Genomic DNA, 114,912 nt, shown 5'->3' with positions numbered 1-114,912 from the left:
TTGAAGATTTTCCTCCTTCTGCCTTCCCTCCTTAGCTAAAGCTGCTCTCCCCAATTCGCTCTTGTCCCTCTTGTTCCCCCTCCACTACTCAAGACCAAAACGTCTCCCCTTGATCCATTCACTCACACTCAGCTTGGGGAACAGACAACTTTTAATGATAACTCTAACAGGTAAAAGGAATAACGGGCAGGGAAGAATGGGAAAGGAAAGTGGGGAAAGGGGGTCTCTGTCTCTATCTAAACCCTTTCCCTCCCTCCTCAAGTTTGGGGGGAACTCAGGCCTTGGCAGCCTGAGCTTCCTGAGAGAAAGTCAGGTTGACTCACCCCTGGGTAATAGGAACTGAAGTAAAGTCTGCTCAGGTTTCTCTTCAGAAAGTCCCTTCAATTAGGCAGTGTGGTGGGGGAGGGGAAGATTTCTAGTCACCAGCAGGAAAAGTGGGTAACCCTCAGGAGAAAGTCTTTATCCACTTTCTCTTTTTGATATCTCAAGATGGAGAGACCCTCACTGTACTCCTGCCAGAGTCTTCTCTCCTCAGGATTCCACTCCTGGGGTCCCTCCCCCATCAAGGTGATCAATTTCATATACTCTTTAGTATGGCACTTTTTCTCTAGTGCCAGCCTCTATCACACTACTAAACTAGAATTGGAAGAGCAATTCCCCTACCCCTGCACATAAGTTCCTTTTGTGTGAAGTTGTGATCCTGTCACCTGACATGGGGATTATACATCTACAGGTCATCAGAGGTTTAGCCAGACTGCCATTGAAGGCTTTAAGAAGGCAACACCTACGTTTGAGGAGAATCCCCATGGAGTGGTTAAGCAGTTCAAGAAATATTTTAAACTGTTTGACCCTTTGTTTTTGGATGTGGAGATCCTTCTTGATGAGCTATTGACCAATAGTGAAAAGGCTAAGATTATTGAGGAGTGTAATAAAATAAGTAAACTGAGAGAAACTATGTACTTCTTGAACTGGAGAGGATAAACTGACTGGAAACCCATTACTTCACAATGTCTTTTTCTAGAGAGGCTGCTGTAGGGGCCTGAAACATCTGGAACCTGAGGCTGCTTATTTGTAATGGAGGACAGAAAAATGCTGGGGGGATGCTGCCACTCACACAGGGATACTGGTACACAGGGGACACTGCTCTGGGGGATTTTCCTATCCCTAATGATGGCTGATCTATTTCCTAACCTCCTTCCTTCCTCACTCCCTTCTCCCTGCTCCAATTGCCACCCTTCTCCTCCCAATTTTCCCTCCTCCCTGAGTGAATTATAAAATACTCTAAGTTTATTTCTCAGGTAAGGGATTTATTGGGATAACAGGATGGGAAACTGAGGTAAGGGGGATGAGGAAGTCCCTAGTCTAACTGAAGTAAAATTGAAAAAATAGTCCAGTCACAAACTGTGACTGTGAGACAGGGAGATGGAGGACAATGGCTTTTCAAGATCTTCTTTCTTCTTCTTCAGCTAGGAGGTTTCTCCTTCTTGTCAATTTCAACTGTCCAAAGTCAGAGAAACTTCAAGTAACCAAGTCAGCCCCACCAGAGTTGAAAAGCCAAGTCAGCTTCACAAAAGTCTCTCAGCCAACTTCAAACTCCAGAGAGCAAATATGTCAGAGACCCCCAATCAGAGACCCAGAGACCAAAAAGCCCTCTGTTCAATTCCAACTGTTCAAAGCCAGAGAGCCAGAGACAAAATCCAAAAGCCCCCATGGTCAGCTTCAACTCCTCAGAGCCAGAGAGACAGAGACTAAGTTCCAAAGCCCAGTTTCTCTTCTTAGTATGGCCAGCCAAAAGCCTCCAGGGAAAAGTATGATTTCCAGTCCCAGACACAGAGACACCAGAAAGCCCCCTCCTCAGCTCCAACTGTCACCAACTGGGTACATTCCATTGGAATCCTGGGCTTTTGCATTTTAGAGCTAGATCTCCAGTCCTGCAAAAACTTCTCTCTCTCATATCTCTATCACAGGAGACAAATTAGAACCCCCAACTTACTGATTGGCCAGACCAAGCTCCTGATGGGGATGTGAATTTTTTTTCAGGCCTTAGGGAATTGAGCAGCTAGAGAAGCCTTGTTGGAAACAATAAAGGCTAACTCTAAGCATCCTGGGTCATGGACAAAGTTTGAGAAGATCAAGTGGGAGGTGGGAGAGACCCCATCCACATTCTCAGACAGATTGGTTGAGATAGCTGACACTTGGCTGGGGTTAGATCCTTTACTCCAAGAGAATGTGGATCATGTGTGGAGGCAATTTGTGAAGAATTTCAGCTTGCCAATTTGTAATTACTTCTGGAATCACTGTCCCACATGGTTTGATATGTCTCTTGAACAATTGAAATGGGTTGCAGTCTGTTTATGATGAGGATAAGGAAAAAACGCTCAGCTGTGAAGGACATAATTATTGCAGATTTGACTAAGAGGCTTAAGGAACCAGAATTTAACACAACATCTAGTGTAGACAAAGGTAAGACTGTAGCTACACTGAGTTAATAGACAGCAAAGGGCAACTGAATACAGCCAAAATAGTTCTATCCCATGGTGTCATCTCTGTTGAAAAGTCAGGTCATTTGGTAAAAGATTGTAGGTTTAGGGGGCAATTTTGCAAATAGGTTCTTGAGGAATCAAGGGAATAGGTATAATAGGAATAATGGCTATAGGCAGAATAATTATGGTACAAATTCTAATAATAGATTTGCCTATAGCTGTCATTGTGCTGTAGCCTGTTGCATAAGCTCACAATAAGTTCATGACCAACTATGCAGAAATATGTGAAGTCTGGGACCTGTCCTAAGTATTCCCAAGTTGCTGATGAGAATGGAGGTAAACTGGATACCACTAAGGGAGCAGGTTCCTCATGAAGGTGTGCCCAGAAAAACAAAGTGGAAGTATTGGCTACTGAAAATGGAAAATAAATGGCGATTGAGGAAATTGGAACACAGGAGACTAGAGGTGGGGAACAAGAAATTGAATGTATTAATACTGGAACTTGTGATGAGAATCTTAAACTCTTAGGTGTATCTAGTAGTGAAAAGCAGTCTGATCAGTAATTGGAGGATGAGGAACAGGGACAAGAGCTGAGTTTCCCTGATCCTACTGTGTTAGCTCCAATTATACTGGTGCATTCTCCAGCAAATAGCATGGAACCCCATGTGACCCTAATGGTGGGGAGTCAATTGTATGACTGTATTCTGGACACTGGGGTCACTAAGTCAATCTTGTAAGAGGCACCAATGAGTACCAGGGAGTTTGTGGGAGTCACAGGAAAGCCACAATGGATTTAAAAGTTAGAACCACATATGGCATCCCTTGGACCTCTATCTAAAGAACACTCATTTCTCTGGTAGGAAACTCTGTAAACTGACAGCAACAATCCAGTGTATCCTTACTGGAGACATCTTCTTGCAATTTTCAGAGGAATCCTTAATTTTGTTTCTAGTTCTGTTTTTAGATACCACTGAGGTGAAAGGAGAAGGGAATATTTATCCGATCCCTGAGGACATCCTGAAAATGTAGACATTATATGTACTAGACATTATACAAATGTTGGGTTTCTGAAACCTGCAACACCAGTAAGAATAAGGGTGAAATGTGGTCCACCACCTTGTATTCCACAATACCCATTGAGCAAAGAAGCTATAGAGTGGATCACACTGGTAATTGACTCATTATTACAACAGAGCAATATTATTCCTTGTATGTCATAATACAACACCCCAATACCTGCTGTCAAGAAGCTAAAATTAGATGAGCAAGGAAGAGTTCTATATCAGTTTGTGCAAGATTTAAGAGCAGTAAATGATCATGTAATTAAGCCCCATCCTGTAGTACTGAGTCATGCAACAAATAATCACATCGATTTCCAAGCACAACTAGATATTTTATGGTGGTAGACTTATGTTCTGCTTTTTTCTCAATCCCAACACATAAGGACTCACAGAAAATTTTTGCAATCATTTGAGAAGGGTCCCAAAATTCCTGGGGTCATCTTCCCCATGGATATTGAAAAAGTCCATCCCTGTTCTAAAGTTTAGGAAGAGTAATTGATACATTTTGTGGATGATTTACTTCTTGCATCACCCTCAGCCATAATGTGCCAGCAGGATAGTAAACATTTGCTATGTGAATTGTATAAACAAGGACACAAAATATCTAAGGCAAAAGTCAAGTGGTGTCTTTGAAGAGTCCAGTATTTAGGGTTTGTGCTTTCTGAGGGATCAAGAAGCATTACCCCAAAGCAGATTGCATATATTCAGAATCAGTGCTCCTCAGACTAAGAGACAATTTGGGGCTATTTTAGGAGTAAAGGCTTGCTGCAGACAGTGGATCTGGGGGTATAGTGAACTTACCACAAGCCCCTTACAGCATTAACAAGGGATGCAGAATCTAAGCCTTTGAAGTTGAAAGAACATTTGTAGGCCATGGTGAAGTTAGATTCTTTCTCCAATTGCACTTGGAATTCTGGATTACACAAAGCCATTCCAATTGTCTGTGCATGAAAGAAAAGGAGTTGCATCAGGGATGCTTACATAAACATTAGGGTCAAATCATCACCCTATTGCATATTATAGTGCACAGTTAGATCCAATAGCTGCAGGGATTGCACTTTGTTTGAGGGGAGTGGAGGCAGCAACATTGCTTGTGTCAAAATCTGCTGATTTATTTTTTGGTTATTTACTCATGGTTTTACATTCTCATGAAGTGGAGGCACTTCTAAAATATATAACTCAAGCTTTCTCTGACAAGAGTTTAGATAAATATGAGATTGTGCTTCTAAATAATGAGAACATAAGGTTGTGGAGGTGTAATATGTAAAATCCAGCAACTCTTTTCCCTGATTTGCTGTTTGATGGTCAGCCATTACACAATTATGAAATGGTGGTACAACTAGCAGATCAACCAAAACAGGATCTGAAAGATGAACCACTTCAAAATCCAGATAGTGCTTTTAACATATTTAGAATATTTTCCATGGTTCCATTGTTCATGTTCTTTCCCTCCCCTCCTTCTAACCCTCTCCCATAGACAACGAGCAATTCCACTGGGGTTTATATATGTCATTGATCAAGACATATTTTCATATTTTTAATATTTGCATTAGCGTGATTGTTTAGAGTATACATCCCCAATCATATGCCCATTGAACTGCGTGATCAAGTAGTTGTTTTTCTTCTGTGTTTCTACTTCCACAATTATTTCTCTGGATGTGGATAGCATTCTTTCTTGCATTGATGCTAGTATAGAAGTCCATTACATTTGATTGTCCCTCAGTGTATCAGTCTCTGTGTATAATGTTCTCCTATTTCTGCTCCTTTCACTCTGCATCAATTCCTGGAGGTCATTCCAGATCACATAGGATTCCTCCAGTTCACTACTCCTTTGAGCACAATTTGTTCAGCCATTCCCCAATTGAAGGAGATCTCCAAATTTTCCAATTTTTTTTGCCACCACTAAGAGTGTGGCTATCAATGTTTTTGCACAAGTCTTTTTTGCTTATGATCTCTTTGGGGTATAAGCCCAGCAGTATTACAGCTGGGTCAAAGGGCAGGCAGTCATTTAGTGCCCTTTGGGGATAGTTCCAAATTGCCCTCCAGAATGGTTGGATCAATTCACAACTCCACCAGCAATAAATTAATGTCCCAACTTTGCCACATCTCCTCCAACACTCATTACTTTCCTTTGCTGTCATGTTAGCCAATCTGCTAGGTGTGAGGTGATACTTCAGAGTTGTTTTGATTTGCATCTCTCTGTTTCTAAGAGATTTAGAGCACTTTTTCATGTGCTTATTAATAGTATTGATTTCTTTGGCTGAAAACTGCCTGTTAATGTCCCTTGCCCATTTATCAATTGGAGAATGGCTTGATTTTTTTTTACAATTGGTTTAGCTCTATATAAATTTGAGTAATCAGACCTTTGCCAGAGGATTTTGTTAGGAAAATTGTTTCCCAATTAATTGCTTCCCTTATCAATTTGGTTGCATTGGTTTTGTTTGTATAAAACCTTTTTAATTTGATGTAATCAAAATTGTTTATTTTACATTTTGTGACTCTTTCTATGTCTTGCTTGGTTTTAAAGTCTTTCCCTTCCCACAGGTCTGACATGTATATTATTCTGTGTTCATCTAATTTACTTAAAGTTTCCTTATTTATGGTCATGTCATTCATCCATTCTGAGTTATCTTGGTGTAGGGTTGTGAGGTCTTGATCCAAACCTAATCACTCCCACACTGTCTTCCAGTTTTCTCAGCAGTTTTTGTCAAATACTGGGTTTTTGTCCCAGAAACTGGGTTCCTTGGCTTTGTCATATACTGTCTTACTGCTGTCACTTACCCCAAGTCTATTCCACTGATCCTCATTTCTGTTTCTTAGCCAGTACCAAATTGTTTTGATGACCACTGCTTTATGATAGAATTTGAGATCTGGGACTGCAAGGCCACCTTCCTTTGAATTTTTTTTCATTGTTTCCCTGGATATCCTTGATCCTTTGTTCTTCCAAATGAAATTTGTAATGGATATTTCTAAGTCAGTTAAAAAGTTTTTTGGAAGTTCAATTGGTATAGCACTAAATAGATAAATAATCTTGGGTAGGATGGTCATTTTTATTATATTGGATCGTTCTACCCATGAGCAGTTAATATTTTTCCAATTGCTCAAGTCTAGATTTAGTTACATGGAGAGTGTTTTGTAGTTGTGTTCATATAGTTCCTGTGCTTGTCTCAGCAGATAGATTCCAAAGTATTTTATATTGTCAAAGGAGATTTTGAATTGAATTTCTCTTTCTAATTCTTGCCGCTGAGCTGTGTTGGAAATATATAGAAATGCTGATGACTTATGCAGATTTATTTTGTAACATGCAACTTTGCTAAAGTTGTTGAATATTACGGCTAGCTTTTTGGATGATTCTCTAGGATTCTTTAAGTAGACCATCATATCATCCGCAAAGAGCGATAGCTTGGTCTTCTCCTTGCCTATTTTGATGCCTTCAATTTCTTTTTCTTCTCTAATTGCTACTGCTAGTGTTTCTAGTACTATGTTAAATAATACAGGTGATAATGGGCATCCTTGTTTCACTCCTGATCTTATTGGGAATGCATCTAGTTTATCCCCATTGCAGATGATGTTAGTTTGATGGGTTTAGATATATGGTGTTTATTATTTTTAGGAACGACCCTTCTATTCCTATGCTTTCCATTGAAATAATCATGTGAGTTTTGTCTGTTTGTTTGTTGATATAGTCAATTATGTGGATGGTTTTCCTAATATTGAACCTGCCCTGCATTCCTGATATAAATCCTAACTGGTCATCATGAATAACCCTTGTGATCACTTGCTGGAGTCTTTTTGCTACTATTCTATTTAAGATTTTTGCATCTATATTCATTAGGGAGATTGGTCTATAGTTTTCTTTCTCTGTTTTTGACCTGCCTGGCTTTGGAATCAGTAGCATGTTTGTGTCATAAAAGGAATTTGGTGGAACTCCCTCTTTGCTTATTATGTCAAATACTTTGTATAGTATTGAAATTAGCTGTTCTGTGAATGTTTGATAGATTTCACTTGTGAATCCATCAGGCCCTGGGGATTTTTTCTTAGGGAGTTCTTTGATGGCCTGTTGGATTTCTTTTTCTGATATGGGATTATTTAAGAATTCTATTTCTTCTTCTTTTAGTCTGGGCAATTTATATTTTTGTAAATATTCATCCATATCACCTAGGTTGGTATATTTATTGCCATATAGTTGGGCAAAGTAGTTTTTAATGATTGCCTTAATTTCCTCTTCTTTGGAGGTGAGTTCCCCCGTTTCATCTTTGATACTGTTAATTTTCCTTTCTTTTTTCCTTTTTTTTAGTTAGATTGACAAGTACTTGTCTATTTTGTCTGTTTTTTTTCAAAGTACCAGCTTCTAGTCTTCTTTATTAGTTTAATAGTTCTACCACTTTTGATTTTATTAATTCCTCCCTTAATTTTTAGGATCTCTAGTTTGGTTTTCTTCTGGAGGTTTTGAAATAGTTTGCTTTCAAGTTTTTTTATTTGCATTTCCAATTCATTGATCTCTGCCCTTCCTAATTTGTTAATATGGGCACTCAAGGGTATGAATTTTCCTCCGAGTACTGCTTTGGCTGCATCCCATAAGGTTTGAAATGATGTCTGACCATTGTCATTTTCCTCAATATAATTATTGATTGTTTCTATGATTTGTTCTCTAACTAACCAATTTTGAAGTATTATATTATTTAATTTCCAATTAATTTTTGATTTGGCTCTCCATGTACCCTTACCGATCAATATTTTTATGGCCTTATGATGTGAAAAGGCTGCATTTATTATTTCTGCTTTTCTGCATTTCCATGCCATGTTTCTGTGACCTAGTGTATGGTCTATCTTTGTGAATGTGCCATATGGTGCTGAGGTGGTGTGTTCCTTTTTGTCCCTATTTATTTTTCTCCATATGTCTATTAACTCTGATTTTTCTAAGATTTTATTCGCATCTTTTACCTCTTTCTTATTTATTTTTTGGTTTGATCCATGTAAATTTGAGAGTGGTTGGTTCAAGTCTCTCACTTATATGGTTTTACTGTCTATTTCCTCCTTCAATTCTCCTAGTTTTTCCAATAGAAATTTGGGTGCTATACCATTTGGGGCATACATGTTGATTAATAACAATTCCTCATTGTCTATACTCCCTTTTAACAGAATATATTTACATTCCCTATCACTTTTGATCAGGTCTATTTTTGCTTTGGCTTTATCAGATATCATGATTGCAACTCATGCTTTCTTTCTATCAGTTGAGGGCCCAGAAGGTCTTACTTTATCCTTTAATTCTAACCTTGTAGTATCAACCCGCCTCATATGTGTTTCTTGAAGACAACATATGGTAGGGTTTTGGATTCTAATCCATTCTGCTATTTATCTAAGTTTTATGGGTGAGTTCATCCCATTCACATTCAAAGTTACGATTGTCACTTGTGGATTCCCTGGCATTTTGATATCCTTCCCTAATTCTGACCTTTCTTCTTTAGCTATAACCTTTTAAACCAGTGATTTACTTTAGTTTAATCCCCTAGTCCCCTCCCTTAATATGCTTCCCTTTCTAGCCCCTCCATTTTTATTCCCTTCCCCTCCCCCTCTCCTTCCCTCCCTTTTTATACTCCCTCCCCCCACCCTTACTTAATTTCCCCTTTTCTCTTACCCTATTGGATATGATAAAATTCAAGATGCCAATGGATCTAGATGTTCTAAGCTCTCAGAGTTGATTTCACTGAGAGTAAGGTTTAAGTAAAACCAATTAAAACTTTCTTCCTCTCCTCCCTAAAGGAAATTCCTTCCCCTTCCCTTCCCATGTGTATCTTTGTGTGAGAAATATTATTCTATTTAGTTTTTTTCTATTTCTTGAAGTATATCTTAGTACTGTCAATGATTCACCCCTCCCTTTTTCTTTCTTTCACCCCCCCCTTTCTCCATATTGTCTTAATGCCCCAATCATTTCCTATGTGTGATTCTTCTAACTAATAATGCATACCATTTTTGAGAGTTACACATTACATTTCCCCCACATATTAATATATATATATATATATATATATATATATATATATAATTTGAAATAAATGTAGTCCTTATAGAAGAGAGTTTGAATAAAAGTGAGTTTTCCTTGCTCTTTGTGTTTGGATATCAAACTTTCCACAAAGCTCTGGTCTTTTCTTTACAAAAACTTGGAAATCTTCTATTGTGTTGAATGCCCATCCTTTCCTCTGGAAGTATATAGTCAGTTTTGATGGATAGCTGATTCGTGGTTGAAGATCCAGCTCTCTTGCCTTTCTGAAAATCATGTTCCATGCCTTACGGTCATTCAGAGTGGAAATGGCAAGGTCTTGTGTGACCCTGATTGGCATTCCTTTATATCTAAATTGTCTTTTTCTGTCTTCTTTTAAGATTTTTTTCTTTTGCTTGGAAGATTTGGAATTTGGCAATTACATTCCTGGGAGTTGTCTTTTGGAGATTTATTGTAGAGGGTGTTCTGTGACCTCTATCAATGCCTATATTGTCCCCTTGTTCTAGAATCTCTGGGCAGTTTTCTTTGATGGTATCTTGTATTATGATGTTGATATTACTATTTATTTCTGGCTTTTCTGGTAGGCCAGTTATTCTCAGATTGTCTCTCCTTCCTCTATTTTCTAGGTCTGCAACCTTCTCAGTGAGATATTTTATGTTCTCTTCTAATTTCTTAGTCTTTTGGCTTTCCTTTATTAATTCTTGCTTTTTCACAAGATCATTGTCTTCCAGTTGCCTGATTCTGACCTTTAAAGCCCTTTTTTCCTTTTCAGTTTGGTCTATTCTGCTATTTGCGGCCTCAAGCTGTTTCTGTAGTTGCGTTTTTCTGTACCTTAGATTGCTGAGTTCCTTTTGCATTATTTCCCATTTTTCCTGCCCAAAAGCTCCCATCTTTTTGATAACTTCCAATTTGAATACTTCAAGAGGTTGTGGACAATTTCCATTTCTTTGGAAGGTTTTGGTGCATTTGTTTACGCTTCCTCTTCTGCTATTTCCTGTTTTTTGTGTTTTCCCTCCATAAAATGTATCCAAAGTAACCTCTTCTGGCTTCTCTTGGTGTTGGGGTATTGGGTTTCTTGGGTACAGTTTGCCATCTCTGTGTTTTGTTTGTTTGTTTCTTCCTCCCTTTTCCCGTCAGAAATCTGAATGAGTAGTACTTGTCTCAGTATAAGGGTGCTAATGGTCAAGGCTTTAGTCTCAGGCTACTTCTAGGTTCTCTGCAGCTGCACTGTCTTCTCGGGAAAGCCTAGGGACTGCCCTCCCCTGTCTGCCAGTGTTTCAGGAGTTAGTGCTCTCAGGTGAATGTCTTTGATGGTCTTAGCTAACTCCCAAGACCTGTAGGTGCCCCTTGCTCATGTCAGGGGATCCCTTCACACACTTGGTGATTATAGCACACTAGTTCTGGGTGCCCGAGATCTGTGCTCCCCTAGCCCACCTGCCGGGGCTTCAGGTATTAGTACTCTCAGGAGAAGGACCTTATCTTATTCAGGTCCCCACACCTGGGGCTGCCCATTGTACAGACCTGTGGTGCCCCTCCCTCACTTGTTGATTCTTGCCAGTGCTGACTTTAACTCTGGCTCCGGCTGTTTGGTGGGGGAGGGCAGGGTGGGTCAGCTTTTTGTTCCCTTATATTGTGGAGATGCCGGAATCCCACCTACCTTCAGAGCTTTGCCTTGTTGTGGGGTCTTTCCGTTCTTATAAGGATGGTTGTTTTTTTTATTTTGGGAGGGTCTTTTGAGGTCATCTGTGTTGTTGCTTCTGAGTAGACGAAGCAAGCCGCATCTACTCTGCAGCCATGCTTACCCGGAAATCTCGGGATAATTTTCTTGAGAGAGTTTTTGTACTTCATATTCCATTTGGCCAATTCTACTTTCTAAATTTGTTTTACTTGGCAAAATTTTATACCTCTTTTTTCTCATAGTACTAATTTTGCCTTTTAACAAATTCTCCTTCAGTGCATTTTTATGTATCTTGTTCCATATGGCCAATTCTGCTTTTTGTAAAAGTTCATCTTTTGATTGAATTTTTATGTGTCTTTTACCACTTTATACATTCTGATTTGAAAGGTATTAATTTCTACAATATTTTTGTGCCTCTCTTACCAAAGTGTTGACTCTTTCTTCATGAATTTCCTGTATCATTCTCATTACTACTCCCAAATTTTCTTCTACCATTTTTATTTGATGTTTAGAGCTCTTTTTGAGCTTCTTCAATTAATTGTTTTTAAGTTTGAAAGCATTCTCAATTTTTATTGGAAATTTTGGATGCAGCAACATTGGTTTTGTGGTCTTATTCTGAGTTTGTGTTTTGGTTTTCTCTGTCAACAAAATAGTTTTCTATTTTGAATTTCTTTATCTACTATTTGCTTATTTCCAGCCCTTTCCTTTTCAATTCAAAAAAGAGAGTTAAAATTTGAATCTGTACCTGTGATGATTGGAGCATTGGCCCAAGTTTCAGGTTCTTTGTACAGCTGCCTTCAGAGCTAACTCTGGGGATCAATAGGATTTAAGTCTTTCAAATGTGGTATTATAGTGGGGAAATGTCCTGGAGGGGGATGTAAGATGTTATAAACCACCTAGGAACTCTTCAGAGGCAATTAAGCATGAGACCCTTTGGTTATGGAAACAAAGTTTATTTTAGCAAAAGGAATAAGGGGAACTGGTAGGTATTGTGACAAGGAAATCACTTTAAAAGACTGATATATATATTAATTTAAGGTCGCCAAGGAATGCAGCTATGTAATTCCTAAATGAAAACTCAAGTCAGCAGTCAACCTTTTATGGAATTTTTAATTACAAACAGGAGGAAGAAAGGTGAGAGAGAGAGAGAGAGAGAGAGAGAGAGAGAGAGAGAGAGAGAGAGAGAGAGAGAGAGAGAATGGGGAGAGAAGGGAATAGGGCTTAAATACCCCCTCTGTTTAGGCTGGGCCAAAAGGCCCAAGCCCTTAGATAGCTGAGGCAAAGAAAAGAGATCAGTCCCTATCACTCACGTGACCAAAATGGAGAAACAGTCTCAGGGGCCTCCACCTCCAGCCTCCTTCAGAGCAAGCCTTCTCAGAGTACAACCTCTCAGAGCAAAACCTCTCCAACCCCTCCAGTCCTCAGGCCCTGCTATCTTTAAGGACACCATCTCAGTTCCCTCCCCTCAGTTCTCACATCTACCAATCAATGTCCATGTCTTCCCTGTGCCAATGGTGGCTCTAGCTTAACCCAGGACTGCCCAGAGGTCTGCCCCCCTTTGAACATGTCTGTTGAAGGTCATATTCTCAAATAATTACATTTTGATCTATGCTGCAGCCCTTCCTAAATCCTGTTAGGCTGAATAGGGTGGAGATTGTAAGTTCCAAGACCTGGTTCTGCAATTCCAAGTATCTCTATTGTATCAATTCTAAAATCAATCATGACTCAAAGAACTTCCTGTTCTATGCTTAAGCATAGGTCAAAGCCCTTTCCATTGTTCAGCAAAATGCTTCTGTCCTAAAGCAGTCCCAAGTAGGGAGGAGAAGGAACCTCCCATGTCCAGGGGGTTCACATTCCAATAGAGTTCCCACTATCAGTAGGAAATTCCCTCCAAGCATGAAACCTTCCAATGGTGAAATTTCCAACATTCACAAGTCTAAGAAATTTTAAGGTTTACAGTATGAATCCCTCATGCTTTTCAAACTACCTCCACCTGACTCCTAAGCCTCCTTCTTAAGGAAAGCCTTCAGTTCTTCTTTAGTCCTTATCTACATCACTTTATGCTAATTAAAACCCTTTCACAGGCTATCTGACTGACCCTAATCTTTCCACCAGTAAATTAATAAAGAAAAGAAAGGGAAAAACCTCTGGGTTTGGATGCTATACTCAAAGTTATAGATGGAAAGCTTTGAATTACCTTAAACAATAGGAATTCTGGTAGATGTAGATCACTGCCAGATGAAGACTGGACTCAGGTAAATTGTTTTTTTCCAAGCAAATAATCTACCTGGATGTCACAGATTGTCTCCATTAACATACTGACTTTCCAGGGAGAATCTCTTAGGGCAAAACTCCTCCTTCAGCTTGAAATTGTCACTCTGCCCTTGGTTTTGTTATTATAAATTTAAATTATTAGAAAATGGAAATGAGATCCTTTTCAGAATAATTTGAAGAGAAAACAATTCCCCTCCAATTATCTAATTCCCTTCTAATTTTACTACATTGGTTTTGTTTTGGGAGAAAAACAATTTCATTTCACATACAACATTGTCTATTTTATCTTGATCTTCTATTTATTCCTCATTGGATCATGAAATGTCCCCCTGTCCATTCATATAAAAGTTAAAATTTTCCTCATAACTCATTTGTTTTATATCACCTTTTGTATCTAACTCATGTACCCTTTCAGAGTTTACTTTGTTATGGTATGCAAGACATTGGTCCATCCCTAGTTTTTGCCAGACAAATTTTCATTATTCCTAGCAATTGTTGTCAGGAAATGAGTTCTTACCTTTGAAAGTGAATAAGCCTCCTCATTTTACATGTGAGAGAACTAAGGTAAAAACATAGGATATGGCAGGGCCATGATTTGAACCCAGGTCTTCTGACTCCAAAATCACAAATTTTACACTGCCAGTAAAAAAAAAAAAGTGTATATGGCTAGAGTTATCCTCAGAGTTTCATTGCTGGGTTCTTTCTGCTGCATTTTCCTCTGAGGAAGAAGTAGAACAGGGCCACTTAGAATAATGGGGATGATCATGATCATGATCATCAAAATAACTAGCATTTAGATAGAACTTTAAGGTTTACAAAGCATTTTCTCTCATTTGAATAACATTTCCAAGGCTCAGACAATGGGTTATCTTTCCCACTGTACGGTATCACGACCCTCATACTACAAGATTTTCACTCTCGACTTCACCATCACCAACATGTTGTACAAACCAGAGATGGGCGAAAGTGGTTCCAGCACATTCGAGGCCACTGAGCATGTCCTGAAGAACCTGGTAAGACTCCATCCCCACTCTCCCCCATGGTATACCTCCTCTCTCCCATGCTGCCTTCCTTAGCCTCGAGTATCCAGACTTGGTCTAGCCAGGTACTCAGAAGTTCTCTTCTCTACTTTTGTTTCCAGCTTAAGGTATTGTTTGAAAGGAGCAGCCTTGGCTCTCAGTATTCTGGATGCAGTGTGATCTCATTGAGGTGAGAATCTGTCAAGACATCAGCTCAAATATGAGGGACCAGCACATTTCCATTTGACTCAGTTGCCCAGAATGGTTCTTCTTCTGCTTCCCAATAGCAAGTCCTTCTTACCCAAGCAGTAATGGATAAAATCCCCCAGCCAACAAGCCATTAGAAATATTCTAGGCTCCTACCCTTTCCCAGGTGGAGAAATATTCTATCCCCATAGCTCTTCCAAAGACAAGGTTGCAGCTGTTTTCACTATATAACTCCAAATGAAAGGAATAACCATAGGCACCAAATGAGTGCTTAGAAAATGATTGATTAGAATATATCATTAACTTTCTCTAGAATCTTGGGATTCTATATTGACAGCTGGAAGGGACAGTAGAAATCATCTGGACCACTCTCTTCATTTACAGATGAAGTGAAGGCCCAAGGAGATTCCAGTGACTTTTCCAAGGTCAAAGATAGTCAGATCCAGAAATTGAACACTTGCCTTTTGATTTTAAATTCAATGTTCTTTTCATTACTCTAAAGAAACTACTGAAAATAATCAGACCCTATAGACACTTGTAAACAGAAATGAGTATATTTACAGATCACTACCAATCCCATTGTAGTGGATAAAGTGCTAAGCCATGGAATCAAGAAGAACAGTTCAAATTTTCTCTCAAATACTTACCAGATGTGTGATGCTGTGCAAGTCACATAACCTGCGTTAGCCTCACTTTCTTTCCTCTATAAACTGAGAGGGCTGGATTTGATGGCTTCCAATGTCCTTTTCAAGTCTAAATCTAGAATCCTCTCTAAACCTTTGTTCAACCTTTGTTCAAAGTGGACCACTTCTCTCAAGACTGTCCACTGAATAATTCAATTTCAGAAACAAAACCAGTGGTGTCAAACTCAAAAAGAAACTGAGGCCACTAAATTATATACATATCAGGGTCCCTATGGACTGTATATTGACTCAGAAAACCATACACATTTATATATTACCTTTATAATTAATAAATGAACACATTAAAATCAGATTGGAACTACACTTTAATCAAGAACAACACTTTAATCTGGTTCATGTGACCCTCAGGAAGGGTTATGTTTGATATCTCTTATCTGAAACATCAATTTCCAGGTCTCGAAATAATGGGACAGCAACAGGAGTGGATGTGTATTGCATTCTTAAGGAAGTCTCTGCCAGCGCTGTCCTGGAAAAAGAGAAAGTTTACTGGGAGTTGACTGAACAGCTCTTTAGAAGAAAGCTAAGCCACTTGATTATAGACAAAGACAGCCTCAGTGTGGATGGTAAATAGCTTGACAAGTACCTTTCTTCCTTTGGGGGTTCCCATTCCAGAAAAAGACCCACCTGCCCCAAATTCTTCTTTCCTTTTGTGCCTTTTTTGTTTTCATGGTTTCTTTCTCACTCCTGGGAGCACTGTCCCTCAAAGTGGTGACAAACTGTCAAGACATGGAGGGCTCACTTCTAAAGATCAGAAGAAGCTTGATTGTTCTTAAGCTCCTTCAACCAAGAAGTATGCCATGAATCCCTTCTGAAATGGTGAATCACCATTTTTCCAACCCTATGGGCCCCAAGCCATCTCTCCTCTCCATTCCTCCTTTAATCTTTTGCCCACATAGAGATACCCTACTCAAAGATTGATGTGTACTCTCTCTCTCTGCCCACCTATCACCTTTCTTTCTCTCTCTTCTTTCTTCTCTCCTCTTTTCTCCTTCTTTTTTGTCTTCTTTTTTCTCTAACTTTCCCAAACTCTTGTCTTCATTTCTCTTGTGTGTCTTATTCTATTTTTTTTCTATCCTGTTTTCCTCTTCTCTTCCCTCCTTTCATTTACTGTTCCTTGATTTTTTCTTCCCGTCTCTCCAACACTTGTTCCCTCTGAATTTCCTTCTTTCTTCTCTTTCTTTTCTTTTTCCCTCACCAACTTCAGGGTATAATCGTAAGATGACACTCTTCAGATCCAGGAAGGGTGAGTTTCAAATTTTCTTTATTCTCTATGTACTGGGACACTACAATGAAAGATATTTTTACCCTTTTTTGGAAGGGAGCAGTGTAGGTCAGATAAATAGAAGTAGTGTTAGGGGGTTAAAATATGAGATATGCTATTAGATATGGCTAATACTTAGACTGTATTTATTCACTTGCCTATTTATTTTCTTTTTGTTACTCAAACTGTATCTAAATATTTCAAAAGAGAAAATTACCCCATGGGACTTGGAAATCAAGCTGCCCCTATATAGATCTTGTTAAAGATTGAGTCAGACCTCATTGTCTTTGTAATCTGGTACTTAGAGGGGATGTCCCAGCATTCCAGAGGGACTTGTGCCTCTCACCTATATTCTTCATTAGCCAACATTGGCCAATAGGTTTAATTAATAATGTTTTTATCCTCTGCTCCTTCAAGAATTACACTCTCTCCAATTCTGTCTCTTGCTCAGTCATCACGATCTTCTGGCATTACAGGAATAATGTTTAATTTCTCTTCTGGTTTTTCTACCCTGGAAAGGTTTGTTTAAACCTAATATCCACAAGGACATGAAGCAGGAAATGGAGAGGGCAGGAGAGACAAAGTCCCAAGTATCAGGTATGACAAAGAATTAAATGATCCCTTCTCACAAGGTCCCTGTATTCTAACAATGATGACAATTACAGAGATGAATATATATTGAATATAAACTAAGACTAAGTACAGTTAACAAGGTATTTGAGGAGGAAGTGTGTAGGAAATCATGAAAGGTTTCATGTAGAAGGTGGTGCTGGAGGTTAATAACAAAGGGAAGGAAGGGAGGGTTATTCCAGTTATAGTGCAATGTCATAGTTATGGGAGATGATGTTTCCCATATCCAGGAAATGGAGAAGGTCAGATTGGAAGAATTATTCAATGCAAGAGGAAGAATAACATCCATTGACATTGGAGAGGTAGATTGAGGCTGTGATAAAAAATGCAAATGCATTACACATTAATAAGATAGAATAAATCAGATAAAAATTGTGCATGCAACTATAAAACTAGAAAAAGATAAAATCAGAAATCTAATTAATGTTAGAATTAGAAATTCTAAAAGTCGAAGGAGAAATTGATAAAATTAAAAAATAAGAGATCTATTGAGCTAATAAACTGAGAGTTGGTTTTATGAAACAAACAAATAAAACACATGTCCCATATAGCATAGAGCATTGGTTAATTTGATTCAGAAAGGAAAGAAGAAAATCAAATTACCAGTATCAAAAGTATAAAAAGTGACTTCACCATCAATGAAGAAGAAATTAAAGCAATCAATAGTAGCTATTTTATACCCAATTATATGAAAATAAAACTATTCTTGTGGAAATGGATGAATATTTTACAGAAATATAAATTTCCTAGGTTTACAAAAGATGAAGGAAAATATTTGAATGATCCCATTTTGAAAAAAATAAATTGAATAAGCTCTCAAGAACTCCCCAAGGAAAACATCTCAGGGCCAGATGGATTCACAAGGGAATTCTCTAAGAATTTTAAAGAGCAATCAATCCCAATACTAGATAATTTTTTTAGCAATTTGTGATTCAAATATGGTGCTGATTCCTAAGCCAGGAAGAGTTTAACAGAAAATTACAGATCAATTTCCTTAACAAATATTGATGTAAAAATCTTAAATAGAATACTAGCAGAGAGACTCCAGTAAAATATCACAAAGATCACTTACCATGACTAGGTGAGATTAATACCCAGAATGCAAAACTGGTTTAATATGAGGAAAACTATCAGCATAATTGATCAGATCAATAACAAATTTAATATAAAACTCATGATTATCTCAATAGATGCTCAAAAAATTTGACAAGATTCAATGCCCATTCCTATTAAAAAGAGGAGAAAGCATAGGAACAAATGGATATTTCCTTAAAATGATAAATAGTATCTATCTAAAACTACATCAGCAACTCTCATCTGCAATGAGGATAAGTTAGAAGTCCTCCCAATAAGATTAGGGATGAAGAAAGGATACCCATTATAATGGCTATTGCTTAATATCATACTAGAAATACTAGCTTTAGCAATATGGAAATGAAAAGAAATGGAAGGAATTAAAGTAGGCAAAGGGCTTTGCAAACACCTATTTTGGGAGCAGCTGGGTGGCTCAATGGATAGAGAGCAGGGCCTAGAGATGGTAAATCCTGAGTCCAAATTTGAACTAAAACACTTCCTAGCTGTGTGACTCTGGGCACATCATTTGACCCCCATTGCCTAGCTCTTTCCACTCTTGTTCCTTAGAACAAATATACAGTATTGATTCTAAGATGAAAGGTAAGGGTTTAAAAACCCCCCACCTATTTTCAGTTTCAAATTTGCTACCTCCTCACCTACTGAGAGGGCAAGAGATATATAATACTCATTATCCTTATAAAGTCATGTAAAACATTTCAATGTGAACCATATTATGGGGAAAAGAGCAACAAAAATAAAGAAAATGAAAACATCTGCTTCAGTTTGCACTCAGAATTCATCAGTCCTCTCTCTCTGGAGTTGGATAGCATTTGTAGAGTGCTTTAAAAGCAAAAGAGACTTCATTCTTTTGCCTGTGTTTTATTGTTTCTTGATGTCTCAAGAAATCATAAGCTTACAGTTGACCAATTCTGATTTTGAAAGAATTATGTTCTTCAGTAAAATTTTGTGATTCTTTATCCATTTGTCCACTTCTGTTTTTTAAAGAATTATTTCCTTTCATGAATTTTTGTCCCTCTTTTTATGTTTAGTCATATTTTAGTCCTAATTAAAGTCTTCTTCAGGGAATTTTTAAGTTTCTCCTACATTTCACCAATTTTGTTTTTAAGTTATTATTTTCTTCAATAGTTTTGGGCTCCTTTTGCCAAGCTGTTAATTCTCTTTTCACAGTTTTCTCCTCCAGTTTTCCCTCTATAAATCTTATCTCTATCATTCACTTTTCTGCAAATTCCAAAATTGAGTTTGGGTCCACTAAGTAGCAATTTTCTTTAGGTTTTCTCTCACATTGTTATCTTCTTCTGAGATTATTCTTGGTTTTCCCTGCCAATATAATAGCTTATCATGATCAAGTTAATTTTTTTATTTTTGCTAATTTTTCCAGTTCATTTCTTAATTTTGAACTTCATATAAAAATGGAACTTTGCTCACAGGAGAGAGGAAAGTCATGGCCTCAAGCTGTGGTATTCTTCATGCTGTTCTTTTTAGAGCTAGTTTTAGAGGTCTGTGACTTTTTAGTGCTTCCAAGATAGTGTGATCCTGTGATATATATGGTTAATGCTTTCCTACTCTGCACTCTGGGCTTTACCCAGGAAAGACTCCTGGTTCACTTCAGCTCTCCTCTTTGCTTTGGAACTATGACCAGGGCACCATATAATTTGTGAAGGCCTACTAGTACTCTTTTCCACCAAGGAATTGTGACTGAGAATTGTGCATTGGCAACAGAGTTTCCAATCACTGCTATCCATACCCACTGCCATCAAGGGGTGGTCTCCAGTAATCTCCTTTTAACCAGTTTTCTGACCCTTTTACCAATACCTGCCACTGTCTGTGTATTAGGGATAGATCTGCCCTACTCCCACTGAGTCATATGTTTCTCCTGTTAACTTATTAAGTTTTCTTAGGACAGAAAAATGTCTCACTTTAACATTTTAAGTTGCCCCTGTCACTCTAAAATTTAGTAGTAGGTGTAATTTTGAATTTTTTGGATGGGAGTATGAGGAGTGTTCAGCTGGGTAGCCACTTGTAATCCACCATCTTGCCTCTAACTTATTCACATAATTCTTTTTTCTGATATATGGATTCACAAATATTTTATAATTCTATAGTTATTTTGAATAGATTTTCTTTTCCTCTATCTCCTGCTTGACAACAATTTGAGGATTTTTCTGTTTTTTTTTTAATATCCCATTACTTAGTTGAATATAGTGATTATTTAACTTAATTTTTAGTTGATTCTACATGGTTCTTTAAGCAGGCCATCATATCATTAGCAAATACTGATCATCCCCGCCCCCTTCTGGACTTATTTCTTTGATTTTTTTTTTATTACTGTAGCTTCCATTTCTTAAATTATTTCTTTTTTTAAAAATTATTTTATTTGGTCATTTCCGAACATTATTCATTGGAGACAAAGATCATTTTCTTTTCTTCCCCTCCCCCCTCCCACCACCTATCCAATAGCCGACATGCCATTCCACTGGGTATCACATGTGTTCTTGATTTGAACCCATTTCCATGTTGTGGGTATTTGCATTAGAGTGTTCATTTAGAGTCTCTCCTCAGACATGTCCCCTCAACCCCTGTACTCAAGCAATTGCTTTTCCTCGGTGTTTTTACTCCCACAGTTTTTCGTCTTCTTGTGGATAATGTTTTTTCTCCTAGATCCCTGCAGATTGTTTAGGGACATTGCATTGACACTAACGGAGAATTCCATTATGTTCGATTGTACCACAGTGTATCAGTCTCTATGTACAATGTTTTCCTGGTTCTTCTCATTTCTCTCTGCATCACTTCCTGGAGGTTGTTCCAGTCTCCATGGAATTCCTCCACTTTATTATTCCTTTTAGCACAATAGTATTCCATCACCAACATATGCTACAATTTTTTCAGCCATTCCCCAATTCAAGGGCATCCCGTCATATTCCAATTTTTGGCCACCACAAAGAGTGCAGCTAAGAATATTCTTATACAAGTCTTTTTCCTTATTATCTCTTTGGGGTACAAACCCAGCAGTGCTATGGCTGGATCAAAGGGCAGACAGTCTTTTATCACCCTTTGGGCATAGTTCCAAATTGCCCTCCAGAATGGTTGGATCAGTTCACAACCCCACCAGCAGTGAATTAATTCCCCTACTTTGCCACATCCCCTCCAGCATTCATTACTTTTCTTTGCTGTCATGTTGGCCGACCTGTTAGGTGTGAGGTGTGTAAACCTCAAAATTCCTTAGACTTATAAATGTTGGAAATTTCACCATTGGGATATTTCATACTTGGAAAATTTCTTACTGATAGTCTATTGGAATGGGAACCCCATTGGCATGGGAGGTTCCTTCTCTTCCCTTCTTAAGATTACTTTAGGACAGAAACCTTTTGCTGAACAATGGAAAGGACTTTGACCTATGCTTAAGCATAGAACAGGAATTTCTTTGAATCATGATTGATTTTAGAATTGATACAATGGAGATACTTGGAATAAATCTCCACCCTATTCAGTCCTAACAGGATTGAGTAAGGGCTGCAGCCTAGATCAAAGATTTAATCATTTGAAAATATGACCTTCAACAGACATGTGAAAAAAGCCAGAAACCTCTGGGCGGTCCTGGGTTAAGCTAGAGCCTCCATTGGCACAGGGAAATTGATGAACAGTGATTGGTAGATGGGAGAACTGAGAGGAGGAGCTTGGATGGTTTCCTTAAAGATAGGAGGGTCTGGAGACTTGAGGGGGGTTGAGGAGTTTGGTCGGGGTGATTGCGGTGGACTCTGAGAAGGCTTGCTCTGAAGGAAGCTGAAGGTGGGGGCCTCTGAGACTGTTTCTCCATTTTGGACACGTGAGTAATAAGGACTGATCTCTTTTCTTTGCCCCAGCTATCTAAGGGCTTGGGCCTTTTGGCCCAGCCTAAACAGAAGGGGTATTTAAGCCCTATTCCCTTCTCTCCCTTTTTCTCTCTCTCTATCTCTAATTCCTTTCTTACTCCTATTGTAATTAAACTCCAAAAAAGGCTGACGGCTGACTTGAGTTTTTCATTTAGGAATTACATAGCTGATTCCTTGGCGATCTTAAATTAATATATGTCAGTCTTTTAAAGTGATTCCCTTGTTACAGGTGATACCCCAGAGTTATTTTGATTTGCATCTCTCTGATTATAAGAGATTTAGAACACTTTTTCATGTGCTTATTAATAGTATTGATTTCTTTGGCTGAAAACTGCCTATTCATGTCCCTTGCCCATTTATCAATTGTAGAATGGCTTGATTTTTTGTACAATTGATTTAGTTCTTTGTAAATTTGAGTAATTAAACCTTTGTCAGAGGTTTTTATGAAGATAGTTTCCAAATTTGTTGCTTCCCTTCTGATTTTAGTTACATTGGTTTTGTTTGTACAATTTTTTTTAATTTGATGTAGTCAAAATTATTGATTCTACATTTTGTGACTCTTTCTAAGTCTTGCTTGGTTTTAAAATCTTTCCCTTCCCAAAGGTCTGACATGTATACTATTCTGTGTTCGCCTGATTTACTTGTAGTTTCCCTCTTTTTGTTCAAGTCATTCACCCATTTTGAATTTATCTTGGTGTAGGGTGTGAGATGTTTATGCAAACCTAATCTCTCCCACACTGTCTTCCAGTTTTCCCATTAGTTTTTATCAAATAGTGGATTTTTGTCCCAAAAGCTGGGATCTTTGTGTTTGTCATAGACTGTCTTGCTGAGGTCATTTACATCAAATCTATTCCACTGATCCTCCTTTCTGTCTCTCAGCCAGTAACAAATTATTTTGATGACCACTGCTTTATAGTATAATTTGACATCTGGGACGGCAAGTCCTCCTTCCTTTGCATTTTTTTTCATAATTTGCCTGGATATCCTTGCTCTTTTGTTCTTCCAAATGAACTTAGTTATGTTTTTTATTCCAATTCAATAAAGAAGTTTTTTGGTGGTTTAATGGGTATGGCACTAAATAAGTAAATTAATTTGAGTAGGATTGTCATTTTTATTATGTTAGCTCGTCCCACCCATGGGAAATCAATGTTTTTCCAATTGATTTTTGGAAGTTCAATGGGTATGGCACTCTCTTAAATTATTTCTAACATTAATGCTGATACTCATTCTCCTTATTTTACTCCCAGTTTCATTGCACACACCTTCAAAATTTCTCTAGTACATATATTGGTGACTCTTGGTCTTAGCTAAATATTATTTACCACATCACAAAAACATCTATCCATTCTTATGTTTCTAAATTCTCTTGTGTTTTTTAAAAAGAGACATACTATTTTCTGTCAAAGTGTTTATTGCATTTATTGATAAAATAATAAGATTATTTATTTTTGTTATTAACCTTGTTCCATTATATTTATAGTTTTCTTGATACTGAACCAGGCTCCCATTCCTGGAATACAGTCCAAACAAAAGTTTATAATCTTTTAAACATGTGACTGTAATTTTTTTCTAATGTTTTATTTAATATTTTTGTATCACTTTTCATTAAGAATAGAATGGATTTTCTTTTCTTTTCTTTCCTTTGTCTTGCCTTGTTGTAGGTATCAAGACTATGTAATAGCAATGATTTCAATAGAATTACTTATTTTTGATTTTCTTGTAATATTGGCATTGATTTTTCTTTGAATGTTTGATAGAATTCATGTGTAATTTTATCACTAGAACCAATAGAAAACTGTTGAGAAAATAGCATGATTAGCTTCACAGAAGAGAAGGCATTAAAACTGACATTTTAAATAAATTGGATGATTGTAATAATTTCATAGTGGAGGGCACAACTGAGTTGGTCCATATATAGAAAAAAGTGTGAGCAAAAACAAAGAAAGAGTAAAATTCTGGATAGGTATGAAGTGTGAAGAGGAATCCAGTTGTGAGAGGGTATATGGAAGAGAGTCATATCAGTTAATGTAGGTTAGACCCAGACTTTCTGTAGTTTAACAACAATTTTTGAACTGAATTGTATAGAACCTTGAATGCTATACCTAGTTTCTTTGTATTTATTTTACATAAAATTTGTACTTAACTCCATTGAAACTTGAAAAAATTAGGATTTTGAAGGATTCTTTTCTGCCCTATAAGAATTTAACAACTTTATAACAGTTTAACCTCTCCAATTTCCTGTTGCTAGAACAAAGGGAGGGGATAAAGGAATATGTTTGTGATTAAATAAGGAATAAGTAGGTGTAACATATTATTTCTCATCTGCACACAATTAAATGTGGAAATGTATTAAACTCAGAATAGAAATAGTGAGAGATAGACTAAAGAGATAGACTTAAAATGATATAAAGGAGGGTCTAAATGAGGAGGGGAAGTCAAAAGCAAAATAAAACTTCTTCCTTAGAAGGATATATCAATTAACATAAATTGAACTGATTCCTCCCTCATTCATGTAGTGTAGGAGGCAAGGATGAACCCTTTCATTGCTAAAGTAATGGAAAATGGACCACAGTCCAAAACATGCTGTCAATTATACATCCTTCTTGTCACAAGGCACCGTGCAAAAAGGAAGAGGGGATGATAATGACCATAGCTGGAAAGTCATGGACCATAATGATTATAACTTTTAGCCCTGTAGTAAGAACACACTGTTCTGGCAACAACAACAACCCCAATCACTGCCTCTGGCACTACTGACTTGGGATACTCTGCCTGCTTCCTCTGCCTTGCCAGAGACCATGGTAGCACCAACTGCCTGGTCTGGAGTGGAGATGAGCCCATATGAAACTATGCTCATTGCTGAAGTCTCTACCCCACCTGGGCCTGGGACAGGAGGAAGGAGCCCCATAGGTGTCCCTTCATACCCTGCTACCCATAATACCACAGCAACAACCACAGCCTTCCCCTGGATCAATGTGCCCCTAGCAGGATCTATAAGCTCCTCAACCACAATTCTTTCCAGTGTCAGTAGAGAAGATCCAAAGTCAATTACATTTTTGGACATATCGATTTCAGAGACCACAGCCATGGCTACTGCAAGGGAAGGGCTGGCCCTGATGTAGTCCACAGCCACGATGGACATCAGCAGAGGAGCTGAGACTGTGGTTCTGTCCACAAGTAAGTTGCCCACCAACTCAGCTTTCCCTCTCATTCCCATGGACAAACTATCCACCCAGACTACCACGGTCACTATTCCAGACACTGGTAAGAACAGTTCCTTCATTATATTCCCTGCTGGAACACAGAGTTTCATTTTAGTGAAATATAAGGAGGAAACAGTCATTACAATTATGGTCTCTGAGTCTGATGTGTCCATGGAGGAGGTCAATCTTGTCCTTTATCCCTTAATGACTCATACAGGTTGCATGATACAGTAGTAAGAATATACATTGCATGGAGTCAAAGGGTGTGGATTCAAATCCTAGATCTGCTATATTCTACCTCTGTGGGGAAGACTGATCAGGAAAGACAGATAATAAGGATGGAGCTTTTTTAGTGAAATATAAGGAGGAATCAGTCATGGAGAAGATAAACCTTTGAATTCTGATTACACATCCATTTGGCAGTTGTGGACAAAACACTTCCTGGTACTTTGTGGATAGGATTGAGAACATGTCCAGGACTAGAGTTATTATCAACCCATTCACATCTCCACTGGACAGATCAATAATAGCTAACACAGAGCATGCCTAGTATATAGCTAACGCATATAAGGCCTACAAGATTAGTAGGGTAGTACTAAGGGAGACCCATTTGGAAGTTCTACCAAGAAGACTCAGAAGGTGTTCAAGCCAGGATTCAAGTTGTAGGTGTTCTGACTCTTGTCTAAAGTTATTTCTACTGGACTACAGTGAACACTCTTTAAGCAGACATGGTGGGGGAAGTGAAAGCTCTATGCCAGTGGAATGGTTGACTCAATAATGGGCCCAGAGTTGCAAAGCAGTAGATGGCTAGATGACCCAAGCTTTTATGATAAGTCTGCCCTGTGCAAGGCCAAGGGGGTGAGGATAAATGAACAGCTCCCCCTCCAGAGGTCAGAATGGAGTTCATTCCTCCTCCAAGTGGCTGATCCATGTAGAGGATGTGACACCCACACAACCTCTAATTCACATAGACTGTACTCATTCCTGTAATATCCATGTGTGTGTGTGGTCTTTGATTTTCATTCATAGTTTGTTGTACTTTTTCCTTCGGTTCCCCCATTTTCTCTAGTGCCATCACTGACCCCATTACCTTCCTCTAGCACTACAGATAAGAACTCCTCCATGCTTCTCATTCCTTTCTATGTGCAGCTTTGAGAATAGGAGTTGCAGAATGAGTAGTGAGGTTCCCAATGCTATGAACTTTTATATTATCAATCATCGGCATAAAGTTGGAAGGAATCTTAGAAGTATCGAGAAGTATATATATGGCCTCTTGTTTTGTGTATGTGGAAACTGAGACCCAGAGATGTAAAATGATTGGCTAAAGTTGATTGGATAGAACTAGAATTTACCCTCAAAGGTCACCTAGCTTAATCGCTTCATTTCCATATGTGAAAACTGAGACCCAGAGAAGTTAAGATATGCCAGGTCACAGATATAGAAAGCATCAGAGGTGATATTTGAACCCAGGACCTCTGATTACAGAGTCATTGTTCTTTCTACTCTATTATGCTATTCTTCAAGGTCAAGAAGAGAGTTTAGCCCTAGAACTGCATATTGAATGGCTAAGGCTCTTTCCACTTTGGGGAAGGTCCCTTCTATGAACTCTCCAAGGGCAGAGAATGTTTTTATATTTTTATTTATATCCTCAGTATTTAGGACATTGCTGGACACATAATAAACACTTCATCAATGGCAACTAATTGAATGCTTTGATCTAATGAGTAGATTGGTGAGATCTAGTTTATTAGAAAAATTCATCTTCAAACCTATCTTTTACACCTACCAACTGCTTGCCTATGGAAAAGGGAAGGGGAAGGAAATAAGCATTTATATAGTGTACTAGAGGGGGAGCAGGAACCGAAGCTTGAAAGGTCTAAAAGAAGGAGGGAACAGATAAATAGGAGCACCACTTCCTCTCCCAGTCAGAGCTGCACAAGGGAAGGTGAGATTGGATCAATGTCCAGAGCTGAAAGGTAAAGAGGAAAATCCCCTTCAGTCTCTGGTTTCTGTCCCTGGATGGATATTATCTTAGTACATTAGAAGAATCAGATGTTCACTTCTTCTGAATTAATAAGATCTATTTATTGTTTTGAGATTTAGGAATAGTAGGTTTAGGGAAGAGGAAAAATGGAGAAGTTCCTAATTCTATTTCAACCTAAATCCCTTTAAGGAGTTGAGAGCTCAGGTCTGGGGACCTGAGTCCCTGAGGACATTGTAGAGTCAGGCTGGTATAATTTCTTAATATAGAGAGATACAGCTATTGAAGATATCAATGGAAAATCTTCTTGGGTGGATAGTCTCTTATCTTCCCCAAAGGGAAAAAGTCTCTATCCAAAACTATTGAGGAATCATGACTAATCTAATTTCTTTAGATAAATGAGAGATCACAGCAGGTTAAGCTCAGCAAGTTGCTCTTCTTCCTTTCAGTTCAGAAGAGAAAAAGAACCCCTGTCCAACTGTCCATCTGCTTTTCTTGGCTAGAGGTTATATAGCCCTATCCCCCATTGCCAGCAAAGTTCCATTTCCTTCCTGAATGAGATTTCCTTGCCAATCAAGTCCTTGCAATGCAGACTATAGCTCTCTCATCCACAATAGCACCTACTATGTGCCAGGCACTGTGACTAAGCATTTCTCAGAAATATTATCTCATTTGGTCCTCATAATAACCCAAGCAGTTTGGTGCTATTGCTATATTTAGCCCCACTTTGCAGGTGGGGAAACAGAGGCAAGCAAAGAATAAGTGACTTTCCCAGAATCAAAGTTAGATTTGAACTTAGGTCTTTCTGACTGCAGGCATAGCACTCTGTCCATTATGCCACCTAGTTAGTTCTATGGTGAGAGCCACCAAGGTCAGAAGACCAGGTGTCAGCATAGACAGTGGTCAGGAATGTAGACAGACCAAACGATGCTGATCTTAAACAAGGAACTTTGGGGCAAATGATGCAGATCTGGGCAAGTCACTTTATCTCTGTGAGACTCAACTTGTTCATCTGTAAAAGGGGTTAATAATAATTGTAGGACTTTCCATTTAAGATCAGTTTCCATGACCTGCTTCCTCACCTTGGCACAATAATTCACTTGGACCTTTGGTAATTACTTGCATTTGGCCCACCCTTTTAGTTCCAAAATCAGAGATTTACCTCAGAGTCTGGTCCTTTCTGAGGCATTGTTCTTCATTCAGGGGGGCCTATTGCCCTAGTTCATGCATTGGTTCCTACATAGTAGATCTGTGATTGTGTGACCTGGTCCTATAATGCTCTGGCCACTGATTGTTTCCAAGAATTCCCATAACCAAGAGAACCTGGAACTGGTCAGAGGTCAGAATTGAAAAACTGACCCTTTCTGATATCATTGTCTGTACGTGGCTCCTGGCATCCAATCAGCCTGGTGGAGAATGTCATCTTTGGAGCACTGGGTGTGGGGGAGATGAGAATAAGAGGACAAATTCCTCTAGATGATCTTAGGTGAGGAATGGAAGCAGCAAATCAAACCATTTTCTGGACAAAAAACTTCAGGGAAGGGAAGTGACTCATGTAACATAAAATCTCTAAAGGATCCCTTTTTTCAGCTCTGACTGAATTTCTTCACTTCATTTACTTCTTGCCCTTGATAGTAAGTCAATCTGAACAAGGAGAGGTCAGGTATCTATTTCCAATAGAAAATTAACTTTATTAGGGAAGCAATATGTCATCCAACACTGTTGAGAAATCAGGCCACATATGGTTAGATATCGTATTTTCCCAATTACTTATAATAACAATTTTCAATACGTGTTTTCTGAGATTATGAGGCCAAAATTGTCTTCCTCCTTCCCTTCTGTCCTCCCTCTTGGAGATGGTAAGCAATAGGAACTGGATTGTACAAGTATTATCATGGAAAACATACTTCCATATCATTCACTGTTGGAAGATGTGAGATTTAAAATGGTTGAGGTTTTAAACTGTAGTGAGTTAAAATGGTGGAAGATATAAATTGTGTTAGATATAAGAGAGGGTGAGTAAATTTTGACTGCAGAAATTGTTTCACTACAGTGTCTTGGGTTTTAAATCAAATATAAGGTGGTCGCCAGGGAAATATTCCCAATTATTCAAATACCCAAGTCAATTGGGTTTTACAGAGATTTTAATTAACAATATGAGTAATCAAAGAAAGAGAGAGAGAGTAAGAAAGGAATAAGTATGAAGGGCCTCAAGCCAATATGGCCTAGACCTGAGTCTTAAAAGAGAAATCAGTCAGTTTTTTAACACTCACCACAAGGTCTGACTAAACAAGGATTCTAGTAACACCAGGCCAGTTCCATCTCAGCTGACTTCACCAGAGGGCCTTCCAGCCAAACACTGTTCCAATAGGCCTCTCTCCAGAGCCTCCAGAGGCACAGAGTCCCCTTAGAGGAGCTCCAGGGAGACCTCCTTAGAGATTGTCCTCCAAGAGCTTCCCTTCTCCAGAGCCTCTCTCAAGAGATTCTTCCCAAGTGGTCCTCATCAGAGATTCTCCAAAAGGATTTCTCCAAAAGGATATATCTCCAAAGCATATCCCTCCTCAAGAGATCCTGCTTTTTCTTATATAGGGGTTTTTCTCCCATGTCACCTCCCCAAGGTCCCTACATCTACCAATCACTGTAGACGCTTTCCAAAGGTCTGCCAATCTAAATTCCTGCTAAGTCAACCCAGATCCTCAGTAAGTCTGAAGTAGAGAAAACACAGTTGAGTCAACTAATCTCATCAAGAGAAAACTTGCCCAACCCTTTTAGGTACCTAGCATCCCATTGTATCAATTCTAAAAACAGGCCTGGCTCAAAGAACTACTTGCCCCACCCATAAGCATGGATCCAAGTACTTTCTTTGTTTAGCAATGAGTTTTCTCCCCTAAAGCAGTCTTAAGTACGGTTGGAGTAGAGATCCTCCCATTTCTGATCCTGGCGAGTTCTCACATCAAAATGGGGAATGTTTCTCAGTAGGGAATTTGTTCCAATTAAGAATTCCCCAATGGGGAAATTTTTAACATTCACAAGTCTGAGAGATTTCAAGATTTACAAAGACAATACTCATAATAAACCCAAACTATAAAATAAAACTGTAGATGAACTAATATAAAAGTCAGTATGCTTTGATCTGCTTCTGACTCCCACAATTTTTTTCCCTCTGGACGTGGATAGCATTCTTTGTCAGAAGTCCCAGATTTTGCATTGCTGGCCCAGAATTGTCCCAGATTATTGCATTGCTGAGAGTAAAGACTTTCATAGTCGATCATCTTAGAATACTGTTGTTACTGTGTACAATATTCTTCAATTCCTGCTTATTTCACTCAGCATCAGTTCATGTAGTTCTTTCCAGCTTTTCTGAATTCGTCCTGCTTATCATTACTTATAGAACAATAATATTCCATCACCAACATATACAGTCATTCCCCAATTGATGAACATTCCCTCAGTTTCCAAATTTTGCCACCACATACATAGCAACTATAAAAACTTTTGTACAAGTAGGTCCTTTCCCTTCTTTATAATCTTGTTTGAATACAGAACCAGCAGTGGTATTATGGGATTAATGGCTATGCACAACTTTATAGTTCTTAGGGCCTAGTTCCAAATTGCTCTCCAGAATGGTTGGATCAGTTCACTGTAGTCTCTCTCAGAGGGGAGAGAAGCCACAAGGTAGGAAGATAGAGACAGGATAGAAGTTTATATACCACGAGGTGGATGACGGAGTCAAATTAGAGATATGAGGTGATCAGAATGAGTCTTTATTAATACCACACAGGTCAGAGAGATGAATAGAGAAAGATTAAAGATGGAGCTTGGCCTGAGGCCAAGCTCCTGTAAGGACAGCCATCAGCTAGCCTGAAAGGGAGAGAGGGGAGAGAGAGCGAGGCGGAGCTTACTGGGCCATAAATATCATTTGCTACGTAGTACATAGGGATGACCCTCATTGGTCAATGACAAGGCATAGGTGTGGTTTCTCTTAACCAAGTGAGAACAAAGAAACTTGTTTTCCCACCTAACCTGGGAGAAGCTGGGGTCAAGGGTCAGAGGCCTTCCCAGCCATGAGCAATACTGCGCATGCTCAAGACTGAGCATGTTCTCTTTTAAGGCAATCTGACTGCTACAATTCCCCCTTTTTGTTTTACACACAAAGGAATAGTGTAATATCAAAATGTAACAACATTACAGCCTTAACAAATACAAACACTCTGGTGCATAATCATATTCTGATACAGAGATGAAAAACCCACCCCGATTGTATAACTTAGATATACCAATCAAGAGTGAACATCAGCATAAACTGATTCAGGGATCAATCTTAAAAATCCCAAACTGATCTTTCTATCTATCTGACTGCATTTCAAGATCAATGCAACAGTCTTAGTAGATATAAAAATGTTAAGAAAATAATTTCCACGCTACTGATCCTGGTCTAATGAGGTAGAATTCTATGGTTCACATGACAGGTGCAATAATAAAGTTGGGGAACAGAGGAGGCCCAGAAATACTGCACTCTCTCTGTTCGATTCTTCTGCCCATCCGAGCTGCAGTCTCGGGGCAAAAGCTGTTAACTCTTCGTCATCCTAAGACCAGCAAAGGAATCGGGGTTATGAATGAAAGTCCCTGTCCGGGCAGTACAAGACTCAATCACAGGGTCGGCCAGTCCTGTGATATCCTGTTTGGGGTAACGAAAAATGAAGAGTAACAAAAGAAGAGATGGACACTATATGCAGAAGTTGTCCGTCTTTTCAACAGTTAGCAAAATACTATCCCTGGAGATGAAGGATAAGTCCTTCCTTTCTCTTGTACTGATACTGCATCTTGGGGATCTTTCCGTGCTCACTGCCAGATGCCTGCCACATAGGAAACTGGTTGGTAGCTCGATACCAGGACATTCAGCGACTGAGGGTGTCAGTACGCCACATCTCTGCATCTCCCAACCTCAAACATCCATTTCATATGGAAAGTGTATAATCGTGGCTGAGGCTGTCTGGTCCATAATGAAAGATTCATTATGATTCCCCTTACATGCAATCAGACATCACTTTCCAGAATGGTCATCTGAAAATTAACAATTGCTGTCATGTTCTCATGTTCACCGACTGTTGGGTGACTGCAATTATAGAAATCTTTGCACCTTCATAATTCTGGATCAGAGAATTCCTTGTACTTAAAAATTCTGGCAATAATTGTGCAACAGAAAAATCAAAGTTGAATACTTGAAAATGAATCAAAAGTGTTCTCTAAAATGAACATACTGATCTCTATGAGATTCCTCTCCCTTTTCTTTTTGTTTGTGGGTAGGGAGAGATCCTTTCAAAGAAAAACATCCTCTCTGAACAATTCTGGAGGATCATGTTATCACATGTCAAATGATCTTAGAAAATTGATCCTGGGAACCTGATCCCAAAATTAATACAAGATTCTAGACTTTTGGCTCACTGTCTATGTGGTATCTTTGAAACTGAGCCAATGTAAAATATCAGAACTTATATTCCCAATGATTCCTAATTCCTGATCTAAATAGATCAAAATTCGCCTTGTATATGAACATAATTTTGCACCATTACAGGCTTTGCAAAAAGCATTAATACAATAATCACAGTGCAATTTTTAACAAATACCAATATTCCCATACATTTTACATTCTCAATTGTAACTTAAATAACCATGATGGTGATAATGAAGTAATATTTCAAGTTTTGACTGCATATCCCTTATGTCTTCCTTATTTAAATCTCTGCTTGTATAAATAAACCCATCAATATGATAACCAAACCTATACCATTACCACTATTTGCAAAATTCATTCCACCAAACCAATGTTTGGGTAAATAGAAGCTTAAGTTGTTTTCCATGTAAAAACAATTTCTACAGTTTCTTGTACCTATGGAATTTGACATAGCTTTTTCATTCCTAATTGTCAGTGAATAATATTCAATGTGCTTTTTCTACACACTTATCTGTGCCTATTGTGTCATGTTTTTAATCCATACTCCAAAACAGTAAAACTTAGATTATACTTTGCCCTTGCTCCATGTTTTTATGCAATAATAATTTTTTCCACCTAGGAGAGACAATGACTGCGCGTCCACAGAAATTGTCACACCTAGAGTCCTCAGTGTTTTCCTGAGGTCTTACTTCCATATACCAGAACGTCTTCCAGTATATGAAAGGGAAGCCAATAGATCCCGAATCCAGTGGCCATCTGAATTCTGGGATTGTTGGAGGAGAGCAAGACATTTTTTCCTATTAAAATATTACCCACAAAGACAGGGTATCAGGAGTAATGGTTAACAATGGTATTAACACTTAACTACATCTCTGGTAGTCAGCCCTTAATGTCCATCCTGGTATTGTCAGGAACATAATCTTTGCCTGGATGTCAATGATTTCTTACAATAACTCAGGTTCCTTATTAAAGATTTCCTAGTGTCTTTTCCCTGATCTCTCATCCTTTCTTGAGAGTAACATCAGTGTCACCTGTCCATTAAACCTGTCTGTGCAGCATTTTCTGCTTAGCACCTCATTTTTGTTGTCAGAGGTATCAGATTTATGCTATGAATGAAAGTTTTCTATCTCCTACTCTTTGGAGAGTCATACCAAGGTCTATACCCTTGTTGATAACAGCATTTCTTATAATACAAGTGGTAGCTTTACAATGCATACAATATACATTTCTTTTGACAGTATCATATACAAAATACAGGGTATACATTAGTAGCTAGACAATTTGTAGCTAATTCATCTCAATCCCATAGCAAAGTCTTTGGAGTGTGGGACATATTTGGTGTCTTGTACAGACACAAGTGTGATTTAGTCCTTCTGAATTAGCATACTTGATGTTGCTCTGGGTACCCCATCTCAATGGATATAGAATGACAAGTGTCCATCAGTGGCCTAATAGCAAATGTCTCTAATAGTGTAATGTCATTGTTCTGTAGTGATATTAGTCACCAAAGAAGTGTCCTTCCAGCGTGCCTGGATTGTGGCTGGCATGCAGATAGCTGATGCCATCACCTTCCGTCTGCTTCTCTTCCTGGTCTGTATCAGCTGACAGGAAGCATGACGTGGGAGACCAGATGTTTTCATTATCTGTGAACATACAAACAAGACCTCGACCCAACATTATCATCCCCTTGGGTCCCTTACAGTCTTAATATCTTGATGATATTTAACCCACTTCAGATATCTCACACAATGTGATCTTTATCATTACCTTCAATATTGATTATTACAAAGCTTTAACTTATCTTCCTTTTGGGGTGTAGAAAAGATAGATGATTAGTGATACCATATCCACCTCTTTCCTTATGAAAGTGGAACAGTCATAGCTTAACAGTGAGTTCTAAATAAGTCTGATTCTCATAAAAATATGTTGTTTACAAATATAATGTACCCTTTAAGACAATAATCATCATTACATTTTGGATAGTAATACCCATTTGTGCTGCAAGTGGACAGCATTCCTTATACTGTCATAACATTCCCAATTATACCCTTTTGATATTTGATCAAATTTGGCTAACATGGAACAATTCCAATAAAATGATTTCAAGTTACACATTGTACCAGTACCATTCAAAATTTTCAGGCATGTAATAAAGTCAGATCTTTTACCAAATACCCATATATTCCTAGAACAGAATATCTGTTAGTGACTCAATGATACTCTTCTGTAGTCAAATTGTTTCTCATACAATTACATGTGTGTGTGCATAGTATGTTAAACCTGCCTATAGGGCAGTCATAGCCTTTACAGTCCATGTGCTGCTTTTCTGGTGTCCTGTGCCAGACACCTCTGCCTTCTGTCCTTCTTCCGGGCAGATTTTCTTGCCATCAGATGCTCTTGATCCTCTTCCATGGACTTCATGTATCTGAGAAAGTAAACAGAAAACCTCGACCCCAAATGAAAGCCTCATTGGGTCTTAGAAAGTTAGAAAGTGACAAAACATATATACTTTCAGTTTTTTGAACCTTGGGGCTCATGAATTAGCTTGAACCCATAAACCAGGAGAGTAAGTATCTCCCATCACTTTTCACAGTTCAACCTTTGTGCCAGGAGCATGCTGAAATGCATCCTTTGCTCCAGAATATACCGTGGATATCTATCAGAGGTGAAATTAATCCACAACAGTTTGCATTGATAAGCAATATCACCTGCTTGTTCAGGATATAGATGTACAATAGACTTTGCAAAGCAGCATGTATAGATGCTTAAATATTTGCTTTTTCAAACCCATAAGCATAAAAATATCATATTATAAATCACTTATGATTTGACCCATGTGTGCTGGGATCTTAATCCTTTGTTTGCCTGCACCCAATTTTTGCTTTTTGAAAAATTTCACCTTGTGCAGCTATTAAAATTATAGCATTGTCTTATGCTGGAAAAATATGCACAGAATTATCAAACAGTTGCACAGAAGTTGTTATTTGTGAACTACTGCAATTAACTTCATAACTGAAAAGATCTTAATACTGTGACTAAAATCATTACTTTCATCTGCTAAGCCTGCAAATCTTCACTGCAGAAATAAATCAAATTGTGCCCGTAACCTTTGAATTTGCCTTATTTTCATAGATCTCCTTTCAATATCATGATCAGCTTCAATATCTGCAATTTTAATACATGATAGTATTGCCTCTTTCAAATCCTTAATAAATCACTGTACTGAGTAACAGATTCCTTGATAACTTTAATAATTAACCACTGGTAAACAGATTGAATCCTCCCCTAACCATGCTTTTACCCTGCTGAGCATGTGTCTTAATTTTCCATAGTAAAAGCTATTCTAGTTATAAATCATTTGCTTTCTGGATACAGGTATAGTAATATGCCCAGTAAAAAGTTTCTGAACTGCATACAGGCTGTTTGAATAAGCTCTGCTCAAGATTCATCCTGTTGCTTTATGTCCTGCTTAGAAAAGTGTTAATAATTCCTCCATGGTTAAAATTAGAAAGTCATAAATTCCTTTAAATCATAGTCCAATTCATGCTTATTATATCTTAGTATTAAATTTTTCTTCTAGCCAAATACAGCGTTTGTAATAAAAAAACTTGGAACCTCAGTTGCTCTGATGCTATCTTCCACGTGGCTCAAGCCATGTGGCCAGTAGAGAGAAAAAAATTCAAGCTGCTTCAGATTTAAACCCAAACCTTAAAAGTTTTCTGTTTGCACTTTAATTACCTCGTGATTTATACCAGAATTTCTCTACAGATAAAACATTTCTAGTCCTGATATTCTGTGGCATATAACAAAAGTCAGAGAAAGATATTTTAATTCTCTTTTTTAACTTCCTTTATCAAAAAATATAAGCAGACATTCCTTTATAATTTTGCCTATATCCAACCTAAATTAAAACGATTCAAATTCCCAGATCTCACTTCTCTGTGCTTTTTATCATTTGCAATCACCCAGGTAAAGCCTGCCTTTACCTGGTGGGACCTCAAACAAAAGAGTTCCTAGGACCTTTTTCAAATGCTAAATGAGTGTAGAGGCTTTCCTTTTTTTAAAAAAAATCTTCTGCCTTTGGTTACAGGATGGCAATATCTTTTTACAACTTAGGCTGTTCTGAATTTAACCTAATTCAGGATTATTACCTTGATTCATTAATTTTGCTGAGACCTGTGGTTTTATTAGATCCCTTTTTCCAAGTAATTCTGACCCTTTAAGTGCCCTGCTTGAGTCAAAGCAATTACTTCTTGATAAACCTTTTAAAAGCATCCCAGGAATTTGCCTGTGAAGATTAGCTTGCTCCTTGCTTCTGGTCTGCTAGCCTTTCCCACTGGGTGAATAGCAGCCTGGCTCTCTGAGCTTTTGTTTTAGGAGGCCATAAATTTGACTTTGCACTTTCCTGATGAAATCTTAACTCCTGCTTTTTCTTTTCCCAGTTGCTCCTTTCGAAATCCACTATGCTCTAGCAACTGTTTGTTTCAGACTGAGATTTCTCAAGTTCTCAATGGCCCCTAGTGAGGGTTTTGCTAGGTCAAATTTTCTTTTTCCTTCCCCTCCCCCTCAGACCGCTCCTCAGGTGTTTCTTAACCTCCGGAGATCCAGGTCCGGGGATTGTGCTAGCAGGCCCAGGTGGGGGAGGGAAACAGCACTCCCCCCCACAGAGATAGTTTAAGAATCATGCTCTGAGGGACCCTGTGCTTTCCTCATCCTGATATATTTTCCAATACTTCCCTTCCTCCCCCTTCAACAACGACATTAAGAGTCGAGCAGGGTTCAGAGGAGAGACCCACCTCGAGCAGAGGAAGACTTACCGTCCTTGGCCAGAGGATCAGCAGAATTCCCCGAACTCCGGCACCCGCCTACTGTTTTCCCTCAGCTGTGTGAAATAAAAGGGTTGAATGCCACGAGAAAGTGCCAGGTGTGGGTCCTGGTCACGTTGGGCACCATTTGTAGTCTCTCTCAGAGGGGAGAGAAGCCACAAGGTAGAAAGATACAGGATAGAAGTTTATATACCACGAGGGGGATGACGGAGTCAAATTAGAGATATGAGGTGATCAGAATGAGTCTTTATTAATACCACACAGGTCAGAGAGATGAATAGAGAAAGATTAAGATTAAGGACAGCCATCAGCTAGCCTGAAAGGGAGAGAGGGGAGAGAGAGCGAGGCGGAGCTTGCTGGGCCATAAATATCATTTGCTACGTAGTACATAGGGATGACCCTCATTGGTCAATGACAAGGCATAGGTGTGGTTTCTCTTAACCAAGTGAGAACAAAGAAACTTGTTTTCCCACCTAACCTGGGAGAAGCTGGGGTCAAGGGTCAGAGGCCTTCCCAGCCATGAGCAATACTGCGCATGCTCAAGACTGAGCATGTTCTCTTTTAAGGCAATCTGACTGCTACAGTTCACAACTCCATCAACAATGCACTAGTTTCCCAAATTTGGCTATGCTATCCAAAATGTATCACTTTCTTTTACTGTTTCATTGGCCAGTCATATAGGTGGAAGGTCATACCGTGGAATTGTTTGCATTTCTCTAATCTCAAATGATTTAAAACATGTTTTTATATTATTATTGATGGCTTTATTTTCTTCATCTGAAAATTCCCCATTCATATCTTTTCACCATTTGCCAAATTGGAGAATAACTTGTTTTCTTATACATTTGAGAAATGAGACTTTTAACAGAGAAACTTGTTTTAAGCTCCCTCCCCCTTTGTTGTTCCCTTCTAATCTTGTTTCCATTGTTTTTGTTTCTACAGTTACTTTTTAATTCAAATGAAAATTATTCATTTTACATATTATAATTCTCTCTTGTTTGGTCATAAATTCTTCCCTTCTCCATGCATTTGGGAGGTAAACTACTCTGTATTCTTCTAATTTATATTATCACTCTATATCAAAATCATATAGTCATTTTGACCTTATCTCAGTATAGTATATAAGATAAGTGATGATTTTTGAGTGACTTTTTAAATTTGTTTTCCATTTGACCAATTGTAGTTTCTAAAGTATTCTTTTCATCAGTGAGATTTTATGCCACTTTTTTATATAGCTCCAATTTTGCCTTTCTAGAAGTTCTTCTTCAGTGCATTTTTGTATATCTTGTCCCATATAACCAATACTGCTTTTCAAAAGAGTTCCTCTCTTTACCACTTTTTCTATTGTGATTTTAAAGGTATTAATTTCTTCAATATTTTTGTACCTCCTTTACCAATGTATTGACTATTTTTCATGATTTTCCTGTATCACTCATTATTTCTCCCAAATTTTCTTGTAGCTTCTCTTATTTGATTTCTAAACCTCTTATTGAGCTTCCTCCATTAATTCATTTTTGGGGAAATTGAGAGTAATCCCTGTTTTTATTGGGCATTTGGGGTTCAGCAGCATTGGTTTTTTTTTTCTGTTACCAAAATAGCTTTCAGTATTGTGTTTCTTTTTCTGTTATTTGCTCACTTCCAGCCCTTTCCTTTTCATTTCAAAAGAGGTAGTTAGCCCTTTGATCCAGCCATAGAACTGCTGGGTTGATACTGTAAATCTTGAAATCTCTCAGACTTGTGAATGTTAAAAATTTCCCCATTGGGGAATTCTTAATTGGAACAAATTCCCTACTGAGAAACATTCCCCATTTTGATGTGAGAACTCGCCAGGATCAGAAATGGGAGGACCTCTACTCCAACCATACTTAAGACTGCTTTAGGGGAGAAAACTCCTTGCTAAACAATGAAAGTACTTGGACCCATGCTTATAATAAGGCAAGGAGTTCTTTGAGCCAGGCCTGTTTTTAGAATTGATACAATGGGATGCTAGGTACCTAAAAGGGTTGGGCAAGTTTTCTCTTGATGAGATTAGTTGACTCAGCTGGGTTTTCTCTACTTCAGACTTACTGAGGAGATTGGTCGACACAGCAGCATTTTTTCTGATTCAGACTTACTGAGGAGATTGGTTGACTTAGCAGGAATTTAGATGGGCAGTCCTTTGGAAAGCATCTACAGTGATTGGAAGATGTAGGGACTTAGGGGAGGTGACATGGGAGAAAAACCCCTATATAAGAAAAGGCAGAATCTCTTGAGGATATATCCTTTTGGGAGAATTCCTTTTGGAGGATCTCTGATGAGGACCACTTGGGAAGAAACTCTTGAGAGAGGCTCTGGAGAAGGGAAGCTCTTGGAGGACAATCTCTAAGGAGGTCTTGCTGGAGCTCCTCTAAGGGGACTCTGTCCCTCTGGAGGCTCTGGAGAGAGGCCCTTTGGAACAGTCTCTGGCGGGAAGGCTCTCTGGTGAAGTCAGCTGAGATGGAACTGGCCTGGTGTCACTAGAATCCTTGTTTAGACAGACCTTGTGGTGAGTGTTAAAAGACTGACTGACTGATTCTCTTAAGACTCAGGTCTAGGCCATATTTGCTTGAGGCCCTTCATAATTATTTCTTTCCTACTCTTTCTCTAATTCCTCATTATATTATTAATTAAAAATCTCTATAAAACCCAATTGACTTGGGTATTTGAATAATTGGGAATATTTCCCTGGCGACCACCTTATATTTGATTTAAAACCAAGACACTGTAGTGAAACATATTTTCTGTGGCCAAATTTACTCACCCTTTCTTATATCTATCACAATTTATATCTTCCACCATTTTGGCTCACTACAGTTTAAGACCTCATCCATTTTAAATCTAACAAAACCCCCAAAGAGATAATAAGGAAAGTCTTGTACAAAAATATTCATAGCTGATTTCTTTGTGGTGGCAAAAAAATTGGAAAATGAGGGGACTCCCTTCAATTGGGGAATGGATGAACAAATTGTGGTATATGTTGGTGATGGAATGTTATTGTACTCAAAGGAATAGTGAACTGGAGGAATTCCATGTGAACTGGCACGACCTTCAGGATTGATTTAGAGTGAGGGGAACAGAACCAGGAGAACATTGTACACAGAGACTGAGACACTGTGGTACAATCAAATATTATGGACTTCTCTATTAGTAGCAATGAAATGATCGAGAACAATTCAGAGGGATTTATGAGAAAGAATGCTATCCACATTCTGAGGAAAAATTGTGGGAATAGAAACACAGAAGAAAAACAATTGCTTGACCATATGGGTCAATGGGGATATGATTGGGGATGTAGACTCTAAATTATCACCCTAGTGTAAACATCAGTAATATGGAAATTTTTGATCAAGGACACCTGTAAATCCCAGTGGAATTTTGCACTGACTACAGGAGGGGGGTGAGGGAGGTGAGGGAAAGAACGTGATTCATGTAACCAGGGAAAATATTCTAAATTAACTAATTAAATAAAATTAAAAAAATAAAAAGACAGTTAAACTTGGAATATGTATCTGTGATGAATGGAGTGCTGTTCTCAGTTTCAGATTCTTTGTGCAGCTGCCTTCAGAGTATACTCTCTGGGGATCTATCTTCTTTCAGTTCTTCAAATGTGGGATCATGCAAACAAAGGTGTTTTTAATAGTCTTCTGATCTAAATTTTGGTTTCTGAGTAACCCCAGCCATTTCCCCCCACTTTGAACTGTGACCAGGGAGAGTGCTGCTCCCCACCCCCACTCCTGGGGCTACAAGCACTCCTGTCTGCTAGCACTCCTCCACCTTGAGATCTCCCCCACAGACAGGGATCAGTTTCTGAATATGAGCAATGCAACAGGAGAATTGCCTTCATTGTCAGCAAAAGGATTCTTGTAATCTCCTTCTGAGCAACTGTCTGATCTCTCACCCCCTTATTGACTGGGGATGAATGCTCCAGAAGCCTTTCCTGTTGTTTCAGTTGTGGACAAGTCCTTTTGGCTTGATGCGGTCTGCCCTAGTGCACTGTGCTCTACTTCCACCTCCACCTCTGTACACATCATCTGTCCTGCAGGTCTTCAAAGTCATTTTGTGCTGGAAAATCATTTGTTTGTCTTTTTTTGGGTGATATACTCTTCCAGAATTCATTTTAGGACATTGTATCAGGTTTTTGGGTACAATTTGATAGAGATCAGATGAGGGATGTGTATCTTCTCCACCATCTTGACTCTGCCCTTGGCTTCTATTCTTATAAATTTGAATTATTGGAAATTGGAAATGAGACCCTTATCAGAAGAATATGAAGCAAAGATTTTTTCACTCCAGTAACCCGATTCCCTTCTCATTTTACTTACATTGGTTTTGTTTTAAATTTGCAACACGTGGTCCATTTAAACTTGCTGTCCTATCTATCCCTCATGTGAACATGAACTGTCCCTCTGTCCATTAAAATGAAAGATAGAATTTTCCTGATAACTTTCATTTCTTTATATCACCTTTTAGGTAGCTAACTCATATACCCATTTGGAGTTTACTTTGTTATGCCAAGCAAGATATCAGTCTATCCCTAGTTTCTCTTGGACTAATTTTCAGTATTACAAGCAATTTTTGTCAAGTAATGAGTTCGTACTCTTGAAACTGGATTAACCTCATTTTACATGTGAGGAAACTAAGGCAAAAACATAGGATATGGCAGGGCCATGATTTGAACACAAGTCTTCTGACTCCCAAGTCCACAATTTTTAATACTGCCAGAAAAAAGTATAGTAGAGGTATCCTCAGTTTTCCTCTGAGGAAGGACTAGAACAGGGCCACCTGGAATAATGGTCATAATCATGATAATTGTCACCACAATAACTAGCATTTAAGAGATCTTCAAGATTTACAAAACATTTTCTCTCATTTGAATAAAATTTGTAAGGCTCAGACAATTGGGTATCTTTCCCTTCTGTACAGCAGCAGGGAGCTCCAACTTGAAGACCTTCACCCTCAATTTCACCATCACCAACATGTTTTACACAACAACGATGAGTCAAAGGCGTTCCAACACATTCCGTGTTGCTGAATTTATCCTGCAGCACCTGGTGAGACTCCCCCCTCTTCCTCCTTGCTTCCATGCTGCCTTCCTCATCCCTGGGTATACAGACTTCCTCTAGCCAGGTACTCAGAAGTTCCCTTCTCTCTTTTTGTTTCCAGTTCAAGGTATTGTTTGAAAGAAGCAGCCTTGGCTCTCAGTATTCTGGATGCAGTGTGACCTTGCTGAGGTGAGAATCTTGAAAGCCATCAGCTCAAATAGCAGGGACAATAACATTCCCATTTGACAAAGATCATACACAGGCTGCTTCTTCTTCCCAATAACAATTCCTTCTTTTCCAAGCTGTAAAGGATTAACCCCCCCCCCCAACCAACAAGCCATTAGAAATATTGTGGGCACCTTCTACCCTTTCCCTGGTGGAGAAAAACTTCTTTTCCCATAAGTCTTCCAAAGACAAGGTTGTTACTCTAATCACTTTAACTTTATAACTCCACATGAAAGAAATAATATAGGAGGCACCAACAGAGTTCTTAGAAAATAATTGATTAGACCATATCAACATTCACTGTCTCTAGAATCATAGGATTATAGAATGGAAGCTTAAAGAGATAATAGAGGACATGAACCACTCTCTTCATTTACAGATGAAATAACAAAGACCCAAGGAGATTCCAGTGACTTTTCCAAGATCATAGATACTGTCAGATCCAGAATTTGAACACACAGTCCCTTTGATTTTAAATCTGGTGGTCTTTCTACTACTCTAAAGAAACTACTGAAAATAATATGATCCCATACACACTTGTAAACATAGATGTGAGTGAATTTACACAGCACTGCCAATTTCATTGCAGCAGATCAGAGTGCTGAGCTTTCGATCAGGAAGACCTTAGTTCAAGTTCTCTCTGAGACTCTTAGCAGCTGTGTGATCCTCAGCAAGTCACATAACTTGTCTTTGCCTCAATTTCTTCATCTTTAAAACGAGAAGGTTGGTTTTGATATTTTCCAGTGTCATTTTCAGCTCTCAAACTACAATTCTCTCCAAACCATTGTTCAAAGTGGGCCATTTCTTTCAAGAGTGTTTTCTGAATAACTAAATTTCGTTAATTAAACTACTGGTGTCAAATTCAAAAGGAAACAGAGGCCACTAAATTGTACATCAACATCCCTGTCCCCTGCATATTGACTCAGAAAACTATGCATAGTTATATATTTCATCATGAACACTTTAAAATTAGAGAGGAACTACTACACTTTAGTCTTATTCAGGTGATTTTTCAGGAAGGGCCATGTTTTAATATCTCTTGCCTAAATCCTCAATTTCTAGGTCTATGAATAATGGGAAAGCAACAGGAGTGGAGGTAATATGTTCTTATCAGGAAGTTTTATCCATCCCTGTCTTGGACAAAAAGAAGATTTACCAAGAGCTAAGTCAACAGACTAATGGAATAACAAAGTTGGGATCCTATATTCTAGATAATGAAAGCCTCTATGTGGACGGTGAGTAGCCCAAATTGGGACATACATCTTTATTTTTCTAGGTGGTTCCATTTCCAGAAAACAACCCACCTACCCCAAATTCTTCTTTACTTTTAGACCACCTTCATCTTCATGGCTTTTTCTATCCCTCCTGGGAGGCTGGCCCACAAAGTGGTGACAAATACAGAGATGTGGGGGTTTACTTCTAAAAATCATAAGTGGCTCGATTTTTCTTAGGCTCCTTAAACAAAGATGTATGCCATCAATCTCCCTTCCTCTTGATTGAGGAAGTGCCTTGAATAATAAAGTGCCATTTTACCAACTATGTGGGCCCCAGAACACCTCTCCATTGCTTCAACGTTTTCCCAGATACCCTACTAAAAGATTTATGTGTTCTCTCTCTCTCTCTCTCTCTCTCTCTCTCTCTCTCTCTCTCTCTCTCTCTCTCTCTCTCTCTCTCTCTCTCTCTATCTCTTTCCTTCTCTCTGCTCCTCTCTCTCTTCTTGCCTCAACCATTACTTTTCCTTCTCATATCATTTCTCCTTCATCTTTTTTCTTTTTTTATTCTTCTCTTTTCTCTATTTCCCTCTCCTCTTGTCTTCACTTCTATTCTGTCCTATTTTCTTTCATTCTGTTCTGTTCTCCTCTGCTCTCCCCTCCTTTCATCTCTGTTTCCCTGCCTGCTTCCCTCCCTTCTTCTTCTCTTCCCTCCCCTTAATCTCTCCTGCTCTCCTAATTTCTTTCTTCCTTCTCTTTTTCTTCTCCCCTCCCCAACTACCCCCAGATGCCAACCCTCTCCACAAACAGTGAGTTTTCAATTTCTTAATTTCTCTATTTTCTGGGATATTACAATGAAAAATATATTTTACCTTTTTTTTGGAAGGAGGGGAAAAGGGCAGAGGGGAAAATGAGTTTGGGGGTTCAGAATAAGGTATGCTGTTAGAAATGGCCACTTTATTCATATATCTATAGGGGTTATTTTGCTACTCAAAACATATCTAAATTGTTCAAAAAGGTAAAAATTAACCCAATAGGACTTGGAAAGCAGGTTACCCCTATCCCCTTCTTATTCAATATTTAGAGCCAAAGCTTGTGTTATATTTAACCCTGGTACACAGAAGGCATCTCCAAGCATTTCAGGGAGTCTTGTGCCCCTCCTGTATAATCTTCATTCAGTAATATTATCTAATGGTTTTCTTTTTTTTATTTAATTTAATTTAATTTTTTTTTGGTTACAATACTCACTTCATTTCCCTCCCTTCCCTCCACTCACCCTTCCTGCAACAGACTTGCAATTTCATTGGGTATTACTTATGTCCTTAATCAGAACCTATTTCCATGTTATTGTTTGCACTAGGATGTTCATTAGGGTCTACACGCCCAACCATATCCCTTTGACCCATGTATTCAAACAGTTGTTTTTCTTCAGTGGTTTTACTCCCACAGTGTTTCCTCTGAATGTGGATAGTGGGTTTTTTTTTTTTTAATAGATTCCTCCAAGTTGTTTAGGATCACTGTGAAGTCCATTACATTCGATTTTACCACAGTGTATTAGTCTCTGGGTACAATGTTTTCCTGGTTCTGCTCCTCTCACTCTGCATCAATTCCTGGAGGTTGTTTCAGTCCCCATGGAATTCCTCCACTTTATTATTCCTTTTAGAACAATAATATTCCATCACCAGCATATACCACAGTTTGTTCAGCCATTCCCCAATTGGAGGGCATCCCCTCATTTTCCAATTTTTGGCCACCACAAAGAGTGCAGCTATGAATATTTTTGTACAAGTCTTTTTCCTTATCTCTTTGGGTACAAACCCAGCAGTGCTATGGCTGGATCAAAGGGCAGACAGTCTTTTAGCACCCTTTGGGCTTAGTTCTAAATTGCCCTAAGAAATGTTGGATCAATTCACAACTCCACCAGCAATGCATTAATGTCCCAGCTTTGCCACACCCCCTCCAGCATTCATTGCTTTCCTTTACTATCATGTTAGCCAATCTGCTAGGTGTGAGGCAATAACTCAGAGTTGTTTTGATTTGCATTTCTCTGATTATTAGAGATTAAGAGCACTTTTTCATGTGCTTATTAATACTTTTGAATTCTTTAACTGAAAATTGCCTATTCGTGTCCCTTGCCCATTTATCAATTGGAGAGAATGGCTTGATTTTTTGTAAAATTGGTTTAGCTCTTTATAAATTTGAGTAATTAGACCTTTGTCAGAGGTTTTTGTAATGAAGATTGTTTCCCCCAGTTGGTTGCTTCCCTTCCAATTTTGGATGCATTCATTTTGTTGGTACAAAAACTTTTTAATTTGATGTAACCAAAATTATTGATTTTATATTTCGTGATTTTTTAATGTTCTTGCTTGGTTTTAAAGTCTTTCCTTTCCCAAAGATCTGGCAAGTATACTATTCTGTGTTCACCTGACTTCCTTCTAGTTTCCTTCTTTATATTCAGGTCATTCACCCATTCTGAGTTTATCTTGGTGTATGGTGTGAGATGTTTATCCAAACCTAATCTCTCCCATACTGTCTTCCAATTTTCCCAGCAGTTTTTTATCAAATAGTGGGTTTTGGTCCCCAAAACTGGGATATTTGGGCTTATCATAGACTGTCTTGCTGAGGTCATTTGCCCCTAGTCTATTCCACTGGTTTTCCTTTCTGTCTCAAAACCAGTATCAAAGTGTTTTGATGACCACTGCTTTATAGTATAGTTTGAGATCTGGGACTGCAAGTCCTCCTTCCTTTTCCTTTTTTTTCCTGATTTCCCTGGATACCCTTGACCTTTTGTTCTTCCAAATGAACCTTGTTATGGTTTTTCATAATTCAGTAAAAAATTTTTTTTGTTAGTCCAATGTGTATGGTGCTAAACAAGTAAGCTAATTTGGGCAGGATTGTCATTTTTATTATGTTAGCTCTTCCCACCTATGAACAATCAATATTTTTCCAATTGCTTACATCTAGTTTTACTTATGTGGAGAGTGTTTTGTAGTTGTGTTCATATAGTTCCTGTGTTTGTCTCAGCAGATAGATTCCTAAGTGTTTTATATTGTCTAGAGAAATTTTAAATGAAATTTCTCTTTTTAATTCTTGCTGCTGAAATGGGTTGGAGATATATAGAAATGCTGATGACTCATGCGGGTTTATTTTTTGTATCCTGCGACTTTGCTAAAGTTGTTGAGTATTTTTACCAGATTTTTGGTTGATTCTCTAGGATTCTTTAAGTACACCATCATATCATCTGCAAAGACTGATAGCTTGGTCTTCTCATTGCCAGTTTTAATACCTTCAATTTCTTTTTCTTCTCTAATTGCTACTGCTTCTAGTACAATGATAAATAATAGAGGTGATAATGGGCATCCTTGTTTCACTCCTGATCTTATTGGGAAGGCTTCTATTTTTTCCCCATTGCAGATGATGTTTGCTGATGGTTTTAGATATATACTTATTATTTTTACGAAAGGCTCTTCTATTCCTATACTTTCTAGTGTTTCCAATAGGAATGGATGTTGTGTTTTATCAAAGGCTTTTTCTGCATCTATTGAGATAATCATGTGATTTTTGTCAGTTTGCTTGTTAATATGGTCAATTATGTGGATTTTTTTCCTAATATTGAACCATCCTTGAATTCCTGGTACGGGTCCTACCTGTGAATAACCCTTGTGATAATGTGAATTTTAAAATCTCCATCTTGCTTATTCTAGCACCCAAGATTGTGCACACCCACACTACATGGGCATGTGCTAGTCAATGACAAATCAGAAATAACTGATTGCTCACCTGGACTGTCCTAAGCCAAGCTTGAGCCACCATTGGCACTTGTGAGGCACAGGAAATAAGGTAGGGAACAGCCTCAGGAATTCGCTGACTTCCTGTGGACTGGTCTGGGTGGCAGTTGTTGCTAGGAGCTCGAGCAGAGAGGAGGCCGGCAGACAGCTTTCTTTCAGATTGGTCATGTGAGTCAAGGACTGATTCTCTTCTCTACCTTGGCCCTTTGGGCCTAAACTCCCTCTGGCTCTGCCAGAAGGTTGAGTTAAACTTTTTTCCCTTTTCTCCTTTCTCCTTCTCTCCCTCTCCTTTTTCTTAGTCCCATTGTGATTAAACCACCATAACTCCATTCTGACTTGAGTGTTTCATTTTAGGAATTTCATAAGTAAATTCCTTGGCAACAATAAATTAATATTATAACAATCTTTAAAGGTGATTTTCACCATTACAATGATTTGCTGGATTCTTTTTGCTAGTATCCTATTTAAGATTTTTGCATCTATATTCATTAGGGAGATTGGTCTATAGTTTTCTTTCTCTGTTTTTGACCTGCCTGTTTTGGGGATCAGTACCATATTTGTGTCATAAAATGAATTTGGTAGAAATCCTTCTTTGCTTATTCTGTCAAATAGTTTGTATAATAATAGGATTAGTTGTTCTTTGAATGTATGATAGAATTTATTTGTGAATCCATCTGGACCTAGGGATTTTTTCTTAGGGAGTTCTTTGAAGGCTTATTCAATTTCTTTTTCTGATAATGGGTTGTTTAGGTAATCTATGTCTTCCTCTGTTAGGCTAGGCAATTTTTATTTTTGTAAGTATTCATCCTTTTCACCTAGACTGCCATATTTGTTGCCATATAATTGGGCATAACTTTTTTAATGATTGCCTTAATTTCTTCTTCATTAGAGGTGAGGTCTCTTTTTTCATCTTGGATATTGTCAATTGGGTTTTCTTCTTTCCTTTTTTTAATTAGACTGGCCAGTATTTTGTCTATTTTGTTTGTTTTTTCAAAGTACCAGCTACTAGTCTTATTTATTAAATCAATAGTTCTTTGAATTTCAATTTTATTAATTTTTCCTTTGATTTTTAGGATCTCTAATTTAGTCTTCATCTGAGGATTTTTAATTTGTTCACTTTCTAGTTTTTTTATTTGCATGCCCAATCCATTGAGCTCTGCCCTCCCTAATTAGTTATCAAGGATATAAATTTCCCCCTGAGTACTTCCTTGGCTATATCCCATAGGTTTTGAAAGGATGGCTCATCATTGTCATTTTCTTCAATGAAATTATTGTTTCTATGATTTGTTCTTTGATTTTGGAGAATTGTATTGTTTAATTTCCAATCAATTTTTTATTTATTTCTCCATGTACCCTTACTAATTATTATTTTCATTGCATTGTGATCTGAAAAGGTTGTATTTATTATTTCTACTCTTTTGCACTTGTTTGCAATGTTTTTATGCCATAATACATGGTCAATTTTTGTGAATGTACCATGTGCTGCAGAAAAGAAGGTTTATTCTTTTTTGTCCCTATTTATTTTTCTCCACATTTCTACCAACTCTAATTTTTCTAAGATTTCATTCAATTCTCTTACTTCTTTCTTATTTATTTTTTGGTTTGATTTATTTGGTTCTCATAGGGGAAGGTTCAGGTCTCCCAGTAATATAGTTTTTCTATCTATTTCATCCTTGAGCTCCACTAGTTTCTCCTTTAGAAATTTGGATGCTATACCATTTGGTGCAGACATGTTGAGTACTGATATTTCCTCATTATCTCTACTGCCTTTTATCAGGATGTAATTACCTTTCCTATCTCTTTTAACTAGATTTATTTTTACTTTGGCTTTGTCAGATATCATGATTGTGACTCCTGCCTTCTTTTTTTTCAGTTGATGCCCAATATATTTGGCTCCATCCTCTTACTTTCACCCTATGCGTATCTATCTTCCTCATGTGTGTTTCTTGTAGACAGCATATGGTAGGATTTTGGATTCTAATCCACTCTGCTCTAAGCTTGCATTTTATGGTTGATTTCATTCCATTCACATTCAGAGTTATAATTACCAGCTGTGTATTCCCCAGCATTTTGATTTCTACTCCTAGTCCTGCCTTTTCTTCTTTCACTATTTCCTTCTACACCAATGTTTCTTTTTAATCAGTCCCCCTAGTTCCCACCCTTATTTTACCTCCCTTTCTTCCCCCTTCTCTTCTTATTCCCCTCCTTGTTTTCTTTGCATTCTTTTTAAAAATACCCCCCACCCTCTCCCGCACTTATACTGCTTCCCTCCCTACCAGTCGGTTTGTTGCCCTTCTATTCCCCTATAGGGCACAAATCTATTCTCTGCCTCAATGGATTGGATTGTTCTTCCCTCTTTAGGTTAATTTCAATGCACGTGAGACTTGAGTATTTCCTATCTTCAACCTTTTTACCCTTCAGTGTATTGATGTTCTCCCCTCCCCTGCCATGAGTTTTTTTTTGTTACATATCAGTTCATTCCCTTTTGTTTCTTTTCGCATTTCTTTTATTTAACCTCTTTTTTAGCTTTATTTGTGTACATATATACACATGTAATGTATTTATATCTATATACCTATTTATGTCTTGTGATTTCATCCTTTACAGTTTGTCACTGTTCCCTCTAAGTATAGTTCTTCTAGCTTCCCAGGTGATAACAACAGTTTTTAAGAGTTACCAATGACCTCTTTTCTTATAGCGATATATATCATTTTAACTTATTGAGTCTCTTTAAAAAGGGTTTTTTTATTGTTTTGTTTTTCTTTTTTCCCTCTTTTTAAATTACCTTTTGATGATTCTCTTGAGTTCTGTGCTTGGACATCAAATTTTCTGTTCAGGTTTGGTCTTTTCTTTATAAATTCTTGGGATTCTTCAATTTTGTTGAATGACCATATTTTCCCCTGTAAGAATATAGTCAGTTTTGCTGAGTAGTTGATTCTTGGTTATAGACCTAGTTCCCTTCCTTTCCAGAATATCATATTCTATGCCTTTCGGTCCTTCAGTGTAAGATGCAGCCAGATTCTGTGTTTTCCTTACTGTGGTTCCATGGTATCTGAATGACTTCTTCTTGGCAGCTTGTAATATTTTTCCTTTGGTCTGATACTTCTTGAATTTGGCTATAAAATTCCTGGGTGTTGTCAGTTGGGGATTGAGTACAGGAGGTGATCTGTGGATTCTTTCAATTTCCACTTTTCCCTCTTTTTCTAGAATATCGGGGTAATTTTCTTGAATAATTTCCTGTAGTAGTGTGTCCAGGCTTTTTCTTTTGTCATGGTCTTCTGGTGGACCAATACTTCTTAAATTGTCTCCTCGAATGATTTTCTAAATTATCTGTTTTGTGAATGAGATGCTTCATATTTTCCTCAATTTTCTAATTTTTTTGGTTTTGTTTTAAGTTTCCTGCTACCTTGTGAGTTCACTTAATTCTAATTGTTGTATTCTGGTTCTTAAAGACTGGATTTCATTCCTGGATTTTTGATCATCCTTCTCCTTCTGGTCTGATTTTCTTTGGAGGTCATCTTTCATCCTCTGTGCCTCATCTCCTTTGCCTCATCTTTCACCTTCTTTGCCTCATCTTTCATCTCCTTTGTCTCATTTTCAAGCTGGTTGATTTTGGCTTTCAAGACACTATTTTTTGTTTCCAGATGACTTATCTTAGTTTTTTAATTTTTTTTTACCAATTGTCTTTAGCCCTCTCTTAATTGTGTTTTGAATTGTATTTTTTTTTGAGTTTTTTCAAAGCCTGTATTCAATTCGCTGGGATTTCTGATTCATCATTTGCTGATCCCTCCTCCTCTGTTCAATTTGCTCTTTGTTCATTGCCTGTATAGAAGCTGTCTATTGTGATTTCTTTCTTCTTTTTCTGTTGTTTGCTCATATTTACCCCTTCTTTATTCCCGGTATTTGTCTGTGCTTGTGCTCCTCTCATTTTTTTGGTTTTGGGGTTTTCTGTCAGTCTCCCCACTTGGAACTTTGACAGAAGATCTCTCTGTACAGTCTGTGGGGGAGGGGTGTTGGATTTTGAGCTTCCCTGTCCTCTGGAGGTTTTTGATTGGATTAAAGTCTAGCAGTCTGTGGAGGAGGGGTGTTTGAGCTTGGGCTTCCCTGACATCTGAAGACTTTTGATGGGATTAAGTTCAGCTGCATTGGGCTGGATGTGGTCTGAGGCCAAAACCTCCTGGAAGGCTGGAGCAATATGGAGAGTCTCCAGCTCTGTGATCAGGCTGCCAGCTCTGTTGTGCTCCCTCTCTAGCTCCTTCCCCACTGCCTGTGTTTCATGATGTAAGCCTGGCAGAGCCCTGTCTGCAAGGTACACCCTCCAGACAAGCCCCTTTGCCTGCCTAGAGGTTCCTGTTGCTGCTGGAGGCTTAGCGCTCTAAGTAGGGGGGAGGGGTCCTGGGATGGATTGTCCTTCTGCCTTCACCCTTGAACCTGAGTGATCTTGAATTCTGGCTTTTGGGGAGCATAACTTTTGGATTGAGTCCAGCTGGAGGGTTCCTTGTCTCTGTGTTTTTGTTAGATTTGATTTTCAGTCCCCTAGGAGCGTTCAGTTTGTGATCGGTAAGGAAGGGATTTCAGAGATCTGAATGTTCTCTGCATCTAAGCCGCCATCTTCACTCCACCCCCAGGAATGGCCAATGGTTTTCAATAAAAATGTTTTCATTCTTCCCTGCTTCAATAATTACACTTTTGAACCCTGTCTGTTGTTCAATCTTCATTATCCTCTGGCACTGAAGATGGAAAATGAGTGATGGTTTACTTCCTCCCCTGAAAAGGTTTAATTAAGACTTGAAGGGGTCCCTGAGGACATAAAGCAGAAAATGGGAAAGGATAAGAGAAATGCACTTGTAGGTGTCCAGTATGACAATTAATGTAATAATCCTTTCTCACAGGGACCCTGTATTCTAACAAGGGTGACAACAACTCCAGAGATAAATCTATGTAGAATATAAACAAAGAATGTCTGACCCCTTTAGCAACAGGCTGCCACTGTCTGTGTGTTACAGACAGATCTGTCCCACTCCCACTCAGTCACATCTTTCTTCTTCTAACTTCTTAAGTTTTCTTAGGAAAGAAACATATCTCACTTTGACCTTTTGCTGGCTCTGCCACTATCAAATTTGATTGGAGGTGTTATTTTATATTGTTAGGATTTGAATATTAGGAGACTTCAGCTGGGTAGCTGTTGGTAATCTACCATCTTGGCTCCAGCTTATTCACATACTTCTACTTTGTGATGTATGGATTCACACTATTTTATAGTTCTATAGTTATTTTGAATGGGTTTTCTTTTTCTATATCTTCCTGCTTGATATTTGTTGGAAAAAAAACAAAAACTGAGGATTATTCTGTTTTTTAAAATATATCATGACTTAGTTGAGTATTTTAATTGCTTAAATTAATTTTAGTTGATTCTGTAGGGTTCTTTAAGCAGGCCATCATATCATCTGCAAATACTGATCACAGCCCCCCAAATACTTATCTCTTCACAGTATTACTGTAGCTTCTATTTCTAGAATTATTTCTAACATTAATGGTGATAATAGATGTCCTAATTTTACTCCCAATTTCATTGGACAGACCCTTAAAATTTCTCTGATATATATATATATATATATATATATATATATATATACAGATAGATAGATCTGACTCTTCATCTTGCAAAATGCTATTTACCTCCCATTTCTAGGACTGGTTCTCAATTCACTGACCTACCCAGCTGCCCCTGAGTGGAAAATCTTTTAAACATGTAACTGTAATCATTTTGCTAATTTTTTATTTAGTATTTTTGTATCAGCAGAGATAGTATGCATAGTCTTTAATTTTCTTTTCTTTCCTTTGTCTTTCCCTTGTGCAGGTAGCAAGACTTTGTAATAACAATAGTTTCAATAGAATTACATATTTCTGGTAATAGTTTATATAATATTGGGATTGATTTTTCTTTGAAGGTTTGATAGAATTTACTTGCAATTTTATCACTAGAAATAAAAGAAAATTATTGAGAGAGTAGCAGGAATGGCTTCACAGAAAAGTTGACATTAAAACTGACATTTTAACAAAATTGGATAAATTTAATCATTTCATAGTGGAGGGCTCAATTGAGTCATTCCACACGTATAAAAAAAGTGTGAGGATTCTTTTTGGCCCTATAAAAAATTAACAACTTTATAACCATTTAACCCCTTCCAATTTCCTGTTGGGTGGAAAAAGGGAAAGAAAAAAAGGAATATGTTGGTGATTCAATAAGGAATAAGTAGGTAGAACTCATTTCTCATCACTGAAGTATTCTAGAAGAAGAATATACAAATATGGAAGGAGTTGGGGGAGCAGGCATCACTTGAACTTCACTCTCCTCTGAATAGACAAAGGAGGGTTGAATACTTATTCTCATATATACTTTCTCCTGAAACCCCTACACAGAATTGTGCCCTTTCATTCAACTCAGTAGGGAAAGAGGGAGAGATAGTCAAAAGAGATAGAAAGACTTAAAAGTGATAAAAGGTAACATCTAATTGATGAGGGCAACTGACAAAGAAAACAAAACTTCTTCCTTAAAAGACTATATCAACTAACGGTAAATTGGATTGATTCCTTCCACATTCATGAAGTGTAGGTGGCAAGGATGAACTCTTCCATTGCTAGGCTAATGGAAAATGGACCATAGTTCTAAATATGCTGTAACTCCATTATCCACCCTTCTGGTCACAGGGCCCAGTGCAGAAAGCAAGGGCAGGATAAGGACCACAGATAGAGAGCCAGAGACCATAATGACTACAATTTGTAGCCCTGCAGTAAGAACACACGCTGTTCTGGCAACAACAACAACCCCAACCACTACGTCTGGTATTTCTGGTTTGGAAAAAATCACTGTGCCTGCTTCCTCTGCCTTGCCAGAGACTATGGTAGCACCAACTGCCTGGTCTGGAGTGGAGATGAGCCCATCTGAATCTATGCTCATTGCAGAGATCTCAACCACCCTACCTGGGGATGGGACAGGAGAAGGTGTTCCTTCCTACCCAGCTACCGTTGACCCCACAGCATCAACCACATTCTTCCCCTGGACCAATGTGCCTCCAGCAGGGTCTATAAGCTCCTCAGCCACAAGTCTTTCCAGTGTCAGTAGAGAAGATCCAAAGCCAATTCTCTCTCTGGACACATCTGCTTCAGAGATCACATCCATGGCTACTGCAAGGGAAGGGCTGGCCCTAACTGAGTCCACAGCCACAATGGAAATCAGTCGAGGAGCTGAGGCTGAGATTCTGTCCACAAGTGGTTTGCCCAACATCTCAGCTTCCCCTCTCATTCCCAAAGATAAAATATCCACCTGGGCTACCATGACCACTATTGCAGACACTGGTAAGAACACTTCCTTCATTATCTTTCCTGCTGGAACATGGGGTTATATGTTAGTGAAATATAGAGAGGAAAACAGTCATCGCAGTTATAGACATGTCCATGGAAGTCAACCTTGCCTTTATCCCTTAATGACTCATGAAGGGTGTGTGATACAGTAGAAAGAACATGCATTCATGCCAGAGGACCTGGGTTCAAATCCTAGATCTGATATTTTCTTTCCATACAGGGAAGATTGATCAGGAAAGACAGATAATAAGGATGGAGCTTTTAAGGGATGGAGAAGATAAGCCTTTGTTTATAATTCTGATGACAAATTCATTTGGCAGTTGTCAACAAGACACCTCCTGGTACTTTGTGGATAGGATTGAGAACATGTCAAGGGCTAGAGTTATTATCAATCCATTCATACCTGCACTGGACAGATCAATAATAGCTAACACATATAAGGCCTATAATATTAAGGGACTAAAAGAGAGACCCATGTGGAGGTTCCAACAAGAATATTCAGAAGGTGTTGAAGCTTAAGGAATCAAGAGTAGGTCATCTGACATTTATCTAAAATTCTTTCTATGGGATGCAAAAATTAACACCCTTTCCCAGAGTTCATGATGGATTTCCCCCCCTCCAACCAAATCATTAAGTGGCTGATCCAAGTAGAGGATATGGGACCCATCCCAACTCTATATCCCTTAGACTGTACCCTTTCCTATAATATTCATGTATGGCCATGGTCAATAGTTTTCATTCACAGTCCTTCTTTTATCAAACATAGCTCAAGCCAGGGCTCTCACCATCACAGGGACAGATACCACCCCTACATGGCACAGGACACACTCTTCTTCAACTCCTGTAACCTCATCTGAGTTTATCCCATGACCTAGAACATGACATCAGTTCTCCCCAGGACTGATGCCACAAATCTAAATTTTAGCAAAAAATCACTTATGCTCTCCCCCTTTCCCCTGTAGTCATTTCTTAGCCCTAAGTTCCCAAGTTCAGTGGTAAAGAGAAACACACATGTCACACTGACCACTTCTAAATCTCCAGTGTTCTCAGACACTCATCCTGGAGGCTAATTGGTCACCTCTGCAGGTTCAGCTGTCCTGGGGATGACTGCTCATGGTGAGCCACATGAAGTCTTAGAAAAAGACTCACAACTTTCCTTGACCACTTTAACCACAGAGATCACAAAAAGTAGTGTTATAGCAAAGGGAGCACTTTAGCTACTCCAAGAATCAACACAGGAGCTGAAGGGGTTCCTGTTCCATAAAACAATCCTCCTGCCCCAAATTCTTCTTTCCTTTTGAGCCTCTTAGTTTTTATCATTTCTCTCTCTGAGGAGAACTGGCCCTCAAAATGTTGACAAACTATGAAGATATGGAGGGCTCATTTCTAAAGATTAAAAGAGGCTGGATTGTTCTTAGGCTCCTTCAACCAAGAAGTATGCCATTAATCCTTTCTTCTTGAGTGGTGAAGCACCATTTTATCAACTCTATGGGCCCTAAACTATCTTCTCTCCTCTCCATTCCTTTATTAACCTCTTGCCCACAGAGAGAAACCCTACTCAAAGATTTATGTGTTGTCTCTTCCTCTCTCTCTTTTTCTCTCTCTCCTCACTTATCACATTCTATATTTCTTCTTTCTTCTCTCCCTCTTTTTTCTCTGTTTTCTCAATTCTCTCTTTCCAAAACTCTTATCTTCACATCTTTTCTGATCTATTCTCTTTTTTCTATCTTGTTCTTCTTTCCTCTTCCCTCCTTTCATCTACTGTTCCTTGCCTTTTCCTTCCCTGCTCTTACCTTCTTCTCTCCAACACTTGTTCCCTCTGAATTTCTTTCTTTCTTCTCCTTCCTTTCTTTTCCCCTTGCCCACTACAGGGTATCACCATAAGCAGTCAGCCATCATATCCACAAACAGTGAGTTTTTTTTTTTAATTTTTAAACATTATTTTATTTGGTCGTTTTCATAAATTATTCACTGGAAACAAAGATCATTTTCTTTTCCTCCCCTCCCCCCGCCTTTCCCTCTCCCATAGCCGACGCATGATTCCACTGGTTATCACATGTGTTCTTGACTCAAACGCATTTCCCTGTTGTTGGAATTTGCATTATACTGTTCATTTAGAGTCTCTCCTCAGTGTTCATTTAGAGTCTCTCCTCCAATCCTGTAGTCAAGCAGTTGCTTTTCATCTGTGTTTTTACTCCCACAGTTTATCCTCTGCTTGTGGGTAGTATTTTTTAGATCCCTGCAGATTGTTCAGGGACATTGCATTGATACTAATGGAGAAGATCATCACCCTCGATTGTACCACAATGTATCAGTCTCTGTGTACAATGTTTTCCTGGTTCTGCTCCTTTCGCTCTGCATCACTTCCTGGAGGTTGTTCCAGTCTCCATGGAATTTCTTCACTTTATTATTCCTTTTAGCACAATAGTATTCCATCACCAACATATACCACAATTTGTTCAGTCATTCTCCAATTGAAGGGCATCCCCTCATTTTCCAATTTTTGGCCACCACAAAGAGAGCAGCTATCAATATTTTTGTACAAGTCTTTTTGTCCATTATCTCTTTGGGGTACAGACCCAGCAGTGCTATGGCTGGATCAAAGGGCAGACATTCTTTTATCGCCCTTTGGGCATAGTTCCAAATTGCCCTCCAGAATGGTTGGATCAATTCACAACTCCACCAGCAATGAATTAATGTCCCCACTTTGCCACATCCCCTCCAGCATTCGTTACCTTCCATAGCTGTCATGTTAGCCAATCTGCTAGGTGTGAGGTGATACCTCAGAGTTGTTTTGATTTGCATCTCTCTGATTATAAGGGATGTAGAGCACATATCATGTGCTTATTAATAGTTTTGATTTCTTTGGCTGAAAACTGCCTGTTCATGTCCCTTGCCCATTTGTCAATTGGAGAATGGCTTGATTTTTTCTACAATTGATTTAGTTCTTTATAAATTTGAGTAATTAAACCTTTGTCAGAGGTTTTTATGAAGATTGTTTCCCAATTTGTTGCAACCCTTCTGATTTTGGTTACATTGGTTTGGTTTGTACAAAAACTTTTTAATTTGATGTATTCCAGATTATTTATTTTGCATTTTGTAACTCTTTCTAAGTCTTGCTTGGTTTTGAAGTCTTTCCCTTCCCAAAGGTCTGACATGTATACTATTCTGTGTTCGCCTAATTTTCTTATAGTTTCCTTCTTTATGTTCAAGTTATTCACCCATTTTGAATTTATCTTGGTGTAGGGTGTGAGGTGTTGATCTAAGCCTAATCTTTTCCACATTGTCCTCCAATTTTCCGAGCAGTATTTATGAAATAGTGGATTTTTGTCCCAAAAGCTGGGATCTTTGGGTTTGTCATATACTGTCTTGCTGAGGTTGCTTGCCCCCAGTCTATTCCACTGATCCTCCTTTCTGTCTCGTAGCCAGTACCAAATTGTTTTGATGACCGCTGCTTTGTAATATAGTCTGAGATCTGGGACTGCAAGACCACCCCCTTCCTTTGTATTTTTTTTCATTATTTCCCTGGATATCCTTGATCTTTTGTTCTTCCAAATGAACTTTGTTATGGTTTTTTCTAAATCAGTAAAAAAAAAAATTGGAAGTTCCATGGGTATGGCACTAAATAGATAGATGAGTTTGGGTAGGATGGTCATTTTTATTATATTGGCTCGTCCAACCCATGAGCATTTAAAGTTCTTCCAATTGTTCAGGTCTAGTTTGAGTTGTGTGGAAAGTGTTTTGCAGTTGTGTTCATATAGATCCTGTGTTTGTCTCCGGAGATAGATTCCTAAGTATTTTATTTTGTCTAAGGTAATTTTGAATGGGATTTCTCTTTTTAGTTCTTGCTGCTGAGCTGTGTTGGAATTATATAGAAATGCTGATGACTTATGTGGGTTTATTTTGTATCCTGCAACTTTGCTAAAGTTGTTGATTATTTCAATTAGCTTTTTGGTTGAATCTCTAGGATTCTTTAAGTAGACCATCATGTCATCTGCAAAGAGCGATAATTTGGTCTCCTCCTTGCCTATTTTAATGCCTTCAATTTCTTTTTCTTCTCTAATTGCTACTGCTAGTGTTTCTAATACAATGTCAAATAATAGAGGTGATAATGGGCATCCTTGTTTCACTCCTGATCTTAATGGGAATGGATTTAGTTTATCCCCATTGCAGATGATATTAGCTGATGGTTTTAGATATATACTGTTTATTATTTTTAGGTACGACCCTTCTATTCCTATGCTTTCTAGTGTTTTTAGTAGGAATGGGTGTTGTATTTTATCAAAGGCTTTTTCTGCATCTATTGAGATAATCATGTGGTTCTTGTTGGTTTGCTTGTTAATGTGGTCAATTATGTGGATAGTTTTCCTAATGTTGAACCAGCCCTGCATCCCTGGTATAAATCCTACTTGATCATGGTGGATGACCCTTCTGATCACATGCTGGAGTCTTTTTGCTAGTATCCTTTTTAAGATTTTTGCATCTATATACATTAGGGAGATTGGTCTATAATTTTCTTTCTCTGTTTTTGGCCTGCCTGGCTTTGGAATTAGTACCAGGTTAGTGTCATAAAAGGAGTTTGGTAGAACTCCCTCTTTGTTTATTATGTCAAATAGTTTGTATAGTATTGGGATTAACTGTTCTCTGAATGTTTGATAGATTTACTGGTGAATCCGCCAGGCCCTGGGGATTTTTTCTTAGGAAGTTATTTGATGGCCTATTGGATTTCTTTTTCTGATATGGGATTATTTAAGAAAACCATTTCTTCTTCTGTTAGTCTAGGCAATTTATATTTTTGTAAATATTCATCCATATCACCTAGGTTGGTATATTTATTGCCATATAGTTGGGCAAAGTAGTTTTTAATGATTGCCTTAATTTCCTCTTCATTGGAGGTGAGATCCCCCTTTTCATCCTTGTTGCTATTAATTTGCCTTTCTTCTTTCCTTTTTTAAATTAGATTAACCAGTACTTTGTCTATTTTGTCTGTTTTTTTAAAGTACCAGCTTCTAGTCTTGTTTATTAGCTTAATAGTACTGTCACTTTTGATTTTATTAATTTCTCCCTTAATTTTTATGATCTCTAGTATGGTTTTCTTCTGGGGGTTTTTAATTTGTTCATTCTCAAGTTTTTTGATTTGCATTTCCAATTCCTTGATCTCTGTCCTCCCTAATTTGTTAATATATGCACTCAGGGGTATGAATTTTCCTCTAAGTACTGCCTTGGCTGCATCCCAAAAGGTTTGAAAGGATGCTTTGCCATTGTCATTTTCTTCAACGAAATTGTTAATTGTTTCTATTTTTTCTTCTCTAACTATCCGATTTTGGAGTATCATGTTATTTAATTTCCAAATAATTTTTGATTTGGCTCTCCATGTACCTTTGCCGATCAATATTTTTATTGCCTTGTGATCTGAAAAGGCTGCAGTTATTATTTCTGCTTTTCTGCATTTGAGTGCCATGTTTCTATGACCTAGTGTATGATCTATTTTTGTGAATGTGCCTTGTGGTGCTGAAAAGAAGGTGTATTCTTTTTTGTCCCTATTTATTTTTCTCCATATGTCTATTAACTCTATTTTTTCTAAGATTTCATTCACCTCTTTTACCTCTTTCTTGTTTATTTTTTGGTTTGATTTATCTAAATTCGATAGTGGTTGGTTCAAGTCTCCCACTAATATGGTTTTACTGTCTATTTCCTCTTTCAATTCTCCTAGTTTCTCTATTAAAAATTTGGATGCTATACCATTTGGTGCATACATGTTGATTAGTGATATTTCCTCATTGTCTATACTCGCTTTTAGCAGAATATATTTACCTTCCATATCCCTTTTGATCAGGTGTATTTGTGCTTTGCCTTTGTCAGATATCATGATTGCAACTCCTGCCTTCTTTCTATTAGTTGAGGCCCCAAAGGTCTTACTCCAACCTTTAATTCTAACCTTGTGAGTGTCAACCCGTCTCATATGTGTTTCTTGAAGACAACATATGGTAGGGTTTTGGGTTCTAATCCAATCTGCTATTTGTCTACGCTTTATGAGTGAGTTCATCCCATTCACGGTCAAAGTTATGATTGTCGTTTGTGGATTCGCTGGCATTTTGATATCTTCCCCTAGTTCTGACCTTTCTTCTTTGGCTTTTTCCTTTCGAACCAGTGATTTACTTTAGGTCAATCCCCCTAGTCCCCTCCCTTGAGATGCTTCCCTTTTCTAGCCCCTCCCTTTTTATGCTCCCTTCCCCTCCCCCTCTCCTTCCCTCCCTTTTTATAGTCCCTCCCCCCTACCCCTCCTTAATTTTCCTTTCTTTCTTGCCCTAATGGATAAGATAGAATTCAGGATCCCACTGGATCTAGATGTTCTTCCCTGTCGGATTTGCTTTCACTGAGAGTAAGGTTTAAGTAATTCCACTTCACGCTCTCTTCCTCTCCTTCTCATATGAGAGTTCTTCCCCTCCCCTTCCCATGTGTATCTTTATATGGGAAAGATTATTCTATTGAGTCCCCCCCTATTTCTTGAAGTTAATCTTAGTATTATCGATGGTTCCCCCCTCCCTTTTCCTTTCGTTGCCCCCACTTTCTCCAAATCTTCTTAATGCCCCAATCTTTCCCTATGCATGTTTCTTCTAACTACTCTTATGATGCTACAGTTTATGAGAGTTACACAAAACATTTTCCCCACATATTAATGCATATTATTTGATGTAAATGTAGTCCTTATAGAAGAGAGTTTGACTTTAAGAAAAAGATAAGATTTATCTCCTTTTCCCTTTCTTTCATATTTACCTTTTCATGTTTCTCTTGCTTTCTGTGCTTGGATATTGAACTTTCCACAGAGCTCTGGTCTTTTCTTAGCAAATGCTTGGAAATCTTATATTTTGTTGAATGCCCATACTTTCCCCTGGAAGTATATAGTCAGTTTTGCTGGGTAGTTGATTCTTGGTTGGAGACCCAGCTCTCTTGCCTTTCCAAATATCGTGTTCCATGCTTTGCGGTCTCTTAGTGTGTTAGCCGCTAAGTCCAGTGTGATCCTTATGGGAGCCCCCTTATATCTGAAGCTCCTCTTCTTGGCTTCTTGTAGGATTTTCTCCCTTTCTTGGAAGCTCTTGAATTTGGCAATTGCATTCCTAGGGGTTGTCTTTTGGGGATTTAGTATAGAAGGTGTTCTATGAATCCTTTCTATTTCTATTTTCCCCCTTGCTCCAGAACGTGAGAAACAATAAGTTTTAAATTTCTTCCTCTACTAGTTTTTTGGGGGACATTACAATAAAATATATATTTTTACCCTTTTCGACAGGAGCAGTGCAGGGCACAGGAATAAAAATAGTTGTAGGATTTCAGAATGAGATATGCTATTAAATATGGTTAATGTTTAGACATTATTTACTCATTTGCCTTTGTTTTTATTTGCTACTCAAAACATAACTAAATTGTTCAATAAGAAAAATCACCCCATGGAATTTGGAAAGCAGGCTGTCTCTATCTCCTTCTTTACAAGATTTAGAGTCAGACATTGTTGTCTTTGTAGTCTGGAACATAGAGGGTATCTCCCAAAATTCCAGTGTTTGAGCCTCTCTCCCATATCCTTCATTCATGAATGTTGTCCATTGTTTTTCATTAATAATGTTTTTATCCTCTGCTCCTTCAGTATCTACACTCTCTCCAATCATGTCTCTTGCTCAGTCATCATTTACCTCTGGCAGTACAGTTAGGAAGTGCCTAATGCTTAACTTCTCTTCTCGATTTTCACCTAATATCTCACCCAAGGACATGAAGCAGGAAATGGAGAGGGCAGGAGAGACCCAGTCCCAGGGGTCATATATGACAAAGAATGAAATGATTTCTCCTCACAACATCCTGATATTCTATCAATGGTGACTACAGAGATGAATATATTTGAATAATAACTTAAGAATAAATTACAATTAACACAGTAGTTAGGGAGGAGGAGAGAGTATAAGGATTCATGAAAGGATTCATGTAGAAAGTGGTGTTGGAGCTGAATCTTGACGAAAGGGGGGGGGCTCTGCATTGGAGGGAAGGAAGGAGGGCATTCCTGGTATAGAAGACAACTAGTGCGAAGGCATAGCTATGGGAGAGGAAGTTTCCCATACCAAGGAAAGGGAGAGTGCCATATTGGCATAATTATATGCTGCAAGAGGAAGAATAACATCCAATGACCCTGGAGAAAGGGGGTTGAGGCTAAAATATTAAATTTAAATGCCTTAAATTAATAAGATAGAGAAAAGGCATATAACAAATGTATATTCAAATAAAAGAACTAGAAAAAAAAGAAATCAGAAGTGTATAATTAAAGTTAAAATTGGAAATCCTAAAAGTCACAGGAGATAAAATTGAAAGTGAGAGTGATGCTGAACTAATGAACTAATAGTTGATTTCATGAAAAAAAATCCATCTTCCCCATATAGCATAGTGCATGGATAATTTGATTGAAACAGGAAAGAAGAAAATAAAATAACAGTATCAAAAGTATAAAGAGTGACTTTACCATCAATGAAGATGAAATTAAAGCAGTCTTTAGTAGATCATTTACTCAATTATATGAGAAAAAGCTAATAATCTAGTGGAAATGGCTATCTATTTACAGAAATATACATTTCCCAGATTAACAAAGAAGAAAATATAATATTTATATGATCCAATTTCAGAAAAAATAAATTGACCAAGCTGTCAAAGAACTCCCCAAGAAAACTGCCCAAGGCCAGATGGGTTAAATCCCAATGGTATATAAACTTTTTGGCAAAATTGGACAAGAAGGAGTGTTACCAAAATGCTTTTTATAACACAAATATAGTGCCTGATACCTAATCCAGGAAGAGAAAAACAAAGAAAATTATAGATCCATTTCCTTAATGAATATTGACATAAAAATCTTAAATAAAATACTAGAAAAGAGACTCCAGTAATATATCACAAAGATCATTCACCATGGCCAGGTGGGATTAATACTAGGAATGCAAAACTGGTTTAAGATGAGGAAAACTATCAGCATAATTGACCAGATCAATAACAAAATTAATATAAAATACATGATTTTCTCAATAGATGCTGAAAAAGCCCTTGACAAGATTCAACACATATTCCTGTTAAATAAAAGAGAGAAAGCATTGGAACAAATAGATATTTCCTTAAAATGCCAAGTACTATCTAAAACCATCAAAAAGTGTCATCCGCAATGGGGATAACTTAGAAGCCTTCACAATAAAATTAGGGGTGAAGCAAGGATGTCCTCTATCATCACTACTCTTTAGTATCATATTAGAAATTATAGGGGGCAGCTGGGTAGCTCAGTGGATTAAGAGCCAGTCCTAGAGATGGGAGGTCCTAGGTTCAAATCTGGCCTCAGCCACTTCCTAGCTGTGTGACCCTGGGCAAGTCACTTGACCCACATTGCCTAGCCCTTACCACTCTTCTGCCTTGGAGCCAATACACAGTATTGACTCCAAGACGGAAGGTAAGGGTTTAAAAAAAATAAAGAAATTATAGCTTTAGGATTAAGGTAAGAAAAAGAAGTTGAAGGAATTAAACTAGGCAAAGGTTAATAAAAAAAAAACCCAACCAACTTTTACCTCCCTGGTCCATTGAGAAGGCAGAAGATATGATACTCATTATCCATATGAAGTCATGTAAAACATCTCAACTTTAACCATGTTGTGGGGAGAAAAGACAATCAAAATAAAGAAAATTAAAATATCTGCTTTAGTCTGCACTCAGAATTCATCAGTTCTCTGTCTGGAGGGGTTTAGCATTAGTGGAGATCTTAAAAGCTAAAGAGACTGGGTCAGCTGGCTGGTTCAGTGGAAGAGATCCAGGTCTGGAGAATCAGTGATCTTAGATTGAAATCTGACCTCAGATATTTCCAAGCCATGTGACACTAGGCAAATCATTTAATCCCAATTGCCTAGCACTTTTCAGTCTTCTGTGTAAGAACTAATATTTAGTATCCACGTTTAGGCTGAAGGTAAGGGATTTGACATAAAAATCTAAAGGGAGGATTTTATAATTGAAACAGGTGAAGTCTGTGTTCTTTTCCTTTCCTAGGACAAATTTCTAAGTCCATGAGGACTCATTGTATAAACTCTCCTGGTAGACTGTAAGCTTCTACAGGGCAGGGGATGTTTTATTTTTGTCTCCAAGTTTTCAATACCAAGAATCATACCTGGCTTAGCATAGGAGGTAAATAAGTGTTTATTGATTGATTTTTTACAAGAGATAAAATTTGTAAAGTACTTTGCAAAACTGAAAGTGTTATACATTGTATTATCATCATTATATTCATGCTTATCTTTCATCTTATGCCTTGATGATGGATACCAATCCATCCTGGGCCCCCTTTTCTGGTTACTGAGTTTTGAGATTTGAGAAACAATAGTGGTACCAAGGGATTAAGAGGAGTTAGGATTTAGGAGTAGAATAGAAGACAGGGTTAATTAAGCATCTACTATGTACCAGGCTCTGGAGGGAGGTGCTATTATTATCCTCATTTTATAATTGAGAAAATGGACGCAGAATTTAAGTGTCTTGAGAAACCAATTGGAGTACAGACTAGCTTAGGTATCATTGTTTCCAAAATGTTTTCTGAAGTCACTGTTTGAGCACCAGGGACAGCTGGCCAGGATTCTGAAAATCAGAACACAGCTACCCTGGAGGCCAGCATTGCTTCAGTAGTGAAGATCAGTACTGTGGTGACCAGGATCCTTCTGCTGTCAAACATCACTGCCTCTATAGCATGAATATGGAGATTGTATCAAGTTCACCTTCCTGGACAGCCAGGCACTCATCACAGGTGGAAACAAACCACCCCTTTTGGTGAAAGACTCCTTGGTAAAAGCAACTCGATGTGGCCAAGCCTCATTCTGCCTTTACCTTTTGGGCAGCCTCCACAAGCACAGGCTCACCTGGGGCTACCTCCTCATTGGAGAACTCCAGGTTAGCCAGCCTGACTGTAGAGTCTGAGATGCGTTCAGGAGAAACATCAACTCTCGCTATCATCCTGACCCCAGCTAGCACAAAGGAAAGCTGGACATCAGCTTCTCTGAGCCCAGCTCCCACAGTACAGAAGGCAGCAGCGCTAGGGCAGAGACAACTTCTATTTTTGCTCATGTGCCTGTTAGCTCTATCCTGTTACTAAGGAAGAATGCTTGAAGCAGGCTTCCTCTTTAGCCCTGGAGGATGGGGGTCAGATGTGTCCAGGGAGGAGAGCTTAACATCTCAGGGGAAATCACTTTCCCTCCCATTTCCCTCTTAGAGCTTCTTTTTTTTTTTTTGTACACTTGAAATCTTGTGTGACATCTGTTGGGTGAGTGAATGCATTTCAGGATCCCTCATCTCTCTATAGTAGCACACTCTGCTGGTCCCTGAGCTACAAGGACCCTTCTGTGGTGATTAGTATTGAGTCTAACATATATGGAGTCTGTAGAATAATAGCAACACAGGGAAAATTTCCTTAGGCAATGTCAGTGTCAGTGAGTTGATAACCATTCATTGTTTCTGCTCTGTTTCCCCACACTCTGCAAAGCACAGGGGATATTAAGAAAGACCCTTAATCTTAAGAAGCTTACAGTCTAATTGGAGAGATAATATGCCAAGAACAATACACACACAATCTAAAAACAAGATCAGTTGGAGATAATGAAGAGAAGCAGGACACTAGAATTTAGAGGGATCACTTAAAAAGCAGAGGAGCTCTAAGCAGGGACTTGAAGAAAATCAGGGAAATGAGGAAAGTATTCCCGATTTTTCTTCCAAAGATCAAATATTACAACATGATATTTCTACATATTCATAAAAATTTCAGCAGTTGTGTTTGTAGAGCAGAGCTTTACTTGAGAGTGACCCCTCCCCATAGTGAGCTAACATCTTGAAAAGACATTCTCTATCCTCCCCTAAACCCCACTCCTACTTGAAGTTGCAGTATCAATATAAAGTAACTGGGTACAACACAGTAGAAATATATTCTATTTGGTATAGCCAAAGTTGAATTGAGATAGCAAAGTGAGTGCAAGAAAGAGCAAGAAGGCGAATGTCTCGGGGGAGAAGGAATAAGGTATAAGAAGAATAGGAAAAAAGAAGGTCATAAAAAGCTTTAATTGCTAAATGGGATTTTGTATTTTATCCTTAAAGCAATAGGGAGTTATTGAAGTTTATTGACTAGGAGAATGACTTAGTCAGACCTAGGTTTTAGGAAAAGCACTTTTGTAGTTGAATGGAAGAAGGACTGGAGTGGAATGGGACTTAGGACAGGGAGACCAAATAGAAAACTACTACTTAGTTAAGGCATGAGGTGAGGAAGGCCAATACCAGAGCAATTACAGGGTTATATGAGAGACAGGGTATATGGGAGAGATATGATGAAAGCAAAATCTATGGATCTTGTCAACTCATTGGAATGTGGTGGGTAAGCAGTCAACAATGACCTGGTTGCCTATCTCTTGCCCTTCTGTCTTAGAGTTTCTATTAAAGAAGAAAATGAGGCTTTTTTTAAAGAATGATGACTTGGCTTGTGAGCTTGGATGATTTGGGTGGACAGTGATACCCTGGATAGCCAAAGGGAACTTAGAAAATATTTAAGGTTTTGAGGGGAAGGCAATGAGTTAAGTTTTGGACAAATTGAGGCTCAGATGTCTATAAGACACCCAGTTCAAAATTTCTGAAAGACAGTTGTTCAATAGCAGTTGTAAGACTGGACGTCACCACAAAGGTTAAGGGATGGATGACCAGATTTGAGAATCATCAGTATAGAGACGATGGCTAAATCTTGTGAATTTATGAAAATACTGAGGGAAATCTTATAGAAGAAGAATAAAAGGGCCCAGCTCAAAGCCTTGTAGGGCACCTACATTAAGCGTTCATGACTAGATAAGAATCCAGCAAATGAGACTAAAGAGAGTGGTCATATAAGTTAGAGGAGATTCAGGTAAGTTTTGTTATAAAAATGAAAGAGAATAGGATGATGCTCTCAAAGGCTTCAGAAAGCTTAAGAAGGAATGAGGATGAAGAAAGGGTGATTAAGAAATTTTTTGCAATTAAGGATTTATTAATGACATTGGAGAGAGCAATTTCACTTGAGTGGTTTTGAAAACCAGACTGTAGTTAAAAAGAAAGTAGGAAGAAGGGAAGTGGATTCACCTTTTGTAGAGAATTTCCTCAAGGATTTCAGTCACAAAAGGGAAGAGAGATCAGAGATGATAACTCTCAGGGACAGGTGTATAAAATGAAGGGTTTTTTTCCAGATGGGAAAGTAGTAAAGCTTTCATTAGAATTGAAGAGTTTGAAAAAATGAGAGAATGGGAGTACTAGAGAGATTCTCTGCTCGATGAACGATGAAGTAAAGAGGGTACATATTTTGGAGTTTCCTTCAAATATAAGGGAACAACATCTTGTCCTCTCTGCCCCCAGTCCTGAGATTTATGTTCTCATTTATTCCTGTAGAGAGTGAGAATGATGTAGGGCCCTTCACCCATATCCCAGACCATGCAGCACCAGGAGACATGACATCAGTGAACAGTGAATCTACTGTTGGTGCCATGGGTAAGAAATGTCTTTTCTTTCTTTTATACTGGTATTCATCCTTGCTCTGGGCCCTTGTTTTCCAGCTTTCAAATATGATATGGACTCATCTTCATGTCTGAGAACAGGAGGCTCACTGATGGGGGGGAGTTTGTGATTAGGTTGTAAGACCTGGCAACTTCCTCTGTCCCATTTACTGTCTCCAAGATGTCAGCCTTTGGATGAAGAGCTCATGGAGGATTTTGTCCATTTCTTGTGTTAGTTTGTGTGTATACATATAATTTACTATGATAAAAGTCAGCTACTGGAGGACAGGCTTTTCTATGCCCAGCACCTATAACCCTCAATGGAGTAGCTGATTCTAAACAAATGATTACTGCTTCATTTTCCATTTAACCTGAGCAGGTATCCGTCAGGCAGTTTGTCTGAGTCTGGATCCCTATCTCATCTGAGGGCAAGATGACAGGACAGATCCATCTACATATCAGTCTCTTCTTATTTAATACTTTCTCATGGTGGCCACCCACCCTAGAGCAGAAGTAGATCCTAATTACTGTCAGAGTCTTTTTGTTTTGAAAGTGCTTGTCAGGGAGAAGGTGCTAATGTGAGGGGTTGGGGATTGGTTGCACTTCTCAGGAAGGACAAAATCTTCACAGGCTCTGGGGATCTCTGCCCAAATGACCCCAAACTTCCCCGATCAACCCTTAGGCACACTTCAACTTTGCTTTGCTTTGGTTACAGTATTCTCTACTGAGACTTCAGGGTCACTGAAGAAAGTGAGTGGATCTGACCAGGGAAGAGAACCAACAGACTCCACCAGTATCCCAATGACTGGCTTCACTGGAAGAGATTCCATTACAGACACTGAAACAGACATACGTGTCATGGAGACAACTCCAAGAGCCACAGTCACTCAAGCCCCACTTCTCACTGCGCCCACTGAGCAGGTGACCTCATCCCTGGGATGCACAAGAGAACTGTGTCCTCTCCCACTTCACCCTTAGCTCCAAGTGAGATATCCTCTGGAGTCACCATGGCCATTGCGAGGCCCTCACTCTACATGACTCCAGTAGAACCCACAGCTAGCCCTGGCTCCAGTAGTCCCTTAAACATCAGCCTATCTGGAACAATGTTTTCTACACCCCTTGCAGACACACCTATAGCTGAAATAACTCTTGGAGAGAGTTCTAGCACCCCCCTCTTCTCTATGGTCCACTCCAGTTGATTCTTTCAATATTGCTGTCTTGGTCCCAGGAACTGAAATCACCTCCATTGTGCCTCTATATTCACTTCCAGCAGCCTCAAGTGCCACAGAAACCACACCAAATCCTGAATTGTCAGTGAGACCTACCACACTAGAGCCAGGCTTAGCTGCCCTAACTTCCACTGCTCCCAGCATCTTTCCAACACCGTCTGGAGAAGACACAAACACCTCATTGGTGTCTATAGAAGGACCAACAGAAGATAAAACAGTGTCCAGCACCTTCCCAGCGAATGCAGACACCCCTGGTATCACTCACAGGGAGCACTTCTTCACAGGTCCTGGAATAACTTTTCAACCTGACATGGCCTCTACTTCTCTGCCCAATTTAAGTGAAGGGACCAGTTACTCCAAAACTGTCCCCTCACCCCCTTTAGAGAGTAGGAAAAGCACTGCCATGGTTGGAGTCCAGATAAGCCTAGCTGAACTTCTCACTCCAGAGTCCAAGAAGCCCACCCCTGCTGAGGGTTCACTCTCTGTTGGACCAGTGACTGAATTTAGCAGCAGGGAAAGTGTACATTTACAGAATAGCTTGGCCCCCAGCATCACCCCAGAATGGGAGACCAGTAGACCAGGCAGGACTACAGAGTCAGATATCAGCACACTCATCCCTGGCAATTTTCATCCTTCTGAGGGCACTGCTGACCTCATATCAAGCCCAGTGGAAGACTCCAGCCCAAAGCCAGCTGTCTATACCTCTCCACCCCACACCTCAGGTACTACAGGGACCAGGACTGGAGACGAGACAGACTCATCCTTGGTGTTGACTACACCAGCACCTGCTGTCGCTATCAGCAGCATCTCTGGGGCTCTCCTTGGTACAAGAACAGTGGTTCCATGGTCTTCGAATTCAGCTGAAGCTACAGATCTTACCATGAATCGCCTTGATCCTATATCCATGTTGCCATCCAAATTCTCCACTTCTTCTCCTGTAACATTTTCAGGGGTTACTTACAAGACTGAAGACAAGAGCTCCAATGTTCCTGGGACTGACAGCATAAGTATCATCTTCAGCAGCAAGGTCACAGACAGGGTCTCTCTCCATCCTGAGATCATTCCTAACCAAAATCTACTGGGCACAATGGAAGAGAGCACAGGTGCTTTGTTGACCCCTTCTTTGCCTGGACCTCCTGGGTCTTCAGCTGCTACTATGGGAGGTGTATCAAACATGTCAGGTACCAATACTGGCTCAACTCCACAGGTGACTTTAGCTTATGAAATCTTAACTAGAGACTTAGAGAAGACCTCAGACTTCCCACTGGCCACAGAAAATACAGCTAAGACTGTCCCAGCCAAGATGATGGGTGACATCTCCTTTGCTTTCACAAACCATATCCCAGAAGGTCAAGTGAGCTCAGCATTTCTTCTTACCACCATCAGCAGCCCCATGGCTCTCCCTGGAGAAAACATAGTTCCTCTTTCGTCAACCATAGCTGAAGCTGGGGATGTCACTATCACTGGGACAGATAGCACTCCTACATGGCAAAGCACACACTCTTCTTCAACTACTATAACATCATCTAAGGATACCCCCATGACCAAGAACACGAGATCAGCTTCCCCCAGGACTGACTCCATGCATCTAATTTCCAGCACAAAGATCACAGACATTGTTCCCTTTTCCCCTGTGGTCACTCTTAGCCATAAGTTTCCACGATCAGTGGTAAAGAGTAACACAGATGCCCCATTGACCACTCCTAAATCTCCAGTGGTCTCAGACACTCATCCTGGAGGCTCATTGGTCACCTCTGCTGACTCAGCTGTCCTGGGGACGACAGCTCATGGTGAGCCACATGATATCTTAGAAAAAGGCTCAACACTTTCCCTGACCACTTAAACCACAGAGATCACAAAAAGTACTATTCCATTTCCTACAAATCTAGAAGAAATTCTAAAATGTTCTAAGACTATGACTCCCAGACACACAGGCCCTTCCTCCCTGTGGCTAACAGTGACCACAGTGAGTCCTTTTCATATTGAATTGGGTTTAGGTCTAGATACTATTTCCCAGGCTGAGCTGTCTGAAATTCAAGGTCCACTAATCATCACTGAATTCTCCCAGAAGAGTGATGCAGGATTCCCATTGTCTTCTTCTGCAACTGAGGCAACTAGAGCAAGGACCATAACATCTTCCACTCTCATCTCAGGATTGGGGGAGAGCCAGTCTTCCATAGGCAGCATTTCAGGAACAGAGGCCATCAGAGACTCTCACACCTTGTTCTCTCCTTTAGAAAGCACCAGGACACATGCCACCAGACCTGAGTATGCATTGAGCTCTGAACAAGCACTGTCCACTCTGCCAACTAAGAAATTACTTAAAATGGTCACCAGCTCACTTACTTTTCTTTCCAACATGCCTTCTGAAGTCACTGATTTGGCACGAAGGATAAATGGCCAATGGTTTGAAAGTCACAGCATGTCTACCCTGGAGGCCAATGATGCCCTAGCAGTAGGCACTGGCCCTGCTGTGACCTTTAACTCTCCACTACCAAGCATCACTGCTTCTAGCAGCATGGATGTAGATGTGGAAACTGTGTCAACATTAGCTCCCTGGACAGCCAGATCCTCATCACAAGTAGAAGCCAGTTCTCCCAATCTGGTTGTCACCACAGGAGATGGACCCTCCCTGGGAACAGAACCTCACAATCCCATCCACGAATCTCTGAGCCCAGGACCAGGATCCTTTCCTGCCTTAAGTACTCCCACAGCCTGCACAAGAACAGCTTCCCTTGAGGCTGCTACTTTATTGGAGGACCCAGAGCCAGCCGGCCTGAATCCAGAGACTGAGAGAAACCCACAGGCAACACCAACTCCAGCTATCACCCTGTCTCCAGCCAGCACACTGGAAGTTTGCACAACAGCATCTCCCAGTCCTCCTGACACAACCACAGAGGGCAGCAGTGTCCAGGCAGGCACAGCCTATGTTTCTGATCAAGTGCCTTCCACTTCCTGCCTCTTCCCCAGTAAGCATATTTTAAATAAGCTTCCCAGGGAGGGAATTGGGGTGTGGCCTTGGAAGAAATGGGGAGTGTCTGTCCAAGGAGCGTCAGTTTGTGTCTTTCTAAGGAGAAGGGTCTTCCTCCCAGGTCCTTCCTCTCTATAGCCTTCCAATGGGCCACTGTAGGAATTTTCCTTAGTGCCATATCTGTTGAATTAGTGTCATCTCTCCAGACTTCCTCATCTCCATGCAAAGGATAGTTTCACAGTCCCTGTGCTTAAGTGATTCTCCTCTTCTTATTGATGGGATTCTGATTCTACTAAATCAAACATATATGGAGGTTGTCCATCAGTGAGTCCATGCTTTGAAGGGGAAAAGTTGGTTAGTTATCCTGTGGAGAAAAGTCAGAGAAGCCATGTATTTTTGGTCTCAGCAGATAGTAGCAACAATGTACTTTCCTTTGGGAGTCCTCTAATAATGACTTGACTGAGCTCTGGGTTCTCCCCTCCTGTCTTCCTGTGGGTGGTGATGCTGGTGTGGTGCCAGTCACACATGCCCAAGGCCATGGAGCCAGGAAGCACAGTAGCACCAATAAGGAGCCCCCTGACCCCTGTGTCTACTATTATGCCCACAGGTAAGTAGGTACCTCCTCTCTGTCTCTGTGTTGGAGGTTTACCCTTTTTAGGGCCTTGTTTCCCCGTCTTACAGAGGAAACATGAAATTATTTTAGAGATCAATCCTCAAGTACTCTTCTGAACCTCTGATTGCTTTCTATGTACAGTCTGGAGACGAGGAGTTTTAGAGGTAGGAGTGAGGTTCCCACTGCTAAGGTCTTTTATACAATCAATAATAGGCACAAAGTTGGAAGGAAACTTTGAAGTGTCAGGTATTATGGATAGCCTCTCTTATTACAGATGTGGATACTGAGGTTTAGAGAAATAAAGTAGTAATTAGCTCAGGGTAATTGGATATGACAAGAAGGGACCCTCAATGATCACCTAACTGAACCCCATCATTTTACATATGGGAAAACTGAGGCCCAGAGAAGTTAAGTGGCATATGCCCAATGTACAAAATTAGAAAGCATCAGATATGGAATTTGAACCCAGGACCTCTGATTCTAGAGTCATTGTTCTTTCCACTCTATTATGCTGTGTGTTCAGTGGCCAATAGAGAGTTCAGACTTAGCACCTCACATTAAATGGCTACGACTCTTTCCACTTTGAGGAACTTTCCTTTTGGGAAACTTCTCCAAGGGCAGTAAATATGTTTTTAAATTTTTATTTACATTCTCATTATTTAGGGTAAGGCTGGGCACATAATAAAAACATTTATTTAATGGTGATTGATTGATTGATTGCTTTGATCTAATGGGTACATTGATAGAGTTCAGTTTATTAGGAAAATTTGTCCTCAAATACCTCTTATACCTACCAACTGCTTGCCTATGGAAAAGGGAAGGGGACGGGAATAAGCATGTATATAGCACCCACTATATGCCAGGCACTATAACAAAGCATTTCTTAGAAATATCATCTCATTTGGTCCTCATAATAACCCTAGGAGTTTGGTGCTATATTTAGCCCCATTTTGCAGAAGGGGAAACAGAGGCAAGCAAAGCTAAGTGACTTACCCAGGATCACACAGCTAATAAGGTTTGATTTGAACTCAAGTCTTCCTGACTCCAGGCACATCACTCTGACCACTCTCCCACTTAGTTACTTCTATGGTTAGAGCCACCAAGGTTAGAGGACCACATGTCAGGGGAGACAAGGGTAAGGAATGGAGATAGACCCAAAGCCTCCACTCTTGAACAAAGAACTTTAGGTAAGGTGAATGACATAGATGTGGGTAAGTCACTTTGTCTCTGTGAGACTCAACTTTCTCATCTGTAAAAGGGGATAATAGTTGTAGGACTTTCCATTCAAGGTAGGTTTCCATGACCTATGTATTCTCCTTGGCACAATAATTCACTTGGACCTTTGATGATTTCTTGCATTTGGCCTACCCTCTGAGTACCAAATCCAGGGGTTTACCTCCAAGTCTGGTCCTTTCTGAGGTACTGTTCTTCCAGGGAGGCCTGTTCATCCCTAGTTTATGCACTGGTTCCTACATTGTAGTTCTGTGACTCCTGTGACCTGGTCCTACAATGCTCTGGCCTCGAGGTTCCAAAAAACTCCCATAGCCAAGAGAACCTGGAACTGGTCAGAGGCCAGAATTAGAAAACTGGCCCTCTCTGATATCATTGTCCATACTTGTCTTCTGGCAGCCAATTGGCCTGGCAGATAAGATCAGATTTGGAGCTCTGGTGTGGTGGTGATGAGGATGAGGGGACAAATGCCTCTCCATGGTCTTAGGGAAGGAATGGAATCAAACCATCAAGCCATTTTCTGGACAAAAAACTTCAGGGAAGGGAAGTGACTCATGTAACATAAAATCTCCCAAAGGTCTGTTTATTCAGCTCTGACTGAATTTCCTCTCTTCATTTACTTATTGAGCCTGGTAGTAAGCCAGTCTGAACAAGGAGAATTCAGGTATCTATTCACAATAGAAAACTTCCTGTGTTATTAGAGAAAATCAGTATGTCATTCAGCACTGCTAAGAGGCCAGGCCACATCAGATGAGCATGCTGCTTAATAGCCTTTTATCTTTAAAAAAAATAAACTCTTAATTAAAAAATAATTTTATTCAAAGATATTTTATTTTCCTGGTTACATATAATTAAAAATTTCAATGTATATTTTCTGAAATTATAAGGTCCAAAATGACAGGAAGCCAGTGTCTGTTGGTTTGGTTGTTGATATGATCAATTTTATGAATGTTTTTTCTCTTAAACCATCCTTGTATTCCTGCTATAAATCCCAACTGATCACAGTGAATAATCCTTGTGATAACTTCTTTGACTTTTTTTGCTAGTATTTTATTGAAGATTTTTGAATCTATATTCATTAAGGAGATTGGTCTGTAGTTTTCTATTTCCAGTTTTGGTCTTCCTGGTTTGGGAAATCAGTACAATATTTGTGTCATTAAAGGACTTTGGTAAAACTCCTTCTTTGTTTATTTTGTCAACTACTTTGTATAGCATTGGGATTACTTCTTCTTGCAATGTTTGATAGAATTCATTTGTAAATCCATCTGGCCCTGGAGATTTTTACTAAGGGAGTTCCCTGCTGACTTGTTCAATTTTGTTTTCTGAGATGGGATTGTTTAAGTATTCTATATCCTCTTGTTCATCTAGGCAATTTATATTTTTGTAGATATTCACCCTTTTCACCTAGATTGTCATATTTACTGTCATATATTGGGAAAAATTGTTCTTAGTAATTGCTTAAATTTCCTCTTCATTAGAGGTGAGGTCTCCCTTTTCACCTTTGATATTATTAATTTGATTTTCTTCTTTCTTTTTTATTAGATTAATCATTATTTTCATTACTTTATCTATTTAATGTGTTTTTTCAAAGTAAAAGCTCCTAGTCTTTTTATTAGTTTGATAGTTCTTTTACTTTCAATATTATTAATTTCCTTTTTGATTTTTAGAATTTCCAATTTAGTTTTATCTGGGGATTTTAATTCATTCTATTTCTAGTTTTTTTTTTTTTTTTGAGCTCTACCCTCTCTGATATATTGTTATATGCACTCAGGGATATAAATGTTCCTCTGAGCACTCCTTTGGTTGCATTCCCCTTATTTTGATATGTTGTTACTCCATTGTCATTCTCTTCACTGAAGTCTGGACTTGTTTCTTTGATTTGTTCTTTGACCCACCACTTTTGAAGAATTAGATTATTTAGTTTCCAATTAATTTTAAATCTGCCTTTCAATAAGCCCTTATGGTTTTTATTGAAATAGGATCTGAAAATTGCATTCCTTCTGCTTTTCTACATTTGTTTGCAATGTTTTTATGCCTTAGTGTACATGGTCAGTGATTGTATATGTGCTATGTGCTATTGAAAAGTTGTATATTCCTTTTTCCCTATTTAATTTTCTCCAGATATCTATTAGCTCTAATTTTTCAAACATTTAATTGATTTTCCTTACTTCCTTCTTATTTATTTTTTGGTTTGATTTATCTAGTTCTGAAAAGAGAAGGTCAAATTCCCCCACTTGTATGGTTTTTGCTTCTATTTCCTCCTTTATCTCCTTTAGAAATCTGAATGCTATACCATTTGGTGCATATATGTTGAGAACTGATATTTCTTTATTTCTTCTGCATTTCATCAGAATGTAATTACCTTCCTTTCCTCTTTTAATGCAATCTATTTTTGGTTTAGCTTTGTCTGAAATTATAATGTTTACTCTTGCCTTATTTGTCTCAGTTGTAGCCAAGTAAATTCTGCTGTACCCTCTTAACTTTAACCTGTATATGTCTACCTGCTTCAAGTGTGTTTCTTATAGAGAACATAAGGTAGGATTATGGTTTTTAATCCATTGTGTTATCCACTCCCATTTTATTGGTGAGTTCATCCCATTCACATTCACAGTTATGGTTACTGTCTGTCTGTGTATTCCCCTCCATTTTGATTTCCTCCATTGATTGTGACTTTTCACTTATCCTTCTTTCCCTCCCCTCCAACTTATCTCTTTTTGTCAGTTTCCCCCCATTAGAACCTCCCTATTATTACTTCCCTTCCCACCCACTTCCCTCTTGTTATTCTCCTCTTTCTATAATGCCTTTTAAATGACCACAGAACCTCTCTCTCTCTTGTATTGCTCCCCTCCCTACCAACGCATTTATTACCCTTCTACTTCTCTATAGGGAAGGAAACCATTCTCTTCCCCAGTGGATCTGATTGTTCTTCCCTCTCTGAGTCAATTCCAATGAGGGTAAATTTAACTATTAGCTGTCACCAAACTCTTCAGCCCTTCCATTATATTGATCTTCTCCCCTCCTCCCCCGTGTGCTTCTTTATGAACTTTGTGTTTACCAATTTTTTTTCTCCATTCCCATTACTCTTAGTATTAACCTCTTTTTTACTAGTTTTTTCATATGTTTTGATGTATAATCCTATACACTGTACCTTCTAAGTATACTTCTTTTTTCCCCCATTTATGTATGTATGTATTTATTTAGTCAATTTAGAACATTATTCCTTGGTTACAAAACTCATATTCTTTTTTTCCCTTCCCTCTCCTCACCCTTACCGTAACTGACACACAGTTCCAATGGGTAGTACATTTGTCCTTGATCAAAACTTATTTCCATGTTGTTGATGTTTGCATTAGGATTTTCATTTAGGATCTATATCCCAAATCATATCCCCTCAACCCATGTAATCAAGCAGTTTTTTTTTTCTGTATTTCTAACCCCACAGTTATTCCTTTGAATGTGGATAGTGTTCTTTCTTTTAAATCCCTCCAAGATATTTAGGATCACTGCATTGCCACTAATGGAGAAGTCCATTACATTCGATTGTATTATACCACAGTGTACCAGTCTCTGTGTACAATGTTCTCCTGGTTCTGCTACTTTCACTTTGCATCAATTCCTGCAGGTCATTCCAGTTCCCTTCAAATTCCTCCAGGTTATTATACCTTTGAGCACTATGCTATTCCATCACCAACATATACCGGAATTTGTTCAGCCATTCCCCAATTGAAGGGAAACACCTCATTTTCCAATTATTTGCCACCACAATGAATGTAGCTAGGAATATTCCTGTCGAGGTCTTTTTCCTTACCATCTCTTTGGAGTACCAACCTAGCAGTGCAATGGCTGGCTCAAAGGGCAGACAGTCTTTTAGTACCCTTTGAGCATAGTTCCAAATTGCCCTCCAGAATGGTTGGGTCAATTCACAACTCTACCAGCAGTGCATTTATGTCTTGACTTTGTCAAATCCCCTCCAGCACTCATTACTTTCCATTGCTGTCATGTTAGCCAATATGCTAGTTGTGAGGTGATACCTCAGAGTTGTTTTGATTTGTATCAATATGATTATAAGAGATTTAGAGCACTTTTTAATGTGTTTATTAATAGTTTTGATTCCTTTAACTGGAAATTACCTATTCATGTCCCTTGCCCATTTATCAATTGGAGAATGGATTCATTTTTTGTAAAATTGATTTAGGTAACTCTTTATAAATTCAAGTAATTAGACCTTTGTCAGAGGTTTTTGTTATGAATATTGTTTCCCAATTTGTTGCTTCCCTTATAATTTTGGTTGCATTGGTTTTGTTTGTTCAAAACCTTTTTAATTTGATGTAATCATAATTATTTATTTTACATTTTGTGATTGTTTTCAAACTCTTGCTTGGTTTTAAAATCTTTCCTTTCCCATAGATCTGAAATGTATGCTATTATTCTGTATTCACCTAAATTTCTTATAGTTGCCTTCTTTAAATTCAAGCCATTCACCGATTCTGAGTTTATCTTGGTGTAGGGTATGAGATGTTGATCCAAACATAATCTCTCCCATAGTATCTTCCAATTTTCCTGTAGTTTTTTTTTAATCAAATAGTGGTTTTTAGTCCCAAAAGCTGGGATCTTTGGGTTTATCATACTCTTTTTCTGAGGTTACTTACCCCTTGATGATTTTTCTGGATATCCTTAATCTTTTGTTCTTCCAAATGAACTTTGTTATGGTTTTTTATAATTCAGTAAAAAGGTTTTTTTGTTAGTTCAATGGGTATGGCACTAAATAAGTAAATTAATTTGGTTAGGATGGTCATTTTCATTATGTTAGCTCATCCTACCCATGAGCAATCCATGCTTCTTTTTTTTTTCTTTTTTTTTTAATATATTTTATTTGATCATTTCCAAGCATTATTCGTTAAAGACATAGATCATTTTCTTTTCCTCCCCCCCACCCCCCATAGCCGACGCGTAAGTCCACTGGGCATTAGATGTTTTCTTGATTTGAACCCATTGCTTTGTTGATAGTATTTGCATTAGAGTGTTCATTTAAAGTCTATCCTCTGTCATGTCCCCTCAACCTCTGTATTCAGGCAGTTGCTTTTTCTCGGTGTTTCCACTCCCATAGTTTATCCTTTGCTTATGAATGGTGTTTTTTTTCTCCTGGATCCCTGAAAGTTGTTCAGGGACATTACACCGCCCCTAATGGAGAAGTCCATTACGTTCGATTATACCACAGTGTATTAGTCTCTGTGTACAATGTTCTCCTGGTTCTGCTCCTCTCGCTCTGCATCACTTCCTGGAGGTTGTTCCAGTCTCCATGGAACTTCTCCACTTTATTATTCCTTTGAGCACAATAGTATTCCATCACCAACATATACCACAGTTTGTTCAGCCATTCCCCAATTGATGGGCATCCCCTCGTTTTCCAGTTTTGGGCCACCACAAAGAGCGCAGCTATGAATATTTTTGTACAAGTCTTTGTGTCCATTATCTCTTTGGGGTACAGACCCAGCAGTGCTATGGCTGGGTCAAAGGGTAGATATTCTTTTGTCGCCCTTTGGGCATAGTTCCAAATTGCCCTCCAGAATGGTTGGATCAGTTCACAACTCCACCAGCAATGAATTAATGTCCCTACTTTGCCACATCCCCTCCAGCATTCATTACTTTCCTTTGCTGTTATGTTAGCCAATCTGCTAGGTGTGAGGTGATACCTCAGAGTTGTTTTGATTTGCATCTCTCTGATTATAAGAGATGTAGAACACTTCTTCATGTGCTTGTTAATAGTTTTGATTTCTTTATCTGAGAACTGCCTATCCATTTCCCTTGCCCATTTATCAATTGGAGAATGGCTTGATTTTTTGTACAATTGATTTAGCTCATTATAAATATGAGTAATTAAACCTTTGTCAGAGGTTTCTATGAAGATTTTTTCCCAATTTGTTGTTTCCCTTCTGATTTTAGTTATATTGGTTTTGTTTGTACAAAAGCTTTTTAGTTTGATGTAGTCAAAATTATTTATTTTACATTTTGTGATTCTTTCTATATCTTGCTTGGTTTTAAAGCCTTTCCCCTCCCAAAGGTCTGACATGTATACTATTCTGTGTTTACCCAATTTACTTATGGTTTCCTTCTTTATGTTTAAGTCACTCACCCATTTTGAATTTATCTTGGTGTAGGGTGTGAGGTGTTGATCTATTCCTAGTCTCTCCCACACTGTCTTCCAATTTTCCCAGCAGTTTTTATCGAATAGTGGATTTTTGTCCCAAAAGCTGGGATCTTTGGGTTTATCGTATACTGTCTTGCTGAGGTCGTTTTCCCCCAGTCTATTCCACTGATCTTCCTTTCTGTTTCTTAGCCAGTACCAAATTGTTTTGATGACTGCTGCTTTGTAATATAGTTTGAGGTCTGGGACTGCAAGGCCCCCATCATATGTGTTTTTTTTCATTATTTCCCTGGATATCCTTGATCTTTTGTTCTTCCAAATGAACTTTGTTATGGTTTTTTCTAAATCAGTGAAGAAGTATTTTGGTAGTTCAATGGGTATGGCACTAAATAGATAAATAAGTTTGGGTAGGATGGTCATTTTTATTATATTGGCTCGTCCTATCCATGAGCAGTTAATGTTTTTCCAATTGTTCAAGTCTAGTTTTAGTTGTGTGGCGAGTGTTTTGTAGTTGTGTTCATATAGTTCCTGTGTTTCTCTTGGGAGATAGATTCCTAGGTATTTTATTTTGTCTAAGGTGATTTTTAATGGGATTTCTCTTTCTAGTTCTTGCTGCTGAAATGTGTTGGAGATATATAGAAAAGCTGATGATTTATGTGGGTTTATTTTGTATCCTGCAACTTTGCTAAAGTTGTTGATTATTTCAATTAGCTTTTTGGTTGAATCTCTAGGATTCTTTAAGTAGACCATCATGTCATCTGCAAAGAGTGATAACTTGGTCTCCTCCTTGCCTATTTTGATGCCTTCAATTTCTTTATCTTCTCTAATTGCTACTGCTAGTGTTTCTAGTACAATGTCAAATAGGAGAGGTGATAATGGGCATCCTTGTTTCACTCCTGATCTTATTGGGAATGCATCTAGTTTATCCCCATTGCAGATGATATTAGCTGTTGGTTTTAGATATATACTGTTTATTATTTTTAGGAATGACCCTTCTATTCCTATGCTTTCTAGTGTTTTTAATAGGAATGGGTGTTGTATTTTATCAAAGGCTTTTTCTGCATCTATTGAGATAATCATGTGGTTCTTGCTAGTTTGCTTGTTGATGTGGTCAATCCATGCTTCTTAATCGTTTAGATCTAGTTTTAATTATGTGGAGAGTGTTTTGTAATTGTGTTCATATAGTTCCTGTTTTTGTCTAGGCAGATAGATTCCTAAATATTTTATATTGACTAGGATGATTTTAAATGGAATTTCTCTTTCTAATTCTTGCTGTGGAGACATGTTGGAAATATATAGAAATGCTGATGACTTATGTGGGTTTATTTTGTGTCCTGTAACTTTGCTAAAGTTGTTGATTATTTTAACTAGCTTTTTATTTGATTCTTTAGGATTTTTTAAATAGACCATCATATCATCGGCAAAGAGTGACAGCTTGGTCTCCTTGTTGCCTATTTTAATACTTTCAATTTCTTTTAATTTAATTGCTACTGCTATTTTTTCTAGTACAATGTTAAATAATTGAGGTGATAAAGGGCATCCTTGTTTAACTCCTGGTCTTATTGGGAAGGCTTTTGGTTCATCCCCTTGCAGATGATGTTTATTTATTGATGGTTTAAGATATATACTGTTTATTATTTTTAGGAAAGGCCCTTCTATTCCTCTGTTTTCTAGTATTTTCAATAGGAATGAGTGTTGTATTTTGACAAAGCCTTTTTCTCCATCTATTGAAATAATCATGTGATTTTTGTTGGTTTTCTTGTTAATATGGTCAATTATGTGGATGGTTTTCCTAATATTGAACCATCCTTGAATTCTAGGTATAAATCTTAACTGGTCATAGTGAATAACTCATGATCAATTGCTGGAGCCTTTTTGCTTGCATCCTATTTAAAATTTTTGCATCTATATTCATTAAGGAGATTTTGGTCTGTAGTTTTCTTTCTCTGTTTTTGACCTGCCTGGCTTTGGAATCAGTACCATATTTCTGTCGTAAAAAGAATTTGGTAGAATTCCTTCTTTGTTTATTCTGTGAAATAGTCTAATATTGGGATTAGTTGTTCTTTAAATGTTTGATAGAATTCGTTTGCGAATCCATCTGCTCCTGGGGATTTTTTCTTAGGGAATTCTTTGATAACTTGTTCAATTGCTTTTTTAGATGTGGGTTTTTTTTAAGGTAGTCTATTTCTCTGTTAGTCTAGGCAATTTATATTTTCGTAAATATTAATCCATGTCACCTAGATTGCCATATAATTGGGCATAATAAATTTTAATGATTGCCTTAATATCCTTTTTATTAGAGGTGAGGTCTTCCTTTTCCTCTTGGATATTGTCAATTTGTTTTTTTTCTTTCACTTTTAAAATTAGATTGACAGTACTTTGTTTATTTTATTTCTTTTTTCAAAGTATCAGCTTCTAGTTTTATTTATTAAATCAATACTTCTTTTACTTTCAATTTTATTAATTTCTCTTTTGATTTTTAGGATCTCTAATTTAGTCTTCATCTGAGGATTTTTAATTTGTTCACTTTCTAGTTTTTTAATGTGTATGCCCAATTCATTGACCTCTGCCCTCCTGAATTTGTTAATATATGAACTCAAGGATATATATTTCCCCCTGAATAATTCTTTGGCAGCAACCCATAGATTTTGAAAGGACATCTCTTCATTGTCATTTTCTTCAGTGAATTTATTAATTGTTTCTATAATTTCTTCTTTGACTAACTGGTTTTGGAGATTTGTATTGTTTAATTTCCATTTAATTTTTGATTTGCCTCTCCATGTACCTTTTACTAATTATTATTTTCATTGCATTGTGGCCTGAGAAAGTTGCATTCATTATTTCTGCTCTTTTACCCTTGTTTGCAGTATTTTTATGGCCTAGTACATGGTCAATCTTTAGGAATGTACCGCGTGCTGCTGAAAAGGTGTATTCCTTTTTGTCCCTATTTATTTTTCTCCACATGTCTACTAACTCTATTTTTTTCTAAGATTTCATTCACTTCTCTTACCTCATTCTTAATTATTTTTTGGTTTGATTTATCTAGTTCTGATAGAGGAAGTTTCAGGTCTTCCACTAATATAGTTTTTCTATCTATTTTATCCTCGAGATCCACTAGTTTCTCCTTTAGAAATTTGAATGCTATGCCATTTGGTGCATACATGTTGAGTACTGATATTTTCTCATTATCTATACTGCCTTTTATCAGGGTGTAATTAACTTACTTATCTCTTTTAATTAGATATATGTTTTCTTTGACTTTGTCAGCGATCATGATTGTAACTCCTGCCTTCTTTTTATCAGTTGATGGCCAATAGATTTGGCTCCATCCTCTTACTTTTATCCTATGTCTGTCTACCTTCTTCATCTGTGTTTCTTGTAGTCAGCATATGGTAGGGTTTTGGATTCTAATTCACTCTGCTATTTGCTTGCATTTTATGGGTGAGTTCATTTCATTCACATTCAGAGTTATGATTACAAGCTGTGTATTTACCAGCATTTTGATTTCCACTCCATTTTCCACATTTTCTTCCCTTTATACCAATATTTTGTTTTTAATCAGTCCCCCTAATTTCTAGGTTACCTGCTCTGCACTTCTTTTCAAACTGCTTCCCCACCACCTGTGTTCAATGCTCTGAGCCTGGCACAGCTTCGCCTGCAAGGTATTCCCTCCAGACTAGCACCCTTGCCCACCCAGAGCTTCCAGCAACCACTGCAGGCTCAGTGTTCTCCTGGGGTCCTGGGACTTTCCTTCTTCCTTCCCCTTATACACAAGTGTTCTTGAATTCAGGCTTTTGGGGGTTGTACCTTTTAAGTTGAGTCCAGCAGAAGGGTTCCTTGGCTCTCTCCTTTTGTTAGGTTTGGTTTTCAGTCCCCTAGGCCCATTTAGTTTTTAATCTGTGAGGAAGGGTTTTCAGAGGTCTAAACTTTTGCTGCCTCTATGCCACCATCTTGACTCCGTCTCCTAAGTATACTTCCTCTAACTACCCTTTTCATATAGGAATACAAATCATTTGAACTCATTGGGCTCCTTAAATTTTCTTTCCTGTCTTAATTACATTTTGGTGATTCTCTTGAGTTCTGTTTTTGGGCATCAACTTTTCTTTTTAAATTAGTTCTTTTCTTTAGGAATGCTAGGACATGTTAAATTTTATTAAAAGACCATACTTTACCCTGTAAGGATATATTCAGTTTGGCTGGGTATTTGATTCTTGGTTGTAGTTGCCAGTCCCTTGCTTTCCATAATATCATGTTCCATGCCTTCTGGTCCCTCAGAGTGGTTGCATCCAGGTCCTGTGTATTCCTGCCTGTGGATCCATGAAATCTGATTGTTTATTTTTAGCAGTTTGTAGTATCCTTTCTGGTCTGAAGTTCTTGAACCTGACTATACCATTCCTGGGTGTTGTCATTTGGGGATTTAATGCAGGTGAAGATCTGTGGATTTTTTCAATCTCTAATTTACCCTCTTGCTTAAGAATATCAGGGAAGTTTTCTTGGATAATTTTCCTTTTGTCTTGATTTTCCAGTAATCCAATAATTCTTAAATTGTCACTCCTGGATCAGTTTCCTGGTCTGTTGTTTTATCAATGAGGTATGGTAACATATTTTCCTCAATTTTTTCCATTCTTTTGATTTAGTTCTATAGACTCTTGCTGCCTTGTGAAGTATTTTGATTCTAGTTTTTCAATGCTTATTTTTAAAGACTAAATTTAATCCCTAGTTTTTTTTTATCATCCTTTTCTTTTTCATCTATTTTTCTTTATAGGTCATCATTCACTTTCTTTGCCTTGTTTTCAAGCTGATTAATTCTGGCTTTTAAGATTGTTATTTTCTTGTTTCAGTTCATGTACCTGTTTCCAGATGATCTATTTTGCTTTTTAAATTTTTTCCCCAAATTTTCTTCAGCCTCTCTTAATTACTTTTTGAGTTCTTTGAAAGCGTGAGTCCAATTTGCTGGAGTTCCTGAGGTTTTGCTTGATGTTCTTTTGTCCTCCTCTGTTCCATTTGTTCTTTCTTCATTACCTGAATAGAAGCTGTTGTTTCTAATTTCTTTTTTCTTTTTCACTTCTACTTTTTCCTTCTTTCTGACTCCTCATTGGCTATATTCTTGCTGTTCTGTTCATTTCCTGGGTCTGTGAGTTTGGGCTTCTCTGATCTTCTGATTAACTTGATGAGGCTGATGGAATTAACCTGTTGTATTAATGTTCCTTGAGAGCAGATCTTCCCCAGCTGCTAGCATAATATGAAGGTGAAAGTTAAGCTGTGGAGGCTGAAGGTAGTTATCCTTGTCCTTCTCACTTCCTTTCTGCCAGCTGCCTGGTCAGAATCCTGAGCTTCCTGTAGTGGTACCAAGGTACTCTGTCATGGTTGCAGCCTTCTCCTTGGGATCCCCAGCAGCAGGATTCTTACTGCTGGTCTCAACATAATAGTTGTTGAGTGGTGGAGGAGTGGTGTTGGAGGTTGAACTTTTCTGTCCCCCTGGAGTTTTTTTCACTATCTGTAGATTGGACTGATCCAGTTTAGATGATCTACAGAGCTCAAGGAGCTCTGAGGTCAAGCAGGAGCCCCAGATAGAGGAGTGGAAACTGAAGGCTATGACCAGGCTTCCCTCCTCCCTGCCCTTCTCCTCCAGTGCTGCCTCTCTGCCAGCTGTGGTAATAACCCTGAACCTTGGGTAGCAGTGGTAGCTGGAGCCCTTGCTCTGAGATCCCAGCAACCACCTACTTCTCAGCAGAGTAGGTGGGGTAAGGGACCTGGAAATTTCCTTTTTCTATCCCTTAAACTGAGAATTCAACCTTCTCTGTGTACCTTTTACATTGAATCAAGTAGGAGGGTACCCCAACTCTGTCCTGTTGTTGTATTTGATTTTCTGACTTCCTCAAAGAGCTTTGTTTTTCATTGCTATGGATGGGTTTTCATAGAGGATTTGACATTTGCAGCTTCTAAGCCACCACCTTTACTCTTCCCCATCCCCTCACTTCCTAATTCTTTTCCTTCCCCCACAAAAGAGCTGTTTTCAATATTTTTGTATATGCAAATCCTTCCCCTTTTTATTTTTTATCTCCTTGAGATAATAACCAAATAATTGCATTACTGCCTCAAAGCATATGTACTGTTATAGGCCTTTGGACATAGACCAAGCTACTTTCTGGAATGGTCGAATCAGTTCACAGTTCCCACAATGAGGCATTAATGTCTCAACTTTTTCATATATCCCCTCCATGTTTTGTAATTTTACTTTTCTATCATAAGAGCTAATCTCATAGGTTGTAAGGTGGTACTTCAGATTTGTTGTACTTTGCATTTCTCTAAATAATAATGATTTAGAGTATTTTTGCATGTCTAGAGTTGCATGTCTAAAGAGAGTTTCTATTACTTTGCCTGATAATTCCCTTTACATATCCTTTGACCATTCATCAATTGGGAAATGACTTGTATTATATCAGTTTTGTGAAGGGTAATTTGATAGAGATCACATGATGATTTGTATCTTCTCCACCACCTTGTCTCCACCCTCAGCTTTTACTCTTACAAATTTGAATTAGTGGAAACTGGAAAGGAGACCCTTTTCAGAAGAATTGGAAGCAAAGGTCCACCCTATTACCTCATTCCTTCTAATTCTTTTACTTAAGCTATTTTGTTTGGGAGAGGGGGGACTTTTAAATTTCATCTTTAAAACATAGTTCATTTTATCTTGCTATCTATACTCTATCCCTCAAGTGATCATAAACTGTCCACCTGTTGATAAATTTGAAAGTTAAAATTTTCCTCATAACTCTCATTTTTTTAGCATTTCACTCTTTATATCTTACTAATTTGAAGTTCATTTCTCTAAGTCAGGTAAGATGTTGGTTCATCCCTAGTTTTTGTCAGATTAATTTTCAGGTTTCTTTGAAAATTATTTTCAAATAATGAATTCTTACCCTTGAAGGTGGACAAACCTCTTCATTTTACATGTGAGGAAACTAAGGCCCAAAGGTAGGACATGGGAGGGTAAGGATTTGAAGCCAGGTTTTCTGACTCCAAATTCACAAGTTCTTTATTGTGCCAGAGTAATGATAATGATTATAACAATCAACATTTGAATCAAATTTAAAGGTTAACAAAGCATTTTATCTCATTCATGTAACATTTCTGAGGCTCAGACATGGGACTCTCTTTCTCTCCTGTACAGCATCAGAGAGCTCCTACTTGAAGGTTTTCAACCTCAAATTCACCATCCTCAACCTGTTCTACACAACAGACATGGGTCAAAGGGGCTCCAGCAAATTCAACTCCATTGAGGATGTCCTGCAACCTCTGGTGAGACTCTACCTCCACTCCTCTACCTCCTCTCTCCCAAGCTTTCTTCCTCAGCCCTGGGTATCCAGGCCTGCTATTTATTTAGCGAGGCACTCAGCAGTTTCTTCCTTTCCTTTTGTTTCTAGATCAACAACTTGTTTAGAAAAAGCAGCTTTGGCCCTCACTATTTTCGATGCAGGCTGACTTTGTTAAGGTGAGAGTCATGGGAGCTGACGGTTCAAATAGTAGGAACTAGCACATTCCCATCTGACTTAGATCGTGTCCAGTTTGGTTCTTCCTCCACTTCCCTGTTGTAATTCCTTCTTTCCCAAGCTGAGGTGGGTAAAATATCCCAACCAACAAGCCATTAGAAAAATTCTGGGCTCCTTCTAGCCTTTTTCATGTGGAGAAAAGCTCCTTTCCCCACAACTTTTCTAAAGACAATGTTGCAACTGTTTTTACTTTTTCTTTATAGTTCCACATACAAGGAATAACTTAGGAAGTACTAAGTGGTGCTTAGTAAAGGACTGCTTAGAAATTACAAACATTACCTTTCTCTAGAATTAGAGAATTGTAGATTATAAGCTAGAAGGGACTTTCAAGTTCATCTGGATTACTTTCTTCATTTACAGATGAAAAATGAAGACCCAAGGAGACTTTTCTAGAGTCAAAGATACTGTCAAATCCAAAATTTTAACACAGGCCCTTTAACTTTAAATCCAATGATCTTTCCACTACTCTAAAGAAATTACTGAAAATAATCAGACCCCATACACACTTGTAAACATAGATATGAGTGAATTCACACATCCCTGCCAATTCCACTGTGTCCGATGAGAGTGCTAGGCTTGCAAATAGGAAGACCTGAGTGAAAATTCTCTCTCAAACTCAATGAACTGATGCAGAGTGAAATGAGCAGAGCCAAGAGAACATTGTATACAGAAAGTAAACCATTGTGGAACAATTCAGTGTAATAGATTTTGCTACTAGTAGTAATTCAAGAATCCAGGAAACTCTTGAAGAACTTTTGGGAAAGAATGCTAACCACATTGAGAAAAAGAACTATGGAAGTAGAAATGCCAAAGAAAAACATGGAAATTGGTATCAAGTGATAACAATTTGTACATCAAGTGACAACAATTTGTACAAACCAGTGGAATGCCTTGTTGGCTCTGGGAGGGGAGATTGAAGCAGGGAGGGAAAGAATATGAACCATGGAAACAGTGAAAAATATTTTAAAATAAAAATTAATTTAAGAATTCTCTCTCAGACAATTACCAGTGCTATGATTCTCAGCAAGTCACATAACTTCCTTTAGCCTCAATTTCTTCATCTTTAAAATGGGGAGGTTAATTGTGATCTCTTCCATGTCCTTTTCAACTCTAAATCTATAATTCTTTCCAAACCTTTTTTTTCAAAGTAGGCCACTTCTCTCATGAAATATTCTCTGAATAAGTAAATTTCACTAACTAAACTATTGGTGTCAAACTCAAAAGGAAACAGAGGTCACTAAATTGTACATCAAAATCCTTGTGCCCCACATATTGACTCAGAAAACTATGCAAATTTATATATTTCATCATCAACAGTTTAAGATTAGAGAGGAACTATGAACTACATTTTAGTCTGGTTCAAGTGACTATCAGGGAGGGCCATGTTTAATACTTCTTGTCTAAATCCTCAATTTCCAGGTCTATGAAGAATAGGATAGCAACAGGAGTGGATGTCGAATGTGCTTATCAGGAAGATTCCTCCACCCCTGTCCTGGACCGAGAGAAGATTTACTGGGAGCTGAGTGAACAGACCCATGGAAAAACAAGGCTGGGACCCTACATTCTACATAAGGAAAGCCTTTATGTGGATGGTGAGTGAATTGGAACATGCGCCTTTGTTTCTCTGAGTGGTTCTATTTCTAGAAATTGACCAGCCTGCCCCAAATTCTCCTTTCCTTTTAGACCACCTTTGTCTCCATGGGTTTTTTTTTTCCTACCCCTCCTGGGAGCACTGGCTCTCAAAGTAATGGCAAACTATAAAGACATGGCGGGGGGTGGTTACTTCTAAAGATTAGAAGTGGCTTGGTTTTTCTTAGGCTCCTTAAACTAAATTTACTACATGTATCCCTTCCTATTGAATAAGGAAGTGCCTTGAATGATGAAACATATTTCATTTTACCAACCCTATGGGTCCCAGAACATCTCTCCATTCCTTCTTTCAGCTTTTTCCCAGATAGAGCTACCATATCAAATATTTATGTCTCTCCCTCACCCCACTTTCTCTCTCTCCCCACACCAATCACTATTTTTTCTCCTTCCTCTTTTGTCTCATTCTGCTCACTCTTCTCTTTTCTCTATCTACCCTCTTCTCTTATAATCACTTTTCTTCTGTCCTATTCTCTTCCATTATGCTCTATTCTCCTTTCACCTCATTTCATCTGTTTCCCTGAGTTCTTCTTTGCTTCGCTCCCCATTCATCTCTCCTTCTCTCCTTCCCTCTAAATTTCTTTTTTTCCTTCTCTTATTTTTCTTCTCCCTTTCCCAACTACAGGGTATACCCATCAGATACCAACCACCACCACAAACAGTAAGTTTTTAATTTCTTAATTGCTTTATTTTATGGGCGATTGCAATGAAAATTTTCTTTACTTTTTGGAGAAAGGGGGGTATGGTAGGGCAGAGGAGAAAAAGTGGGTTGGGGGTTCAGAATGAGGTATTCTGTAAGATATGGCCAATGTATAGATTTTCTTTACTTATTTGCCTATGTTTTTTTCTTTTTAATTAAAAGCGTATCTAAATTGATCAAAAAGGGGAAAATACCCAATGGGACTTGGAAAACCCCTATCATCTTCTTGATCTGTATTTAGAGTCAAACCTTGTGGTCTTTGTAACCCTGGTACACAGAAGTGATCTCTCAACATTACAGGGAGACTTGTGCCCACTCCTCTATAGCCTTCATTCAGCAATGTTGGTGAATGGTTTTCATTAAAAATATTTTTCTTTTTCCCTCCTTCAATAATTGCACTCTATCCAAACCTATCTCTTGCTTAGGCATCATTATCCTCTGGCATTATAGGTAGGAAATGAGTGATGGTTTACTTCCTCTCCTGGCAAGGTTTAATTAAGACTAAAGGACCCAAGAAGATAAAGCAGGAAATGGGAGAGGTCAGGAAAGATGTACTCCTAGGTGTTAGGTCTAACAATGAATGTAATGATCTCTTCTCACATGGACCCTGTATTCCAACAAGAGTGACAGCTATTCCAGAGATAAATCTAGGTAGAATAAAAACAAAGAATAAATATAACTACCATGTAGTTAGTGACAAAGAGTTTATATACTGAGAGGGCAGTCAGGAATGGTTTAATGTAGGGGGTAGTAGGTGGAGCTGCATCTTGAGAGAAGAATGGGGGTCCTCTGAAGTGAAAGGGAGAAATGAGGGCTTTCCAAGTATAGATATACTGGTTTTATGAGAAAGTGAATAAAATAGAGCATTGGCTAATTTTATTTAAAAAGCGAAAGTACTAAATTAAATGATCAGTATCAAATCTAAAATGAGTGAATCTACCACCAATACAGAGGGAATTAAGGCAATTATAGGAGTTGTTTTACCCAATTATATGAGAAAAGTTACAATCTAGTTGGATTAATGAATATTTACAAAAATGTAAATTGCTGAGATTAACAAATGAATGAAATAGAATATTTAAATGACACCATCTTGGAAAAAATAAATTGAACAAACCATCAAAGAACTCTTTTAGGGAAAAAAAACCCAGGGTTAGATGAATTGACAAGGGAATTCTCTTAAAACATTTAAAGAGTAATAAATCCCAATATTGTGTAAAGTATTTGGCAAATTAGGCAAAGAAGGAATCTTAATGAATACTTTTTATGACAAAAATATGGTGCTCATTCCTAAGTCCGGAAGATGAAATATAGAGAATGTAAAGTACAAATTAATTTTCTTAATATGAATATTGAGGTAAAATTTTAAGTCAAATATATACTAGCAAAGAGACTACACCAATATAACACAAGGATCATTCACTATGGCCAGATAGAATTTATGCCAGGAATGCAAGGTTGCTTAAAAATTAGGAAAACTATCAGTATAATTGACTATATCAATAACAAAAGTAACAAAAATCACAGGATTATCTCAATAGATAATGAGACAAAATGCAAAACTCGATCCTATTAAAAAACACTGGAAAGGATAGGAATTAATGGGCATTTCCCCAAAATTAAAAGTAATATCTACCTAAAGCAATCAGCAAGGATCATCTATGATGGAGATAAGTTAGAAGGCTTTCCAAGAAGAGTAAGGCTGAAGCAAGGATGCCCATTATCATCATTACTATTCAACGTAGTACTAGAAATGTTAGCTTTTTATTAAGAGAAGAAAAGAAATTGAAGAACGAAAAGTAGGCAGAGGTTTCTTTTAAAAAAATTATATTCTATTCTAAATTCTCTATTTGCCCATTGAAAAGATAAAAAATGTGATACCCATTATCCATATGAAGTCATGCAAAATATATTTCAACATTATATTATTATATTCAGCATTCAAGCATAAAAAAGAAACATAAAATATCTGCTTCAGTCTGCACTCAGAATTCAACAGGCCTCTCTCTGGAGTGGGATAGTACTTGTGGAGGGCTTTAAAAGCTAGAGAAGTGGGACAGCTATGTGACTCCATGGATAGAGGGCCAGATTGGAGATAGGTGATCCTGTGTTCAAATTTGACTGCAGATACTTTCTAGTTGTGTTACTCTGGGCTTCACTGGGCAAATTACTTAACCCCAGTTGGCTAGCCTTTGCCACTCTTCTGTGACCAATATTTTCTATTGATTCTAAGTCAGAAGGTAGGGGGTTCAGAAAAATCAAACAAACTAAAGAGAAGGTTTTAAAATTTAAACATGTGAATTATGTTCTTTCCTTTTCTAAGGCAAATTTCTAAGTCCATGAGGACTCAATGGATAAAGTCTTCTGATAGAATGTAAGCTTTTTGAGGTCAAGGAATGTTTTATTTTTGTCTCCCTGTCTTCAATACCTAGAGCAATGCCTGGCTTAGTGTAGGTGTTTAATAAATGTATATTGATTGATTTAAAAATGAGATAAAATTTGTAATGTACTTAGCAAATCTGAAAGTGCTAGATACTGTCATTGATATGAAAAAAGTGCTTATCATTCAACTTCTAATTTGATCTGGTATCTATCTTGGGACTACTTTTCTAGTTTCCAAGTCTAGAGTAATCTATTCTTCTTGACCTTGAGAAGCAATGTTGGTACTGGGGGAATAAGGGGTTGGAAGTGGAGAATAAGAGCTTTCCCCCCTGGTAGGAAGGTGCTATTATTATGCTCATTTTACAATTGAGAAAATGGAGGCAGAGGTGAAGAGCCTTGCCCCAGGGTCAAACAGCTAGTAATTGTTTGAGATATAGGAGAGACTCAGAGTCAGATCAGCATTAGTTAACCAATGTTCCTTTGTTAGTTCTGATATTTCCTTCCTGTGTGGCCTAGATCATAGGTGTCACACAAACACCCAGAGCCTCAGTTTGCCCCTACTTCTACAGATCATTTCCAGGAAAGTATTTCCCAAACCTCTGCAGTTCTTTGTATGCATTAAATCAATCAGCCAGAATCTGTCTCCAGGTTTGTGCCAGGAGCTGTCCACGGTGCTGGAACTCTAGAGGCAAAAATCACCTAGATTCTGCCCTTGAATTTTTCTATTCTCTTGAGGGAAAGGAACAAAGTATCCATTTGCTAATATATAGAAAATACGTACAAAGCAATTGGGTAAGGACACTAAAAAGTAAGGGAAGTGCCCTGGCATTTGAAATGAAGGAAGCCAAAAGTTCTAGGAAGCAGAAATGAGGAAGGCATACATTCTATCTAGCCTCAGTTGAACTATGGATACATGACCCAGGCTTTTGAGTTTTTGTGCTTTGTGTTCCACCCCCACTCTCAACCCTCCTGCCTCCCTCCAGCCTGGAGACCCAGTCTAGAGGCTTTCACCCTGATCTTCACCATCACCAACCTGCTGTACACAGAAGACATGGGGCAGAAGGATTCCATCAAATTCAAGTCCACTGAAAAGATTCTTCAGAATATGGTAAGGGTTGCCACTGCTTTGATTTGCAAAGTGTTTATTCTATTCAAGAAGCTTCCATTGCTCCTCATGCCTTTACCTCTAGACAATACTTAGCTCACTTCCCTTTTCTTCTCTTATCTAGCTTGGCCCTTTGTTTGAGAACAGCAGCCTTGGTTCCAGTTATTCCAGGTGCAAACTGACTTTCCTAAGGTGAGGCCCAGCATCCTTAATGGACTCCAATTATGTAGACTTACTTAAATAAAGCCACCCCTTTCTGCCTCTTCTTCTTCTTCTTCCAAGTCAGGATATCCACTGTTCCACTCATAGCTGACCCATTCAGTCACACTGATCTCATTTCCTATTCTCAGACCATTGGATTTAAGAATCAGAGTGAGCTTGAGTAAAAAATCTTGTCTCACAACATGAGAAAATTGGGTCCAGAAAGGCTGGGACTATATCAAGGTCACAAAGGGATTCTGTGGCAGATTTTTAATCTCATGTAAGATTTTAGGCCATACATCTGATTCTTGTTCTTTCATCTTCTTGTTCAATTCATTCAGCCAACAGACATTTATTTATTTGTAGTTTTAAATTTTTATATCAAATTTAATTTTTTTTAAAAAATATATTTTATTTGATAATTTCCAAGCATTATTCGTTAAAGACATAGATCATTTTCTTTTCCTCCCCCCCACCCCCCATAGCCGACGCGTAAGTCCACTGGGCATTAGATGTTTTCTTGATTTGAAACCATTGCTTTGTTGATAGTATTTGCATTAGAGTGTTCATTTAGAGTCTATCCTCTGTCATGTCCCCTCAACCTCTGTATTCAGGCAGTTGCTTTTTCTCGGTGTTTCCATTCCCATAGTTTATCCTTTGCTTATGAATGGTGTTTTTTTTCTCCTGGATCCCTGCAAGTTGTTCAGGGACATTACACCGCCACTAATGGAGAAGTAGATTACATTCGATTATACCACAGTGTATTAGTCTCTGTGTACAATGTTCTCCTGGTTCTGCTCCTCTCGCTCTGCATCACTTCCTGGAGGTTGTTCCAGTCTCCATGGAACTTCTCCACTTTATTATTCCTTTTAGCACAATAGTACTCCATCACCAACATATACCACAGTTTGTTCAGCCATTCCCCAATTGATGGGCATCCCCTCGTTTTTCAGTTTTGGGCCACCACAAAGAGCGCAGCTATGAATATTTTTGTACAAGTCTTTGTGTCCATTATCTCTTTGGGGTACAGACCCAGCAGTGCTATGGCTGGGTCAAAGGGTAGATATTCTTTTGTCGCCCTTTGGGCATAGTTCCAAATTGCCTTCCAGAATGGTTGGATCAATTCACAACTCCACCAGCAATGAATTAATGTCCCTACTTTGCCACATCCCCTCCAGCATTCATTACTTTCCTTTGCTGTAATGTTAGCCAATCTGCTAGGTGTGAGGTGATACCTCAGAGTTGTTTTGATTTGCATCTCTCTGATTATAAGAGATGTAGAACACTTCTTCATGTGCTTATTAATAGTTTTGATTTCTTTATCTGAGAACTGCCTATCCATTTCCCTTGCCCATTTATCAATTGGAGAATGGCTTGATTTTTTGTACAATTGATTTAGCTCATTATAAATATGAGTAATTAAACCTTTGTCAGAGGTTTCTATGAAGATTTTTTCCCAATTTGTTGTTTCCCTTCTGATTTTAGTTATATTGGTTTTGTTTGTACAAAAGCTTTTTAGTTTGATGTAGTCAAAATTATTTATTTTACATTTTGTGATTCTTTCTATATCTTGCTTGGTTTTAAAGCCTTTCCCCTCCCAAAGGTCTGACATGTATACTATTCTGTGTTTACCCAATTTACTTATGGTTTCCTTCTTTATGTTTAATTCACTCACCCATTTTGAATTTATCTTGGTGTAGGGTGTGAGGTGTTGATCTATTCCTAGTCTCTCCCACACTGTCTTCCAATTTTCCCAGCAGTTTTTATCGAATAGTGGATTTTTGTCCCAAAAGCTGGGATCTTTGGGTTTATCATATACTGTCTTGCTGAGGTCGCTTTCCCCCAGTCTATTCCACTGATCTTCCTTTCTGTTTCTTAGCCAGTACCAAATTGTTTTGATGACTGCTGCTTTGTAATATAGTTTTAGGTCACGGACTGCAAGGCCCCCATCGTATGTGTTTTTTTTCATTATTTCCCTGGATATCCTTGATCTTTTGTTCTTCCAAATGAACTTTGTTATGTTTTTTCTAAATAAGTGAAGAAGTATTTTGGTTGTTCAATGGGTATGGCACTAAATAGATAAATAAGTTTGGGTAGGATGGTCATTTTTATTATATTGGCTCGTCCTATCCATGAGCAGTTAATGTTTTTCCATTTGTTCAGGTCTAGTTTTAGTTGTGTGGCGAGTGTTTTGTAGTTGTGTTCATATAGTTCCTGTGTTTGTCTTGGGAGATAGATTCCTAGGTATTTTATTTTGTCTAAGGTGATTTTGAATGGGATTTCTCTTTCTAGTTCTTGCTGCTGAGCTGTGTTGGAGATATATAGAAAAGCTGATGATTTATGTGGGTTTATTTTGTATCCTGCAACTTTGCTAAAGTTGTTGATTATTTCAATTAGCTTTTTGGTTGAATCTCTAGGATTCTTTAAGTAGACCATCATGTCATCCACAAAGAGTGATAACTTGGTCTCCTCCTTGCCTATTTTGATGCCTTCAATTCCTTTATCTTCTCTAATTGCTACTGCTAGTGTTTCTAGTACAATGTCAAATAGTAGAGGTGATAATGGGCATCCTTGTTTCACTCCTGATCTTATTGGGAATGCATATAGTTTATCCCCATTGCAGATGATATTAGCTGATGGTTTTAGATATATACTGTTTATTATTTTTAGGAATGACCCTTCTATTCCTATGCTTTCTAGTGTTTTTAATAGGAATGGGTGTTGTATTTTATCAAAGGCTTTTTCTGCATCTATTGAGATAATCATGTGGTTCTTGCTAGTTTGCTTGTTGATGTGGTCAATTATGTGGATGGTTTTCCTAATGTTGAACCAGCCCTGCATCCCTGGTATGAATCCTACTTGATCATGGTGAATGATCCTTCTGATCACTTGCTGGAGTCTTTTTGCTAGTATCTTATTTAAGATTTTTGCATCTATATTCATTAGGGAGATTGGCCTATAGTTTTCTTTCTCTGTTTTTGACCTGCCTGGTTTTGGAATCAGTACCATTTTTGTGTCGTAAAAGGAGTTTGGTAGAACTCCCTCTTTGCTTATTATGTCAAATAGTTTGTACAGTATTGGGATTAACTGTTCTCTGAATGTTTGATAGAATTCACAGGTGAATCCATCAGGCCCTGGGGATTTTTTCTTAGGAAGTTCTTTGATGGCTTGATGGATTTCAATTTCTGATATGGGATTATTTAAGAATTCTATTTCCTCTTCTGTTAGTCTAGGCAGTTTGTATTTTTGTATATATTCATCCATTTCTCCTAAATTTGTGTATTTATTGCCATATAATTGGGCAAAGTAATTTCTAATGATTGCCTTAATTTCCTCCTCATTGGAGGTGCTGTCCCCCTTTTCATCTTTAATGCTGTGAATTTGCTTTTCTTCCTTCCTTTTTTTAATTAGATTGACCAGTACTTTATCTATTTTGTTTGTTTTTTCAAAGTACCAGCTTCTTGTCTTATTTATTTAATCAATAGTTCTATCACTTTCGATTTTATTAATTTCTCCCTTAATTTTTAGGATTTCTAATTTGGTTTTCTGCTGGGGGTTTTTAATTTGATCGCTTTCCAGTTTTTTCATTTGCATTTCCAATTGATTGATCTCTACTCTCCCTTGTTTGTTAATATAAGCTTTCAGGGATATGAATTTGCCTCTGATTACCGCTTTGGCTGCATCCCAAAAGGTTTGAAAGGATGTTTCGCCATTGTCATTTTCCTTGATGAAATTATTAATTGTTTCTATGATTTCTTCTTTAACTAAATGGTTTTGGAGTATCATATTGTTTAATTTCCAATTGGTTTTAGATTTGGTTTTCCATGTACCATTACTAATCATTATTTTTATTGCCTTGTGATCTGAGAAGGCTGCATTCATTATTTCTGCTTTTTTGCATTTGTGTGCTATGTTTCTGTGACCTAATGTATGGTCAATTTTTGTGAATGTGCCATGTGGTGCTGAGAAGAAGGTGTATTCCTTTTTATACCTATTTATTTTTCTCCATATGTCTATTAATTCTAATTTTTCTAAGATTTCATTCACTTCTTTTACCTCTTTCTTATTTATTTTTTGATTTGATTTATCTAAATTTGATAATGGTTGGTTTAAGTCTCCCACTAGTATGGTTTGATTGTCTATTTCTTCCTTCAATTCTCCTAGTTTCTCCATTAGAAATTTGGGTGCTATATTATTTGGTGCATACATGTTGATTAATGATATTTCCTCGTTGTCTAGAGTCCCTTTTAACAAAATATAATTACCTTCCCTATCCCTTTTGATCAGGTCTATTTTTGCATTGGCTTTATCAGATATCATGATTACCACTCCTGCCTTCTTTCTATCAGTTGAGGCCCAGAAGGTCTTACTCCATCCTTTAATTCTGACCTTGTGGGTGTCAACCCGCCTCGTGTGTGTTTCTTGAAGACAACATATGGTAGGGTTTTGGATTCTAATCCATTCTGCTATTCGTCTATGTTTTATGGGTGAGTTCATCCCATTCACCTTCAAAGTTATGATTGTCATTTGTGGACTCCCTGGCATTTTGATTGCCTTCCCTAATTCTAGCCTTTTCTTCTTCGGCTCTACCTTTTAATCCAGTGATTTACTTTGAATCAGTGCCCCTTGTCCCCTCCCTTGATGTTTCCCTTTTTAGTCCCTCCCTTTTTCTTCCCTCCCCCTCTCCCCTCTCTTTCCCTCCCTTTTTGTTCTCCCTCTCCCCCTCCCCCCCTTGGTTTTCCCTTCTCTTTACCCTTGTTGGGTAAGATAGAATTCAAGATCCCAATGGATCTGGATGTTTTTCCCTCTCAGAGTTGATTTCCCTGAGATTGAGGTTTAAGTAACCCCCCCCCTCTTCCTCTCCTTCTTATAGGAGTTTTCGTCCCCTCCCCTTCCCATGTGAATCTTTGTGTGAGAACCATTATTCTATTTGGTCTTTCTTTACCCCCTATTTATACATTACATTTTCCCCACATGTTAGTATACATAGATTGATATAAATGTAGTCCTTATAGAAGAGAGTTTGAGTAAAAGAAGAAGATAACATTTTTCCCCTTTCATTAATATTTACCTTTTCAGGTATTCCTTGCTCTTTGATTTTCGGTATCAAACTTTCCACAGAGCTCTGGTCTTTTCTTTGCAAAAAGTTGGAAGTCTTCTATTTTGCTGAATGCCCATACTTTCCCTTGGAAGTATATAGTCAGTTTTGCTGGGTAGCTGATTTTTGGTTGGAGACCCAGCTCTCTTGCCTTTCTGAAGATCATGTTCCATGTCTTACGATCATTCAGAGTAGAACTTGCAAAGGTCTTGTGTGACCCTGATTGGCATTCCTTTATATCTAAATTGTCTTTTTCTGGCTTCCTGTAGGATTTTTTCTTTTGTTTGATAGCTTTGGAATTTGGCAATTACATTCCTGGGAGTTGTCTTTTGGGGGTTTAGTGTAGAAGGTGTTCTGTGAGCTCTGTCAGTGGCTGTATTGCCCCCTTGTTCTAGAATCTCTGGGCAATTTTCTTTGATTATATCTTGTATCACCATGTCCAGTTTGGTGTTTATTTCTGGCTTTTCTGGGAGTCCAATTATTCTTAAATTTTCTCTTCTCCCTCTATTTTCCAGATCTATCACCTTGTTGGTGAGATATTTTATGTTCTCTTCTAATTTCTTGGTGTTTTGGCTTTGCTTTATTAGTTCTTGCTTTACAGCCTGGTTTTCTTTTACAGTTTGGTCAAACTGGTTTTGTAGATGCATGAATTTCTTTTGCATTATTTCCCACTTTTCCTCCCAGAGGGCTTCCATCTTTTTGGTCCTTTCTGATTCAAATTCTTCATGGGTTTGTGGAGAGTTTCTATTTCCTTTGGAAGATTTTGGAGAATTTTCTTGTATATCTTCTTCTATCTGCTCTGTATTTTGTATTTTGGCTCCATAGAATGTGTCCAAAGTCACCCCTTTCTTCTTATTTTTCTTGGTATTTTGGGGCTTCTGTGCTTCTGTGGAGTTTGTCATCTCTGAATGTGGAGGATTAGCTTTTCTTATCTCTGTCTGGTGATCAGAGGCTTTAGTCCTGGGAAGATGTTGGTTCTATGAGCTTTCCCTGGGTTAAACTGAATATGCCTCACTGGAACTGGAATGGAAGGGTCAGACCACGAGGCCACACTCTCCCCCCCCGCCCCGGCTCGCTTTCAGGAAGTTGCCTTCAGAATCGCTGGCCATGAGGCTGTTTCCTCGGCCTGCGGGGGGATGGGCTGCAGTTTTCCCAAGCTCTGAGGGCAAGGACTTTCACTGAGATTTGGATAGCAGGATCCAGCCCGTGAGGCTGTCTTGCCCGCCCTGAGGGTTGCTGTTGTTTCGACCAGCTCTCTGCAGCGGAAGCCCCAGGCAGTAACTTTCACTGGGACTCGGGTAGAAGGCCCTGAGGGTTGTTGTTCTGGGACCCTGCTCTCTGAGCCCGGCAGGGCTGCGGCTTCTGGGAGCCTTGGACTCTGCGCTCCTACCCCTGAGGTCCTAGTGATCTCGGATTCTGGATTTTGAGGGGAGCCGTACCTTTTGAACCGGGTCCAGGTCCAGGAGGAGGGTTCCCAGAGTCTGTGCTGTTGATCGTTTTGAATTTCGGCGCCTTAGGAGCTTATATTTTGAGATCGGTTGGGAAGGGTTTTCCGGAGATCTGAACTTTAGCTTTCTCTAAGCCGCCATCTTAACCGGAAGTCTCAAATTTAATTTTAACAGACCAAAAGGAGACACTTTCATGTGTTCATTTCAGTCATAGATCAGTAGGTGGAAGTGATAATAAAAATTATATTATCTAACATTTACATCGAGTTTGCTATTTGCTAAGGGCTATGCTTAGTTTCTTTATAATTAATATCTCATTTGGTTTCTCAGAACAGTCCTTGGATGTTGGTGCTACAAGAGGCATTCTTTTAGTGCTTTAGTAGGTTCTGACTATGTAAAATGAAAAAGAGTCCCTTTCCCTCCCAAGAAGCTTATATTCTATGGTAGGAATACTACATTTATACTAGGTAAATTGCTGCATTTAGGATCAGTGGATCTGGGTTCAAATTCCAACCCTTGTCATTTGATGCCTGCGTGACTATGAGCAAGTCACTTCATCTCTGCTGGGCTTGGGATTCCTCCTCTGTAAAGGCAATGTATTGGATTAGGTTAGCTTGAAAGTTCCTTCCAGCTCTAGCTCTATGATAAATAAATAAAAACAATCTGATGTCAGAACATAGGTAACAACTGAGTGAGGAAATGAGGAAAGGCAAGCAAGTGTCAATGAGAGACCAAAGCTCTAGAAAGGCACTAGGTTTGGATTTATCTTTATAGGAATTAACTTTATACCTCTAGGTTCCAAAAAGTGAATAATGAATGCTATGAAGCAGTTGTATCATTCAAGAATATGCTAGTGTACCAATTATCCTATTCATATATAGCTAGCTATTTATAAAATAGGGTAATTGGTGTCAGCCCAGCAGAAACATGAAATGAAAATTTACATCATACAAATGTTTGTTGTGGGATTCATTGTTTGAACTAACAAAGAGCTACCTGCAGAGAAAATAGGTAAAGTGATTGGAAATGTTGAAGTCACCATAGGGTGTTGAGATGACTAAGGGAAGGGGGAAATCAGAGTTTTTTAAAAAGACATGGATCTTGATGGCACAAAGTTAAGAATTAATGAACAAATTTTTTAAAAAAGCACCCAAGTACTTACTATGTGCCAAACAGAGCATGCTCGAAGCTCTAGAAGTATAGGGGAGGCAAAACATGAAAAAAAATTGGGTTTCATCTGAGAGAGAGACAGAGAGAGAGACAGAGAGATGCGACCGTGAAAAATTTGGGTTTCAAGACTGTGAATTGCCAAACCAAGTAAAGATAATTTTGGTGTCTTGATTATAATCAAAAATAAGTGGTCACCATGGGAAAAATTCCCAAATTTGAAAATACCCAAGTCAGCTGGGTTTTATGGAGTTAAGGGAAGGGAGAGAGACAGAGTAAGAGGAAATAGTAGGAAGGGCCTAGGCCGAAGGGCCTAGGTCTGAGCCTTAACAGAGATGAGTCAGTCTTTAATCACTCACCACAAGATTTGTCCCAAGCAAAACTACAATCCAGAGACCCAGCTCCTCCAACTAACTCCAAACTCCAACTACTGTGAACTCCAACTAAAAAGACTCCACCTTGAGCTCCTTCCTTTTAAAGAACTTTTTCTCTTGTGTCACCTCCCCTAAATTTTCACATCTACCAATCACAGTAGACATTTTCCCCAGGATTGACCATACTTAATTCATATCTTCTTTTATTATCACCTTCTCTGGGTAGACTAAAACTTCATACCTCTTTTGTTAAGCTTGCCTTTCTTGAGTTGCTTGACCTTTTAGTGATTAATTTAACCTTTATAGGTACTTAGCACCCTTTTGTATTAGATCTAAAAATAGACCTAGCTTAAGGTTTTAGCTTCACTCTAAGTATGAGTTGAGGACTTTTCATTGTTCAGTAAGGAATTTTACAACTTTATTTTCCCGTAAAGTATGCCTAAGTATGGGTGGAGTAATGTTAAAATTCCCAATACATTCCTGATCAAGTACCTCCATTTGTTTCAATAAGGGAATAGCCTTAACCAAATGTTCTAAGGTAGACTCTGAGCAGTTTTAAGATTCAGAGAGAAAGACAGACAGACAGAGACAGAGACAGAGACAGAGAGAAGAGGACTAAGAAAATGCCATTGATTTTAGTCTTGGAAACAGCAGTTTTCAGTGTTTCCATGTCAGATCATTTCAGAAGTATGACTACAAGGGACTGATGAATGAATGGGTTAAGGGGAACCAGAAGTTCTGAGTGTAGATAGGCAGATCCAGTTAGATGACCTCATTCCAATGAAATAGGGAAGGGTTAACAAAAAGGGTTAGTGAGCCAAAACCAAAATTAGAACATGTCAGCTAGTACAAAATGAGCAGAAACACATATTTGCAAGCTTGAGTTTACAGAGCACCAGTCACCCACTCAATGAGTAACTAAAAATATGAATTGCCTAAAGGAGGGAGGGAATAAGCTTCTACATTCACATACAATGGTATACACTTTCATCAAGAGTTTTTCATTTGATCAAATTTGAACAAATTTCAACCACCCTGTAAGAAAGGTACTAATAGTATCCCCATTTTGCAGATGGGAAAACTGAGTTAATCAAATGTTAAGTGACTCACTAGATCTGCCTGGTTAGTAAGTGCTGTGTGCTGAATTTGAACTCAGGTTTTTGTGATTCTAATCCCAAAGCTTTATGCACTGGGCCATCAGTGGTCTCCTATGGAATCATTCTCCATCATTTTAATGATCCTATCAATGCATCTTTTTCCAGACCTCTGAAGAATCTGACAGTGACTGAAGTAGGTGTCATCTGCCTCTATCAGAGTGATTCCACTGGTCCCTTCCTGGATAGAGAGAGGGTTTACTGGGAATTCAGCAATCAGACTGGGGGCATCACTACACTGGGGCCCTATACCCTCGACAGCAACAGTCTCTAACTCAATGGTGAGTAAGCCCACTCAGGATATGACTCTTGAATCTTCTCCTTGATTTTGTCCCTGTTTGGAAAATAGACATTCTGCCCAAATTCTTGCTCCATTTTCCTCTTCCCACTGTAAGGTAAGCACAGCAGAGAAGCAGGGGACCCAAAGAAACCAGGTGAATCAATTAAATCAGAACCCTCTCTGTCTCTGACTGTCTGTTTGTCTTCTCATTTCTTGCTTTCTCTAGGTTATAACCATCACTTACAATCTTCCACCTCTAGTAAGTATTCATCAACTTCATGTCTCTATCTATCTTCCTGTGACCTGGAAGAAGAAACAATTGATAATCCTACCAATCCTATTTACTCTGTTTTTTTTTTGAAAGGGAAGGGATAGAAGGACCCAAGGGATGGCCTGTGGTCCCTCAGAATTTTAATCCTCACATTCCATGGACTACTTATTTACCAAGCCCAGCAAGAATCCTTTTCCCCATATTCCATATTCAAACATAATTTTTCTGTGACATTCAAATAGCTTTTCCAAGGTTTTCATTCAAACACCAGTTTGGCAAGGGAAGCCAGCTTGTCATGGATTTTAAAGGTCAGGCTAAGGAATTTTAATTTATTACCAGAGGGGAGAGAAAGCTACTAACAACCAAAAATCCCCTTTCCTTTCTGTCTTGGAATGACTACTAAATATTGGTTGCAAATCAGAAGATTTTGGTAAGGACTCTGCAACTGGAGTTAAGTGACTTGCCCAGGGTCACATAGCTGACACAGAATCCTGGTGTAGGACTCTTTAGAAGAAGTGATTGAAAAGTTGTATTATGTGTTGAAAAGATAATTTAAAGGTAAATAGTTGCAGTGTAGATCTCATTCACTGTTAAGCTTTCAGAGGCAGCATGGTATAGTGGGTTAGAGAACAGGCCTCAAGGGTCAAGAGACCATAGGTAGCTTTGGAAAGCCAGGTCCAGAGATGGGAGGTTCAAATCTGGCCCTCAACTTCCCAGCTGTATGACCCTGGGCAAGTCACTTCACCCCAGTTTCATAGCCCTTGTCTCTATTCTACCTTGGAAGTAGTCCTTAGTAGCAATTCTAAGAGAGAAGAAAAGGGCTTTTGAAAAAAGAGACATGAAGAGCAGGGTTTGATTCCCACCTGGGTGACCTACTGGTTATATGATCCTGGGCAAATCATTTCATAGTCCCCAGTAATGGTAGTGTGAGGCTATACGTTTCAAAGAAGATGCTGCTCTGTATTAGTCAAGACAAATCTGCCCCCTCCTCTGCTCCAGCTCCTGAAATCAATAAAATGGCAGGTCTGGCCTCCCACTTTTTTGACAATAAGCTAGAACTCTACTAAGAAATGGATGACTTTGCAGAGCATTCATGGTGCCTTCTCACTGCAGCTGTCTTTGGCATGCCTACGTTTGCTAGATCCTTCACAGTTACCTCCAATGTGTCCTTTCCCAGGCCCATACAGAATGGGACAGCAACCAAATTCCTGTGTGGCCACTGGAAAACTCCCACCACCCCTAGCCTGGACAGGAAGAAGATTTATTGGGAGCTGAGCAATCAGACCCAAGGTATCACCAGGCTGGGTGCCTATACCCTGGACAATAAGAGCCTCTATCTCGATGGTGAGTAGCCAGCTCTGGCCAGGACATAGGCAGCTCCTTGACCTCCCTTGCTTGCTTCCTTCCATTCCTGTTAAGCCCTCACCTATTGAAAAAACTTTTTATGCCTTTGAGGGTGCAGCTTTGCCTCTATGGTTTTACCTGGTCTGATAGAAGGTGTTTTCCTATGAGGTGTTTAGAGTGTGAGGGGGAGCCGGTATCAGACCCCAGAAATAGGACCCTCGGTGGGTGGATAGCCTCCTGACCTAGAAACTCCGGGAATCCCTTTCACATTGCAGTGGTTAGAGGCACAACACGCTGCGATCTGAAAAATCTGTGCAAAATTTTTTGGTCCTCCGTTTGTACCAGAGAAGATGACCGATTTCCCCTTTTTCTTTTATATGGTGTTTACGTGGCCTTATCTGTATTCATGGAAAATTAATTAATGAAAATGAAAAGTAGTGAAAATATATCCCTACATTTTCAGCCTTTGTGTTTCATCTACTGCCTTCCTCATACTTTTCACAAATTTTAACTTTTGATGTATTTTAACATTAAAATATAAATTGTGTATATTGAAAGCATTAAAAGATAAAATATTGATATTATACCATATATAATATATTTTGTGCGTTTATGAGTTTCTTGACTTTTTCTGTGTCATCTGCTTACCTTCTTGTGCTATCTGCAGCTTCCACAATACTCCCCCAAATCCCCTCTTAATTTCTTATGCCAATCCTATAATATATTAGAACCACAATTGGAAAAATAAGGAATATCGGTACTTTGTGAATCATCTCTCTTAGCCAGTGTCCCATATTTTTCCAAATTATTGGGCTTCAGATGCTCTCTCTTATTCTCTTTAATCCTTTCTTGAAATCTCAGTTCCTTGCATTCAAGGCTGTTCTCTCCCTCCCTCCCTCCCTCTCTCTCTCTCTGCAGGATACAGCTATCAGATGAATCTTTCCTCCTCCACAAGTGGTGAGTATTTTCATTCTGGGAACAAACAAAGAACACCACTTGTCTGTCCTGACCCTGTTCTGATAGCATTCTAGGAAGAAGAGGATGAACCAGCAGTGTAAAAGAGAGAGGAAGACATCATGTCTTCTGACTCCTATACTTCAGTCTTTCCCAGTTGACTCAGTGGCCAAGCCCCAATGGGGTGTCAGTTTTACCTGTGTCTTATACACTCAAACCTTCCATGTCATATGGGTATTTGGTCCACAATTGTTAAATATCCGATTTCTCTTGAGCTGTGACACTAACGACTCTGACTCCAACTCCACTGTCAATTTCTTTTTCCTTTTTTTTTTAAACTTTTAGCTTCTGTCTTAGAACCAATACTGTGTATTACCACTAAGTAGTAAAGGCAAAGCAATGGAGGTTAAGTGATTAGCCCAAGGTCACAATGCTAGGAAGTGTCCGAGACCAGATTTGAACCTAGGACCTCTTGTCTTTAGATGGGGCTCTCAATTTACTGAGCCACCCAGCTGCCCCCCTCCACTGCCAATTTCCACAGGTATGGTCTGCCTCTGTTTTCATTCATTCTTTATAAACTCTTGCTGCCCTTAACTGTGAGACAGAGATAAGAGATGTTCAGATCACAGATTTAGAGCTGGTAGGAGACTTTCAGATAATCTAGTCCAATTCCTGGTCTCATTTGACAGTTGAGGACACTAATGTCCAGAAAGGAACAGAGGCTCAAGGTCATATAGGTAGGAAGCAGGACGGCTGGGTTTGGAACCCAGATCTCCTTTCTCCAAATCCAATATTCTTTCTTCTGCATTGCATTGCAAGAGATATTCCTCTGATTTATGGCTAGAGATTTCATGAAGGATTCATTAGTGAACAGATTCTGCTCAGTTTTCCTTTGAAGAAGAAATTGGAGTTTCAGCTAGGTGTCCTTAATGATGGTGATGATGATGATCATCATCATTGTCTATCTTTTATCTAGGATTTTAAGGTTCTCAAAGTACTTTACAGATATTATCCTTTTGGATTACACATCTGAAGCTCAGGCATGGGAGATATCTGTCCTTCCTATACAGTAGTCTGTGTTTGGTCATGATGCTGGGAGACTAGAAAGGGTGTGCAAAGTCTTGGAGATTTGTGGTTCCCTCATGGATGTGTTAAGAGGGCCAGAAAACTTCATTTTCTCCCGAAGGACAACACCTAATGGTGGTTGCTGAATGTGTTGGATGATGCACAGGCAACATCTCAGACAGAGCTCTCTCCTCTTTTTTGCAGCTGGAGGTCCCAACTTTGAGCCTTTCACACTGAAGTTCACCATCACCAACATGAGGTACACAGCAGACATGGGAGAAAGGGGCTCCAGCATATTCATCTTCACTGAGAGAGTGCTGCAGCGCCTGGTAAGACATGATCCTCTCCCATCCTTTTACTCAGCTGCCTTCTTTAGCCTGGGTTTTGGGAGTTGATCTACAAGTCCCATTTACTTCTCTCCTTTCTAGCTCAGTTCCTTGTTTGAAAAGAGCAGCCTTGGCTCTCAGGATTTTGCAAGCAAATTGACCTTACTGAGGTGAGAGCTCTGGGAGTCACTGGCCTTGCCCTCAAGCACGTATACATTGGTGGCCTCTAGAAAGATGACCTCAGCCTTTAGTGGACAGGCAGACTTTCCAGGCCTTAAATGAATTTATCCACATCCCCTTATCGATATAGTGAATTCAGACTTGAAATTTTGGCAGTTCCCCCCAAATTCTCTAAAGTAGATCCAGTGAGACCTATGGCTGTTGCCCCATTTCACCATCATCACCATTTCAGTGTTTGCTTCAGACTTCATGGGGGTGGCTGTCCATATTTCAGAAGTTGTTACCAAGCTTCTCAGACCCTCTTTCAAAAGGTTTCCAGTGACCCTTTTTCTCCTTTCCCAGGCCTATGAAGGAGGGAAGAGCAACCCTAGTTCATTTCACTTGCATCCATCGGAGAGATCCTGCCAGCCCTGTCCTAGATAGTGAAAAAACTTACTGCGAGTTGAGCTATCTGACCTGGAGCATCACCAGGCTGGGCCCCTACACATTAGAGAAGGATAGCCTCTACCTCAATGGTGAGTATCCCATTCAGGATATGCTCCTTGAGATATCTCCTTCATTTTCAGGAAATAGCCATCCTGCCCAAAATTTTCTCTGTCTCTTCCTCTCCCCACTATAATATAAACCCACTACAGAAGCAGGGTACCTAATGAAATAAGACAAACAACCCTGACTCAGCAAGTGTATTCTCTCCCTCCCTCTCCCTCCTTCCCTCCCTCTCTCTCCCTCTTTTTCCTCTCTCTCTCTCTCTCTCTCTCTCTCTCTCTCTCTCTCTCTCTCTCTCTCTCTCTCTCTCTCTCTCTCTCTCTCCCTCCTTCTCTCTCTCTCTCTCTCTCTCTCTCTCTCTCTCTCTCTCTCTCTCTCTCTCTCTCTCTCTCTCTCTCTCTCTCTCTCTCTTTCTCTCTCTCTCTGTCTCTCTCTGTCTCTCTCTCGGCAACTTGACTTCTCTATCTTCCTCTGCCCTGGCAGAGGAAATAGTTTATCTTTCTCCCAATATGATTCATATCATTCTCTGAAAAAGGGAAGGGACGGACTGACCTAAGGGATGGCCTGTTGTCCACCCCATAGTTCAGTATTTTAAGCATCAATTTCCATTGGAGTACTTAGTGACCTAGCCCAACACCTTTGCATATAGTAATAGTTCCATAAATGTTCCTTCACTGGTAAGTAGACCACGCCTACAAATTAACTTCTTTGTTTTATTTCCTAATTTCATTTGGCTCGGCCATCTTTCCCCTATCCCCTATCTGTTCTTAGACCCATATTTCTTTGCTTTTGCTTACCTAGTTTTCAATGATGTTATGACCCAAACTTTTCCATGCTTCTTCCTGGGAAGAAGTTATCTTTTCCCTGAGATATAATGAGCCATCCCATATCTGGAAATGAAGCAATCAAGGAGACCTTTGTTGGAGTGGAAATTTATGTTCTGCTTGAAGTGCAACAGACTCCTGATCTGGACCCTTTCTTCTTCCTTCTAGCACCAGCCCTGATAGTTTTACTACCTGATTGCCTAATCCTAATGGCCCCAGATTTCTCTCCTCAGATTTTTGTCTTTCCTCACATGGTGCATCTCTTTCTCTTTCTCTGTAGGTTACAATCATTTGGCCGTGGCCCCCACCAAAATGCGTGAGTGTCTCTATTGGAAAGGGAATAGTTCCTTCATTTTACCCTTCATCTTCAAGACTGATTGGATTTCCTGGTGATAATGACAATAATACCATTCATATATTATTTAATATGTTATTTCATTTGATCCTCAATAAAACCCTGGGAGGTGGGTGTTATTGATTTCTGAATTTTCCATATGAGGAAACTGAGACCGAGAGACATTAATTTCAGCTAGCAAGTACAGGAGGCAAAGTTCAAACTCAGGTCTTCCAAACTCCCAAATGCAGCACCCAATTTACTCTGCTGTCCTTTAATTTCAAGCCTCTCATTCTCTTTGAGCCCCAGTTTTCCTCATCTGGAGAAGGAAGGAATTGTATTAAACAGCCACTGAGGTCTATTTCAGCTCTATATTTATGACCCTAACCTTCCTATAAAGCCAGGAGAATAAGGAGAGCATGCAGTTTCCTAAAGATCAGAGCAGAAAAAGAGTGGATTGTTTCATACACTTAGTGTCTCTTTGTCTCATTCTCTTTTTCCCATGCTGAAAGCTTCCTATTCTCTCATAGCATTTCAGAGAGGTCTCTCCTCCACGGAACAGATCTGTCTCCCAAGTGACCAGGTCCAACAAATTGGATTCTGTTTCATTGGGTCATTCACCCCAAACTTTATTTTTCTCTTTTTCCATGTTGGGCTCACTCTCCCATGTTGTCCACTTTTTGGATTCCGGGTTATAATGAATGAAGTCCAGTCCTACGCAGTGTTAATAAGTATGTTCATACTCATTTGAATCCTGGGTTCATTCCCCTATTTGACAACTGGAGTTAGGCCCCAATGTGACTGTGTGAGCTAGTCAAAGACCTTATTATCCAAGCCCCTGATCCTGAATGACATCCTTCAGAAGTGATGAGGAAGGAATCCAAGAAGTGGCCTTCGCAGCTTTGGGGAAGTAGTGAGAAAGACTTCATACACAGCAGGAAGCCTTTGAATGGATGTTAAATGACCACTTTTCTAGGATGTTCTTCAGCCACATTTGTTTTGAGCAGCCTTACAGCTTTGAAATTGTACAATTTGGTGATTCTGTGAAGAAAAGACTCCAGTTAAGGAAAGGGGACTCCAGATCTTTCTAGACTCTCTTGCCTCAGAGCCATGGCCTTTTGCTCTAATATTTCCTCTTCTTTTACTATAAATTGGATGGAGATGACAAGATAAACTGTCTTCAAAGGCAGTAAATTACTCAACAAACATGTGTTAAGCTCCAACTATGTATCAGCTACTCTGTTAGGTGATGGGGGTGTAGAGTCAAAATGAAAGGAAGCAATCCTTTCTCTAAAAGCATTCACATTTTATTGTGAGGGATGACATCCATATGAGCATTGATGGGTGTGTATGATACACACACTTATGTAGCCCAAATTCAAAAGTCAATTCAAGTTTGATGGAAGAGTGTTAGCAGTTGGTAATAATCAGAAAGGAATCCCTTGCAAGGTGGTCTTGAAGGAAGAAAGAGTGATTCTATTGAAGAGGTGAGGAGCAGTGCATTCTAGGCATGAGTTGGGTCAATGAAAAAGAATGGAGATGAGAAATATAGTACCCTATGTGAGGAACAGAGAGAGTCTTGTTTGGCCAGACCATAGGGTGTGGGAAGGAGAATAGGGCATCACAAGGCAAAAGGTGGTCGTTTAGGGCCAAGTTGCTAAGGGTGCAAAAATGATTCTGGAGTCAGCAAATCTGGGATCAAATCCTGCCTCTGACGTTTATGACCACTGTGGCCTTAGGCAAGTCATGGGAACTCTCTAGGTCTCCATTTCCTCTTCTATAACATGAGGGTGTTGGACTTGATAGACTTTGAGAGCCCATCTTGCTCCAGAATGTCTTCTATTTGATTCTAGAGGTGATAGAGAACCACTGGAGCTAACTGAATAAGTGCATGACATGGCTAGATCTTTACTTAAGGGAGCATGATAGAGAGCAAGGATACTGGCAAGTCACAAGCTCACCTCAGCGCTATGGAACAGAGGAGGAGGAGGAGGATAAGGATGAGGATGCACAGGTTGGAAGTATTTCTGTCAGTCAGACCAGGCACCTCAGCTCCTTTTCTTATGCCAACCTTCCTCACAGGAGCTTGGGCATCCAGCAAAGGCACTGGATCCCATGGATTAAATCATTTGGTGAACTAGTGCATATTGAATTCCTCTCCTATAGGGCCCTGAGGTTGTACAGAGCATCCACAACTGCTCTGAGTTCTCTGCTTTTAGGTACAAGAAATTTCTGCCCATCTTGAAACATTTTCCTTTTTTTCCGGTTTTAGCACCAGACCCAGCAGTAGCACCTGGTTGTCCCCTGTGGGCCACAGAGCCTGGAGGCTCCCAAGGTAAGGAAGAGAGGTTGATTCTGTGTTCTGGCAGTGGTGTCAAACTAGATACAGATTCCTGTGCATTTCATATTGGCTAAAAAACTACAGATTAGCATTACCTATGTTAGCTACTGTAATCCCTTTATCTTGTTAAATATTTCCCAATTGTATTTTATTCTTATTCTGCCACACAGAGGACTTTGTGGGCCTCAATGTAGGCTATGAATGTGTCACCTCTGGGGGCCTAGTCCCAAATGGAAAGTGGGCAAAATATATGCTGTTTAAAAGAAGAATGGGCCCCAGGCCTTTCAGAGGTGATGTCTTTCTAAGAAATAGGCACTTTCCAAACAAGGAAAGGGCAGAGCTGAGGTTGCATATCATCTAGAAGCCCTAAGTCATAAAGACCAGAGATTTAAGTTTTGAAAAATTAGTTTCTACCATTGAAGGATGTTCTCTGTGGGAATTTGGAATAAATCCCTCTGTTCCTATTTGAACAATAAGGAAACTATAGCTGATTTAGGTAGGAATTCCCTGCCCTGATGGGTTTTTGCCACAAGGATCCTTCACCCCCAGGTCCCTGTAGTGTCAGGGGCGGGGGAGCACAGGACTGATCCTGCCCCCTTTGACTTAGGATTTCCAAATCATGTTCACCACCAAGGCAAAGGAGTCTATTGAGGAACCTCATGGTCATATGATGTGAAGGAGTTAGTGTTGTCTAACTTATAGAAAAGACAAAAGGAAGATATGATAACTGCTTCCAAGCTTTTGTAGGAGTGTCACATGGAACAGAGATTAGGCTTCTCATTATGTCCCAGACAAGAAATCTAAATTGTAAATATGTACATTATGGCTTGAGATTAGGAAAAACATCCTAACAGTAAGTGCTGTCCCAATGTGGAATAGGCTGCCTCGAGGAGTAGTGGCTGCTCCTTCACTGAGGACCATAAAGCATTGGTGAATGTTCATTTGTTGAGATCATTTTGGAGGGGTTTGTTTTCCTCAGATAGAGAACAGACAAGATGGCCTCTGACATTCCTTACAATTTTAATACCATCCAAGCCAAGAGATATCTTGTCTCCCTGTCTCATAGCTAGTTTTCCATCTTATAACATTCAGAGCTGATGCTATTAACTATCTTTCATTACAACTGTTTTTCCAATAGCTTCTGTGCTAACCACATCCTCTTTAGTCACATCCCCTCCAGCTCCATTCCCAGCACCAACAGCTTTCTCAAGCACAACAGGTTCAAAGACACTGGATCTCTGGATTATATCCTGGAAATCGTGCCATGCTTTACTCTGGGATTAGAGCTCAAGAGACATAGAGCAAGGGGGAAATTGGAAGACTGGGCAAGGCTGCTTTATGGGATGCATCAGCAGGTCTAGGATGTGAGGTTTTCATTCTAGGGCTGGGGTAGGTGGAGAGGGAATGGAATGCTGAAAGAACAATCAAACACAGGGTGTTAGTGGGTGTGCTGACTGGATATCCAGGACTGAGGTATTGGTATTCCTCTCCCTTTTTGGCCACAGCTGCTAGTTTAAGCTTCCAGTCTTTCACCACCATTCCCGAGGTGCTGTACACAGAAGATATGCATCTTTCTGGATCTGACAAGTTCAACTTCACCAAAAGAACCCTGCAGCAGTGAGTCTGCCCAATCCCTTCCTCATACCCCAAAAAGTCTGCTTTGTTGTGAATCTCCCCTTACCCTTGTATTCTCAGGAAATTCATTCCTGTTTTGGGGGTATGGTTTAGAACAAATTTTCTAAGATAAATATTCAATCCAGTGGGGATCTTGGTTTAAACTAAGCTCTCATTTATAGACATAATGGAAGCAATTCAGGCATACTTCAGGCAAACCAAAGGCCTTTCCCACAGCCTGAAGGCTATTCAGTTTCTTTGTCTTTGTATGAGGTTTGTCTTGTCTGGGGTTTGTATGTCTTGTCTGGGGTTCCTGTCATTATTCTTGCTATTTTTCTGTGTCATCATCAACATGTTTTTTTTTTTTCCCAGACCTTTGAAGAATGGCTCAGCAAGTGGAGTGAGTTGCCTGTGCACACACAAAAGAAACCACAGAAGCTCATTTAGAGACCAAGAGAAGGTTTACTGGGAAGCAAAAAGATCATTTCACTAAGCTGGGCTTTTCCTCCTCCCTTGAAAGAGACAGTCTACTCAATGATGAGGAGCACAACAGAATCCCCAGCCTTTTCCTCTATCCCCATGCTACTTTCCCCTCCTCCTGCTAAATTTCCATTCTGATTCTGACCTTAATGTTCTCTCAAAGAATCATTATTTCTCAATACCCTTTTATTACACCAAACACAGAAAATAAACCCTGCCCCTATCTACTTTCCTGTATTTTCTTTCATTTGGGATTTTCTGGGTTATTGTATTTTAGGTGCAAAAACAGAGACATCTCAGTTTCCTATTCTTTTTTTTAATATTTTATTTGATCATTTCCAAGCATTATTGATTAAAGACATAGATCATTTTCTTTTCCTCCCCCCCTCCCCATAGCTGATGGGTAAATCCACTGGGCATTACATGTTTTCTTGATTTGAACCCATTGCT

The 114,912-nt window shown here is 38.8% G+C and overlaps 3 protein-coding genes across 9 annotated transcripts; all 3 read left to right on the top strand.

Moving 5' to 3' along the window:
* The first annotated feature begins 13,429 nt into the window (after window positions 1-13,429).
* LOC103103634 (mucin-2-like) lies at window positions 13,430-71,252 on the top strand. Of its 3 annotated transcripts, XM_056820634.1 has the most exons (7): window positions 13,430-14,513; window positions 14,642-14,709; window positions 15,824-15,993; window positions 16,635-16,673; window positions 17,211-17,288; window positions 68,843-68,941; window positions 69,662-71,252. In XM_056820634.1, the coding sequence occupies exons 1-7, from the start codon at window positions 14,361-14,363 to the stop codon at window positions 69,922-69,924; spliced, it is 870 nt and encodes a 289-aa protein (XP_056676612.1). In that variant the 5' UTR covers window positions 13,430-14,360; the 3' UTR covers window positions 69,925-71,252. The 3 variants fall into 3 exon arrangements, with proteins under 3 accessions (XP_056676612.1, XP_056676610.1, XP_056676609.1); XM_056820632.1 differs by lacking the exons at window positions 13,430-14,513; window positions 14,642-14,709; window positions 15,824-15,993; window positions 16,635-16,673; window positions 17,211-17,288 and adding exons at window positions 45,033-45,055; window positions 54,746-55,393 and having other exon boundaries at window positions 69,662-69,924; XM_056820631.1 differs by lacking the exons at window positions 13,430-14,513; window positions 14,642-14,709; window positions 15,824-15,993; window positions 16,635-16,673; window positions 17,211-17,288 and adding an exon at window positions 53,688-55,393 and having other exon boundaries at window positions 69,662-69,924.
* Window positions 71,253-88,225: 16,973 nt separating this feature from the next.
* On the top strand, window positions 88,226-91,050 carry LOC130457925 (mucin-16-like). Its single transcript, XM_056820675.1, has 4 exons — window positions 88,226-88,436; window positions 88,562-88,629; window positions 90,107-90,279; window positions 90,960-91,050. Exons 1-4 carry the CDS (start codon window positions 88,380-88,382, stop codon window positions 91,013-91,015), a joined length of 354 nt encoding a protein of 117 aa, XP_056676653.1. The 5' UTR covers window positions 88,226-88,379; the 3' UTR covers window positions 91,016-91,050.
* A 2,959-nt stretch (window positions 91,051-94,009) lies between these two features.
* LOC103100252 (mucin-16-like) lies at window positions 94,010-114,689 on the top strand. Of its 5 annotated transcripts, XM_056820654.1 has the most exons (13): window positions 94,010-94,524; window positions 94,646-94,713; window positions 104,072-104,244; window positions 104,470-104,502; window positions 105,692-105,858; window positions 106,777-106,815; window positions 108,082-108,206; window positions 108,306-108,373; window positions 108,726-108,898; window positions 109,974-110,009; window positions 112,300-112,362; window positions 113,874-113,985; window positions 114,355-114,689. In XM_056820654.1, the coding sequence occupies exons 6-13, from the start codon at window positions 106,791-106,793 to the stop codon at window positions 114,473-114,475; spliced, it is 723 nt and encodes a 240-aa protein (XP_056676632.1). In that variant the 5' UTR covers window positions 94,010-94,524; window positions 94,646-94,713; window positions 104,072-104,244; window positions 104,470-104,502; window positions 105,692-105,858; window positions 106,777-106,790; the 3' UTR covers window positions 114,476-114,689. The 5 variants fall into 5 exon arrangements, with proteins under 5 accessions (XP_056676632.1, XP_056676633.1, XP_056676629.1 ...); XM_056820655.1 differs by lacking the exon at window positions 104,470-104,502; XM_056820651.1 differs by having other exon boundaries at window positions 104,470-105,858.
* Window positions 114,690-114,912: the final 223 nt, after the last annotated feature.

This window comes from Monodelphis domestica, chromosome 3 (assembly GCF_027887165.1).
Source record: "Monodelphis domestica isolate mMonDom1 chromosome 3, mMonDom1.pri, whole genome shotgun sequence".
Taxonomy (NCBI): Eukaryota; Metazoa; Chordata; class Mammalia; order Didelphimorphia; family Didelphidae; genus Monodelphis; species Monodelphis domestica.
This window is presented reverse-complemented; position numbering and strand designations above follow the sequence as displayed.

Coding starts and splice junctions, on each gene's coding strand:
- LOC103103634 (XM_056820631.1), top strand. CDS start 54,691: ATGGACCATAGTTCTAAATATGCTGTAACTCCATTATCCACCCTTCTG. Junction 55,394..68,842: donor GACCACTATTGCAGACACTG/GTAAGAACACTT, acceptor TTATTCCTGTAG/AGAGTGAGAATGATGTAGGG. Junction 68,942..69,661: donor ATCTACTGTTGGTGCCATGG/GTAAGAAATGTC, acceptor CTTTGGTTACAG/TATTCTCTACTGAGACTTCA.
- LOC130457925 (XM_056820675.1), top strand. CDS start 88,380: ATGGGTCAAAGGGGCTCCAGCAAATTCAACTCCATTGAGGATGTCCTG. Junction 88,630..90,106: donor TGCAGGCTGACTTTGTTAAG/GTGAGAGTCATG, acceptor CTCAATTTCCAG/GTCTATGAAGAATAGGATAG. Junction 90,280..90,959: donor GGAAAGCCTTTATGTGGATG/GTGAGTGAATTG, acceptor TCCCAACTACAG/GGTATACCCATCAGATACCA.
- LOC103100252 (XM_056820651.1), top strand. CDS start 105,585: ATGGATGACTTTGCAGAGCATTCATGGTGCCTTCTCACTGCAGCTGTC. Junction 106,816..108,081: donor TCTTTCCTCCTCCACAAGTG/GTGAGTATTTTC, acceptor TCTTTTTTGCAG/CTGGAGGTCCCAACTTTGAG. Junction 108,207..108,305: donor AGAGAGTGCTGCAGCGCCTG/GTAAGACATGAT, acceptor TCTCCTTTCTAG/CTCAGTTCCTTGTTTGAAAA.